The 128,633-nt window shown below is 46.5% G+C and overlaps 2 protein-coding genes across 6 annotated transcripts; one reads left to right on the top strand and one right to left on the bottom strand.

Moving 5' to 3' along the window:
* Positions 1 to 23,092: 23,092 nt before the first annotated feature.
* Positions 23,093 to 83,379, bottom strand: NKAIN4 (sodium/potassium transporting ATPase interacting 4). 5 transcript variants are annotated; one of them, XM_054391931.1, is made up of 7 exons: positions 83,314 to 83,379; positions 51,156 to 51,293; positions 50,427 to 50,507; positions 41,349 to 41,546; positions 33,035 to 33,095; positions 29,242 to 29,326; positions 23,093 to 24,784 (listed from the first exon to the last, which is right to left on the bottom strand). In XM_054391931.1, exons 1-7 carry the CDS (start codon positions 83,365 to 83,367, stop codon positions 24,781 to 24,783), a joined length of 621 nt encoding a protein of 206 aa, XP_054247906.1. In that variant the 5' UTR covers positions 83,368 to 83,379; the 3' UTR covers positions 23,093 to 24,780. The 5 variants fall into 5 exon arrangements, with proteins under 5 accessions (XP_054247906.1, XP_054247905.1, XP_054247904.1 ...); XM_054391930.1 differs by having other exon boundaries at positions 23,093 to 24,224; XM_054391929.1 differs by lacking the exon at positions 83,314 to 83,379 and adding an exon at positions 53,472 to 53,552 and having other exon boundaries at positions 23,093 to 29,149.
* A 13,605-nt stretch (positions 83,380 to 96,984) lies between these two features.
* Positions 96,985 to 123,239, top strand: ARFGAP1 (ADP ribosylation factor GTPase activating protein 1). Its single transcript, XM_054391846.1, has 14 exons — positions 96,985 to 97,021; positions 97,270 to 97,398; positions 105,015 to 105,078; positions 105,982 to 106,091; positions 108,976 to 109,147; positions 110,273 to 110,373; positions 111,119 to 111,205; positions 111,874 to 111,970; positions 115,170 to 115,226; positions 115,919 to 115,951; positions 119,268 to 119,324; positions 120,571 to 120,630; positions 121,695 to 121,771; positions 122,326 to 123,239. Exons 3-14 carry the CDS (start codon positions 105,019 to 105,021, stop codon positions 122,570 to 122,572), a joined length of 1,158 nt encoding a protein of 385 aa, XP_054247821.1. The 5' UTR covers positions 96,985 to 97,021; positions 97,270 to 97,398; positions 105,015 to 105,018; the 3' UTR covers positions 122,573 to 123,239.
* Positions 123,240 to 128,633: the final 5,394 nt, after the last annotated feature.

Below are 128,633 nucleotides of genomic sequence, written 5' to 3'. Positions count from 1 at the left end.
ACCTAACCCTAACCCCTAGCCCTAACCCCTAACCCTGACCCTAACCCTAAACCACAACCCTAAACCCTAACCCCTAACCCAAACTCTAAGCCCTAAACCCTAACCCCTAACCCAAACCCTAACCGTAACCCTGAACCTAACCGTAACCCATAACCCTAACCCATAACCCTAACCCTAATCCCTAATCTTAGCCCCTAACCGTAGCTGCTAACCGTAACGGCTCCCTAACCCTAACCCTAAACCTTAACCCTAACCCTTAACCCCTAACCTCAACACAAACCCTAACCTCCTCCTCCTCCAACGGTCCAACAATTCCTTCTCCTCCAACGGTCCAACAACAACTCCTCCTCCTGCCATGGTCCAACAACAACTCCTCCTCCTCCAATGGTCCAACAACAACTCCTCCTCCTGCCACGGTCCAACAACAACTCCTCCTCCTCCAATTGTCCAACAACAACAACTCCTCCTGCTCCAACATCGAACAACAACTCCTCTTCCTTCAACAGTCCAACAACTCCTCCTCCTCCAACATTCCAACAACAACTACACCAACTAACCCTATCCCTAAAAAATCCATCTAAAAATTCCCCAGAATATCCTGCAGAGGCCCCCAGATGCCTCTATAGGCCTCCCAATTCCCCTTGATACCCCCAGACCCACCTTACATGCCAACAGTCCCCTTGAAGAGGGGCAGCAACCCTGAGCAGTTACAGGGCTTCTCCCGCCCCTGTGTGTTGGGAGCGGCTCAGCTGGCCTCTATTCAGAGGGTTTACCGTTCTGAGTATTAAAAAAATTAAAATAGTGGATTTTCCTTTGTGTGTGTTGTGGGCTTTTTTATTTACAGATACACATGTTATATTTCTGTTTCAAAATCCCATGTGGCTCCACTTAGGATTTGCTTTTATATTCTAGAAGCTTTTCTACATAGTAGAGGAAGTACAGTGGGGGTCAACCCAAAGCCTTTTTTCATACAAATTAATACCATCCTGTCATATCCAGATAAACCAGAGAGCTTTGTCTCTGCTGGAACACCTCACGCTCATATTTACAGTTTTCCAGGGGTTTTAATCCCCTCCAAGAACCTTCCAGGCATTTCAAACTTTCAGGGCTGCAAGCAGCCTTTTGGGGAGGCTGCCCCCATCCCTCACTCACCTGCTCCTCTGCTGCATCCTCACCCACCCCCACATGGCATCACAGAATGAAAGACAGAGACAGCTGAGGGGCTGCCCTCCTTTTTTTATTCACCCCAAGCCAGGGACACCCTTTTCAGTGAGATTTGCACCTTCAGCACACAGCTGAGTTTTTGCTGTGCTACTCTGAGGCTGTTGCACAGGCCTGCATCTGCAAGCATATCACATGTTCCCTGGGATTTACTACCCCGAGATCACCTTGCAGTCGGTGCATTTCTCACTGGCAATCACCAATCTCTTCTGCCTGTTGCTCTAATAAATTAAAACTTTTATGGTTTCAGCTTTTGGAACCTGTGTCAGTCCAACTCCTTGCTAGGCCACCAGAAATGAGACAAACCTTAATTCTGTCAAATAGTTCTAGTAAGAGTCCTGGTACGCTTACACGGGCAGCCATCAGGATGGCACCTGTGAGGTGACATCAGCCCAGCTCTGAAGCTGGGCATTCTGAGTAGCTGAGAACTAGGAAACTTGGGAGGGCATTAGGAGCACTAGGAAGGGAATTTGAAATTACTGGGAACACTGGGAGGGACAGGAAGAACACAGGGGCCTTACTAGGAGAGCACTTAAGAGTTACTGGGAGCAAACCCCTCCTGACTCTTCCAGAGCACTACAGACCAATACCCCCCTACCCCCACTGTAACTTGCCTGCAGCCCCCCTCTGCTCTGCTTCTTGCTGCCCCCTGCCACTGCCCCCCCACCAGGTCCAGGAACTCCATCACTAGTAGGGCCACGGCAGAGCCCTGCAGCTGGTACAGAGGAACCCCAGAGAGCAGCAGAGGCTGGCACTAACCTGGTGCAGACGGAGCAAAAGTGCTGGGGGTCCGAAAGGAGCCAAGGAAAGCCCAGTTTGGCAGAGCCACTGTCCTTTCAGGGGGAAGGAAAGAGCTGCAAAAATCCAACAGCAAGAGCTGCAAAAATTCAACTCACCCTAACCCTAAAAATCCAAATAAAAATTCCCCAGGAGACCCTCCAGAGGCCCCCAAGTTCCTCTTTGATACCCCAGACCCACCTAAGTTGCCAACAGACCAAGAAGAGCATTTGGAATACTGGGAGGATACTGGGGCTGCAATAGGAACAATGGGAGCACTGGGAAAGAGATTTGGGGGGCTGCTGGGAGCACTAGGAGACTTGGGAGGGCACTAGGAAAGGGATTTGGACTTACTGGGAGCACTGGGAGGGACAGGAAGAACACAGGGGCCGTACTGGGAACACTGGACACACAGCCTGAGTGTCACTAGGTATTACTGGGAGCACTTGAGTGGGATTTTGCAATTACTGAGATCACTGTGATTCTGGGAGGGCACTGGGAGCACTGGGAGGACACTAGAGCCATACTGGGAGCAGTGGGACAGGGGGTCACTGGGTATTACTGGGAGCACTGGGAGGCACAGGGAGGACACTAGGGTCTTAGTCGGAGCAATATTTGAGATACTAAGAGCACTGGGAGGACACTGGGACCATATTGGGAACACTAGGAGGGACTGTGAGGGCACATAATATTACTAGGAAAGACTGGTGGGCATTAAGGTCACACTGTGAGCACTGGGAGACATTGGATGTTACTTGGAGCACTGATGGGTCTGGGAGGGCACTGGAAAGGGGATTTGGGCTTTAATGGGAGCACCGGGAGGAATTGGGAGGTCAATGGGTGTTACTGGGAGCCCTGGAAAGGGATTTTGGAATTACTTGTAGCGCTGGGAGAGACTGGTAGGCATTGGGGTCACACTGTGAGCACTGGGAGGGATTGGGTGTAACTGGGAGCACTGGAAGAGATTGAGAGGATATTGGGTATTACTGGGAGCACTGGTGGGTCTGGGAGGGCACTGGAAAGGGGGTCTAGGCTTTAATGGGAGCACTAGGACCAACTGGGAGGCCACTGGGTGTTAGTGGGAGCCCTGAAAAAGGATTTTAGAATTACTGGGAGCCCTAGGAGAGACGGGGGGGGGGGGTGGTCAGGGGGGCATTTTCGTCACACTGTGAGCACTAGGAGGACACTGGGTACACACTGGGTATTACTGGGAGCAGGGGGAGACACTGGGCAGCACTTGGTGTTACTGGGAGCACCGGGAAGAGAGTTTGGAATACTGGGACACTGGGGTCGCTACTAGGAGCAATGAGAGCACTGGTGTGCTGGTTTGGGGCCAGACAGATCGTCTCTTGCCCCGAAAGGGACAAAAGAATGAGACTCACACAAACGGATTGGAGAGTGATGGAAAGTTTAAATGGAAAAGCAATTGGTGAAGCTACAGAGAACTACAAGCTACAAAGCATAGTGACAAAGAGTATCCCAAAGCGTACAGAACCCCTCACAGAATTCCCAAAGCTTCCCAATCCTTCCCTTCTTCCCACCTGAGGGTAAACCCAAACCCCCCAGGGCTCTTTCTTCCCCCTCCCACTGCTAGGCAAGTCTCAGGCTGGCCAGGTCTGAGACTGCCCCCCCCTCCATTCTCCTCCTGGCATTAGGCCTAGACAGGCCTAAGAGGCCTTGAGGATACTCCCCCGGCATTACCCGATAAGAGAGGACATCTCCCGTGGGAGCAGAGAGGGAAGAAAGAGGAAGAGAATGACTTTGCAGATGGCCTTATAGGGTGCAGGACTTATGGGTAGAAATACGTCGTTTCCTGTGTCCACCCCTGTGGGTGGGCACCCAGGACACCAGAGGTGTATCTCATGCGGCAGTGGCAGGGGGCACCCAGCCTAAACTGCCACAACTGGGAAGGAGATTAAGGAGTTACTGGAAGCACTAGGAGAACTGTGAGGGCACTGGGAGCACTGCGGAGGGAATTTGGGGTTTCTGGGAGCACTGGAATGGATTGGAAACACTGGACCCATACCGGGAGCTCTGTGAGGAGCTAGTGGGGCCCTGGGAGCACTAGGAATAGAATTTGGAATTACCGGCACAACTGGCAGAACACTGGACCCACACTGAGAGCACCAGGAGAAACCAGGAAAACAGTGTTACTAGGAGCAGACCCCTCTAGACCAACACCCTACCCAGATCCTCCCCGTCACTGCCACTTGCCTGCCGCCGCCACCCCCTGCCACAGTGCTTGCTCGCTGCCGCCCCCCGCCGCTGCCGGCGGCTCCACACGGTCCCGGGACTGGGAGCTGCCACAGAAGAATCCCAGAGAACAGCAGAGGCTGGCACAGACCTGACACAGAGCAGAGAAGCCAGGAAACCTGGTGGCTAGGGTGACGCAACGGGCAACATTTTAAAGCGGCTGGCACCATTTTGGTGAGGGGCGGTGCCGTCCTTGTGCAGCCCACGCCGTCCTTCCGCGGCCGGCGTCGTCCTTCCGTGGCCCATGCCGTCCTTCTGTGGCCCGCGCCATTTTGGTGCGGTCGGCGCCATCCAGGTGAGGTCTGCACCATCCAGGTGAGGTCGGCGCCATCCTGGTGAGGTCTGTGCCATTTTGGTGCAGTCGGTGCCATCCTGGTGAGGTCTGCGCCATCTTGGTGCGGCCAGCGCCATCCTGGTGAGGTCTGCGCCATAGCAACGATCCCGACTCTCGCTCGTGCGTACTGACAAACCCTTGCTAAAACGCATGCGCTGAATCCATAGCAACGATCAAGAAGCTGGCGCACTCGCACTGACAGACCCCGTGCCACGGCGCATGCGCTGAATCCATAGCAACGATCGCATCTTCCTCTGTCTCCCCTAAGAATTTCAAGGGCATTTCAAGCCTTCAGCGCATTGAGAATCGAAGCAACAGCACGGAGGACTGACAGGGCGGCACACACAGCTGCACAGCTGCAGTGCCGACAAGCACACACGCGGGGCAGCACTGAGCACTGACAGAGCATCACACGCCGCTGCACGGCTGCAGTACCGACAATTACACATGCGGAGGCAGCACGGAGGGTGGGGAGCAGCTCCCCTCGTCCTGTTCAGACTTTTTTCATTTCAACTACAAAACACAACACACGCACAAAGGAGAGGTCACGATTTTTAATTTGTGTATACACACGTTCTAGTTATATGTCAAGCCCCTATGTCATTGTCTTTTCTTTAATTCTAAAAGAATAGAGGAGATACAGGGGGGGCATTTCAAAATCTTTTTTACATATAAATCAATACAATTCTTCAGTATCTAGATCAAAACGAGAGGTTTCTCTCGGCGTCACAACACACTCATACTTAACATTTTTAAATAGTTTGTGATCCCCTCCGAGAATCCAGCATTCAGCATTTTGGCAGGGGTGCTCCCATCCCTCACTCACCTGCTCCTCTGCTGCATCATGCCCCTGCACCATCTGACATAAGCACTCCACCCAGCATCCCCCCACTCCTTTGAATTCACCCTCAAAAAAGGCACAAAAGAAAGAAAACTGCCCAGCCAGCAGCTCATTACTGTAGTTCGGAGTTTTGTATTACTTTGGGTTAAATTAACGAGGTGGGAATTATAAAATATAGTTATTTTTATTTTCCCAAAAACCCCATCCCCAATCTATGTACAAATCTGATAGAATTATTTACAGGTTCTATTCAGTCGTGAATTCTTCCTGGATGCTTAATGGCAATTTTGACACAATTTAGAGAGTTCAAAGACTGGAAAAAGCTATGACAAAATAGCTTCACCCACTTATAAACCAAAGGCCAACCAATAACCCTTAGGAAAATATGAGCAGGACAGGTTTACTCACAAGGATTAGAGTAGGAATTTGGAGATGGTCCCTAGCTCGCTCGCTCTGCTGACAGGCTACAGAAACTGTCGGTTTGTATTCCAATTTGAGGCTCAGGCTTTATCCCAGGGCTCTGTACCAGACACTCGAAGCAAGGCAGGACACTCAAGACGACAAGGCTTGAAGTGAGGCGAGGCTTCAGGAGATTTGAGCTAGGCTTGAGCACGGCTTCAGCAAGCAACAGCAAGGCAGATTTGAGCGAGGCGGATCTGAGCAAGGCACCTAGGCTACCTAGACACTTGTATATATACAAAATGCCAGAGGTCACTTGGTCCAATTGGGCATTAAAGATAACATGTAGCCGCCCAATGGAAAGCGTTCTGCCAGGCTCTGACCATAAAAAGGAAGAGGCCAGGACCTTGTATCTGGGGAAGCTTACATGCTCTGACGCCAGTGTGATGGTTTGAAACTTGTCTTTTTAATTTTTCCTTGCAAAGTTCAGAACAGAGAAAGTGAAAGAGTGTAAATAAGTCACTATTGGGTGTAAGAAAGCAAAATACTGATTGTTCTAAACACTTCCATTGGATAGATAGAAATGTTTAAGAACTATTACCCAAAACAAAGTGGGGCACTCTGCACATTCTGCGTTCTGCAGTGGGGGCAGTTGCTGGGCTGTCTGGCTGCTGTTTTCTTCTTCTTCTCTTCTGGCTGAAGATAACACACTGACCTTGGCAGCTAAGTTAACAACTTTCTGCTCTAACTAACTCTGCTTTCTGTCCAAGGAGGGTCTGGGGGGGAGGAAGCTCCTGGGAGAGGGAGGCCCCTTTGGGAGGGTCCCCTTTGGGGGGAAGCAAAGGGAGATTGGTTGTGCTTTTTCTGTTGATTGTATATATTTGTAAATGTTGTGAATTTTTATATGTTTTTACATATTCATTGCATTTCATCATAAATTGTAAATACAGCTTTCACTTACTTCCAGACTGAGCTAGCCTGGTTATTGTCGGTGGGGGGGGGAATTTCAGCTCACACTGACACACCCCAGATAGGCATCTTGTTTACCAGACAGGCAAGGTCCTGTCCCCTTTGTTCCTTTTCCCACGTTGGCCTGTTATTGTGGCAGGAAGAAGGCGAGAGAAAGAACCTGTCTAGACATCTTGAGGCCTGTCTGGATTTGTACTGGGCCATGAGTCATGGCCTTACCACCACACATGTACACATCCCCACTCCCTCAAAAAGGGAGCTCTGCCAGAGAAATAAAGAGGGGGAGGAGGCTGCACCTACACCAGCCTTTGTGCTGCAAGCTGGTGGCTGACCCACGGTTGGAGAACAGGCCAGAGGCCGGCACCACGTCCTTCACACCCCCCAACTCCTTCAGGACACCCCCCCCAGATTCCTATATTCGGATGCCCACAAAACCCCTTTGGATGCACCCAAAACCCATTTGATACATCTAGGTATCCCCACACGCTTTTAATGCCCCCAGACCTACTGTAGATGACCCCAGAACCCCCTAACACTGCCCCAGACCCTTTTAGGGGGCCCCAGACCCCTTCTAGATGCCCACAAAACCCCTTTAGATGCCAAAAAAACCCTTTCCCTGTCTCCAAATGCCCTTCAGAAGCCACTCAGACCCCTTAGCAGCAGCAATCAAGTCTGTTGCTCTGATAAATCAAACCCTTTGGTGGTTTCAGCTTTCTGACCCTGCGTTGGTACAAGTCCTCAGCGGGGCACCGGAAGCAGAGAGAGACAAACATTCATCCTGTCGATAGTTCCAGGAAGAGTCCTGGCACTCCAAGGCAGGCACCAGCAGGGTGGCAGCCATGAGCTGACATCAGCCTGGCACTGGGGCTGGGCATCCTGAGTAGCTGAGGAATCCTGGGTAACACCTGCAGAGAAACGTTGGTTCCTCTGTCGGGTAGCACTGGCCTTAGAGACAAAGCCTTCTTTGATCTTGGCACCAGCTGCAGAGAAAGGGCCTGCACCTTCGTCCCCATCCAGGCGAAACACAACTGCCAGGAGCGCAGCTTCTCTGCTCTGGCTGTGGCATCCCGAGGTGCCGAGCGCAAGCTCGCCAACAGCCTCTGCAAAAGGAACACAGCCCCTGGCAGAATCTCCCAGTGGCAGGGGACAAACAAAAGCATTCCACAAAGGAAACCAGGGGAGTCTCTTTACCACCCCCATGATTTCCATCAGAGGCTATCTGCTTACCCTACTGCTCTGTTAGAGTCTACGTTGACAGAAACTTCAGCTACTAGGGAAAAGCTTTAGCTGAACAATTTCCTTTTCAGCCTTTCCCTTCTGACTGACAGAGGTCAAACCCTACCTGGAGCCCACACAAGCTGAGCCCACACAAGGGAGGCTGCAGGGCGAAGCTGCACCATCAGTGGCATCCACATTGAGGGAGGGCACTGGGAGCACTAGGAAGGGAATTTGTAGTAACTGGGAGCACTGGGAGGGACAGAAAGAACAGAGGGGCCATACTGGGAGCACTAGGAGGGCTTGGAGTGACTGGATATTACTGGGAGCACTTGAATGGGATTTTGCAGGTCCTGGGAGCACTGTGCTTCTAGGAGGGAAGTGGGAGCACTGTGAGGGACTGGGAGGATGCTAGGGCCATACTGGGAGCACTGGGACAGGAGGGCACTGGGTATTACTGTCAGCACTGAAACCTCTTTGGGGGCAGTGAGACTGTGAAGACAGTGGGGCCACACTGGGAGAGGCTAGAATGACACAGGGATCACTGGGAGAACTTGGAAGAGAATCTGGGGGTTCCTTGGAGAACTGGGGGAGATTTTGGAGTTACTGGGAGCGTTGGTGGGTCTGGAAGGGCACCGAGAAAGGGATCTGGGTTTCACTAGGAGCACCAGCTGGATTGGGGAGGTCACTTGGTGCTACTGGGAGCCTTGGAAAGGGATTTTGCTACTACTGGGAACACTGGGAGAGACTGGGGGGCACTGGGGTCACACTATGAGCGCTGGGGAGCTTAGGAGAAAACTCAATGGTACTGTGTCATCACATGCCCAGAATTATGCCCCCTGATACCAGCTAACTTGTCCCAACATGTTCTGGGAAGTCCCCCCTTCCACCCTCCTTTCAGGAGAGGAGGAACAAAAGGTTCAGGCGCCAGCCTGTCTCCTAAGGGAATAAACAACTGCAGGCACCCATCTCAATGGGATGCCTATGCTCTGTCCATCTACGGGCACAACTCTAGCTTCACTTTTCTATAGGTGGAAGCAGGTTGTTGGCAAGTGTGCCCATTAGCTAAGTCCAGCCTCGAGTGTCTATAAGTATTGCCCCATTTTGGTGCCACGTTGCTCTCTCCTTCTGCTTTCATCCATCATGCAACTCACGATTGAGTAAGCTATAAGCCTTCCCATGCAAGCGTACTCGGAAGCCTCTGCGAACATGGAAGCCAGCCCACGGAGTGTGCATCGAGAACCCGCAAAGGATGACCCCATGTCCAGAAGCGACGTAGACCCAGTCGAAAAGGACTGAGGGAAGCCCCCAAAGAGGGTAAGCTGTAACCCAAAGGGGGAAGGACTAGCCCAAGCCTGGCTGTCCAGAAACGTTGCAAGCTAATTAAGCAGCCAAATAAGCAGAAACGCATCTTGCGTGGCCCCCGCAGACCGCAGGAGTGAAAGGAGCCGCCCCCTGTAGCCTCTCCGCAGCCCGTATCAGGGCGAAACACCCGGGATTTTCCCCGAGGGAAAAGAGAGAGCAAAGATTAGCCTCTCCATTGAAGTCAAGGTAATGACTGTACCATTATAATTTAAATGGAAGCAGTCGCCCAGAGAAGCGGCAGTCAGCTCACCTCGAGCCGAGCCAAAGGGGGGAAGCATCGCGTCACCGCACCCCCCACTGGAGACCTGCCTATGGGAAAACCGTCCTCAATCGTAGGGCCGAGCACCAAAAAGACCTGGCCCTCCTGAGCCACCCTCCAGTCAGGGAGCCAGTCCCCGCCCCGCAGACTGCGGGAGAACAAAGAAGCGAACTGCCCTTCCCGCAGACCGCGGGAAAGAGAAAAGCCAACCTTGCCTCCCCCCCCCCCAGAGCCGGGAGGGAGAAAGAAAGTGCCACCCGAACAGGGCCAACCTCGGGCAGAAGCAGATACCCAGAGAGCCCGCGTGATCCGGCAATTTGTCTCGCTGCATGTATCTTTCATGTGTATAACATTTAGTAACGTTCTATTCAAAGTGCCCGCGCATAGCCGTGTGATATTTCCAGCTTAACCTGCCTCGTGATAACATAAATATCTCTTGCATAGCTAGCAGCCGCAAGCGTTTTGTCAAGTCTCCATCTAGTGAACAAGTGGTGGAACTGCACCCTTTCGTTCCCTTAATTAGAAATTGACTGTAAATATTATAATTGGGTATAATTGTAAATACTAAATCAGTTATGGTCTATATTATTGCAACAGTGCATCCAAATCAATATATATAATTTAATTAATTGAATATTAATAACAATAAACAATAATTTCATAACTCATATTTTCATAATTCATAATTAATAATCACCATCCTCCATCCCTATTCACCCTCTCCACGACATACTGGGAGCAGAGCCCTCCAGACCCCTCCAGACCGCTGCTCACCAATACCGAAACCCACCCCACCCCTCGCCGCTGCTGCTTGCCCGCCGGCCACCACCTGCCTCTGCTTGCCCCCACCCGCCGCTACCACTTCTCGCCACCCCAACCTCTGCCCCCCTCCACCCCCCACCATGGATCCAGACGGTCCCGGCTCTGGGAGCCTGCCGACAGCTCCAGGAACCCAGCCAGAAGCAGGGCCAAGGCGCAGTCCTGTAGCTACCACGCAAGAACCCCAGAGAGCAGCAGAGGCTGGCACTGACGTGATGCACAGCAGGGAGGGCAGAGTTCACCGGGATCCTGGTGGTCAGGACAGGCTGGCACGTGCCATGCTGCTGAAGGTAGAGCCATCCGGATGAGGGCAGAGCTGACATGATGGGAGCCCAGCAGACATGGTGAGAGCTGGCGTCATCATGGTGAGGGCCGACGCCATCTTAGAGGCCCCAGACTCGTTTACATGTCTCCTGACCCCCTTTGTAACCCTCTAAACCCCTTTAGATGGCCCCAGCTCGCCTTCAGATGCTGGAGGAGACGTGGCTGGGGGATCCTGAGGCTGCAGGGACACCGAAAACCAGAGTGAGACCTCCCCAAATCCCGGGGCACCCCAAAACCTGGAACCCCACAGAGACCCCTAACCCTGACATCCCACCACCCCATCCTTCGAGACCCTCCAGACACCCTCCCTGCGAGCCCCCCAGGGTTCCTCCAGAGGCTCCCAGACACTTCTAGATATCCCCAAACCCTTCAAATGCCTCCAAATTCCCCTTTGATAGCCTCAGACCCACTTCATATAACAGCAGACCCCCTTAACAGACCCCCAGCACTCAGCAGTTCTGTGGCTTCTGCCCCTGTGCCCGGATAGCAGCTCAGCTGGGCTCCCTTCAGAACTTTTTCCATTCAAATAAAAAAACCCGTACCACAAACACACACACACCGTGCTGGGGAGGGCAGCACCGCGCTTAGGAGGGCAGCGCTGCGCTGGGGAGGGCGGCCACCACAGAAATGCTTCTGAATCTTGATCTTTACTGACTAAAAGGGAGAAGTTCCCAAGCGAACACAGATCTTATTTGCAGAGGGCTCCTCGTAAATGCAGTTCTGCATGTCACCAGCACCATTTGCTCTGCATTACACATGATCTAATGCATTGTCTTTCTTAAAAAGCCAAAGCTGATACAAAGTCTGAGTGGCACAAAGCAGCCCCATTCAGTTCAAGCAGCGCTGCAGTTTCACCTTGGTTAAACAGCTGCCACCTCCATTCGTGGCTTAGCTTGACACGTGGTACCTGTATTCAGTCCTAGAATTTACGATACTGAACACAAGTTTCTCTTCTGGGAAATCATGGGAACTGGAGACAAAACATTCCATGGACAGCATTTCAGTGCAATCCACTGACACAGCACAAAGGACCCCAGAGCTTCAACCCAGTCAGTGACTTTTTATTTTTAAACAAACCCATCACTGCCATCCTGTGTGCACCAAAAGATGTTTTGATCCACAAACCAAAGCCCAGTAAGAATTATTTTTGTTAGTCTTAGTGCTCCTCTGTATTAGTCAAGAGTTCCAGTGGTCCATCTGACCCTCAGGGTCTGGAGAACAGCAGCTGAGGGCCTGGGGTTGTTTTTCTGGAGGAGCCTGAGGGGAGACCTCATTGCTCTCTCCAGCTCCCTGCAAGGAGGCTGGAGCCAGGGGCAGGTTGGTCTCTTCGCCCTCGTAACAAGGGAGAGGAGGAAAGTGCCTCAAGCTGCACGAGGGGAGGCTCAAGTTGAACATCAGAAAAAAATTCTTCCCTGAAAGGGTTCTCAAAGCCTGGCACAGGCTGCCAAGGGAGGTGGTTGAATCCCCATCCCTGGAGGTGGTTCCAAGAGGCAGAGAGGTGGTGCTGAGGGAAACAGGGTGGTCTTACAGATCTTGTCCAACAAAAAGAGTTCAATGAGTGTAGGGCCTGAGAGCTAACTGCCCCTGGCTTAGCATTTACCAGTTTTTCATGGTAAAATGAAGACCTGACAGAGGATTTTAAAATTTCGCTACCCAGCAACATGAATAAAAGCCTCAGAAATTGGCCTGGCTACCTTGAAATATATAAATGAGCTCAGTAAATGGCAAAAGGTTGTTGGCTTTTCCTACTTGCTGCTACCAAGGCTCACCTCAGATTCTGTGCCTTGCTGTTATCACGAGGTCATCCATGTTTTCAGTCAGCTTTACTGATAGAGTAAATTCACTGTACAGTACACAGTTCTAGCCATAAATTCTCCTCCAGCCATTCCCATCACAAAAATAAGAGCTCTGCAGTAAAAGACAGACACTACACACACAGTGAAGCTTCTATAAAACCCTAAAGTAATCAGGTCAGGGGAATGAAGGGGAGACATACCTAATGTGAAGAATAAAAGCAGATAAAGTAAGTCTTTTTTTACAGAAATGAACACTAATCAAGCACTACTTTGTAATAAAGCAACCTTAAACACCTACCACAGACTAACAACCCTTCTCTGCTGTACAGCTTGAGGCTGGATTTGAAAGGCAAAGTCAGCCATGAAACTGCAGTCAGCATTAAATGGCTGTAAATGCCTCTGAGATCAGTCTATGGCTGAACAGACACTTCTGAAGAGAGTAACTTCATCACCTGAACCCCACATTTCTCCTAAGTTTGCAACAACAAAAACACTCCATGAAGAACACAGGGGTGCCCTTGAGGGGTCACCATTTTGCAAGCTCCAGTAGAAATGCGAAACTCAAATTATAGAAGCACTGCCAACGTTTTACAGACAAGTATTGTGTGTGTGATGCGCTGAAATGTTCCCTAAAGAATTCCCCGCCTGTGTGTTTAGGAGGGTTACAAATGGTAAAGAACGTCCTCAAAAGATTCTTAAGCTTAGAAACAAGCCAGGATGCTCTAGCAAGACAAGTAGCTGTTTCTCCATTACCAAAACACGATGTCAAGCTTTGGAGAGTTTGATTTGTTCGAGTCTGTTCTCTCACCTGCGTTGCTTGTCACATGGACTAACTGAAAACTAGTATTTACTGTCTCTGCTAAATGCTCCTTTCCCACCACTTGTACCTTTTTTTCCCCTCTTAGAAGCGTTATGGCATCACCTAGGAGTAGCAGAACAAAAATTCTTCTCTCCCTCAAAAGAGGTTGACAAGGAACACAAATTCACCCTTATACATGTGGTGTGTTCACCCTGACTCCAGGAAAGCTCTGCTGGGTCACAGCAAGTTGTGTTTTAAACTGACACAGTAGGAGCTGAACGGTGATTCTTTATTTTTGCATTAGTGCAAATGACAATCAAATTAGATCAAGTAATGGCTTATTTCAGAATGGGAGTTCAGCTCATTTTGCCTGGCCAGTTAAACAGACAAAACACTCAGCTGTTTGCAGAGTGTTCTACAGTTTCCTCACTCTGGGTGAGCTGTACATGCAAAAAACATGTGAATGAGATGCACAAAAGATTATACACATCAGTTCTAGGCACCTGCTCCCTTGACACAGGGTGCTAAGAGAACAGGCTGCCATGAAGTTAGAGATCCAGACCCTGAACTAAAGGTGGGTCATCTTGCCGCAATGCAACTAAGAGGCTTTGTTGTGTCCTTCGAATAAAAGGAGGGGCAAGCCAAGCTCCCACCCCACTCGAGGAGTCCAAGGAGACTGCTCTGTTACTGCCCAGGAGCCTCCAGAGTCTCTTTGCCCAGGGCACCTTTCCCGTGTCCTGTTCTTCAGCCCAATGCTGCTCCTCTTCCCGCCGTCTCTTGCCTCGAAGTTCCACAGCAGGCCTCCTCTTCCTTCCATGCCAGCTGCTGCCAAGGAAGGTGGACACAGTTAGGCCTCAGTAGCGCCAATTGCTCCCCGCCTGAGGGAAAGAGGGATCCCTACAGCCTCGCAGGGAGCTCCCCAAGGGCATCACCCAGCCAGCTACCTGCCTGCAGACACCCCAGCTCGGCAAAGTCTTCCCACTTCAGCGTGACTCACCCATGCGGCATACAGCAGACTTCCGGTGGGGACTGGAGATGGGCACCGAGGCGGGCAAACTGGAAAAATGGAGCTGGGCATGCAAAGCAGTGGCCAGAGAGGCTGCACGACCCTGCTTACAGGGGGCTGGAGCCCCAGCTGGCATTGCAAAATGCCCGGGATGCCAAGGGCACTGACTGGGCCCTGACTTACAGGGCGGCCCTGGTCCCAAAGGCCCACGGAGGCTCCTTCTCTCTGCTTCAGTGGCATCTTAACCCACACCCTGCTAATGGGGTGGGCACCCCACACAGGCTGCCGGCTAGCACAAAGGCACTCGGACCCCGACCCCGCTTATGGGCGGGTCGACACCCAGGGAGTTGAGAGCTTGTCTCGGCCCTGCAGCTACAGGAAGAAGACTCAGCAGCCAGGCAGTGGAGCTTCACGGCCAAAGGCTGGGGGGGCTGTGTCCCCAGCCCCGAAGATGGGGGGGGGGGGGGTGTAAAAAACACTAAACTAATCCCCACACACTCCCTGGCCCCATGCCTCGGAAAGGTCCCTCCTTGAACCTCCCGCCGAACACTGGCAACACATGGCCCTGCCTACAGGGCGGTGGCACTCAGCCCGGCACTCCCAAAAAGCCCCACGGAGAGCCACAGGCTCTGGCCTGCGCCTGACTTACGGGCCAGCCCTCCTGCCTGCAGCACATCACACCTCTTCAGAAGCCCAGGAACTGACCTCAAGCCTCTAAGGGCCGGGGAAGGTTTGTTCCTGTTAGCTGCCTAAAGCAGTCTCCCCAGCCCTGCTTACAGGGATCTTGGGCTGCTGCTGGGGACAGAGAGAGACAGAAGGGGACAGAGGGCTCCACAACTCTTCACACAGGCCCTGAATACAGGGCTGTTAAACAGACAGGGTGCTAAGAGAACAGGCTGCCATGGAGGCAGAGACCCAGGCCCTGAACTACAGGTGGGTCACCTTGCCACAACACAACTAAGTGGCTTTGCTGTGTCCTTTGAATAAAAGGAGGGGCAAGCCGAGCTCCAACCCCACTCGAGGCCTCCAAGGAGACTGACCTGTTTACTGCCCAGAGCCCCTCTTTCCCTCCTGGGAAGCCTAAGCTAAGCTGCAGCATTTTCAAAGGGACCTAAAGGACAAGCAGACTCAGGCACACAGAGACAAGAGGGGCCACACACACAGCCCTTCCCAGGAGAGGGTTAGCAAGCTCTGTGCAGCCACTGGTGGGGCAGCCATCCTTACCCAAGAGCAGGAGAGCAGAGTGTCAGACTTGGCCCTGCCAGGGATGCATGGAGGCAGAGGGGCCTTCACAGGTGGCCAAGGGGCAAACGTTGTGACACGCCCCGAGTACAGGGGGTCACGCTGGCCAGGCCGCCAGCAGCCAAGAAACTGCTGGGGCTGTTTAAAGGGCCCTCCCCTGCTTACAGGGGGGGGCTGGGGTCCAGGCTGCTCCATTCTCTCGCCACAGGTGTGGAGATGCCATCTGGCACCCTCCTTACAGGGTCAGCAGTCTCCAGGCAGCCACAGGAGCAACGTGGCAAAAGGCCAACAACGCCAAAAGCAAGGACCAAGCCCTGCTTACAGGGAGGTCGCCGAGCACAAAGCCAGCCAGGGCACCCTAACGGTGCTGGCAAACACCTTGTGTTACCACAGCCAAATTGAGAGGGAGGTCTCTTTGCCCAGGGCGCCTTTCCCGTGTCCTGTTCTCCAGCCCAATGCTGCTCCTCTTCTCGCCATCTCTTTCCTCGCAGTTCCACAGCAGGCCTCCTCTTCCTTCTGTGCCAGCTGCTGCCAAAGAAGGAGGACACAGTTAGGCCTCAGTAGCGCCAATTCCTCCCCGCCCTAGGGAAAGACGGAGCATTCCCCCTAAATCATTAATTTATCTTTTCTGTTCAAAATACAATTTCTCTCCTTGTATTATCTCAGCTTTTATTTTCAACATTTTCATCCTGTGCTCTACAGATTTTCTTTGCAATTCCAGGCATAGCGTTCCCTCTGCCAACCCCAAGCCACCGTATTTTTTCCCATCCGAAACGTAACCTTTTTTTTCCCTCCATCTTTCTTGAGCTCTTCCTTTCCATGTCATCGCTCTCCATCCTAAATAAGCTCTGATTTTCTCTCTAAAATCTTTATTTTGGTCCCCTACACATTACCTTTGCCTTTCACTTCAGCATCTTGTCTCATAGGTATTTACCTTAAGTCTTTCCTCCCATATGTCTCTTTTATGTCCTCTTGTTTACCTCAGGTTTTCCAACTGAAATTTTCACCGTCTTCCCTATAGATTACCTCAGTTTTCCCCTCTGTAGCAGCTTTCCCCTGCCTAATTACCTCAGCTTTTTCCTCCAAAATCTTCTGATTTATCCCTTGTAAAAACAAAAAAACTTCCCTCCAAAATATCACCTTTGTGTCCTCTTATTTATGTCAGGTTTTCCTGCAGTTTTGTTTCTTCCCCAGAGATCTGCTCAGCTTTTTCCTCCAAAATGTCACTTCTCTGTTCCTATATCTCTCAGTTTTCCCTCCAAAACATTTGTTCTATATATAAAAAAAAAAAAAAAAACACCCCACAACGAAAAAAAAGTTTTAAGCTATACAGGACAGTACCTCAGATTTTAATAAAACAGAAATTTCCCCCGAGTCGATTCACCTCCCCCCGGATCAAGCTCCCCTTGTACCCTCACAAATCCCGCCAAGGTGTCTGCCCAGTCTTCTTGCAGCCCCAGCTCTGCCCTAGGACAACCCTCCAAGACCACCAAATTCAGCGGGGCTGCAGGCTGCGCTTCAGCCCTCCCCCCCCGGCACAGCCGGGATCTCTGTCCTTTCCCATTCCCGCTCCCACAGCTCTTGAGGAGCGCGGGGCGGAGGCAGCGGCGCGTGCCGCCCCTTCTGGCGGGAAGAGCGGAGCGGCGGCGCCGGGACCCTCAGGGCGCTTACAGCACCCCCCGCACTGTGACGCTCAGATGCCTCCGCCACCCCTGAGATTATTAAAAACAATATAGATGTGCATACGTTCTAAGGTATATGTGAAAGTACCTCAGGTATTTATTTTAAAAACTCCCCTTTAAGCTGCTTCAGCTCTGCCCCCAGCCAAGCTCACTCTGTTCCCCCTCACGCACCTCAGCCGTTTTCCCTCACGAATCCGCCAGAAGCCCCGAGGTGCCTGCCCAGCTCTCTAACAGCCCCAGCTCTGCCCCCGCACGACTTCAAGAGCCACCCTCGCAGCCCACCCCATTCAGTGGGGCTTCAGCCCACCCTCCCTGCCACAGCCATGCATCTCCGGCCGTTCCAATTCCCGCACGGACACCGCCTGAGGAGCCCGCGGCAAGGCAGGGAGCGGCACGCGATGGCCTCCGTGACGCGGCAGGGCGGGAAGGCAGCCGCGCCGGGACCCTCAGGGCACTCACAGCCCCCACCCCCCCCCCGCCACAATGTCTGGTGTGACGCTCAGAGACATCCCCCCACTCCCCGCCACCCTTGATGTTCTTTTATTAAAAAACAACACAAATATGTGCACCTTCAAAGCTATGGATGAGAGCACCTCGAGATATTTACCGAAAAAAATCCCCTTTTCAGTTGCTTCAGCTCTCCCCCGATCAAGGTCCCTCTCACGCACCTCGGCGTTCCCCTTATGAATCCGCCAAAACCCCCGAGGTGCCTGCCCAACTCTCTAGCAGCCCCAGCGCTGCCCCCGCCCGACTTCAAGAGCCACCCTCGCAGCCCACCCAATTTACCGGAGCCTCAGCCTCGGATTCAGCCTTCCCAGCAGAGCCGCCCAGCATCTGTTCCCCTGAATTTCCTCAGGGACGCACTGGGGGTAGCCCAGGGCGGAGAGATAAGCGGCACGTGCCGCCTCTTGAGGGGGAGGTAAGGTGGCTCTGCCCAGCACCTCCGTCCCTCACATACTCCTCCGCCTCCCCAGTGTAACACTCAGACCCTCCAGCCACCCCTAATGTTCATTCTATTGAATACATCTATAGCAATATATGTTTTAAGCTACATAGGAGAGTACCTCAGATTTTCATTTTTAAAAAAGTCCCTCTAAGCTTCTTCAGGTCTCCCCGATCAAGCTCTCCCTGTTCCCTCTCCCGCACCTGGGCTCTTTCCCTTCACAGATCCGTCAAACCCTCTCTGAGGCACCGGCAGATCTCTAAGCGCCAGAGCTCCGCCACAGATGCCCTTCCAGAGCGACTTTCGAAGCCTACCGAGATCAGCGGCGCCTCAGGCTGGGATTAGTCCCTGCCAGAGCCAGGCGCCTCTGGCCGTTCGAATTCCTGTGCCGATGCCCTGTGAGGAGCTCGGGAGGAATGCCTGCCCCTCGGGGAGCAGAGCAGATGAGGCGGACCTGCCCAGAACCTCAGGTACTCACAGACTCCTCCACCGCCCCCTCCACACCCCCCTGAGGTGTGATCCTCACAGACCCTTCATCCACCCCTGCTGCTCTCTCTATTAAACAGATCTACACCTATGCATGTTCTAAGCTACACAGGAGAGTACCTCAGAATTAAAAAAAAAGAAAGAAAAAAGCCTCTATAAGCCGCTTCAGGTCCCCCATGCTCAAGCTCTCCCTGCTCCCTCTCACACCTCTAGCCAGGCTCTTCCCCCACAGCTCCACCAAACCCCTGTGGGGAGGCCACCACACTCTCCGCGGCGCCAGGCTGGGGTTCAGCTATCCCGGCAGCCGAGCGCCCGTTCCGGTTCTCGCACCGACACCTCCCGAGCCCAGGGCAGAGCAGCGGCGCGCGGGGAGCCTCAGGACGCACAGAGTCTGGTGCGGCCCCTGGCCTCTCCGCCGGCCCTGCTGCGGCGCTCACAGCCGTCTCAGCTCCAAGCCGACACCGCCCCTGGCTCTCTTCCATGTCCCTCAGGACTCTCGCAGCCGCTCAGCATACGTGGGGCGCAGATCAGCTGGGCTTTGTTCACTTTTTTCCATTTAAATTTGAAACAAAAACACAACACACCAAAGAAAATCCACTATTTTTTATTTATAGATACATAATCTGTATTTCAAAATCCCATGTGGCTCTACTTAGGTCATATTCTAAAAATACCCCATGTAGCTCTACTTAGGTCGTGTTCTAAAAGACTTTATACATAATAGAGGAGATACAGGAGGGTTCATTTCAAAGCCAGGGAGGCCATGGGTGGGGGTCTCAGGCATGCACCCAAAACCAGAGTGAGACCCCCCCAAATCCTGTGGGACCCCAAAATCTGAGACCCCGCAACTCCATAGAACACCCCAGATACTGGGGGGTGCTTAGTTGCTGGCATCAGGCTGTAGGTCACTTAGGGTTCTGTCTATCAGTACTACATGGGCCTGAGAGAGGGAAGCAACTGTTCTCACCATCCATTAGCTTCCTTTGGAATAGCACAGGGACAGCATGTGGGCCCTGTATACTCGTAACCACTGAAGAGGGGGTAAGGATGCAGGAAGACAAGGGCCAAATACTTGATGCTGTGTCAGTGAGGAATAATTCTGCATCAGAACTCAAGAGTGTTGCTACATAGCTCTTAAACACATCTGGGGAAAACAGAGCAGTAGCTCTGGAGTTGCTTCTGCTTGGTTCCAGCCTTGAGTAACATGTTGGTTATCCCTGGGCCACATGAGAGGGCAGATGTCTTCATCCTTGCCTTCAGCAGAAGATAATATTAATGCAGCTTTTGGCAAAGAGAAGATTAATTAACTAGTTGATCTGTTTAGACTCTCTAGCTCTTGGAGGAATTGGTCTTTGCCAGGCAGCAGCTTCCCTAGGGAACAGAATTGTATCACCATGCCAGATTAGGTATTGAGTCTGGGTTCGAGCCATCATTTGCTTTATTTTGCAGGGCAACGAGGCTGGTGAGAGGCCTTGAGCACAAGCCCTATGAGGAGAAGCTGAGGGAGCTGGGACTGTTTAGCCTGGAGAAGAGGACGCTCAGGGGAGACCTTATTACTGTCTACAGGTACCTGAAGGGAAGTTGTAGCCAGGAGGGGTTTGGTCTCTTCTCCCAGGCAACCAGCACCAGAACAAGAGGAAATAGTCTCAAGCTGCACAGGGGGAGGTTTAGGCTGGAGGTGAGGAGAAAGTTCTTCACAGAGAGAGTGGCTGGCCATTGGAATGGGCTGCCCAGGGAGGTGGTGGAGTCACCATCCCTGCAGGTGTTCAAGGGGGGATTGGACGTGGCACTTGGTGCATGGTTTAGATAGTCATGAGGTGTAGGGTGACAGGTTGGACTCGATGATCTTTGAGGTCAATCATAGAATCATAAAATCAGTCAGGCTTGGAAGGGACCACAAGGATCATCCAGTTCCAACCCCCCTGCCATGGGCAGGGACACCTCACACTACATCAGGCTGGCCAGAGCCTCACCTGGCCTGGCCTTAAACACCTCCAGGGATGGGGCCGCAACCACCTCCTTGGACAACCCATTTCAGGATCTCACCACTCTCATGGTGAAGAACTTCTTCCTCAGGTCCAGCCTGAATCTCCCCACTTCCAGCTTTATTCCATTCCCCCTAGTCCTATCACTACCTGATATCCTAAAAAGTCCCTCCCCAGCTTTCTTGTAGGCCCCCTTCAGATATTGAAAGGCCACAATAAGGTCACCTCGGAGCCTTCTCTTCTCCAGACTGAACAGCCCTAACTCTTTCAGTCTCTCCTCATAGGAGAGGTGCTCCAGCCCTCTGCTCATCCTGGTGGCCCTTCTCTGGACACCTTCCAGCATGTCCATATCCCTCTTGTAATAGGGGCTCCAGAACTGGACGCAGTACTCCAGGTGGGGTCTCACCAGAGCTGAGTAGAGGGGGAGAATCACCTCCCTCGACTTCCTGGCCACACTTCTCTTGATGCAGCCCAGGATCTGGTTGGCTTTCTGGGCTGCAAGTGCACATTGACAGCTCATGTTGAGCTTCTCGTCCACCAGCACCCTGAAGTCCCTCTCCTCAGGGCTGCTTTCCAGCCAGTCACTGCTCAGACTGGATTTGTGCTTGGGATTGCCTCGACCCAGATGAAGGACCTTGCACTGTGTCTTGTTGAACCTCATGAGGTTGGCTTGTGCCCACCTCTCCAGCCTGTCAAGGTCCCTCTGGATGGATCCCTTCCCTCCAGCCTGTCTGCTGCACCACACAGCTTGGTGTCATCAGCAAACTTGCTGAGGGTGCACTCAATGCCTCTGTCCATGTCACCAACAAAGATATTGAACAAGACTGGTCCCAGGACTGATCCCTGAGGGTCTCCGCTTGTCACTGGCCTCCATTGGGACATGGAGCCATTGACAGCCACTCTTTGGGTGCAGCCATCAAGCCAGTTCTTTATCCATCTCGTGGTCCACCCATCAAACCCATGTGTCACCAGTTTGGAGACCAGGAGGTGGTGTGGGACAGTGTGGAAGGCTTTGCTCAGGTCCAGGTAAATGACATCAGTTGCTCTCCCCTCATCTATTAATGTTGTCACCTGTTCATAGAAGGCCACCAGGCTTGTCAGGCAGGATTTGCCCTTGGTAAACCCATGCTGACTGTACCCAATCACCTCTTCACTATTCTTCTGTCTCAGTAGTGCCTCCAGAAGAATGTGCTCCATGATCTTACCTGGCACAGAGGTGAGACTGCCTGGCCTGTAGTTCCCTGGGTTTTCCTTCTTCCCCTTTTTGAAACTGGGAGTAATGTTTCCCCTTTTCCAGTCAGTGGGGACTTCCCCAGACTGCCAAGACTTTTGGAATATAATAGAGAGGGGTTTAGCAACCTCCTCTGCCAGTTCTCTTAGTACCCGTGGGTGTATCCCATCGGGTCCCATGGACTTGAACACTTTCAGGTTCTTCAGGTGATCACGAACCTGATCTTCACTTATGATGGGCATTTCTTCCTTCTGGTTCTTGTCATTAGCTTCCATGACTATTCCAGGAGTGTGGCTGGAGGCCTCTTCCAACCTTCTTGATTCTATGATTAAATAATAGCAAAAGCTTACAGTAAGGTGTACTGGTGTGAGAGGGAAAACCAAAACCAGCTCTGTGTTGGGACAGTTTTATTTCCTCCAAGTTTAGCTCAGGGTGGCTGGAGCCTAGCTCTGAGCATCAACAGGACTACAAGGCTGGAACTCTACCAGCTATTTGTGGGGCTGCTTTTGATTAACGCTTTGCAAACTGGCAGGGTGGAACCGGCTTTCTCCAACAGATGTCCCTTCAGAACCAGGTACACGTTGTTTTCGACTAGCAGAATCTCAAGTGGTGCCTGTCCCCAGCAGAGGGCACTCCGAACCTAGGATATAGGAGACTCACAGGAGCAAATCCATCAGCTGCTCCTTACTCAGAGCACTGTGGGGGTGAAACCGACTGGGAGTCCCCACCCGCACAGAACGGGGTCATTGTATGACCTGGTACTACGCAGGGTAGTTCTGGCACAAGCAGACCAGGAGGAAGGGTTGTCAGCGTGAAGGATGAGTATCTCTGCTAATGAAAACTAGAGGAGGTAATTGAGGAATAAGATCCTTGGCAGCTTGTTGTCTTTTCTTTCTTCTCAGACTGATTTTTTCTTGGATGATTAATGGCAGTCATCGATATTAAATGTTATAAGCTTATCTGAACATTTGTTTTTACTTCTATTAAAACTTATTTACCTAAGTTCATCATAACAGAGTGGTAGTTCTGAAGCTACTTGGCCATCACACTTGTATTTATTTAAATGATCTTTACCAGCCTGTATTAAAATAAGACAATGAAGAATTACAACAGCACTTGGAACGTACCAGCCAGGGATGGCTGACAAGTGCTCTTCTCTGCTTGACACAACATGCTGGGAGACACAGCCAACAAAACTGACATTGGTCTTTGTTTATTTTCTTGTTTAATTAATTGCCGCAGCTCATGTGTACGATTTAATTACACTTTTATTCCCCCTTTCCTTAAGCCCATTCCCTCCCATCAAATTTATCACCACAAAATCCCCTCGCATCAGGATGTTGCCAGGCTCGTGCCTGGAATAACTGCAGCTGCTTGGTGAAGAAGGCAGGTACAAAACCATCTATGATCCATGAAGAACTAGGGTCTTTGCCAGTGTCCTGTAGCAGATTTCAGCTGTGTATATTATGGCTACACCAGTATTAACTTGATATAGATGGGCAAACCCAGAGTAAGCTACAGCTGCTCTGAGAATGGCTTGGCATGTTGAAATGGGGCTACGCTCCATGCTGAGTAAAGATTTGGTGGTTGTGCTACTTTAGCTGTTCAGCATTACAGGAGTTGGATCATGGAATGCTGAAATCCAGAACAAATGCCTACTGTTAAGGACATGTCTAAAGAAGAAGAGGAAGTGATCCATGGTGGGGTGGGAAAGGGAAGTGCTCTCACCTATAACTTAAAAGCAAAACAAGCCTAAATAACTAAAATGTAAATAGCCCCCAACTAGTTCTCACAGGTGGGGAGGAGATGAAGTTGTGTTAGGGGGTTTTAGGCTCTTTTCAGAACAAGGGAAAGAAGGGGAAGAAGCTAACTATAAAGTGTATGAAATGTCCCAGGTTATTATGCAGTGCTTCCTTCTCCATGGATCCATGGCACAAGGAAGCAGCTCCAACTTCAACTGTATCTCTTCAGAGGCTCTTGGTGAACTTGTTCTTCCTGAGGTCTCCAGACCTGTGCCATTTATTGGGCTCTACCACCAGACTATGGTAGGAGGGGTTCATCAGGGCACTTGGAGAATTAAAAACCAAGTGCATGGCCACTCCTCAATGTACATTCAGTACATTTGAAAAGAGGACAAGGAACAAAAAATGGAATGGAATTCACCATCCTGCATTTCCTCTGTCAAAGATCCAGGCCACAGGGGATTGTTTCCTGCAGCATCTCTGATGGTGGAGTGCACGGTTTACCCATCCTCTGGCTCTTCTTCACTTACGCAGACCTGTAAGCAGGGGGGGGTAAGTGAAGGCAGGGCATCAGTGTGGAGCAAGTACCATGCTGAAGGTAACAGAAATAGTATGACAATAATGAGGACAAGATTGTTTTGTGGTGGTTTGTTGGGTGTTTTTCCCTTCTTTTGGGTTTTTGACTGACTACAGATGAGGAACAGGATTGAGAGCTTGAAGGTGACGTGGTTAAGTAGTTTTCAGGTCTATATCAGACCTGAATATGCTGCAGTTAGACTAAGAAATAGATATGAACTAAAGTGTTAGATCTATGTGTCCTCAGCATCTGGAGCTGCATAAAACTTGGATAGGAATTTAAAAAGCCTAGGGGTCATCTCTATTAGAATAAAGCAGCTTCTTGAAACTGCAGTGATGAGCTTTTTTGTGTAGATGCAGCAGTAAAAGCAGATCTACTTCTGTAGCCATCAGGAAAGATGAATGAATGTTTTTCAGCTGAAGCATCACCTCTTAAACATGCAGCTTCTGTTTGATCAAAACACTTTGCAAATTCACGTTGTTGATATTCAGCAAATTGTTTGTTTGGGGAAAAGTCTACCTAGAAAGAAAAGCAGAAGCATTTTGTTCTGTGTTTGCTTTGAGGACATAAAAATAGGATTTCCCCCCCCCCTTTTTTAACTAGAAGTTTCCTTTGAAGTGTCCTGGCCATTAAAATTTGGAGGGGGTAGGGGGAAAAAACAATCCCAAAGCACTCCCTCCTCCAGTGCTTTATTCTGGATTTTGATTTTTTTTTAATTGAAGAATGTTATCTGCGTGCTTGTACCCATCAGTTGATCTACTGAAGAACACCTCTGACTGTTATGGGGTCTAACTCTTTAAGGCTGCATGCTCACAGCTGTCTCATGCCCCTGGCATTACAGAGTGCACCACAAAAGACTCAATTAGGGAGTATTACAGTGAGCAATCACCACTGAAGCTTTGGATTGTTCAATTAACCAATATCTCCTGTTGCTACCCTGTCAATACTGAGGTCTACATCTGATCAAAGTCACACCCAGTGTTACCATTTGGCCCGTGCCACTGGTAGACCTGAGGAAAGAGAGATATGGTTGCACAACTAAAATCAAACTAAAGCTCTTAAACCATTAATGTAGTACTTGGGGAGGGGGGGAGGGAGGGCAGATTGTGATGAGTACAGACTGGAGCTTCACAACTGTGCAATTCACTGCTTGGTGTTACAAATACAGTATTGAAAGGCAGGAAGATCTATTGCTTATCCTTCTACCTCTTAGATAGAGGCTACCTCCTGTCATCCTTCAGGTTCCTCATCTAGCACTAGATCACATACACAGTCATGCTTTGAGACTCTTCTGCTGTGTAATTGAGATTGTACAGTGCTGCTTTCTGAAACAAATACAGACAACGATGGCAAAAGACACCAACAGACAGCAAGCAGGAAGTGCTGACAAATGATGGTGATGAGGTGTGCCTCCTCCTATCTCAGCAGGTATTGCAGGGTACTTGGAAATAACAACTTTAGTCAGACTTCAAATCTGTGTCTGTGTCAACTGTTTCACAGTTACTAAGGCAAGAATGCTTCTTTGCCTCAGATGATGAGGATTCTGTTACTTGAAGAGAATGAGACAAAAAGCAACCCAGAGCTGATGTCCTGACCTGTGCTGCAAGCAGGCAGAGCCTGAATTTGAGCTTAAGATAAGGGAGGGGTAAGAGCTCAGCCCTTCCTTCCTGAAAACTCACTGAAACCTTCTCTTTCGGCCTCAGGAGAACACCTTTGGTTTCAATAAGCGATTTATTATCCTTTGGCTAAGAACTCTGACCCAGAAACTCCTGCACTGAAGATTTTAACACACCTTCTATCAAGCACCTTAATACATTGCCATTAAATAATCAGTGCAGTGTCTTGAGCAGCAGTGAGACTAAAGGTAATTCCAGTGCATAGTACAACTGCTAGAACACTTTTTTTTCCCATGATAATTTGAATCTCTTTTACTTAAGTCTGTGACTTGAAACAGGAACTATCAAAACTAAATCCCCCCTGGAGTCACTGAAATGTAGAACAGAAGCAGCTGTGGAACTGAAATAGAAATAAGTGTATTTATAGAGTATCAGTGCTGCTGTGAGAGTGGTGGAGATGCTAATTAAGATGAAGCACACTTAAATCATGCTTTTATAGGCAACACTACAAAACTGTTGGTTGATTGTGTTATTTATTTATTTATTTTTGCTGCTGTTGGCTTTTTCTTGAAGAAAAATAACATCTGACTGGCTGATCTGTGAGGTTTTCTGTAACTGAAGGCCAGGAGGTCGGTAGATTACCATGACAATGCTGAGAGAGAACTGGATTGTGGTCTGGAAGTAACTATGATCAATCATAGTTTGGCGAAATGCTTTTCTCCTCCCAGTAGAAGGTAAAAGTATTGCAGAATATTTTACAGTGCACTGAAGGCCAGGAATGGGGAGTACAGTTTGAATACTGAATTTAACAGCTGATAGCCATTGAAGGAGGCTGCTGAAAACATAGCATTTCCCTTTAATGTCTTTGAACTGTGACAGCAGGTCTAGAAGTTACTGAACTCATAGGCTGGGTGTTTTGCAGTTGGACTTGGACTTAAGCTATGCTCATCACTCTTTGGCAGTGTCATTATTCCGTGGGGTCTCAGCTCTATGAAAAATCATCAATTTGGAGAGATGAAGAGAGGCTGGGAAAAATGCAAGCCAGGACAATGAAAGGGCACATTGGGAGGAAAGAAAAGAGTGTGATCTCATCAGAAAAGAAAAGATAAAATTGAAGTGAATGGGATAATTCCATTAAGGAATGAAGGAAAGCAATCTTGTTAGAGTTGTGGCAACAGAGCAAGGACATTATCAGGAGAGTAGCTGAGAGTGGAGTTGGAGTTAGCTCGAAATCAGGAGCTGTAGATTAGGTTTGGTTCAGCGTTTCCTTCAACAAGAAGGAGTTAAAACCAGAAAACCCATATTCCTAGCTGTTCCAGAAATGCAAACCTGAAAGGAGTTGAGTGTGTTTCTTGTTTTGTATCTTCTTGAACAAGATACAAAATCAGAAAATACTTTCTCTATTGTCATGAAATTATTTTTCACAGCAAGACAAGGGCATCTGGCACTCAGTGCCCCAGACTGCAAAACTCCCTGGCAGTTAGTTAAGAATCAAATATCTGTTCCTCTTCTCACTCCCATTCATACAAGTGAAAGAAAGGCAGGACCTAGGCTGAAATAAATAAACCAAAATTGCTATTTGGTGGTTGCTGTGAAATCTATCTTATCCACTGCTCAGCAGCTGTTTTTCACCTCCTGTTAGCTATATTGTGCTGGCAGGAGCTATCAATAGTTAAGTGATGGTCTGAAGAATGGGACTGAAGAGCAACAAAATTGTCTGTGTTCTTCCGCAGTACCTTAGCATCTTAAACCCTGGTAAAGGAACTTTACATGGCTGGTTTCTGTTCATATTACAGTATCTTTCTGAAGAGAAAACTTCATGTATAAGTACTAGCTTCTTTCCCAAACAGAATTTGTCATTTCAAGCCCAGTCTGTAGAAGTGTGACATTTCCTCATGCTGCTGCACCAGGCCGGTAAATCAGGGAGCTGCTTAAAACTCCCAACAGCTTCTGTAGACTATGGAAAATTCCATCCCACCATGACAAAATGAGAGGGAAATCAATATTTAATCTCCTGTAGCATCCCTTCTAATAATGCTGTAGAGCCCCCAAAGTTATGGGGAATTTAAGTGCTTTGCAAAAAGTACTCATTCTCCTGAGTTATAGCGATGAAGGCAGTTGTGAGTCCATGCTACACTAGAGGGGCACCTCCAAAAATCAGTTTGGGGAGAGTTTTTCCTCTCTCAGCCCCACTTTTCTTCCAGCATCCTCACATCTTCTTTTTGGCAGGACTCTGCTAACTTCATTCTCCAAACCCAACTTCTCAGCAGCTGCTTAAAAAAAAAAATCTGCATGTTGAATTGTCTTGCAGCTTGATTTAAAGAGTATCCAAAATGCAGGTCTTATTGCTGCTTTAAACAGATAACACTGGCATTTGTGGTTTGAGAATGTCAATAAAAACCAGCTTCTAAGTGGGCAACGTGAAAGTGTGATCTTGTGCCTTCAGCAGTGTGAAAGGATTCAAGCTAGAACTCAACAATGGATCTCAGTGGTCAGAGAGGAGCTGCTTTCTGCTCCCTGCTCTCAGCTGAATTCTTGGGCTGCTCCACACATAGCAGCCCCTGTTCTCGTAGGCAACAGAATGTAAACTTTAAGAACAAACCTGCACCACCCTGTCAACAAACCACCTAATGCTTAGTTTAATTCACTGGTGTGTTAGCTCTATACCTGGCAGCTTCCCTAGATGTACCAACAGCTACAGGAAGACCCTGTACCCAGGATAGTCAAATTTAATGGTACTACCATGAGAAGATTATTGGAGGATGACAAAGGGCCAGTAATCAAAACTGCATGAATTCAGGTCAGAGTTCTGTTAGGACTGTCTGTCCACAGAGCTAAGATACAGCTTAAATAACCAGACAATGCAGAAATTTTACCCTAGCAAAAGATCTTTCATTGAGGCTTTGCCTAACAGGCCACAACTTAACCTTGAGAACAAGAATCATATTCTGCTACTACTGTGGCTTACTCAGCATCTACTGAGGCTGATTCTTCCTTCCTCATGGCTCCTGCCTTTACCTGCTTGAGCACCACTCACTGCTGCAAAGCCTCTCTTTTCTTTCTTCAAGGAAAAGGCATCCAGCAGTATGTTTGCAGTTACATGCTACAGCTGACCCCACTGCTTCCTATCGAGCAGCACAGCCATCAACCAAGTATGGCAACATCAGCTTCACCCTGCAACCTGGGGGTGAGCCGAGGCAGTTTCACCCCTTGTGGTGTCCACTTCTTCATTCCTTTCATACCTGAAAAGCCTGCTGGAGAAATCAACCTGCAAGGAGGGAAAAACTCAAACCTGTGGCACTCTTCAGCCATCAAAGTCTGAGGCACATACAGCCTCTTAGCACAGGAGGTGATACTTACAGGTATGTCTGCTTGAACAAAAGGTTGGTGGGTTTTTCATTGACATGGTAGAGAGGAAATGGATCAAATCCACCAATGAAATCAACTGAAAAAAATCAAAACTCAAATAAACAAATAAACATGGCCAGAAAGTTGAAAGGAATTGAAAGAAAGAGTTGGTGCATGTCATGGCATAACACAAAAATCAGTGAGAGAACAGAAAAATTGTTTTCCAGGTATGGATTGCCTGAGGGAGATCTCTGCCTGTGCAGCCCTCTTTTTCCAAGATCTCCTGGGATGGCCAAGTGTGCCAAAGAGGAGACCCAGTTAACAAAAGACTCCAGAAACAGGAGGAGCCCTCCCTCAGCCTCCTGGGCTGTTGCTGCCATGCTGTGACTTCACATGAGAAGTGAGGTGCCAAAGCCTTGGCTGTTCATCCATGGCTGAAGGAAGGAAGCTGGGGAACAGCTTCTGAGTGAATGCCAGCAGAGGAGTTGGCAGCACAGCAATTCCCATGAAGGTTAGAGAGTGAAGCGAGAATTTTTGTGCCCCACTTGTCTTTCCTGCAAGACAGACAGCAGCAGCTTTGGAAAAGTGCAGATACCTCATTATCTTCAGCTCCGGTATTTTTCACGTCCCCTCTGCTGCCTTGGTTCCTTTTAATTGTATAGGAATTAGAACAACGCTTCCCTTTTCCAATGCTCACAGAAGGGCAGTGGAACTAAACAAGGAAAGTTTTAAGTGACAATTCCCTTAGCAACCAGAGGAGAATTTTCCAAGTCTCTCTTAGTTCCCCTGAAATTAGGCCAAGTCTATATTCTGGAGCTGGTCAAGATAACCAGGTCAGCAGGAGTGTGATGTGGTGTGATTTGGGACTGACCTTGCAAAAACCTTTCAAATAAATCCAGCTTTTAGACCTCTTTTTGGTGCCAAGTGACTGCATTTTGTTTGGAGATATGAAAGGCATCCCATTCAAATGCCATTTAAAAGTAACTGGGGAGTTATTAACTATATAAATGCTGATTAATTTTGCTTTCCTGAAGGTGGCACTATTAATTTAAGCTTTAGTTAAAGGCTTTTGGTGAAAAGGTTTTTAGTGAAAAAACAATAAGGAAAAAAATTACTAATTAGATTAAAAGTGGGTGAAAAAAAAACTCTTAAATTATATTTAGAAACCCATGAACAACATATTCTCACAAAATCCATCTTGATTTATAGCTTCATGCTGATACTGTGATTTTGGAACAACTGTCAATTAATGGGTAAAATCTGTAGAGGTTCTAAGTTAACTGGGGGGATAATTCCCAGCAGTTCTAATGAGACTTGACCTTTTCTCAGTCACTTTTGAAAATGAGTATTTGAAAACCAAGGCAAGCTGCAGTTTTAAAACCAGATACTAACTGTATTATCTCAGTTGTGGAATGTCTAAATTAGGAAACTTTAAAGATTTGCAGTTTTCAGTAACTGTCTCATACTAAACAAAAATCAGAGAATTGTTTAGTCTGGAAAAGACCTTTAAGAGCAAATCCAATCATTAACCCAGCTGCCAAACCATGTCTTTCAGCATCACACCTACACATCTTTTAAATCTCTCCAGGGCAGCCTGTTGCAGGCCTTGCCATCCTTGTCAGTGTAGAAATTGTTCTTCATGTCCAACCTAAGCCTCCCCTGGGTCAACTTGAGGCCATTGCCTCTTGCTCTATTGCTTACTCCTTGGGAAACCAACCCCCACCTGGCTCCAGCCTCTTTTCAGGAAGCTGTAGAGAGCCAGAAGGTCTCCCCTCAGCCTCCTTTGCTCCAGGCTGAACACCCCCAGGTCCTTCACCTGCTCCTCCCCGACCCTGTTCTCTAGGCCCTTCCTCAGCCTCATTGCCCTTCTCTGGACCTGCTCCAGCACCTCAATGTCTTTTTTGTAGTGATGTCTGTCTTTTCTCCAGCCTGAACAACCCCCTCACAAGAAAGTCCTATCACCTGAACATCCAACCATGTTACCACTCAAAATCCACTTCACTTACAAAGAAATAAAAAAAAATCTTAACTCTGATTCATTGTTCTAACATATTAGAGAGCATTAGCACACCTGAAATACTCTTGTCCACAATTCAGCATTAGTAGATTCCTACTGCTGTGTTTTCTCATGAAAATCACGTTAGCATGAGCTTCCTGGTTAATGTGTTTCAGCACTTAATTACTTCATGTTGCATATCAAAGCAACATTTAAAGGAAACCACAAATGGAAGAGAAAATTAAAACGCAGCTCAAATTTGTTCAGGTCATTGGAAGGATCTACCACTGTGAGTGTGAAATATTGATGGTTTGTCAGTGTTAATTATACAAGCTGGCATTTTAACTCGAAGCTGGGAAACTGGAAGGGAAAAGGAATTTGTTAGTGGAAGGGGGGGAAAATAAACCAAAAACCTGCAAACCCAAAAAACAACAATATGAAATGAACAGCTCTGTGTTTCTAGATAACACTGCCTTTGATATGGTTGCCTCTCCTAATGTATCTCTTCTCCAAGCATGAGCTCAAGTTACTGCTTTACAATATTCAAAAGGGGCTCAGAACTCAAGTTGCTTAGTTAATAGCTATTGGGTAATTTAAAAAACCCAACTATTTATAAAGAGACACCTTTGCTAAGTGCACTGCCAAGCTCTAAACACACGATCACGAAAGCCAGCAGAATGAGTTCAGCTGGACAGGAAAGAACAGAACAACAAGAAGACAAGGCAGATAAGCAACTCATCTCCCTCATATGAAATCAACATTCTTCACATACTTCCAACATTCTGATCAAAGCTGTTGTTTTTCAGCTAACATCAGCAGCTCTTTAAAACAACAAAGCTACTTTCACAAACCTAATGAATGTCTTAAAGAAGGGATATTTGGATTTTAAGCCATTGGATGAGATCCTTACTTGGACCCAACGCATTGCCAGAGAAATGAGACTTCACATTTATTTGAACCCATTGTAAAATTATTCCCAAAGTAAGTTTTAGAAGGGCAAAGTACCCCAGGACCAGGTTATGGATATCATCATAGATCCCACAGAGCCAAATAATTCCTCTGAGTCTTTCCTTTTCCCTGACATATCATAGTGCATGCACGACACTTACGGAATTTGTACACCAAACTGGAGGGAACCAACTCTTTCCCCTCCTTGTAATTCAAGTACAGTGCTTCCTCTGCTTGCATGTTAAGTGGCCAGGTTGGTCTTTGGCAAGAAATTTCATGCTCTGCTTCATCCCAGCTTGGGACATATTATGCTCAGCAGGTGGCCTGCTTGAGTACTGGGCTTTATTGTCATGGTAGTATTTTAGTACCATTATTTTTAAGCTATATAAGCTTAAAAACAGAAGATGCTGCCCAGTTTCTCTAAAGCTCAGTCTGAGTGAGAAGCCAAGACCAAGTGTTGAAAGCATAGCAGAATAACAGCATCTAACATAGAATCATAGAATGGCTTGAGTTGGAAGGGACCTTAAAGATCATCTAGTTCCATGGGTAGGGCATGTCCCACTTGACCAGATTGCTCAATGCCTCATCCAGCCTGGTCACTTTCAGGTATGAGGTGTCCACAACTTCTCTAGGCAACCCATGTCTCACCACCCTCATAGTAAAGAACTTCTTCCTAGTGTCCAAACATACAGTGGCATGGGGAAAAAACAGTGAAAATAACTGATCCTTGGAAGCTAGATAGTGCCATAGCACAGGAATGGAAAGAAGTCTGATGGCATCTCAGTCTTGACTGACAAACATCTAAGAGAGAAATCAAGTTTAGTAAACCCTTTACCAAGTGATCTGTTGATAAATACTTACAGCTGTCTTCTTCTTCTGTAAAAACACTGACAACATAACAGGCATAGACGAAGCCCACCAGCTGGAAAACAGAGAGAATAATCATTTTAGCATCACTTTTATGAAGCTGATCAAAACCTACTTAGCACAACTTCAACAACCAGTATTTCCTCCCAGCTTGGCAGCATCACTGTCATGGTGGAGCCAAGTCCTGTTTACTGCAAAGTAGGGAGTGGAAGTGTGGGTTTAAGGGAAGACACTGCCAGGAGCAAACTCAAAGCTCAACCCTAAAAGCTGCCAAAGTAGCAGCTTGGTGTGCTACAGTGATTGGAAAGAACATGAGCTGGCTTTATTGACATTGAAACTACCACGTGAAGTTTACTCTCTGCAAGGAGTTATGAGGATGTAGGAGAGTGCCCCATGTAACACTTTAGACAGACAGCTACATACAGGCGTAGGTTTCAGTCAACGTTCCAGGAACAGGAACTCATCAGCTCTGTATTCCTGTGATAAGGAGTATGCAGAGGAAATGAAGCTGCTCTGGTGCAGGAGCCACACAAGTAGTTTCTATGCAGCTGAAATTTAGTTAACCATAAAAATGATGAAGTACTGACAGCAATGTTCAGTGACACTGAAATCTTTAGTAACTTAGGCTTGGAGATCAAAAAACTCTGAAAAGGAACCTAGTGTGACTTGAGGCCATATCCTCTCATCCTGTCACTTGTTACTAGGGAGAAGACTACCTCACTACAGTTTCTTTTTTCAGGGAGTTGTAGAGAGCAGAAGGTCTCCCTTGAGCCGCCTTTTCTCCAGGCTAAACACCCCTTTTCCCCCAACTGCTTCTCAGAAGACCTGTTATCCCATTACTCAGAGCAGTCTTTAGAGCACAAAATCAGAGCGAGCATTAAAGCAGCAATTTAAATAGCCTAGTGGGTCTGTCCTTAATTGGCAGTTTGTAGAAGCTCTAAAGCATCAGAACTGCCTCCTTCAGCATCAGGAGCAAGTTGTTAACTCAGCCTGAATAGAGAAACTTCTGGTAGTAGGGGAGTGAACCATTCTAGCTCCAGCAGGGTTTTATTTTGCTTTGTTTTCTTCCTGTTAATCAAACATCTTCTCCATCCTTCACTTTAAATCTTTACATAACACCCCACTTAGCGAGATCTTGGGTGATACTAGCTGTGCTAGTAAAGTTATTGTGAGGAGTAATTGTTTCCCTCTGTGAACTCAACTCCTTTGAACAAGAGTTAGAATGTAACACACAGTGGCTCACTGGAAGGGAAGACACAATGATGCATGTCAGGGCTTGAAACAGGAGAGCCCATTTATTTTTAATGTGACAGAAAAATACATCATAGCAGAAAACAAAAGGCAGGATAATGAGATTTCTACTGAGGAGCTCAGGCATTCATGATTCCTCCAGTTCTCCCTGACAAATACAACTTGTTGGAAGGAAGTGGAATGGTTTTGTAGCATCACTAAACCTTCTATTTCCTTTACATTTTTCTCTAATCATCTGAAAGAAGAGTCAGATCTCTCCTTTCCTCCTGAGTGAGCCTGATGGAAGCACATCCCAAGACACCAATGGAAGAGAGGTACCTCTTTCTCCTGCTCTCCATTTTTTTTAAGCCAGGGCTGCTTCATACTCAGTTTCTATGAGCTACAGTAGAGTTCATGCAGGAAAATAAAATAAAACAATCCTTCTGGGTGTGATGCTGACCAAGAGGCCACACACAAGGGCCAGTCTAATTCTACCTATTGACTTTTAGAATTGCTCTGAGTAGAACCAATTCTTAGTAGAGGCAAAAAAAAAAAAAAAACCAAACAAACAACCCCAAAACAAACCAAACAAAAAACCCACACCGAACAACCAAGGCGAAGTAAAAGCAAAAAATAATTAGAGGTTTTTCTTCTTGTCTGTTTCTTGTATTGTGCTAACATAGAACCTGGGAGGTGGGGTTTCCTTTGTGTGGCTTGGGGCAGATTTGGTGGCCAGGAGAGCAAGCCCTGGACCTGAGGCCAGCTTACATTTTGAGTGAGTTATTGGCTTACATCATGAGTAGACTTAGCTGCCAAACTAGCAATTAGTCCTAATCAGCTGGGCTGTGGCAGCTAACCATGGTCAGCACTAAGATACACTCTTGGGAAAACCAGAGTGCTTCAGCCTAAAGTCCCAGCATTCAAGGAGATGCCTAACACCTGCCTGCACACACCAGCCTCCAACATGAGAGCGTTTGTCCTTGTCCTAAGATCAAGTTTGTGTGTGCTCACACACATTCTCTGTACTCGCTCCAGCATTTTCACACTCTGAAGATTCAGCCTTCCTTTTACATTTTACAAGACAAAGTCTAACCATGCAATTTACATACACACAAATATCCAAGCAGGAAAGACGCACCTCGAATCCCTGGTCTGGCTCCAAAGGAAGGTTTTTCTGTTTCCCCAGATTTTCTGTTGCACCTCAGAGGAAGAACTTTGGGTTAACAGCCATGTACAATGGCAATCCTAAATAAATCCATCCACTCTTGTACTCTAGAACATGTACACAAACCTTATGTGGTATCTGCTGGGGGGTTCCTGATAGGATAATCAATGATAATGCCTTACCTGCCCAGTCTGCGGGTGTGTATGAATGCATGAGTGCATGAATGACCATCAGCTATGGTCATAACTACCTCTAAAACCTCTGACAATCATTCATGGTTCAGAAGCACCAAGACTGACTTGGGAAGTTTGGTTTGTCTCAAATTAATGCCTCATAATCCTCAACCACCATTCCTCTCACCTCATATGGTGTTTCCTTGTGGCTAAGGTGAGCTTTTGCATTCAAAAAAGAAACCAACGTCTAGTGAATTAAGTGAACCTCCCTAAACCTCTAATTCCAGCTCCACTGGAGTGAAGAATTTTCTTTCTCCTGGGTTTCTTTCAAAATCACCTGCTTAGTATTCAAAGTTTACTTCTTTTCTTGGCTTTAGAATCCATTCATTCTTTCTGTGAGTTTCACCAATGAAAGAATTATTTCCTGGCATTTTTTTATTCAAAGGCGTTTTTCTCATCTTGTGACCTACCCGGAACAGGAAAGTTGCAGTGGCAAGGAGAGAAAAGACATTCAACATAAACATCAATTCCATGTTTATGCAGGCTGACCTAAACTGTAATTAAACATGTTACCTCAGAATTGAAATTAACTCCTCTGTGACTCACCTTCTGCATGAATTACAAATTAATTACAGATTTAGAGGTGAAATGCTGCTGCTATTCTCCAGTTCTTTTCACTGGAAGAGTCTGCTAGGGTGTGGGATGAGCAGGCTCCAAGAAACACCCTTCTGACTGCATCCTTGATGAAGATGTGTCAGGCCCCCAAACATCACCAAGTTTAGCAGCAGTTAACATACAATGGAAAACTTCAGAGGCCAAGAATCTGGAGGTCATCTCCCCTCTTGCTCAAAGTGCCACTTTGGTTGCTGATTGCAGTAGGAAAGAGGTTTCTCAGCTCTCCTGTCCCAGGGAATTAGAAATAATCATTAGATCTTTGCAAGTTATGTAGGGGATGTAGAAGAGGAGGGGAAACATCAGTGATGTAAAATGACACTAAGCTATTGCTCTAATTCCCTCAAGAATTTTCTTGGGCTTTAGCCTCTGCTGCTGTTTCCCTGCTTGTTCACTACCAGCTTCCTCCAGGCTGCAGACTTATCTGATTAAGGTTTTTATTAGGAACACATGTTGTAGGCAGGTGTGTTCAGTCAGCATGTCAGCCAGCCTGGGAATACACATGCTGCCAAATGAGAGGGTGGAGCTTGGATGTCCCAAACACACTGAAGGCAAATGAACAGAGCAGAAAAGACAGGAAGAGACAAATGTGCCCAGAAGGAAGGAGGAAAACTTAAGTCTGTACATTCCTCTGCCCCTCAGCCATCTGAAGTTAACTTTATAATAGCAAGTTGAAGAGTCTTCATCAACCAGCGACACTGAACTAAAGTGCTGGAGCCAGAAAGGCTGAAATACAGCAAGATCCACAGAAAGGGACCACCTGGTTGTGAGTATGCAAGATCCACAAAGGCACATTTTGGTGTTATTGTGGCTTGCATAAGATCTTAGCTTTAATTTATGTCTCTCCTAGCAAAGATTCTTCTCAACTCTTCTCTCCAAAAAAAACAACAAAAAAAAAAACACAAAACAAAACACAACCAAAAAACACCACCCAAAAAAACAACTTGTTTTTTCACCACAGTATGTGCAGTGTCTCTTCCTTCAGGACGGATCTATGCTAGGTTTCACTTCCAGTCAGAGCTAATGAAGTGTGTATGCTCTCAGCAGTGAGAGAGGGAAAATTAAAGAGATCTCTGTTACAAGCAAGCAAAAAGCAAGCTTGTCAAAAAGCTATTGTGACCAGATAGCCAAAAAGAGACAATCAAAACCCTTTGATTCCTTGTCCTTCCTTGCTCTTTGGATGCAACTACGACCACTGAAAACCTAGCTTCTGCCAACAGCAGAGCATCTTGTGTGCACTGCTTCTCACATCTGCTGTCGAGGCCTGCAGCGCTGCCTTCCTGGGAACCTTCCAACCTGTCAGTCTGAGTGAAAACAGCAGACAGGCAGGCAATGAACTCTTCTCAGCTAGGAAGACATTTCCAATTTCCATCCCATTCAAACAGAGCCTCAGCAAAAGCCTAACCCTCCCCACTCCCAGAACTACACCATATGGACAGCCCAGAGCTTTGCCAGGTATTTCAGAACTGGAAATCGCTCTTCTCCCTGCTGGTTGGCAAGTTGAGGAGATGCAAGATGATTCCTTGCTAAGATGAAAACAGAGTTCTTTTCCTGACTAATTAATTGCTGCTGCATTTCCTGACTGTTTTACAGTGACATTTCCACTCCAGCATAGGCTGCAAGACATTGTTACAGGAAGCTTTTTCCTCCAGTGTGTTCTGTGCTAAAGCTTTGAGGTAGATTTTCATGCTGGGCCCTGCAGCTACTTGTTTCATGCATGGTGACTGATATGCCCAAGTCTGAACACATTCCAGACTAAAGCAGTTGCTTCTGCCTTCAAGGATTACAGACAGGCTCCAAGCAGAAGTACACTGAGACTATGTATCTTTAAATGGATGCCCAGGAGCAGAATAATGCAGTCAGCAGGAATCCAGATGACAGCCAGCACTGTGCTCACCATATGGGTTCAGGTTTGCTTTCCCTCTCCTTTGGCATGCAAGGATGAATTCAGTGAGCCTTACCCTATATGGTCAACACTGTGCACTAACTGGAATTGGTATCGCCGGAAAGCAACCAAAACATCCACAGCTGGGTACTGCAGAATTAAAGAACACGGATTTCACGCTACCATATCTGGAGTAAACAGAAAAACACTCCCACCCCACCCCCCAAAAAAAACCCCAACCAACAAAAACCCCCCTCAAACCAAACACAAAAACAACAAACAAGCAAGCAAACAAAAAACAACCCCCCCAGACCAAAACACACATATTCATCTTCCCTCAAACTTCTAAAAGCCATTAGGCATAGAAAAAGGACCCTACAGAAAACACAATTTTGCTTATCCATTGTCCTTCTTCACAGGGGGGCTGAACTATTCCAGTCTGAAATGTGTGGCAGACAAAGAGGGAACGAGGTCATGTCCCTTGTTGCTTCCCCTGAGCCTTTAAGTTCCTCATCATGTTTTTCTCCTATCGATCTGGTCTCCCTGCCTGTCTGCATCACAGTATCTGCCAGGGCTCTGGGAAGGACAGCAGCGTGTAATAAAATCTGCCTTAAAATGAGATAAAGAGACCAGAAAAAGATGCTGGCAGGGATCAAAGACTTTGACCCTCAGAGACTAGAAAGGAAGAGAGCTGACTCTTTTCAAGCAAGGTCTGAATGAGAAGGTGAAAAAAAAAAAAAAAAGTTGTTTGCTGCCTGGCTTCAGCAAAACAGAGAAGAAAAGCTCTCTTTGTCCCAGAACATGATAAAATTACATGAGCATTTCAGAGCTGGCAGGAGTTACAGGCCTAGGGCTTTAATTATCTACCCTTACTACAAGACAAGTAGAAATTTACTTCACTTTGCATAGCTCAACTTATAGAACTTTCTTACATTCAAGTATTTTAGCCTCATTTCCAGAATTTAGGATTCAAAAATCCACTGCAACTTATTTTATTTCTCCTCCCTGAGATATATTTACCAAAATTCTATCGTATCCTACAGTTCCCTCCTCCATTCCCCCATCTGGCCCTTTTGTGGTGCTTTGCAGATGCACAAAGAATATTCTCATGTGGCTTTGGGAAGAAGCAAAGCACAAAACACTCCCGGAGGCAGACTCCTAATATGTTGGTGTGATGACTTAACTCAGGGCCCTGTGCCTGAGTTAGCAGACTGGCCAAAACCAAAGATCTGTTACAAATAGACTCAGGACCATGTGTTGGCTGAGCCTCTCACCTGGGGCAGAGGGACTTGTGCCAGCGCAGGCACAGAAGAAAGATGCAAACAGTGACACTTCTGCATTTTGAAAGTCTGGGATGTTCTGTCAATTGTTTCATCCAACTCAGGGGCAGCACCAGCTCAGCACCATCAATCCTCTTCCAGCTTTATAGAAGACAACAGGCTCTATTCTGCTGGACACACAGCTTTGTCTTATACAGATGCATCAAAGCAGCTCTCAGTTTGACGCAGATTGTTTTCCCTGAAGGAGAACTAACCAAATATTAGCAGCCAGCACACATGCCAGGGAGTCCATCCAGGTCAGGAAACAAGAGCTTCTCTATCTGCCTCTTCTGTGACACGGCAAGGAAGGGGTTTGAGTCTTCCCTCCCTCCCTGCAGTTCACTGGGTTATACAGATCATCCCAGCTAAGAGGAAATGCAGGATCAAGACAGTGGATAGTTGTACCAAAGACGTGCAGAGAAGTACTTGGCACTCTAGAAGCTTGGAATGTCTCTATTTGTTATCCTTCGACATTTAATCAGGATAAGTTACCCTTCTTTAAGCCAAAACTGAAAGCTGAAGCATAAATATTTCACCAGCCCACATCTATTTACTTAAAAGCATTAACTACAAAAGTAACAAAGCAAGGCAGATTGGAAAGGTGCAGGCTGCCAAGGCAGCTACAAAGTGGAAGAGCACAGATGAAGTAAGGGGATAATAGACATTTTGTTTCAGTTAATTGCAACAGACAAGTGAGAAATAATTAAGTGAACATTTATGCTGGGTTGAAAATTACCCCCCAACATTAATGTCATCAGACTAGCTCAGTTTGGAAGTAAATGGAGCTATATTTACAAGCCAAATTACAATCTACAATGGAATGCAATGGATATGTACACATATACAGTATTTACAATATTTACAATTAATAAAACAGCACAGGGACCCCCTCCCTGGCCAGAAGGCCAGGGAAAGCTGCCTCCCTGCCTCCCCCTGATCCCCCTGTACAAAACGGAAGAGAGAGAGAAGCAGAGATATAGCAGACAACCAAAATAAAGCGATGCAGCCAAGGTCAGCAAAGCCTGTTAGTATATCTCCCCAGCGAAGAAGCGAGAACAGAACTAGAGATTGTTCTGGGAACCAAATCTTAAGGGAGATGTCCCTCCAATGGAATTGTTTAGAATAATCGTTATTTTCCTTTTTACACCCAGTAGTGGTTTGTTTACATTTTTGCTACTATCTGCTCGAAATCTGGGAAAAATTTTAAAGGCATAGCCCTAAACTACCACAATCCACTCCTTCTAAACAATTCCATTGGCTGCTAATACTATCCATCTAATCTAAAACAACTACCACAACATTAAGGACATTGAATTACTGCAGAGTACTTAAACCATGGAAGACTCTGATGAGGGAAGAGTTGATGAAAAAGTTTTGTGCCTGTTATATTGGGTGTTGGCAGAAAGAAAATGTTCTGCTTTCTGCTTCCATAAAGTTTCTTTCATTATCTAGAGATGATAAGGAGCTTCTCTATTTCTTCACAACTGGTTATGAACATGTGCTCTGCCACCCATCACTAAGTCATGTGGAATAAGAGAAATCCTCCTTCAGAAGGGTCTCTGACCTTGTCAAGACACAAAGTTTCCACCCCCCAAGAGTTGTACAGACTGATTTGTCAATGTATGGTTGCGTGTGATGCACTACTCCAGGTGCTGGGTTGCTGGTGTCCATTTCCAACTCTTTCCAGCAATATTGTTCATAAGGAAGAGGAGGGAAAACCCCAAACAAACCCTTTTGCAATCAGATGATACAAAATGGGATGGAAAATATGGGCCAGCCTTTGTGCCTGGGAGACAAAGAAATGAAACCAACCAGCATCTCCTCATCAACTGGCAGCCCTCAGTGTTGTCAGCCATGTACTCACCGCGATCAGGATCTGGAAGGAGCTGTGCACAACCTCGATGTAGCGATACTCCAGGGCACAGCCAACCACAGAGATGTAGGAATGGCTCTTCAGCCCTTTGATACCAGACATTGAAGCCTCCTTCCTTACACAGCCAGGACCATTTTCACTCCACCATGACTGGTGCCGGGAGATGTTGAACGTCAAGAGCTCACTGTCCTGAAAGGGTGCCAAGAGATCTCCATTTACTCTAAGAGTGTTGGACTTCAGTTCAAGGTCTTATTAAAAATGGAAAACCTAAAGATCCCCACCCTCAAGAAATGATCACAGCTCAAAATACATTGGCTTTGTGCTCCTTATAAGTATTTCACAGGCAGGCTTCTGTGCTAGGAACCATTTCTGAGCACTCCAACAAAGCTATTTCACCATTACATAGCGCATTTCAGAAGCAGGACTGAGCAGCTTCTAAATCAGAAAAACAGCTTTTTGGCTGCAGACCCAAGACAGATTTGTTAGTGGCCAGAAAAGAACCCTCAAGTTTTGAGTTTGGGAGATTAACCTTAAAAATTTGGAAGGAAAAGGTAAAGAAAGCAGAACTAAGCATCCTGTCAGACTCATCTGTTGTGGGTTTGCTCTTCCCAGCATGAGAGTCAGCGCAGATAACTGAGAAAGATGAACTCCATAATCCTAAAAGTGTATTTTAAAACCCAACAGGTCTTCCTTTGTTCCTAGCTTTTAACACATCTAACCAGTTCCCTTACCATTTCTGTTTGATTTCCTTCCACACTTTTCACATATGGTGCTTCTCTGTCTTCTGCTGGCCTGACACTGTCAGCCTTAGGTCACATTACCCAGCTGAGCTGACCTCAGGGTGATGATTGCAGCTTCTTGCAAACACTTCCCCAGCAGTTCCTTATCAGTTCTACCCTGAGAGAGGCTTTTTTGGCTTTTGTTTTGTTCTCCTCATCTTTGTTAGTTCAATAATTTAAACCATGCCGTTGTGGGGGTTACACAGTGAAACACCACACAAGCAGTGCAGGAATTTGGTGTGCAACCAAGCACTCATTTTAGAAATGACAACGCTTTCCTCACACTTGAGCACAGTGTGATGCTCACTGGAACACCCAGGAGAGTTTGCAGGACATGGCAAAATCTGTCCCTTCAGATGGTAACAGAGAAGCTCAGAACTGTCTGGATAAATCACCTGTAGCACTTCACAGCTGAGTTTCAAGTGCTGGATGCTCCAGCAGCACTCTTAGGTCGCTTAGTGGCAAGTTTTGACTGCAAAGCAGGACAAGGGGTTGGAAGTTTTACTCTGAAGAACAGGTTTTAAAATGGCTAAAACAGCAAATCTATGTCTACAGGGTACTGGGTATCCATACCCCCCACCAACCCAATACTAAGAGTTCCAGCACATATCTGTGTATTCATAACAGCTCATGACAGTCTTCCACAGTCCCTGTAGGAAAGGGGTGGCTTCCACAACAGCAAGAGACAGAACCTGGGGTATTCACAGTTCATGACGTGGGAAACCTTTTGTGGCAGCTCCTTTTCCCAGTTCCCTGTAAAGTCAAGAGGGAACAACAGCTTTGGAGCAGGTAATCCAGGCTCCTGCTCTGAATTGCCCTCCGGAGAGAGGGCTTGTCTTTGCTGCCAATGTAGGGAGCCTAGCCAGGTAGTCCTGCAGATACGCTTTCCTGTGTCTGTGCTTGTAGCCAGGAGCAAGCTTGAGTTACAAGAGCAAAAAATCTCAATGCCAGCCAAAAAACCCCAAACCAAATCCTGTGAACAGAAACCAGCTGTCCTGCTATGCACATTGTGTAGGTGCCCTCCACCCCACCACAGACACCCAAAAACGGTTTTCAGAGCCATTATTAAAATATGCTGTGGGAAACATGTTAGAAAATGTGGACAATTAAGTTAGCAGACAGCTGCCAAACTCCTGCCATAATCACCACAACAGATGGGATGTGGTTTAGAGTAGATAGAGCAAGGCACTGAGAAGTATGGCACCAGTGCAAAAGCAGCCTGAAGAGCAAAGACAATAGGGACAATTATTAACAGCTGGGAGTTTGAAGGGAGCTGTCTGCCTTTCAAAGGCTATGGGGAATAACTATCCGATTGGCAGCTACAGAATAATGCACCCAGTGCAAGGTGCTGCGCTAGCTACACTCCTACAGACAGCTTTCCTGCTTCTCACGGTTTTGGCAGAGGAGTCTCTGGCTTGCTCTCTCTGCTGGTATTGCTCTTCGGTGGCCCCAGATACCTCAAGCCCACCAAATCGCTCCTTTTCTGCGAAGCTTGTTCTTCCTGTCCCAAATTTGCATGTTCTCAGACACACAGACCTCCCCCAGCAACAGCTTTTTCTCCTGGAGACAAACAGCCCTCAAAGCTGCTGTCCTCTTCTCTGTCTCTGTCTGCCCGGCTCTCTCTCCCAAGCCACTTGCCACTTTGGTTGGGGAAGGAAAGAATCATCTTTCTCAAAATCAAAAAAAAAAAAAAAGGCGGGGGGTGGGGGGAACTCTGTTCCTGTCTCTTTGCCTGCAGCTTCCCCTAGTTAGCAAAGCAACAAAACTGGTCCACAGGGCACCACAGGATCTACTCCCAACCTTGGTTCCCAGGGCTTCCCTCTTCCAGCTCACAGATGTTACCTTCCCAAACCTTCTGCCTCACTGATCCCAAGAGCCTCATCAGTGCCTTCTCTGCTCCTCAGAGGCATCTCTGCACTTGGCAAAGTACAGAAACCTGGTGGTCTCCTTCAACCTCCCTTTTGTCAGTCTTCAGAACTGGCTCTGGCTTAACTTTGCTACAGAAACTGAATTGGCTTGGGAATTTAGCCTGATTAAGCAGGTGCTGGGCAAGTGGAGGAACAGTAGGTCCTAATCAGTACTCGCTGCTTTTTGCCTACAATCACACTCCAGCTTTCTGCTAAGAAAAAAAAATAAAATACATACTTGAGTTAAGAACAGATTGGAAAAGCTGAGCACATTTGGATTCTGAAGGCACCACAATGACTTGCACAAACGAGCCATTCATCTCACTGATGTCAAATGACTACTGATTGCACACCGGGGCTGTGGATGCCCTCACATTCACAGAGGCACCTTTCTGAAGAAGCAGGGGCAGGAGGGCAGCATGAACAAGAGGGTCTCAATGTGCAAAGCAATGCCAGTCCTTTGCTTGTATCCCTGGCTGTATGTCCACAAAGGATACCTGTGCTGATGGGGCACAATAAAAGAGTGCTCAAGAAAATCACTTAATCAACCTCCAGTTGTTCAGTGCTTGCTGGGAGGCTGGGAAAACAACCCCAGAGTGTCTCCTGTGGCTTGACAGCTTCATTTGTGAGGAGATGGTTGAAGAGAATTGAAACAATGGAATAGGAGCAGCACAGTAAAACCAGGAGAAAAAGAACCAGCTGCAGGAAAGTTCAGGGACCAGCTGTTTCCCAAAGCCTTTCTGCAATGTGTCTGAAGCCTGAACACACTCAAAGACTCCCAAAGATGTAGACAGGTTCAACGATTTTAATCAGTCCCAGAACTGAGAGAGCCCTGCTGCAATGAGAGACAAGCTGCTCTTTGAAGGGCTATTGTTTCCTCTTTAACCTTCAGCCTGGAGAGAAATATGAGCAAAGAGTGAGACGAGCTCCTCCCCAGGAGCATGTTGAAAGCCAGCTGAGAAAAATCTCACTCTGAACTGCTGTAGCACCTGGTTGCCATCCATTTGCCATCAGCATGAGGAGGACAACAGCACTAAAAGAGGACTACCTACATTTTGCAGAGTGTTTTCCACCCCACTGTATCCCATGGGGAAACTCACACCTACCTCTGACACCCATAGCACCAGTTGTACTCCTTTTCTAAAATAAGTTTCTGAAAGCTGTTCTGCAATTATTTTCCAAGGGACACTATCAGGGATGTTTTATGTCTTGCTGTTAACAGCCTTCTCAACTACTTCCCCCAAGTTTTCCTTAATTACCAAGCAAACCAGCACTATAATGGCTCTGGAAACAAACTGAAGACTGTGTGGGAACCCCGAGAGCTCCACAGCAGAATCATTTTAAATTTTTCCAGTTGGAAACATTCCTTATCAAAATAAGAAATCTCATCTTTGTCTTTTAGTCATGCATGCTGAATAGCTTCATCACCCTGCACAACAAAGAAGCGCTTTCAGGGTCTCTCAGCAGGTTCTTGACAATGCTACCTCATTTAAAGGCCAGATCCCAAGCTTCCAAGTTCTATATTTAGATGGAGCTGAGGGACACTTGGAATTACATGTGCATTTATCCATCTTCCTTACATTTCTCCCAGAATGCCATCCAGATTCTCTGGAATACAAATAACACCCCCATACACCCCCAGTTGACTAATCAGGGCTGCTTTCATTTCAAGATGAGATTAAGACCACCACAGCAGCTCTGGATCCAGATCAAAGCACTCACTAGACCAGAAAGAATATAAACGAAGAGTGAAAAATAAAAATCACCATTCCAAAATGAACAATTCCAGAGGAAAAAGACACATTGAAATGAACACCAGTTCCTCAAATCTCTCTGAATGTTCCTGAAGTATATGATGAGCAGTCAGTCAGCATAGCAGCTGGACAGACAGATGCTCGTATATCTTACGAGCAGAATTTTTATAATTAACTCAGGCTGGGGGGTTGCAGGAGGGACTGTGTCTCACACTTGAGTAGACAGAGAGAAGCCTAACCTGTTGTTTCCATCACAGCCTAGAAACTTCAGGGGCAGCCCCAACAAGTCACCTAACCAAACGGTTGGACAAAGAGAGAAGAGGGATATGGGACAGGAATAGACTAGAGAGGGAACACCAGACTGGGACTGGACTGTGAGCCTCACCACAGAGGAGTGGAACAGCACTGTTGGAGAGGCTGCATTTCCCCCAGATGCTGCAAGTGTGCTCAGAAGCACGAGCAGAGCAAGCCAGCAAGGCAAAGCTGCCAAAAGCTGCTTAGAGGTACATCTCACTGCCAGAGCTGAGAAGCAACCCTTAAAACCCAGACTGTTCTATTTCTTACCCGCTCATTGGCAAAGCACTTAGAGGAAAGCTCCGTGTAGGCTACACGCTTAGGGAAGCCCCTGCAGCAACAAGGGAAGTGCTTTCTTAGACACTTACACTGTGATCTGTTTGTGTCCGGACATCTAATGAAGCTCTCTGCCATATTTCACACTCTGATTCCTACTAAGATTGCAAGATAAAAAGTGACAGGATAAAAAGATAGAAATGAGGCCAGCTTAGCTCTTCCAAGAAGCAGAGAACAGATTCACAGAGCAGAAAAGAGCATCTTCCCTTTTGATAGCTCAGGGTAGTTAGGTTACTAGTGGTTAGGAGGCAGACAGCAAATATTTATAACTGCCCTTAGCAGGGCTGACCAGAACAGCTACTCACAGGGTTTCCATGACCAGGAGAGAGCAAGCACTGCTAGAGGGACCTGGAGGAAAAAGGAGCACTTCAGGAAATGTTAAAGACAGGAGAAAAGGGAGAGTGATAAGTGGTTGGCAGACAACACAACAGAGGAAAGAGACAACAGTGAAGCAACTTCTTGGTAAAGTGAACAGCCAGCCCCCAAAACGCAGTTCAACAACCATGCACATGCTGGAACGTGTCCAGAGAAGGGCCACCAGGATGAGCAGAGGGCTGGAGCACCTCTCCTATGAGGCCAGACTGAAAGAGTTGGGGCTGTTCAGTCTGGAGAAGAGAAGGCTCCGAGGTGACCTTATTGTGGCCTTTCAATATCTGAAGGGGGCTACAAGAAAGCTGGGGAGGGACTTTTTAGGACATCCGGTAGTGATAGGACTAGGGGGAATGGAATAAAGCTGGAAGTGGGGAGATTCAGGCTGGACGTGAGGAAGAAGTTCTTCCCCATGAGAGTGGTGAGAGCCTTGAATGGGCTGTCCAGGGAGGTGGTTGGGGTCCCATCCCTGGAGGTGTTTAAGGCCAGGCTGGATGAGGCTCTGGCCAGCCTGATGTAGTGTGAGGTGTCCCTGCCCATGGCAGGGGGGTTGGAACTGGATGATCCTTGTGGTCCCTTCCAACCCTGACTGATTCTATGACTCTATGATTCTACCAGCCCACGTTCTATTCATGTCCCAAAATTTATAACTAAGATAATCTCTTAACCCTTTTGCCAAATCGCTTATGGATTCACAGGGGACCTTACCTCGCATGGTGATGGTGCCCCTGGTTCTTTAGATCAGCTGGGCACCCAAAACAAGTCGGGGAAGAAGGACAAGTGTCCCTGCTCCCCTCAGCCCTGTACTGCACAGCACTGCCCTGCTCATATCCTGTACTCCCTCACCACTGTGAAATCAGCTCTAGGCACCAGGGCACAAAGAGCTGTTCGCAGTAACTGCACAAGAACCATTTCCTCTGCCTCATTTTTTCAACTCCGGGCTTTTCCTAAACTAGTTACAACAGAAACACTTGGATTCTTTCACCCTCTTCTCACTCCACCTGAGTTATCACCTGTCTCAGTTGCACTGGGCTGTCATTACCAGCCAACAAGTTAACAAACACCATTCTTTCTAGCTCGGTGCCCTTTCCGGATTTTATCATCATTCATTAGCTAGCTATTGACAGAGATCTCCCTGGCAGGCTGCCCTTGTCAGGAATACAGTGAGCACAGCCCTGGTAGGAACACTCCTCTCTTACTTCCTCAGTTCTCTCCCCCAGCCTCACCAGGAATCAGACAAATAGCACCTGAAGACCTTCCTCAGACCTATCAGCCCCTTGAGGGACTCACAGGAGCACAGCCCTGTCAGAAACACTCCCCAGCATATTCATGCTTAGTCTAGCAGTTAATGAGTTGGCTTTTACCTGGCCAGCTCCATCATCCATACTCCACCAAAGCTGCTCTTCTAATATTTGTGATCTACCTGCTTACTGCCAGGCTAATCACAAGCTTTGACTTACTAGGCAATAAAGTACAGATTCACCTAGACTTCAGGGAGGGCACACAGGTAACCCGCTCCTCTACAGCACTGCTGCCATAAACCCCTGGCTGATACTGCTCTGTCCTTGCCCCCTCCAAGAGCCTGTCTAACACTCACTCATCCAAGCCCAGGTGTCCTTCTAGAGTTTGAACTCAAGATCAAGATCAGTAAGTCTCAGCTGGCTTTGGATTAGGTTTCAGAGATGCACCAGGAGAGCAACACTGTTTGACTCCAGGCCGCACATCGCTGCACTGTCCTACAGAAGCCTTCATTTCAGCTTCAAGCATATCTTTTGCTGTCAAGTGGAAGTGAGGTTTTGTCATTACAAAGACCCAGATAACGTCAGTTTAAGGGGACAAGGAGGAAAGAAAGCAGCAACAGGAGGTTTTCTTACAAGACAGCCTTTTTAAATTGCAGCAACTCATTAAGAACAGAGGGAAGACTCTAAACTATTTTACCACCAAACTACCAGCATGAATTTCTCATTGCTGCTCTAGCGGGGAGTCCACTGAGTCGATAACACTGCAGCTCAGTTCTATAAGAAGAAAGTCTCCAATTCCAAGTGTCATCCTGGAGGCTAAATAAAGGTTCTGTCTGCTGGCTTTGCTAAAATGAACCACAGCACAGAGCAAGGTTAGAAGACAAAGCTCCTAAAGTGGAGTTTGCTGTGCTGTTTGAATTGCAGAACAGCAACCCAGTGTGTTGCAGGGCAAGTTTGGATTAGTAAACACAAATAATCAGCTGGCTGGGCACAAACACTGGCTATCAGAGATGCTCCCAGAGCACTTTATCAAGGCAACATACCCTCTGAAGAACATTTAAATAGTTACATAAAACTCTTTTTTTTTTTTTTTAAAGTTGCTCACAACCAACATTAAGATCATCTCAGGCTAAGCTTTCAGACCATGAGTAATCACTGTTTTAGGCAAGAACTCTCTCAAAGTTTCTGTGGCTAATTGAGAGGGGAAATGGAGATGAACTGAAGAATTAGGAAGTTACATTTTCTTCTGTAAAGGATTTCTGTAAAGGATTTATGCTGTCACTTGTGGCTTGCTATAGGTCTGATAAAAAACACTGTAGTGCAGTTCCAATTACGGCTGCATCTCAGATGTATGACCTGGAAATTTAGGCCAGATATAGAGTGCTCTGAAATGAACCTGTATCCCATCATCACTCTGAGCCTGATAAACTACAGCAACACTTAGCAATTCATTGCTTACAGCCTGGGCTTAATTTAGGACCTACCTCTCATTTTTATTATTTCTGACTCACCTATCATTAAGCAGAGAGCAGCTCCCAGCTCATCTAGTCTTCAAAGGGCTTCACACAGTAATTCACAACACCTCTGGCCAATAGCCATGAATAACTACCACTGTATTTAAGAAGGAAGGATTAAAACAGGGAAACCACACTACCTCTCTTGCTACATCCAGAGGACATGCACCAGCCTTCCCAGAGCAGGGAGAAGAGCCTCCCCCAAAAGATGCAAAGGGAAATGTTTTGTCTGGTGTGGCAGTGACCAGGTACCTATCCCTGCCGCTGAAGGGCACTAGGTCTTCAGCAGAACTGGGAGACAAAGAAATACCAAGATCTGGTCAGCTGTAGAGTTAGAGCAAAGTCCCTGGTTCAAGTCAGCCTAGCCAGACCAGTCCCTGTTGCAGCTCTTCCCTGAGCCAAGCTGGCCAGGAGATCACACTAGGTGCTACAGGAGAACCTTCTCCTGACTCACACACCTCCTTCCCAAGGTGTTAGCAGACCACAAGAGGATCTGCTGTAATCTATTTAGCTCACAGCCTTCCTCAGCCACCTCTGCAGCATGGCTGGGGATTAACCCTCAGACCTCACCTGCCCTCAGCATGGCTCTGCTGCCAGGCTAGCTCTCACCTGTAAAAAGCAAACACACTCTGCCCACTGTGAGGGCAGGGTTTATTCCAGCCAGAACCTACACTGATCAGCAAAAGGCCCCAAAAATCAGCATTACCTCCACCAACCTCTAGTAAGACATCCCCCTCCATAGGCAAGAGAGCAGAATCTGCTCCCCAGCAGCCCACTACCACTCATCTGGATCCCCTCCACCCTTATCCACCAACTAAGCTCCATCCCCTTTGATGCAAAGGCTGGTGGGCACTCACCTATAAAGCTCTACTCACCTTTGAGAGCCCTCCTACTTCTAAGTAAAAGCAAATGATGAAGATGTTCCAGGTGACCCAAACTGCAGTCCAGATGGTATACTAGAAGGGAAAGGGGAGGAGAGAGACAAGCAATAACCATTAGGGAGTCACTGGAATTAGTTTATATACATGTGATGTAGCTGGGGGCAGTTAAATGTCCTGAGTCAGCACTGCAGTTGCCTTCCCTTCCTCTCTTTATCACATGCCCATGTCCTTTGCCTGATTAGAGATGCAGGGGCAGAAGTTTGGAAGCAGTGGAAGCGTTTCTGCTCTGCCTTTGTTCAGCATCTCTCTCTCTCCCTCTCTGCTGTGCAGTGTCTCGGTATCACTTTGGTACCCGTAATAATCACAGAACCCTAGAATGCATTGGGTTGGAAGGGATCCTTGCCCAAGGTCATCTTGTCCAACCCTCCTGCAGTGAGCCCCAGGGACATCTTTAACTAGATCAGGTTGCTCAGAGTCCCATCAAGTTTGAGCTGGAATATCCAACTTGATTATTTGAAATCTTTCAAGTTTGGTGTAAGCCCAGGAAAGGTGCAGCCCCCTGAACAATGTGTTCTGAGTACAGCACCTCCTGGAAAACCCTTTACAAGGCTCCTGCCCAGTTTCCCAAGAGCTTTTCTCAACTCCTCATCACTGGCTACCTCCCAGCAGAGCAAAGGCTGGGAGAGGCTTGGGATGGCTCTGAAGAAAGCAGATGTTACTTACCACCACTATGTAGCGAGGTCGGTACTGGATAGTGCCAAACAGGCCGAGGATGACGATGATAATGTGGAGGAAGTTTGCTAGGATAGGGGCCCACTGGTATCCCAGGAAATCGAACACTTGCCTCTCTAATGCAGTCAGCTGGAAGGGAGAAGGAAAAGGAGAGTTACAGCTTCTAGGCTCATGATGTTCACTGTCAAGGTTGTGATGCCCTTCCCGAGCAAATATCTACAGCAGCTGAAAATGTTGCTTCATTCCCAAAGCAATTCACTGCCTATGAACTAGGACAGTAGGACAGAATGTGCCTATAACCCTTCACCTTCCACTTTGTGCTCCTCTGATGGCTAAGCTAACATAGACCAGTGAGCTCCAGAATCTATGTGGGAGTAGGTCTTCTGCTCCGTGCACTTTGTGATAGGGAGGTGTCCCTGGCAGAGGCGAGCAGTGGGATGGTAACATCTTAAATAGCTGCAGCAGGACTTTCAGGAGCTCATTTATCAGAGCCTTCAGCTTCACTCCATCATTCCTGACACCTCTCATGTTTCTGCTCTCCAGCACACATTCATCAAAGTGAGAGAGACAAGGAAACTCTCTCTTCCACCTTGACCCCACCACAAACACTGCCACCCAGCAAAGAAATTCTGCAAAGACATCAGTTTTCTAGACAGGCTGTGTTCCTCCCCAGCACTAGTAAGATGATTCAAGGCTAGTACTATCTTCTAGAGCATCAGCTCTCACCTGGATCAGAATGGCTGAATTACACATGCAGGTGAAAGAGCACAGTAAACATAGAATCATGGAATCCTTTTGATTGGAAAAGACCTTTAAGATCATCAAGTCCAACCATTAACTCCAGTAAGTCCAATGCTTAACCTCAGCACCACATCACCTCGGCTTTGAAATCCTTCCAGGAATGGGGACTCGACCACTTCCAGTCTGTTCCAGGCCTTGACAACCCTTTGGGGGAAGAATTTTTCCCTCATGTCCTATCTAAATGTGCAGCTGTATGCTAGACTTTACATCCTCACTGCCTACAAATATTACATCTATAGGAGAAAGAGGGAGTGGAGGGGACAGAATGTTTTTTCCCCAGTGCCCAGCCTTACACAGAGAGGTCTTCTCATTGCTTGTCTTCATTAATGCATTGCAGCCAACCTCCCCACATCAACCAGTGGCTTTGTTGGTGCTAAGGCTCAGCAGATTTCTCTCTCTGGGTGAGGTTTCAAGGTGTGTTTGGGATTGCATTCTGACATTCTGTATTTATTTTCATCTGAGGAGAGACCTTCTCACTCTTTACAACTCCCTGAAAGGAGGTTGTAGTGAGGTGGGTGTTGGTCTCTTCTATCAAGTAGCTAGTGACAGGACAAGAGGAAATGGCCTGAAATTGTGCCAGAGGAGGTTTAGGTTGGAGATTAGGAAAAATACCTTTGCTGCAAAAGTGGTCAGGCACTGGAATGGGCTGCCCAGGGAGGTGGTGGAGACACTGTGCCTCGAGGGGTTCAAGAAACCTGTGTCCATGGCACTCTGGGACATGGTTTAATGGCCATGGTGGTGTTAGGTTAAAGGTTGGACTTAACGATCTTAGGGGTCTTTTCCAACCTTAATCATTCTATAAATAAACCATCACAATTTACCATTGATAATTCAGCTACTAATGAGACACTAACCATGGGTGAGCCTAGTCCACTGTGCATAATCAGCTACATGACATCTTTTCCTGGCTCGAAAATGGCATATGGGGACCAAGCACTGGAGCTTCTGTATTGGCTTTAAGCATTTAAGGATGTAAATGGCTGCAAGTCTCAGTCCAGTCACCCAATGAAGGAAGCCACATCTATTAAATGACCTTTATTCCTCCTTCTTCCTGCATCAGTGGGGAAATCACCTTCCCACCTCTCTTGGAGCTGGGAAGGTATTGCAACTCTCAGTGCTGCTTTGGAAGTTCAACAAAAATCTGTACTTCAAAGAAATCTTCAGCAGTCCTGGAAAAGGGAGATCAGTTAAGGAGGTGTTGATCAGCTTTCCCTGTCTGACATCACTCTTCACTGGCAAAGGGGGCAGAAAGCGTAGGGAATCATCCTCTAAAGCTGTCTCTTCTGCAATATCTTTCGTCTTCTCTTTGAAGCAGCACACACTGCCCTGTTCTGGTCCATCTGAACCACCTGGAAGATGCTGTGAGATGTGCTGGGGCTGGAGCAGGGCAAGCACTGCTCATTTCAGTGCTGTTTTTGCTCTCTCTATATGCACAGAGATTTCTGTATCTCATCAGAAATAGCAGGAATAGGTTGAAGGCTTAATCTCTGAGGAGGGGATTAACACCTTAACGATATTTGGAAATCTGGAGCCCTGACTGGCTGGCAAATGGTCACTTGACTGTGACCACTTCATCCAATCAAGCATTTAACTGGCTTTGTGTGTTCTGTTAACAGGGAAGGATGTGCCACAAAACCATCAATTAGCTGAGGTGACACAATGAGGGGGTGTTTTCTGGAGATAACACACTGCTCAGCTTTGCCTCTTGCCTTCAGGCCTTGAAAATAGGGATAAAGACAGATCCTTCCCACGCATGCTCCTTGCCATAAATCTTCCTACTCCAGGATCAGGGAATCCACTCCTGGAAAAGTGTTTTCTTGTCGCAAATAAGCATTTCCTATTAGAGCTGTATAAGAAAGGGAAAACTTCCACAGTGTTGCGATGTTTCCTGGCTTGTTTGAACCAGGGAAGACAAGTCTGTGAAGTAAGAAGTACCCAGCCATCCTGGAGATGGACCTGCCAGTCTACATTGATTTCATTCTAGGGCACATCTCCTAGAGGGGTCTCCAATACCTGTCCACACTGGATTTTTCCTCATGATCCCACAAGTTAGTTTCATGAGGGTTAATTAAGGGGAAACCTTCTGGATATGTATAACTGCCTGAAATGAGGTCGTGGCTCAGTGGGTGTTAGTCTCTTCTCCCTAGTAAAAAGTGATAGGAACAAGAAGAGATAGATTCAAGTTGCACCAGGGAAGGTTTAGGTCCGCTATTAGGTCCTCACGGGTGATTTCAACCACCCTGACATCTGCTGGAAGGACAACACAGCAAGGCACCAGAAATCCAGGATATTCCTGGATTGCATAGATGACAACTTTCTCCTCCAAATGGTAGAGGAACCCACAAGAAAAGGTGCTATGCTGGACCCTGTTCTCACCAACAGGGAAGAGCTGGTAACCAATGTGAGGCTCAGAGACAGCCTGGGCTGCAGTTACCATGAAGCAGTTGAATTTAAGATCCTCAGGGCAGCCAGGAGGACGTATTCTAAGCTTACGACCCTAGACTTTAGGCGTGCAGATTTTGATCCCTTCAGGGATCTGCTGGCCAAAGTGTCTTGGGACAAAGCCCTGGAGGGAAGAGGGGCCCAGGACAGCTGGTCAGTATTCAAGGACCACCTCCTCTGTGTCCAGGAGCAATGTATACCAACAAAGAGAAAAGCAGGGAAGAATGCTAGGAGGCCTGCCTGGATGAGCAAGGAGCTGCTGGACACACTATCACTTAAAAGGAAGCTCTACAAGGAGTGGAGGAAAGGACAGCTGGAATGGGAGGTATATAAGGAAGCTGCCTGAGCAGCAAGAGACCTGCTTAGGAAAGCCAAAGCACAGTTTGAATTGAATCTAGCCAGGGAGCTTAAAGGGAACACTAAGAATTTCTATAGGTATATTAATGGTAAAAAGAAGTCTAGGGAAGGTGTGGGCCCCCTCAGAAAGGAAACAGGTGAAATGGTCACAAGTGACCTGGAAAAGGGGAGGTTCTCAATGACTTCTTCACCTCAGTCTTCACTGCAAGGGCCTCCAGCCACACTCCTGGAATAGTCATGGAAGCTAATGGCAAGAACCAGAAGGAAGAAATGCCCATCATAAGTGAGGATCAGGTTGGTGATCACCTGAAGGACCTGAAAGTGTTCAAGTCCATGGGACCCGACGGGATACACCCACAGGTACTGAGAGAACTGGCAGAGAAGGTTGCTAAACCCCTCTCTATTATATTCCAAAAGTCCTGGCAGTCTGGGGAAGTCCTCACTGACTGGAAAAGGGGAAACATTACTCCCAGTTTCAAAAAGGGGAAGAAGGAAAACCCAGGGAACTACAGGCCAGGCAGTCTCACCTCTGTGCCAGGTAAGATCATGGAGCACATTCTCCTGGAGGCACTACTGAGACAGAAGAATAGTGAAGAGGTGATTGGGTACAGTCAGCATGGGTTTACCAAGGGCAAATCCTGCCTGACAAACCTGGTGGCCTTCTATGAACAGGTGACAACATTAATAGATGAGGGGAGAGCAACTGATGTCATTTACCTGGACCTGAGCAAAGCCTTCCACACTGTCCCACACCACCTCCTGGGCTCCAAACTGGTGACACATGGGTTTGATGGGTGGACCACGAGATGGATAAAGAACTGGCTTGATGGCTGCACCCAAAGAGTGGCTGTCAATGGCTCCATGTCCCAATGGAGGCCAGTGACAAGCGGAGACGCTCAGGGATCAGTCCTGGGACCAGTCTTGTTCAATATCTTTGTTGGTGACATGGACAGAGGCATTGAGTGCACCCTCAGCAAGTTTGCTGATGACACCAAGCTGTGTGGTGCAGCAGACAGGCTGGAGGGAAGGGATCCATCCAGAGGGACCTTGACAGGCTGGAGAGGTGGGCACAAGCCAACCTCATGAGGTTCAACAAGACAAAGTGCAAGGTCCGGCATCTGGGTCGAGGCAATCCCAAGCACAAATCCAGTCTGGGCAGTGACTGGCTGGAAAGCAGCCCTGAGGAGAGGAACTTGGGGGTGCTGGTGGATGAGAAGCTCAACATGAGCTGTCAATGTGCACTTGCAGCCCAGAAAGCCAACCAGATCCTGGGCTGCATCAAGAGAAGTGTGGCCAGCAGTTCAAGGGAGGTGATTCTCCCCCTCTACTCAGCTCTGGTGAGACCCCACCTGGAGTACTGCGTCCAGTTCTGGAGCCCCTATTACAAGAGGGATATGGACATGCTGGAAGGTGTCCAGAGAAGGGCCACCAGGATGAGCAGAGGGCTGGAGCACCTCTCCTATGAGGAGAGACTGAAAGAGTTAGGGCTGTTCAGTCTGGAGAAGAGAAGGCTCCGAGGTGACCTTATTGTGGCCTTTCAATATCTGAAGGGGGCTACAAGAAAGCTGGGGAGGGACTTTTTAGGACATCAGGTAGTGATAGGACTAGGGGGAATGGAATAAAGCTGGAAGTGGGGAGATTCAGGCTGGACGTGAGGAAGAAGTTCTTCCCCATGAGAGTGGTGAGAGCCTTGAATGGGCTGTCCAGGGAGGTGGTTGGGGTCCCATCCCTGGAGGTGTTTAAGGCCAGGCTGGATGAGGCTCTGGCCAGCCTGATGTAGTGTGAGGTGTCCCTGCCCATGGCAGGGGGGTTGGAACTAGATGATCCTTGTGGTCCCTTCCAACCCTGACTGATTTTATGATTCTATGATTCTATGATTCTATGATTCTATGATTCTATGATTCTAAATTGCTTCACTGAAAGGGTTCTCAAAGACTGGAACAGGCTCCCCAGGGAGGTGGTTGAATGCCCATCCATGGAAGTGTTGAAAAGACTCAGATGTGGTGCTGAGGGACATGGTTTAGCACCAGCCTGGATAGAGTTAGAGAACGGTTGGACTCAATTATCTTAAATGTCTTTTCCAATCAAAACAATTCCATGATTCTGTGATGCTGTGTCATACTTGCCTCTTCCATATTGCGACTGTCCTTGTTTTCAGGTTGTTTCTGTCCTGACTTACGTCCCTTTGCCACATTCTCTGCATTTGTTGTGTCCCTGGGAGCTAAAGGCATGACTCAGCTGGAGTGGCAATGGGCTTTGCCTGTCGGCTGATTCAGCTGCGGGGAACAGGAGCTGGCTGGCTTTGCTTTCTGTGATGTGTGAGCTCAGGCAAGCTGCTTCCTCATGTATAAAAGCAAAACCAATTCTCTGCATGCTGATGACATGCTCAGACGCTGCTGCTGCAACTCTACCACTGTGTTACTGACATGCAGGTAGTGAGTCTTTGGTACCATAAAGCCATCAGAAATGCAGCCTGAAGTTACCCTGGACTTGTCCATGATCCCTCAGGAACCCAGCATAATTAAGGAAATAATTTCTAAAAGCAAACAGATAAACACTGTTTTCACTCATTAAGCTGCAGATCTACGTGCAAAGGTCACCCATTAAATGCTGCTGAGACTTGCAGATGAACAGGCTGACATTTGTGCTAAGCTGGCCTGGATTTGGAGTTGGGATGTGAAGAAGGTGCTGGAACCCTTCAGTCCTGGTTCCTCCAGTCTGGCAGGGTCAGGGTTTGCCCCTGGGTACTGAGAAACCTCATTGCTCTCTACAACTCCCTGAAAGGAGGTTGCAGTGAGGTGAGGGTTGGTCTCCTCTCCCTAGTATCAGGAGACAGAGTGAGAAGAAATAGCCTGAAATTGTGCTGGGGAGGTTTAGGTTGGAGATGAGGAAAAAAAAATTGTGTACTGCAAGAGTGGACAGGCATGGGAACAGGATGCCCAGGTGTAATAAAAGGGACACCAGGAGATGGTGGTGTCACTGTCCCTGAAGGTGTTCAAGAATGATGTGGTCATGGCACTTTGGGACATGGTTTAATGGCCACGGTGGTGTTGTTGGGTTGATGGTTGGTCCCAATGATCTTTTCCAACCAAAACAATTCTATGATTATCTATCTGAACACTCATACTGAACCTCCCTTGGATCCCTCTCACTGAACAGGGGAGATGCCATCTTTCTCTGCTGTTGCCAAGTTTCTGCAGAGTAAATCCTTGCTGCAGTGTCCTTTATGATGATTCTCACCATCCCATTGAGAGAGCCCATTATATTCTACAGACACTGGTTGTAAAGAGAAATTTCACAGATTGTGACTCAGGTTTCAACCTTTCCATCAGGAAGAACAAATTCTCCTGCTTTATGACTGTTCTTATTAAAACCAGGGTTCCTTCTGCTCCTTTTGCTTCTCTAGCCCATAGAACATTTTTGCCTTTCATTCTTTAAATTAAATGATTTATTGCAGTACTAAAACCAGGATAGTTGGGGCAGACTTTTCTCTGCTGAAGTATACCACATTTCTGCTGATGTGAGTGAAACTGGAAGAGCAAATAACCATGTGGAGCAATAGCTAGCCAGGCAAACAGACCAAACCAAAGCTCCCTGTTGGGCCATCGTTCATTTGTATGGCCAGGAAAGATAAGAAAGGCAGAGGAGATGTTCTGCAGTTCACACAGACCCATCACACAGCTCACCATGAGCAAAGAAGGACTTTGTAAGCCTGCTCAAAGTCTTTACACCACCAAAACTTCACCAGAGAGAGAAGCTGTACCTGATCTGGAGGGTAGTGCTGCCTGACGGAGCCCACTACAGAGTACACAAAGAGTCTTAGAAACATCTCAAAATGTGGAACATTTTCTTGCTGAGAGGTTCAAACCATTCCAGTTGTGTTTCTCATGTCTCTGGCAGTGTCACTGGCAGCTAGTGATGCCAGCAGGACACCTTGAGCTGATTCAACATGTACTGGGGGGTGCTTGCTTAAATTCTGGTCCCTCACATCTTGTCGAAACCTCATCTTTGACTTCTGTTGTTCCTGTCACACTGGAGAGCATAACCTGCTTCCATGGTGTCTCCATACTGCTAAGAAAAAAGGGATGCTGATGGACAAGCCAGCTGCCTGTAATTCCTTAATGCCCTGTCCTTTATAGCCATGTTAGGAGATAACAAGGCCACCTTATCAGCTAGATTTGCTTTTAGTTTATTAATCTTTTAAAGCCTTTAATCCTGTTTGGCCTCTATCTGTGTCTTTCACTGCATTTCTGAAATCAGCTGGGACTCAGAATAACAAATATCACTTTTGAGATATTGGCACAACTTGTACAGATGCAGAGAGATGCTCAGAAAGCCCAGATCAGGTATGGATACACAAAGAGGATGTCCTGCCTGCACACACACGTCCACATCTTTCTGTCCCTACAGGATAATCTGCTCTGACACTTTCCAAGCTCAGCTTTAGTAAGAGATTTCTTTTTGAAATTAAATATTAGAAAGAGTGGGGAGGCATTGGCACAAGCTGCCCAGGGAGGTGGTGGAGTCACCGTCCCTGGAGGTGTTTAAGAAATGCACAAACATGGCACTTTAGACATGGTTTAGTGGGCATGGTGGTGTGGGGTTGATGCCTGGACTGGATGATCTTGGAGGTCTTTTCCAACCAAAATGATTCTATGAAATACATTTCCAAGCATGCAACAAATGAAGCAAATATGAAATGCTGATCCTACTGCTGTGGACCAGACAAGATATGAAAGATAATCCTGCAAAAAAAAGACAACTTTTTTCTACTTGGCCTATAAAAAAGCAACTGAAAAACTCTTTGTTCCTCCTTGTCTTTCATCACTGTTAAGGACATAGCCTCACAGACTGCTCCCGCACTGCCCTTATTCAGCAAAGCCTACAGCCACTTAGGACCCCTGTGGGCATATCTACAGCTTGGGCCCAGACCACATTTGCTACTTCAATCCCTATATTTACTTCTGTCCAGCCTGTGCTGGGAAAGAGCCTCATCTGCAGCCTTTGGTTGCCACCAGATTCCTGTGATGCTCAGGGCTGCTGGGCCGATTCCCAACACGTTGATTCAACATTTGATTTCCTGCCAACTGGCCTTGATTTGCAAGATGCTTTTTGCTTATCTGATGCGCAAATACCATCAGAGCAGCCAAGACTTTCAGGTCATGGGTCTTTTCTTGGGGAAAAAAAATGCATTGCTTTCCTAAGGTATTTTGGTCATGAGGGGGTTGATGGCTTGAGTTCGGGACAAAGTCACAGTGCTGCTACCCCCATGAGACATCACAGAAGGGTGAAAATTTAAGTGCAGCCTGCTGAAACAGCAGCAAGAAATTTAAAAGTCTCAAATGTGTCATCTGAAAATATATCTGTTTGGGTTTTGAACAGAAGTATCTTCATTTTTAGTTCTTCCATACAAATAGGGCAATATTAAACACTTCTCTGCTATGTTTTTAAATATATCTTTGTTATTATTATTATTGTTGTTATTATGCTATTGTCATTATTATGCTATGTTATATTTTTATAGATAGTTTTCCTCCACAGTTGCTTTGCATTTGTAAATGCTGAATCAATGCTAGATCTAAAGAATCCAACCCCCAAGTTGCACTGTGGTGAGACTATCAGCAGTCAGTAGAACATTCCTTCCTGTGCCAGTGCTCATTCAAGGTGGAGAAGATTTTGTGGGTAATTATCAAACACTGAAGCTGCTTCTCCCACAGTGGCTGTACTTCTAAATAAATATTAATGGCTGTAATAGCTGTTTAATAAAGTTTATCTGAAAAAGCAGTTCACTGAGCCACTACTTCACACAACTGAGAGCTCCTTCTGCTAGGTGCCACGTCCCTGTCTCACCTACAGTCAGCATCTCGTGTGCTAATACCCCCCTGCATTCACCAAACCTCATTTTTCTTTAGTAAGTGTTGTCAAGGAAAGCTTCCTTGGGGCCTTGTGATCCACAGCTCCTTTCCCACCATCCTTCCCTGAACCTCAGAGGTCAAGAGACTAATTGTCTAGGAGGTCTGTTTGTCACTCTCTCAGGCATCTTTGATCTCACTGGCCACTGAATGCAACAAGCCCCTTTTTCTGCTTCTTTTGCTGTTTTTTTCCCCGGGAGCTGCTGAAACCCTTTCTAGTCACACAGACACTGGTGAGGCCTCCAACAGCAGATGCTAAATCTTCAAATCAAGTATATTTCAGAAGCAAACTCTGGTCACTTCACTGGCCTGGCAGTGACCTGCCAGACTCTTCTAGAGCAGCTGGAGAAGTCTCCATCACACCAAGTCACTGGTCAGCAGCAGGTACTGGCTGCTCCTGAGGTGTTACACTGCAGCAAACAGCTTTCACACCACCATGCCACAGCTGAGGATCAGGACTTCTCCCACCCCAGTACCATCCTCTGCAGAGCCTGGGAAGACTTAACCTCTTGATGTGGTTCAGCACAACTTCCCTGATGAAGCCCAGAGCATTCTGCTGTTAAACAGCCCAGCACTGAGTCCTTTCCTCTCCATTTTTGCTCTTCAGAAACTGTGTGGCCATGGCACTTTGGGACATGATTTAATGGCTATGGTGGTGTTAGGTCGATGGTTGGACTCAATAATCTTACAGGTCTTTTCCAATCAAAACAATTCAATGATTCTGTGACTCCTCTGTTCTGGACCACCTGGGCTCTGGATTCTCCCCTCCCAGTTTCATTTTGTGTGTTGGCAACAATGCTCCTGGAACTGCTGCTGCTTTGACCTTGATCCCTGTGCTCTCTGCTGCTGCTGCTTTTCAGAAACATCCCAGCTGCAGAGATAAGTCATTATTGAGTCCCACACACCCAAATGCTGCTTAGCATTCCAGGAAAGGCACAACCCTTGCTAAACAGAAGGGATGAAACTGGCACTGACATGGTGCAGAAGCCTCTGTGTGTATGCTCCAGCTTCAGAAGGTCTGAGGTTTCCTAGCACATCGCATATAGCCACCATCCTTGCTCAGACAAATTTCATGTTCACAAGCCTCTTAAACCACTTCACTCAAGTGTTGGGCTGAGTCAAGTAGTGGGCAAAACAGCCACGGGATGTGAAAGGAGAGAGATGCTGGGGGGTAAGGCAGTAACTAGCAGTACTTTTACCAGCAAGACTTCCCTAGTCCATGGTTCCTACCAAATGACTCACCCCAAGGTGCTGTTCAAGCATGGCAGCCCCTCTTCTGCTCCACAACCCTCTAAGCAGGGTGCTCAGCAGTACAGCTCTTTAGTTGGTTCTTTCACATAATGCTGCAGAGGAAAGAGGTTGCCCTAAACTGACCCTCTGAAGAATTCTGAGAATACAGCTCCCAGGGAAAACCCTGCTTCCTAGGAGGAATATTTCAGCAAAAATATTGCCCTGTATTGCCTAAACTTCTCCTAGATCAGGGTCAGTAACATGCCCGGTGAGGCTTCTGCTCTGCAGACCCCACATGGGTTTGCCTGGATCACATCTCACCTCAGCTCAGACCTCAGGGATGCAGAGAGGTGTCTGCAGCAGCATCAGACACCCAACACGAGCTGCTGTTCCCTTCCCTCCTGCTTGTCTCTCCTGATAGCATCTAAGTCCCACATGCTGTTGTGATTGCTGATTGCCCAGATTAGCAATCAGGCAAAACTAATAAGCAGGTGCCTTTGTGATGCAGGCAAAAAAAGCACTCTGAGAAGAATGACAAACTTGTCATCTGGAACCTAAATCTACACTCAAACCAAAGTTTCCCAAACAGAATTAAATTATTCTGTTGTGCCCACAATGTTCTGCCCCTCTCTGCACACCTCTCCCTCCCCCCCCCACCCCCCGCCCTGTTTTTTTCTCCTCCCTCAGTTTCACAGCTCAGCTTTGGCTCTCCAGCTTGGTCACAGAGATGGGGGGGAGGCATTGGAATGACAAGGATGTGATTGCATTTGCAACAGACATTAAAAATAATGAGCTTCTTCAATAAGTGCCTGACTCAGTCAGATGCTGTGTAAGACACAGCCTTATCTTAGGCTCAGGCTCCACACTTGTGGCAGTCCTGGCTTTCTCTCACCTCCTGGCTCTAGAAGATGATCAGAGGGTTGGAGCACGTCTCCTATGGGGATAGACTGACAGAGTTTGGACTGTTCAGCCTGGAGAAGGCTCCAGGGAGATCTTAGAGCAGCCTTCCAGTAAGTGGAGGGGCTTAGAGAGCTGAAGAAGGACTTTGTACCAAGGCATGGAATGGCTGTACGAGGGATAGTGGTTTCAAACTGGAAGAAGTTTGGACATGAGGAAGCAATTCTTCCCCATGAGGGTGGTGAGGCACTGGAACAAGGTTGCCCAGAGTTGTGGAGGCTCCAAGTGTTCAAAGCCAGGTTGGATGGAGCTTTGAGCAACCTGGTCTAGTAGAAGGTGTCCCTGCCCATGAGAAGGAGAGGAGGTAGAACTAGATGATCTTTAAGGTCCTTGATGCTGGAGGGAGAGAGCAAACACATTGACAGGACTTGCACAGAAGGCCCAAGGTTGTACTGAAGGACTCTTTAGGCCAGGACTGCCCAGACTGTCTTCCAGTGATGCAGCTCTCTGGAGTCTACTGGATGTGAGAGCAGCAGTTTGAAAACAGCTCAGAGATCCTCTTCAGCTCTCAAGTGAACTAGAAATACTTAAAATCATTGAGAGGTTGGACCAAAACTCACAGGATATATAAAGCCCACAAAATACCAGCTGGACTCACCCAGTTTAGAAAAAATTGCAGCTATCTGCTATTTTCTAGGCATTTAGTGCAAACTGCAGTTTTATTTTGCCCCTGGTTACCTCAAAATTGAGTTATGACCTTAAATGTACTATGGACAGTTTCCCAAAGGAGGAAAGAGGCTCAAAAAACAAAGCTCAGATTTTCTTCTCTCTTGTCCAGACACAGACTGAGAAAGACTTGCTGTGTCTGAAGGACACCAAGAACGTGCTCTGCCTTTAGCTTTATGAACAAACGTCCCCTGAAAGTCTAATTCACAGCTGGTACCTGTAAGGACTTTCTCCTCAGGAAGGGTCACTTGGGTTACAAAAATGCCTCTCTGCAGACAAAACTACAGAAAACCATCTGAAGCTGTTTTGCTCATACACGGGAAGAGGATCATACGAATTTCTTGGAGTCCGTGTAGAATGGCCAGCAAGGACTCACTCTTTCCATAGGTCTTGTGTCGGTGTGAGCTGAAATTCCGCCCCCACCAACAATAATCAGGCTAGCCCAGTCTGGAAGCAAATGAAGGCTGTATTTACAAGCAGAGAAATGCAATGAATATGTACAAATATACAAAATTCACAACATTTACAAATATATACAATCAACAGAAAAGCACAACCGATCTCCCTTTGCTTCCCCCCAAGGGGACCCTCCCAAAGGGACCTCTCTCTCTCCCAGGAGCTTCCCCCCAGACGCCCCTGGACAGAGAAGCACAGTTAGTTAAGCAGAAAGTTGTTAACTTAGCTGCCAAGGTCAGTATGTGTTATCTTCAGCCAGAAGAGAAGAAGAAACAGCAGCCAGACAGCCCAGCAACTGCCCCCACTGCAGAACACACAATGTGCAGAGTGCCCCACCTTGTTTTGGGTAATAATTATTAAACATTTCTATCTATCCAATGGAAGTGTTTAGAACAATCATTATTTTGCTTTCTTACACCCAATAGTGATTTATTTACACTCTTTCACTTTCTCTGTTCTGAACTTTGCAAGGAAAATTAAAAAGACAGTTTCAAACCATCACAGGTCTGTGTGTCAGAGCACTCCAGAACGCAGCAGGATGCTCTCCAGTAAGTGTGGAATCACAGAATTACTAAGGCTGGAAATGACCTTTAAGATCATCGAGTCCAACCACAACCTGACTACCATGACCACTAAACTACATCCTGAAGCACCACACCTACACACTTGAGCATCTCCAGGGATGGTGTCTCCAACACCTCCCTGGGCAGCCTGTTCCAATGCCTCACCACTCTCTCTCAGTAAAGAAATTTTCCTAATGTCCAATCTAAACCTCCCCTAGCCCAACTTAAACCCATTTCCTCTCATGGACAAATGGTCTCTGTGTTGTTGGTCTTTTGTTGAACCCCTCCAGCTAGATAAAGCTCCCTGCTCTCTCCTTTGCTTGCCAGTCCATCTCCCTCTGCTCCACACCTTCCATCCAGCCTGTCCTGCTCCAGCCAGCTCAGCAGCCACTCTCCTCCAGTCTGCACTGGGAGCTCTAGCAGCTGATCCCCTTAATTAGGTCATGGACATACCACACGCAAAACACTTGCACCAGCCAAATCCTATGAAGTAAAAACTCAGCATGAAAGCTCCAGAGGGGGAGGATGCCAGAGCTGAAATAACTCTTCCAAACTTTGTCTGCAGGAACCTTGCTTCAGTTTCTGCTCAACAGCTGGGTCCCTGCTCCTTGACACGGTAGCTAAGTGGTAGTGTTGCTTTAATTTCCTCTTGCTGCTGCTGCAAGGCCAGATTGCTTGGATATTCGTAAACAGAAGGAGTTTAATGAAAATTATAATGAGAGCCCTGTGGTGGTCTTGCAGGTCAGCTTTCCACTGGGCTGCCTCTTTCCATTACAAATCAGGCTGGTGTCACTGGAGTGAGGGGAGAGAATTCATTAAAAAGGGAAGCGCAGGGTGGGTGAGAAACAGGGGAGAAAGAAAATGATATTATTCTTATTAATAATCTAGGAAATTGGGATCTGCCAAGGTCTTGCTGCAGCTTTGCTCCTAGAAGAAAAGCCCATTTGTAATCACCCTGCAGCAGGAAGAGGCCATAGCCACCCCAAAATTCCCATTAGGAATTGCTGTACAAAGGGACCCTTTCTGATTGAAAAGTCTTTCAAAGTGGTGACGAAGACTTTATCTCCCCCACTGGGACACAGAGAACTGCTCTTAGCACTTCTGTTTCCTAATAACTAGCTGTGAAGTTAGGGGGGGTCAGGGAGAGACAATGTGTGAAGCCAATGGGATGCACTTCCCATCATTTTACAGCTTTCCCTTCCCAGCTGCCAGCAGCTACACAGGGTGCTTTTGGCCCCACTGTAATGCCATGAGCAGCAGCTCCTTCAGAAGACAGAAGCCCTCATTCAGTGAAGAACTGGAGCACCTGCTGATTTGAAGCACAGCCTATGTCCAGCTGGAGGGCTCTGTAATATCTGGGCCTGATGGAGCAGGGGAGGAGGTCCTATGGGAACGTGCATCTGGGCATCGATTCACTGACACTCAGGCTGGTTCCTGCATATGGTAGCACAAACTGGTGTTATCCCAAACATACCCTTCTGGGTTTGGTTCTGCTCCTGTTCCTTCCACCAAAGCCCTCCAGCACAGCTGTTAACTGTCTCTCTTCCCATCTAGTGGAACTAGAAATAACACCCCTAGTTTCTACAGAGGATAGCTGGAGATTTGGGGTCTTTTGGTAAAAACTTTTAATTCTTCATAGTAAGCATCCTGCATCAGCAGAAACCACATCATCACTGTAACAGTGGTTCTACTGGATGTCCACTAACCCAGAGAGGTAAAAAGAGGTGGCATCTTAGGTTGGGAACCTTCCCATGATGATCACAGCACCAGCCCAAACCCCTCACCTTTCCATCACTGTCACATTCTCAGAGAGGTAAACACAGCCTGCTCCCATGCCTCCCTCCCCCTAAATTCAGCCCTACTGATGCTCCATCAAATCCCAGCAAGGAATTCCCAATCAGTCCATCTGCCAGATCCCCCAGTGCTGCCCGTCCCAACTCTTAATCCCACCTTACCCTCTGTGACCAGAGGTCATAACATCAGGCTGACAAAGAGCTGGGAAGTCAGGACCAAGCAGATGAGATGAAGCCAAGCGCAGAAGCGATTTGGTTTAGGTATCAAAAGCCAGCCAGGAGACTTTACCCTCTGCACATCATAGCAATGAGCAGGAAGTTTTCAGGCAAATTAGAAGTTGGAGATATTTTAGGAGTTGGGCTGCAAACGGACCAAGTGATTTGCTTGCATTTCATGCATGATACAGTAAATATAGAATCATAGAATGCATTGGGTTGGAAGGGACCCTCAAAGGTCATCTTGTCCACTCCCCTTGCAGTGAGCAGGGACATCCCCAACTAGAGCAGGCTGCTCAGGGCTCCATCAAGTTTAACCTTGAATGCCTCCAGGGACATGGTCTGTAGCACCTCTCTGGGCAACCTTTTCCAGTATTTCAACCCCCTCACTGTGCAGAACTTCCTCCTAATGTCCAGCCTAAATGTCCCCTACTCTAGCTTAAAACCTTTGCCCCTCATCCTATCACCACAGGCCCTTCTAAACACTGCCTCCTCAGCTTTCTTGTAGCCCCACTTCAGATGTTGAAATGCTGCAATTAGGTCTCCCTGAAGCCTTCTCTTTTCCAGGCTGAACAACTCCCTCAGCCTGTCTTTGTAGTAGAGGTGCTCCAGCCCTCTGATCATCTTTGTGGCCCTTCTCTGGGCCCACTCCATCAGGTCCATGTCCTTCCTGTGCTGTGGACTCAAGAGCTGGACACAGCACTGCAGGTGAGGTCTCCTCAGAGCAGAGGGGCAGGGTTAGGGGACAGGATCCCCTCTCTCCATCTTTGGCCACACACCACTTTGGATGCAGCCCAGGCTGCCATTGGCCTTCTGGCCTGCAAGTGCCCATTGCTGGCTCCTGTCCAGCTTCTCAGCCACCAGGACCCCCAAGTCCTTTCCTGAAAGCTGCTCTCAATTTCATCATTCTCCAGCCTGTGCTGGTACCAACGATTGTCCCAACACAGGTGTAGGACCTTGCATGGTCCATACTGAGTTTGATTTGTCACTAGAAACACTTCGTTGTTTGTTCTTTGTCAGAAAACCAACCTAACATAAAAAAAATGCTTATTTCACTTAGAAAAAGAAGAAAGAAGAAAATTTTGTCTTGAAAAAAAACAGGGAGTTGGGGTTTTTTTCAGCTGAAAAATAAATACCAGTGAAGAAAGACTGACCAACTAATGACTGCGCCAGCAAACTTCCAGGCCTGTCATCAAAGCACGAAATGAAAAAGAACTGGGAGGAAAAGAGTATTTTGGCCATGAAATAGTGGTCCAGCTTCTGGTTCCAGTAAAATGCTTTTGACAGGAAGGGTATTAAATTGGAGCAAATGACTTTTTTTTTTTACAAACAGGGGCTGTCAGAGGCTTTTTGGGGTATTGCAGGCATTTTTCCAATAACCACAAGCCCCACAAACAACTTCCCTTCTGCAAAGTGGCTACAAACAAATCAATTACTATTGACTTCCCATCTTCTGATTGCTTCACTGGAAGAAAATCAGTGGTACTTAAATAATTGACTAATTATCTTAGTAATTACAGGTAACAAACCTAGATCCCCTTGCCTCCCTCCAGCCCTGTAAACAAGTGATATTTCAGTTTTACAGCCATTTTATGAGGACAAGCCAATTTTGTGCAGTCCAAGATGACTTCTGAGCTGTCACCCACATCTCAGGAGTCACCAACACTTTTGGCATTGCCCCAGTAGCGTGGTCCTCGCCACTCTCAGAGACAAAGGCGTCTGAGCACCTCTTGGGTACCTTCCTTGGCTGTAACCTCCCCACAAGAATTACAGGCTGGGAAACAGAGATCCAGCTCTATTTTTCTTAAGTCAGTAAAGGCAAGGAAACAGAGACACAAGGTGCTTAAAATCTGTGTAGATGTGGTGCTGAGGGACATGGTTTAGTGGTGGACTTGCTTGTGCTAAGTTAACAGTTGGACCTAGTGATCTTCAAGGACTTTTCCTACCAAAACTATTCAATGAGCCTATGAAGTGCTCACCCAGATTTATCAATACCTAAGGATGAAGATGGCAAAAAGTTGAGATGCAGATTTGAGGCCGAAGATCAGCCTCTCTTTTTGCTGGGTTGATGACACAGCTTGAAAAGTGCAAACTGCTCTGGACAGTCATTAAAGGGTAGAAGCATATCTCTGCTACAAAATAGGTGACATGCTGGAAGCAAGTGCTTTGGGGTGGAGAGTCTTGGGCTCAAAGCATGAGATGAGCCATGGTGGGTGTCACTAAGCCCAGGTTCTTCTCAGGCTCAATATCCCCTGCACTCTTGTGTTTTCCTGCTGTACTGAAAGGAATCTAACAAAAGATTCTCATCAGGGATTTATTACCAATGCAGTATCATGCTAAAAAAAAAAAAAAAAAAAAAAAGCCAAGCTAAGGTTGAACGTGTCCTCGCACTGTATTAGTGGCATTGACCACAGTACTTTTTCCGTGGCACCCTCTCTGTTTTCTCTCTTTGCTCCAAGCAAATGATGAAATGAGACCCATGATGTTCACTTTGGTGAAGGAGAGCTGCTGGCCTTCCAACAATGTAAATAAGAATTCAGTGCCTTTTAAAAAGCATTATTTTTGAAGGAAGTCCTTTTGAGTGAGGGCTAGAATGGAGTTACTTTCCACATGACCAAGCATCAAAAGGAAAGCAGCAGCCCAGTCCACGCTCTTATCATCCTCCCCAAGTCACCCACTGGATAGTTTTGTCACAAGGTGAAATAAGAGCAAGTCCTCTATTTATTATCATTTTCTACTTGTCCTGCTTAATGCAGTCCCTGCCAGGATGAGTTTGCTGTGGGAAAGTGGAATGAAACCAGGTCTTTTAGTTTGCTGTTAAATGGGATTTGAGGGGGAGGCTTTGAGGGAGGGGAAGGGAAAATCTTCCTCATGAAAGGAAAATGTGCAAGGCAGAGTTTTCATGGGATGCTGCCCAGCCTCCCAATTAGGGTGTCTGAACCAAACAGTGGCGTTATTCTGTGCCACTGTTTATCCAGTGTCCCTCAGCCATTGTTTATTTTATGAACAGAATTTATCTCCTCTCTTGTGCCACCCAATTTGTTTGCGTTTTTGGTCCAATCGAGTGTCTCTGGTTTATTGTATGCATCTTCTGGCCTCCCACCAGCCACCTCTCCAATTAAGGCTTCTCCTGTGCTGAGCATCACACAATGGCCAGGCTCCTCCTGTGCTTCATTTCTCGCACGATGTTTGCGTCACCTTTTGCTTCTGCGCTGCCCCTGACTTGCAAGCTCAATGGCTCATTCAGCAGCAAAGCTGAATTTCTCTTTTCCCTCTCTTTTTCCCTTGCTTCCTTGTCCTTTAAAATACAGTTGGTCAATAGAGGCCACTTTGGCAGCTCTGGAGAACAAAGTTCATTTCCAGCAACTCTTCAGAATCCTTGAATCACAGAATGCCAAGTTGGAAGGGATCTCAAGGTTCATCTGGTCCAACCTTTCTAGGTGACAGTGGAGTTGAAATGAGCTGGCCCAGCACCCGGTAAAGCTGAATCTTAAAAACTGTCCAAGGCAGGGGAATCCATTGCTTCCCTAGGGACATGATTCCAAAGTCTGACTGTTCCCATGGAGAAAGATTTTCTTCTGGATTCTAGTCAGAATCTCCCCAGCAGTAACTTCTGGGTGTCTGTTCTGTCTGACTCCTTGTAAAAAGGGAGTCTCAATCATCCTGGTAGCCTTAAGAGTTTGGTGACCTTACAGAGTTTGAACACTGAGCTGTGGGGCATCAGCCCAGATATAGGGCAATCACAAACTCTTGTGTCTTCATCATAGAATCACAGAATCATTGTGGCTGGAAAAAGCCTTTAAAATCATTGAGTCCAACTGTAATCTAACTACCATGACCAAAAACCATATCCTGGAGCACCACATCTACACAATTCTTGAACACCTCCAGGGATGGTGACTCCACCACCTCCCTGGGCAGCCTGTTCCAATGCCTCACTACTCTTTCAGGAGAGAAATTTTTCCTCATATCCAATTTAAAACACTCCTGGCACAACTTAAACCTATTTCCCCTCCAATGGCATCTTTGGCTTGTCCCTACTCCAAAGTTTCTGCTTAGTTTTCTCTCAGGTTCTTTTGATCTTCTTTCTTGCAGGTCTGTCTGCAAGGATTAGCTAAAATAGAAAAGTGCTGATCAACATTATGGAAATGCAAATCCTTGCTGCTACATAAAGTAATTTCAAGGAAGTTTAATCTGGCAAGACTGGGAGGTGAATTCCAGAACAGTGATAACAGTATCTGTGCATCATCTGTTCCACCAGCGTGGCAATGCTGCAGCTGTAGGAAGCATCATTTGCCTCCTTTATCATAGCAGGCTCCAGACTTAATCACTGTGTCTGATGGGGACCAGCAAAATCCCATTGAGCACTCAGCCCTGGGTCACCGCTGAATATGGGTTTTACTGCTGCATTTGAATCTGCTAGGACTGGGAGTTTCCAGGATTTCTGCTAAAAGATCATAAAACATAGAATCTTTTTGTTTGGAAAAGACTTTTAAGATCATTGAGTCCAACCCTTCTCTAACTCTACCAAGGCTAGTACTGAACCATGTCCCTCAGCACCATACCTCTGCATCTTTTAAACATCTCCAGGAATGGGGATTTGACCACATCCCTAGGGAGCCTGTCCCAGTAGCTGAGAGCCCTTTCAGTGATGAAGTGAAGGGTCTATACAGTGCCTCACCACTGACCACTGAAGCACCCTTTATTTGCACATTCATGTCCACAACTGAGACTGAGGAACTTTACACAGCCATGGGAGCTACCAAGAGGGAAAAACTTGGCAGCCATGAAACCTGGGATACATCTCATGCACCAAAAGCATCCTCTGGCTAAGTGATGTCAAAGGAGTTTACTGCTCCTCCACCTCCTGTCACTCTGAGCTGCTTCAGAAATTCATCTCACTTTAAATGATTGACTCCAGTATCCATTCAGTCCCAGTTCATAGACTGCAGAACCTTTATTACACAGACATATATTTAGCACTGAAATAGTTCTCAGCAGTGTAACAACCCTGTCATCTGAGGGATAAAACAAAGAGCCGTTATTCATCAGAAGGGAGACACAGTCTTTATTGTCTGAAGCTATGGCAGAGTTCTGCTAGCACCCTATCTGTTCTTTCAGGCTGTCACACAACTCACTTTTAAGCTGTTTCAGTGGCAGCCCTGGAAGACCAAATGTTTCTGTAGCTTCTCATCACTAACTTCCCAGCTAATATTGGTTTCAATTGACAACAGCATGGATCCTGAGCACACAGAATATGGGCAGTGACTTAGGAGCAGAAAAGGCAAGCTTTCCAGAAGAGCTTCAGCAGACCTTTGTCTGTGGCTAGGTCAGGAACAAAACCCCTGCAGGGTTACTTAAAGCATGGCTACAAGAAGGAAAGAATGAACGTGCATTTTGGGCACTGGTCATATCCAGACCAGTTTGGGCTGTGGTCTGATGGCAGAGCACTGTATAGACTGTAGGACCCAAGAACACAGAGTTGAGCATGCCAGCTCTCCTGATCTCATATTGCTACGGCTCCTGCAGCCCTCCTGGACAATGTCATGGTTTGCTTGATGGGTGTAAGTCCAGCATGGAGCTGGAAGAACAAGCCTTGTACTTAATGATCTCAAAGGCCCCTTCCAAACTCAACAGTTCTATGATTCTAACCTGGTTGTCTGGATCTAGACACGTTGAGATATACTCAGCATGAACTGCTCTCCATCCTGCCTAGCATCAGCCTGATATGCTCTGCATCTCTGGGAAAAGCAAGTCAGGTTTGGAGCCAGAAGACCTCTGCTAACATGCACTTCTGTGGTGCAAATGAGGCCATTAACTGAGAAGGTTACTACCTTCTCCATCCCACTATCTACACCATTCCCAAAACCAACCACCACCATGGTCTCGTCAGGCTTCTGAAAGCATTTGAACACCTGCCTGTGTCCACATGAAGACAGGAAAGAGCCCAAGTAGAACAGGTGCCTCTGAGAAGGTGCCATGCAAGGGCTCACGCTGCTTGTGCAGGGAGGAAGACCCATCCTTCCTTACAACAACTCCTCTCAGAATCATGAGAGGGGAAATATGAAGGCCCAGAATCCTAAAATGTAGCAGACATTGGAAAGGAATTGCCTTTCCCTAGCTTTCTATTCATTTTGAGGCTGGCAACCTCATCTCCAAGCCCTCAAGCTCACTTTTCTCCACATGCTGGGAAAACAAAGGGCACCCAAGGGACTGTGAACTCCCACCACACTCCTCCCAACACCCTCTCTCCTGCCTGCCCAGCAGCCAGCAAACCCCCAGGCTAATTAGCCAACTGTATTCTGCACATAGTTAGCATTTCTGAGTAATGAGGATAATCAGATTTTTCCCCTAATTCTGTCCATACACAACATAAGCAGGTGTGTTGCCTTTCCCACAACGGGATCACAAAAAGCACGTTGTCTGCCTGAGCTAGGGAAGCCAGCCGCCTGTCAGAGCCCATTCCCATCTCCACATGGAAACATGCTGCTAGCCATGGGAAATTAGGAACTGGGTTGGATTTGGCTAAGGAGACAGCAGTTCAGATATCCAAGCAAGATATCAAAATGCTCAGGCTTCAAATCTGGCCAGAGATCTGGATGTTCTGTTCATCATCCTTCAGGAAGGAACTGCAGGAGAAACTCTTCTGTGCTGTGGTTGAACAGGAGCTGTTTGGCCCAGAACCTCATAGATGTTTTGGGTTCTGGAGAATCTCTTGGTCATTCTCCACAAGGTTAATCCGCCTATGGACCTAGACCTTACCTCTGTGAATCTGTTGGCTGGTAAATGCATAGAGTCATAGAATTGTTTTGGTTGGAAGAGAGACTTTGTGGATCAAGCCCAACTGTTGACCCAGCACTGCCAGGTTACTGGGCCAGGGTCCCTCAGAACCATATCTCCATGGCTTTGAAACCTCTCCAGTGACGGGGCTCCACTGCTTCCTGGGCAGCCTGTTCCAGGCCTTTACAGCCCTTTTGGAGAAGAAATTGTTCCTCATGTCCATCTTAAACTTTTCCTGGGACAACTTGAGGCCATTTCCTCTTGCCCTATCACTAAGTATGCTATACTTGCGGTCTCTGCTCCTTTCAAGGTCTCTGAATGTGGGTCAAAGCCAGTCAGGCCAATTCTTTCTGGTCCTGCTGAGTTTTTGAGGAGGGATTTTCACTCCAGTCAACTTCACAGACAACTTCTCAGAAAACAGGAAAAGATTTTTAAGTGCCCATGACTACATCCTGGCCCTTGGAGCATTTTGATATGTTGCTTCCACCAAAGTAGGACCATTTCCCTCTTAATGGAGTATCCAGGGCCCATCATCTCTGAAAGAAGGCAAGAGTGGTCCCAAGCCCCACAGCACGGAGTTGGGCACTCCTGAACATTTGGTGCCCAGCAGTAGTATTAATCAGACCCTACCACATACCCTCCACGAAAAGACCATCTGCTGAACTTCATCTAGGAAAGAACCCCAACATACTCCCAACATGAAGAAGCCATTTCTAAGGGCAATGATCTTATTTAGGGCTGCAGAATGATGTCCAAAACTCCTAAATATGAACAGTCTGAGTAAAGGCAGGATTTAGATTCCTCCTGATCTCCAGGTGGGTTAATGTCCTGGTACTGCGACCAAGCTCTGGTTACCACTGAGGTAATTTTCAGGTGGAGCTGGAGATAGACAGTGACTGTTAATTGTGGTGAGGCCATTTGTCCATGATGGGTGAACACACCAGGCAGAGCACTCCATGCAAGGTTACAATCAATATTTTACAAGTTCTATGTGGGTAATAAAATGCTGCTCCACCTCTTTCTTTAGTGGCCTACGTCTCACCTTCCCCGTTCAGTGGAAACGCTGCTTTCAGATGAACTAGCTCCAGTGAACAGTGCTTGGAAAATGCAATTCACCAGCAGACGTTTTAATCATACAATCATTTTGGTAGGAAAAGACCTTTAAGGTCATCAAATCCAACCACTAGAAGGGTTGAAGGCTGTTGTTAGGGTCACCATACACAGGACAGGTCCCTGTTCCCCAGAGCAGGGTCACAGGATGCATCTTCCCAGGCTTTGTATGTTTGCTCTGACTGTGTATTCATCTGAGCACCAGCATCCATTTTTGATTAGGTGTACTTAGCTCCTCAGTAACAGTCAGTCCTTGTTCAGTCACTTCTTTGACCAGGTACCTGGCTGCCCAGGTGCTCACTAATGACGGACAGAGTGTCATATATCACTCTAACCTATTCTCCTTAAGTCAGCAATGCCCCAAGTCACTTGGGGGTGGCACAGTGACAGGGAAAGACACTTGGAGAACTCCGCAGAGAAAATGTTGTGGCAGGGAAAGGTCCTCCTAGACCTGGAGGACCAAGCTCATGGGCAGCTCTGCAGGGTGTGGGATGGAGCAAGCCAGAACAGAGAGCCCTGTCTCACACTGCTCCAGACATCCCATCTCCAGGGACCTCATCAGTCAGATCCTCAGGTCTATTCTTGTCTTGTCTGAGGGCAGTGCAATGAGGAGCAAGTCTGTGTGGTGAGGGGCTGCCCCAAAGAGCAGAAGAGACATGAAGCACCGTGCAGCAAGATCACGTCTGTTGCTGTAACAGGCTGGCAACTTGTGCTCCTACACTTCTGAAAAGCAGGGGCCTAGGTGGACACCTGTGTGCTTGCTCCATTGGTGCAGAAAAAAATATGACGATGGTTGTGGTTTCCTAGAGCTTTCAGCATTTGATGGAAAAAAATGGATAGGAAAGAAAGATATTTTGCTGGCCTGGGAGAGCCTGGAGAGCAGGTGGGAAGCTGCCTGCAGGGCTGTCTGGTGGCTGAAAGGTGGCAAAGGAAGCTGGCACAGCAACTCCTGACGTCTGCCTTCTCCAAGCAGGTGATGAAGACAAGCTGTTGCCTTGATTCCCACAGCATATTTTCATTAAGCCGTGGCAGATAGCAGTGGAGGTCACTGCTTCCACACCATCATCCTTTCAGGTCGGGGATTCTGAGATCTCAGTCACCACACCTAGGCTCACCCAAACACATCCAGGATGAAAGGGGATCAGAAAAGCTGCTCTCCTTGTTTCCATGATTCCTCACCTTGGAAAGAGAATCCGGCATGTAAGCTTCCCTGATAAATAACATATTTGTATCTAACGTCCTGACAGAGAAGCAGCTGTGCTGAGAACAAGCCACAGACACCAGGTAAGTGGCAATTAAGTCCTTGTGGAAATCAGACCAAAAAAGCATCCCTTGGAAAAGACAGTTGATGAGCTGCACTGAAGTCAGGGAAGGATCTACTGATCATGCCCCAGCAGAGCTGCTGCTTGCTCCTCTTTACTCTGTGAAACCTCAGAACACAAAGCAATAGAACTTCTGTTCTTCATTTCACAAGGCCTTTCAGAGGTGGGTCCAGGGCTCAGCTAACCCAGGGAGATGCTGGAGCAACATCACCCTTGACTGTGTTGCATTAAGAAGAGTGTGGCCAGTAGGCAAAGGAAGGTTCTCCTTCCCTCTCTACTCTACCCTAGTGAGGCCACATCTGGAGTAGTGGTCCAGATCTGGGCTCCCCAGTTCAAGAGAGACAGGAAACTACTGGACAGAGTCCAGCAGAGGCTGGGGAAATGCTGAGAGGACTGGAGCATTGCAGAAGGACTGGAGTGTCTTGGTGAGGAGCAAAGGCTGAGAGCCCTGGGGCTGTTGAGTCTGGAGAAGAGCAACCCGAGAGGGGATCTGAGCAATGCTCAGCAAGAGCTAAAGGGTGGGCAGCAAGAGGCTGGGGCGAGGCTTTTGTCAGTGGTTACCAGTGCCAGCACAAGGGGCAGTGGGCAAAAACTGGAATCCAGGAGGTTCCCCCTGAACAGGAGGAGAAAATTCTTTGGTGAGGGTGCTGAAGCCCTGAAGCAGGCTGCCCAGAGAGGTTGTGGAATCTCCTCCTCTGGAGAGCTTCCAACCCTGCAGTGGCCACTGTGATCCTGGGCAAGCTGCTGTGGGTGTCCTGCTTTAGCAAGGGGGTTGGACTGAGTGATTTCCAGAGGTTCCTTCCATCCCCACCATGCTGGGATTGCGGGATTCTCTGGCAAGAAGAAAATGAAACAAGATTCTGGCTCTTATCAAAGCTCAGACAAGTGAAGCAGAAGTAATTTATTCTTATACTGAAAATCTCATGGACTTTAAGTTAATTCTGTGACTGTGGAATGGGTACAGAATATCTGATTGGCAATTCTGCAGGGTGTTTATTCACTGAGTTTCCTTCTACCCAAGCCCACTGGCCCATGAGCAGATGAGTCAGCTCCGCAAAGCACCACCCTGCAGCAACACCCAAGCCTGTACCTTCTCTTTGAGGACTTCTCCCCTTAAACCCCAACACACACTGAGTTTGGGGGAGACACAATGACATCAGAAACAAAAGGAAAAAAAAGGCAACACCAAACCAACTTCTTTTTAGTGAGGCATTTCAACTTTTCTACAGGAACTTAAAGACACTTCTGAAAAGTTCAAAGTATTTGGGGTTTGGCACAATAACTCCTCCATCATTTTCAGCACCATTTCTAAGTGCCAGAGTATTTTCTTTTTTTCTTATGACCAGAAATGTCCTTTCCCTCCCCTCCTTGTGTTCTGGAGACAGGGAATGGGACTTTTAAGACAAAAGTTTCCACTTAGTTGAAAACTCTTTCTACCAAACTTAATCCCAGAGACACAACCTACTGCAGCATGCACGTCACACCTATGGCAACCCGGGAGGAGTGGGGACAAAGGAAATCTCACAAGCATGAGGACACTCAATCACAAATTATCTCCGAAAAGAATAAAAGGCTCAGTTCTACCGACCTCAAAGCCAATGTTTTGTTAATGGAAAAGGGAACACTACAGCTGGGGCACTCACAGCTCCCTAGGTCATTCGTATTTTCTTAAGTGCTTGAGGGGCTATTCCAGGGTTTTCCTGGAGGAAAAGAGCTCACAATCTGGCTTTTGTTATCCAGTCTGTTCTCCAAGAGTTCCTACTTGAGGGCCCCTGGAACAGATTCTTGGAAGAGCTCCATTTTGCACCCCAGCCAGAATGATCCCAGTTTCCGTATATTATTAGCACACAATGGAGCAACGTCAGCTCCCTTAACCCCACACCAGCCAGGGACAAAGGTTCTCCATCAAGGGAGAAAAGGCTTCTTTTCTTCTTGCATGGGCCTAGTGCTTGGAAAGCAGAAAAAAAATGGAAGGTGAAGGAGCAGAGAGTGGCCAGGATAAATCAGAGTGGTCAGACAAACACACTGTTCAGCTGAAATAAAGCCCTGGTTCTCCAGGAAGAGTTGGCTTGCCCTCAGCTTGGCTATTTGGCTTAGCTTTTGCCAAAATTCATTCCTGGTCTGACTGGATTTGGTCAGAGGACACAAAGACAAGGGTCCTGTGAATCATTTGCAAACTCAGCCACCAGGATGGGAAACACAGATGTGGGCTGCTGGGCAAGGCACAATGTGCAACGGGGCACGTCTGAAACATGTACCCCGAGGTCCTCTTCCCTTGTGCTGCTCTTGGGCTTAGCCCCCTCTGCTACAGCAGTACTGACTCTAGCTGCTCAGGAAAAAGAAGTATCTCATATAAAATTGCAACTTTTTATAAGAAAAGCTCCACAACTCCATATTCATAGATATTGGCCAGCACAGCAAACATTTGCCAGCACATTTTTGTTTTTTCACCAAAAGATTCTGACCAAAGCTTGGGAGAAAAACAAACAAACAAATAAAAAACACACACACACAAAACAAACAAACAAACAACCCACCCACCCACCCACCCCCCCCCCCTAAAACAAACAAACAAACCACCAACCCCCAACTCAGAACTGTCTCTGGAAGCAGATACTTCTCATGAAAATATTAATTTACTCAAATCCCCAGATTCCTACTGCAAGTCAGCTCCAATGGAAAATGTTGATGAGCACTGTTATTGGCACAGCTTTAATTTTCCTTTGTCTGGAAGAGATACAGAGAAGACAGCATCTGTCAAACATAGCCTTTAGACTTATTATTTAGCCTAGAGTATTGTTCAAGCACTTCAAGAAAGGTTCAAGCCAGCATGATGCTAGGTGCTGTGTATATACACAAGACAGTTCCTTCCCCAGAGGGATTATATTTGAAGCATAAACGATGAAGATAAACAGCTGGGGAGAGCACAAGGTGATTCTGGGGTGGCATGGGAGGGTCCTGAGCAGTGCGATGAGCAGAGGGACACTGCGCTTCCCTTCACACCTGCTCTTGCCTCTGATGCTTTGTGCTCAGCCATACCGCAGCTGCCTGAGCTCAAAGCTCTCTCAGGAGACGCAGCAAATTGCCCCAGCTCCAGAGGCAGCCACAGAGGAGGGCAGAGATGGGTCTTGTTCTCCCCCACCCTATTTCCAGTTCAAAATGTCCCTGGGATGGAGAGGAAAAAAACAAGACAGGCATCTCCATAACCCCTAAACTGCAGATGCTGCAGTCCTGCTTGCTCCTTAACTTGGCAGGACGATGCCCTACCACCTTCCCTCTTGCAGCCCACATGTGCTGATCCAATCTAGTTCACCTTTTAAAATCATGCCCTAGATCCTCTCTTGCTGTCCAATCCCACCTGCCTGTCTGCCACCCTCCTCTCACTCTCTGCATGCTCTCCACTGCTTTGCCCCTCCATCAACTCACACAACCATTTTAGTTACAAGAGAGTAGTTAGAGAATGATCTGTGCTGGTTTCAAATAGTTTCCAGAACTGGTCACCCCCCTTCTGCAAAGACATTATAAAGGCATCACTGAGAAGGGAGGGAGAGAGAGGGAGAGCAGGAAAAAATAAGTAAATAAAGGTATATAGTTACTCTTGTTTAGTCTTGAGATATGGTCCCATCCCAGGGCACTGTGTTCTGCACTCATCTGAGGTATTAGTCACTTTTTCCATTAGAAGCTCTTACTCTAGGGGGATTTATAATGTATCTGTGAAATTGTCTCCAGGCTTTGCTTGGCATCTGAGCTCTCAATCCACAGACAGAATGTAAAGAAACTACAATTGTTTGATTTATGGGGACAGGGCATGGGGAGGGAGGGAATTTTTCCATGCTTGGTGGAAATAAATTCACGTAGTGCCTTCGGTGCATGATCAGGGCTCCAGCACACACACGGTTTGGGTGCAATCTCATGCTAGCAGAGAGGCAAGGAGCAAATGAATGGGTTTTTAATATCTCCCTGTCTGAGACCCAGCTCTTGTTTGTGGTTTCTCACCGTGACCCACCCAGACCATAGTCCTGCTGGGTGTGACAATCTGTCATACCACACAGGCTCAGAAATTCTACTCTTGACAAGCCTTTTTCAACTCTAATTTCTACAAGGGATGTTTTCTTCACCCTCTGCAGAGGCTCCCTCACAGAGTCCTGGCTTTTTCCTGAGGAGGCCTCTGCCTCATTTCACAGAATCATAGAATTGTCTGGTTAGAAGAGACCTTAAGATCAAGTCTAACTGTAACCTAACATCTGTCTAACCTTTGCACAACTCTTAGACCACGTCCCTAAGCTCCTCATCTGAACATCTTTTACACACTGTATGTTTCAATTGCCCAAAGGCTGAAAGGGACAAGCAAGGGCTGCCAACATGCTGTTGGTAACATCAGCACCTCAATAAGTGACTGTGCAAAGCGAGAGCTGGAAGGTGACGATACCCTTGGGATGCACAAACACTGAGTACAACTATCCCACCAGCTTGCTCATGGTCCTCCTCTGTGCCAGGGGTGAGGACAAGCTCATTTGCAACATGGCTCTGACCTGGGCCAACAGTCACCCAAACTTCTGGTGAAAGCAGAGGTGGATCAGGAAGAATGGAAGGACTAGCGACAGTAACACACCAGGATCAGGGGGAGGGAGAGGCAGAACCTTCATGCAGCCTCCCTGCAGCACTGATTGGCAAAGCAAGAGCCTAATGCGGAGGTTTCAAGGAAACAATTACCCAAAATTGGAACATATCAAATTATTTATTCAAACTACAGCCTTTCCTCCCCCCTTGATTAGCAAACCACTGGGGACTCAGCCCTGATTTCCTTCAGACAAACACACACAGCTCCACTGTATCTGCGCCAGGAGCTCGGCACATGGGGGGCTGAGGACCTCGTTGGTATTCACATTGTGTAGCAGCTCCCTGTATTCTCAGATTGGTCTGCAATCCACAAACTTTTTCTTTGGGATCACACACTGCAATGATGGATATGTTTGTTTTCTGCCTTGTTTTTCCAGGGAAACATTTAGGCTGTGGCAGGCAAACACTTTCCCACACACTCACACAACTACTTGCACCTAATAAAACAATTTCTATGAACCCACTGCAAGTGGAATTTCTAATTTAATTGTTTTTGGGAGCTTCCACTTGGGCTCAGAAATCCTAACCTTGACAAGCCTTTTTCAGCCCTAATTACCACAAGGGATGTTTCTTCAGCCTCTGCAGAGGCTCCCTCACAGAATCCTGGCTTTTTTTTGGGAGGCCCTCTGCCTCATTTCACAGAATCACATGATTGGAAGAGACCTTAAGATCATCGAGTCCAACCATAACCTAACATCTCCCTAACACAACTCTTAGACCATGTCCCTAGGCTTTTTCTAAAGCTTCCCTTTTATAAAGAGCCCCAGCAAAGCCTTGAGGAACAGACATGAAAACACCTAAAGAAACATAGTGCTGTATAAATGAAGTGGGAAATCCCAGTGCTGAAATCCTTTCCCCAGCCAAGTCAGAAGCAAAGCATCTCCTGACTAGAGAGGAACCAGAATTTCACCCCTGGGACTTTGGGAATGGGAGACATGGAGCTTGGCAACACTGAGGGAAGACTTTGAAGGGTTCAAAGTACCACATGAAGCAGCACAGAGACGTGAGAATAACAAACGAACTTCGCATCATTATAATTTATTGATGATCTTGGCCTGATGGCTTGTTTTGTCTTAGCAGAACCCACCCTGAGCAGCAGTGAGTCCTGCCTGTCACTAGACCCTACCCATGTGGAAGTGATGTAAAAAAGTTTGCTTGAAAACAGAACAAATCAAATTAAAACAAACAAACAAAAAACCCACCAGGCTGGATCTCCCTCTCACCTGAGCCCTTGCCAGGAACCAGCCAGGATCTCCTGACCTCACCCCCATCAGAGCACAGCTCCAGGAATTCCCTCACCGTAGCTCACTCTTTTCCAGCTCTACCAATTCGCCGTGGGAATCTAAACTTGCCTAAGAATGAGCCAAACTGATTCTTTTCTTCAAGGGGGAGGGTCTTAAAGAAAATAAAATGCTGGGGGTTCTTTGTCCCTGTCTCTTGGATACAAGAAAACTCCCATGCTTATCAGAAATCAGAACAACACGGGCAGCTCAGGGCTCTTTCTCTTTCCTATTCTTTCTTTTCCTTTCTCCAGTGTGTGCTTTAAAGCAGGATGACATAGCGACAGCTTTAGGAGACAGTGCCAGTTTCTAACGCAACACAGGGTACAGTTTCTCTCTTCTGTGATCACAGGTGAAAAATCAAAAGAAATAATCCAAGAGACTAAATGCAGTTCCCATCCATTCAGCTCGCTCATAAATATGCCCAGCAAGAGGCTTTGTGCCAGAAACCCCCCCCACTTCCACATGGATTTTGGTGAGCTACGAATCAAATCTTCAACCTGCATGGTGCCAGAGTTACTGGGTGGTGTCCCCACTTTCTTTCGCTCCAGTTTTATGCTGATGGTTTACATCTAATAAAAACTAGCAGGTTCCTTCTGAAGAGAGGTTCCTTCTAAAGAGAGGTTCTCTCGCACCTTCAATGAGGTCTCCCACTCACCGTCCCTCTGCAGAAACCTCACTGCTGGCACAGTGAGTAACTTGAACACAGAGAGTTTTCACCAGACTCACCCCTTGGCACTAGCTTCCTACTGAGCAGAAGTTAGCAGGAAACCTGCCTTTTTCTGCACTCTGCCAGAACTCCAAAATAAAGAAAATTTGGGAAAAGTAAATGAAATTAAACCAGATAGATGCTGTCATTTCAAGGCCTGAGGAGCCCTGCAGTCCATTAGCTATGGACAAGAAGGGGACCCTCCAGATCCAGGCTCGATGAACAGACACTCGGGGAACAACCAGACCTTTGTTTATCGTGTTCTCATGGACGCAGATGTCATGAGCATGAGGGACCCGTCCCCAGCAGGAACCCCGCTTCCTGCACACCAGGAAGTTTATCCCTCAGAAAATATGTTTCTCAGCGCATTCTATCCAAACACTTCATTCCTAGGAGGTCTGATACAAATTTCTGTCAAAGCATAATGGAACATGGGCGAGCAGAGTGGAGACAAGGGCGAAGGGAAGGGGGAATAAGGGTGAGCAGAGGAAGGGATACGGGCGAGCAGCGGGGGGATATGGGCGAGCCTTTTCTTGCAGCTGGACATGAAGGAGGCTGAAGGTACCGGTGGTTTTCGGCACGAATGAAGTTTGGTTTGGTTTGGTTTGGTTTGTGGCATCGCCACCGAGCCCTTAGGGAGTCCTTTCACCGAGTGATTTCTACGTTTTTTTTCAGTCGTATTTTGAAAATACGAATGTAGGAATCGAGAACTAATCCCCCCACCTCCCCGCCCCGAAGCGTTTCTCCGAGTTTTAGTTTTAGCTAAATCCTCCCGCATAGCAAAGTGCAGCCTGACATCTCTCTACCTTCCTCCTCCTCAACTTCATCTCGGAGCCACCACCAGCACCGAGGCTCTGGAGGGGAGGGCTGATCCGAACCCCTTAATTCTTCACCATCCTGTTCCCCCTCCTAAACCCCGAGGCGGCTTCACTTACCAACTGCAAAGTGCAAAGGAAGATCAGGGTGCAGCGCCCGGTGCAGCATCCCATGGTCCCCGGGCAGCGGGGGCAGGGCAGCCCGGCCCACAGCTTCCGCCACCGGGATCGGGCAGGGACGAAGAGAAGGAGGAACGGAGGGAAGGTCGGTCGCGGCGGTTGCCGGAGCCTCTCCAGGAGCCGAAGAGGTGGCAAGCGGGGTCACAACTTAAAAGGGCAACGCTCTGGTGCCAGCTGCTGTCCCGAATGCGGGGCGGGCGCTTAGTTGTCGCTGGGATTCACACCCCACCTCCAAGAGCAGGAGGGGTGGGATGTTGTGCGTCGCCGGGCGGAACCCTCCCCCGATGGGGCTGAGCCAGGCAGCGCAGCTGCTTTTCCCCTGGGGAGGGCTGGTGGGGCAGCCCCGAATGTTTTGTTTTGTTTTGTTTCGTTTCTTTTCCCTTGATGGGACGTTTTGTCCTCAGGAGGTGTTGGCTCTTCCGCTGGCTGGGGCGGTCCGGGGGTGTGCTGGACAGGGGAGCTGTACATATAGGGCATGGAGCCTAGAAGGCATCTAGGAGAGCGGAATCCTCTCCCCTTTCCTCCCCGTGGTCACCTTAAAAGTCATGAAGTTTAGGATTAACCTGAAATACAATGGGTTTTCCCCTTGGGAGTTGGACTAGATGACTTTTGGAGGTCCCTTCCAACCCAGACCATTCTATGATTCTATGGAATTTGTCAACCAGAGTGCATGTGGAAGACAAACTCCAAAAGGGGAATAAGACAAGGAATTGTTTTAAATGCACATTTGTGGGTATTTGAAAATATACAGCCAGTCTTGTGCATGAATCACTGCTGAGTAACAGCAGAGGGATACAGGGGAGCACCTCTGCTCTTCCAAGAAGAACTTCTGCCCAAGAGCTCTCTACAAACCACACACCACACCCTGCATCTGTAGAGCGGCAACTCAATCTGCTTCAGCTGAGAACAGCACAATTCTACCAGCACACAACCAGCACCCTCACACCCCCACAGTCCTTCATATTGCCTCTTCTCCACAAGCAGCAGCAGGGTCCAGAGGCTGTGGCATCACGTCAGCCCTCCCTGTACTACACGTTTCTGATGGGGCTGAGGAGCTAGTCAGACACCACACACGGTGAGTGGGACAGACTGGTTGCTAAGCTCAACATAACAAGATAAGAAGCTTTGGGAGAGACTCATCTGATGATGATGTCTCTGCAATCTCCAGTGACTCCACGTGATGCACCACAATTTGCCCCATTACTCTTAGGTTCCTCTGAAGTCAGGGCTTGACTCCTGCCCCCAAAGCAGGCTGTGACGGCACCATGAGTGACCAGTTCCACTTTCCTTTCAAATAAACATGCCACACGGCTTATTGCAGAGGTGTGAGGAGGTGGCAGCTGAAATGGTAGGAGCTCTACCATTTTAGTCCAGGAGGCCACTGACTATGCCCCAAGAAAACTGCAGTACTATGAATTTTAGTTAAACCCTTTGCATTAGGAACGGTATTGTGATTCAAATCAGCCACAGGGTGAAACAGAACAAACAAAAAAGCCAACTCTGAATACCTGAGATAAGGATTCAGATTCTGAACTGATCACAAATTCTACTAGTTTTAAATGGTAAAGGATATTGATTACCTGACCTGTGCACTGTGCTTAACCAGGGCATCAATGAATCCAGTCAGATCCAATAAACCATGTTACTACAGGTGAAAGAAATACAAAGCAGAAAACAATTTACTTCATCCAAGAAACTGGGTTCCAGCATTTGTGTTCCCAGGAAGATGGGGTTTGGATGGTGGAGGCAATAGGAGCAAAGATCAATTTATTTTTGATGAAAGGAGGTGAAACACTCTTTACAAACTGCATAGGGAGGTCTCACTCTGGACTGATGCAGGCAATCTGACATCAGAATTAAAGCAGGAGAACAGGCTGGGTTTAGGCTAGTTTGTGTGACATGCTCTGGCGACTGCTGGGAACAGCGTGGGAAAGGCTGGGTTGAAGGCTGGGCTGCAGCCCTGCAGACTAGAACCTGGCCTTTGTGCCATTTCTTAAGGTTTCTTGCCTCTCATGGACTGCCTCCTGCTTTTAAAAGCCTCCTGTAAGCAAAGTGATTTTCCAGCTTGGTTCTACTACAAAGGAGACATCATGTGAGACAGCAAAAGGTACTGCTGTTAAAAGCTGAGTTTGACATAAACAGGCGTTTCTCCACCTGCACTTTTATCTTGATAAGCTAAATAAAAAGCAATCATGTGTTGGCTGGGACCCCACAAACGTCTCCAAGAAAACACACTGACTCCCCTTAGCTAGTTAAGAAGGATGGAACCACAGGGATAATGTGACCTGGATTTCAAAGAGAAAAACATACAACTCCCAGAGCCTGATCTTATCATCTTCATTCATATGATTTTTTACCTACACTGGTACAGCAGGAGGCCTGGACACAGTGTGGATCTGCTTTTAAGCAATCCACTGGTTTTAGTGGGGCTACTCACATGTTGACAGTTGGACATGTGGACCACATTATGGTCTTCATCCTCTTCTGATTATCGATACCAGTGGACGGGCACTGAGTTTGAGTCTCCTGACAACACCTGCAGACCTCTAGAAAATGCTTTAGTTCCATGACATGAAATTGGATCCAAACAAATAAACACACAGGACTTAGATCCTAATTGGGTTTATTTAATTAGCAGGTAGATTAACAAGGCACCATTGGATGAGGCAGCACAGAGGCTGCCAAAACACAGTACACTCATGTGTCCTACATCACCAGTGATCCTCACTACCACTAAACAGTAGTACTTTGGCTTGGCATGGCCACGGCAGCCATCAGCATCTCCTAAAAACTGCTCCAAATCCTGCCTCACCTGAATTCCTGCACAAGTGCTACAGGGCCACACATCTACCCTGACAGTTTAGCTCATAAATCCAATGACAACTTTAAATTAGCAAAACCAGAAAGCAAACAAAAATTGTTCAGTGCCCTGAGGTTTTTACTTCCTGGAGTATAACCTTGTCCCCAGCTTCTGCTGGGCAAAATCTTGCTTTGAGACTCCAGTCCGGATGTGAAAAAGGATTTCTCCTGATTAAGGGGCTTTGGATTGGGGTCTGAGGACTTCTCATCAGCGATATTGGTCCCTGATGTGTATACACAGAGCAAGGCAATCACAGGTAGCTCTCCATGGGACAACCATCAGAAGACCAAGGAAAAGGGATTCAGTCAAGCAGCCATTACCACGGTTCTCTCCAAGTGCTGTTCCACAGGTGTGTTTATGAGATCTCAGTTGTTTCCTTTGTCCTCCTTTAATTCCTGAGGATGACCTCACACTTTAAGATCCTGATGCACAAACTGGTCACATCTTGACTTTCATGGAGAGAATGAAACCCAATTGGGAATTATCCTCAGGTTCAAATGATGCTCCAGAGAGCAAATATTCCTGTCCTCAGCTTGTGTTTGAATCAGGAACCTGTTCCCATCCAAACTTGTTGTGCTGATGAGGTTGCACGGATCCAGCTGCACTGCTAGGGGAGATTAATCTATGGCAATTGTTATCACTTGTTCCTGGCTGACTACATCCACATCAAGAAGCCACAGGTTTGCTTCAAAAGAACTCAAGAAGCAAAGTTTGCAAGCTTGAAACAAAGCAGCAATGTCTTCCCACAGTTTGTTTGCTCTCTCTATTCATAGCTTCTTCCCTCTGACAGATCAAGATGAGCAACAGAGGCTAAAAGTATGAGCTGGGGACACCTTTCTTCACAGCCCAAACCCTGTAACTGCCACAGCTGCTGAAAGCTGTGGATGGTCTCACACACCACGATTAACACAGGGTGCATTATTATGCTCAGTTCACTTTCATCCACCTCCTCTCCACTTTAACAGCCACATCTGGGCCACGCTGCCTTTACAGATGTCTGATCAGATGCAGCGGGGTCAGAGTACTCCAACCTTATCAGTGCCACATCCAAAAGGCAAAGCCTGCCTGACCCAGCGCTTTATGGCCTTAGGAGCTAATCTGCCACCCTGCTCCCCTCCTTCAGGGCAGACAGCGGCCTTCCCAAAATGATATATCACATCATATTTCTGTCACAAGTTAGAGGTAAACCCTGCTGCCAGCCTCCTTGCTGAGGGCAGCTTTCCACTCTGCACAGCAGTATTTGGCAGGGGACACAGTCAAAATGATCACCTAAGAGCTGGGTGAGCTGTGAAGCTTCCTGCCACAGGATGCTGTGGATGCTGAAAACATGTGTGGGTACAAATGGCTTGTGATAAATCATCTTCCTGGGTGGGAAGAGCTCTGCTCTGTCTCCTTAAAAGAATAATCATAGAATCATAGAATCATAGAATCAACCAGGTTGGAAGAGACCTCCAAGATCATCCAGTCCAATCTATCACCCAGCCCTAACCAATCAACTAGACCATGGCACTAAGTGCCTCATCCAGGCTCCTCTTGAACGTCTCCAGTGATGGTGACTCCACCACCTCCCTGGGCAGCCCATTCCAATGGGCAATCACCCTCTCTGTGAAGAACTTCCTCCTAACATCCAGCCTATACCTCCCCTGGCACAGCTTGAGACTGTGTCCTCTTGTTCTGCTGCTGGTTGCCTGGGAGAAAAGACCAACCTGCCACTGGCTACAACCTCCCCTCAGGTAGTTGTAGACAGCAATGAGGTCATCCCTGAGCCTCCTCTTCACCAGGCTAAACATCCCCAGCTCCCTCAGCCTCTCCTCATAGGGTTTGTGTTCCAGACCCCTCCCCAGCTTTGTTGCCCTTCTCCGGACACGTTCCAGTACCTCAACGTCTCTCTTGAATTGAGGAGCCCAGAACTGGACACAGAACTCAAGGTGTGGCCTGACCAGGGCTGAGTACAGGGGAAGAATAACCTCCCTTGTCCTGCTGGCCACACTATTCCTGATACAGGCCAGGATGCCATTGGCTTTCCTGGCCACCTGGGCACACTGCTGGCTCATGTTCAGCCTACTATTGACCAGCACTCCCAGGTCCCTCTCTGCCTGGCTGCTCTCCAGCCACTCTGTCCCCAGCCTGTAGCACTGCTTGGGATTGTTGTGGCCAAAGTGTAGAACCCTGCACTCAGCCTTGTTAAATCTTATCCCATTGGCCTCTGCCCACCCATTGAGCCTGTCCAAGTCCCTCTGCAGAGCCCTCCTTCCCTCCAAAAGATCAACACCTGCTCCTAACTTGGTGTCATCTGCAAATTTACTGATGATGGACTCAATTCCTTCATCCATATCATCAATAAAGATATTGAACAGGACGGGGCCCAGCACTGATCCCTGGGGGACACCACTAGTGCCTGACCGCCAACTGGATGGATCACAGAATGATAGAACTCTTTTGGTTGTGCAGACCTTTAAGATCTTTGAGTCCAACCATTATCTAACTCTATACACTGGATACAGTGACAGGACCTAGCTGCTGGTGGCCAGAGGTTGTCACTGCTCACCTTGGCTGTAAGAACTGGATTCAGTGATGTTCCCGTGTGTCTGACTGAAGACCTTTTACACAGAAAAGAATTACTGAAATAGAGCATGAGAAAAGGGCAAGGACTTCTGACCTTCTCATTTCAAACCTGTAGCTTTTGAAACCTCCCACTACCTTGGAGTAATACCTAGACAGTTGTTACAGAGCTCAGCTGCTCTGGGACTGAAGCCAAGACTATCAAAGCAAGAAACCTAAAGAAAGGCAGCAATACCACAAACACGTCCTTCTCTCCAGAGGGACCAGAGAGGCTAAGAAGACCAAGCTGAGCAGCACTGTAGTAGCACACCCTCAGCAAGTGATGTCCAAAGGAACTATTCTCTGCTCTTACCCATCTTGTGCAGCCAGTTGAATACATCCTGGAGAAAAACAGCTCTGTGAGAGCAGGGCATAGTGCTCTAAAAATTATTCTCATCACCACAGAAGAAAGGAAACAATGTCAATGGCTTTTGTGCTTTGAAATGGCTCCCCAGCAGCCCAGGGCAGTCTGTAGAATTTATCAGAATGGATGTGTGAAATCTGTCATTTTCTCTCTGATCTCTGGGAAGTCTTAGATGTTGAAAGGGGAGGTGGCTCCTGCTCTGGCTTTTTGGCATTTCTGCACCAGTGTCATCTACATTCTGCACTGGTAATTTTCTAATATTAACCTGCTGAGCTGCACAAGGAACGTGCAAGTGGAGGACGGCAGAGGTAGAAGTCAGACGTGCAAAGCTCTCCAGAATGTCAGAATACTAGCAAGGTGAACAATGTGTCCACACTGCACTGACAGAGCTACTTTGTTTATATGATCAAGGGCTTATAGGATGGAAACACAACTGGCACTGTTCCTCCCTTTAATCAAACACAAAAACACCCACTTACTGCTACAGCAGAGCCAAAGTGCAAATTCACACTTTTACAACTTTAATAAGATGCTGTGACAATTCTGCCATGACATCCGCAAGCAGCCTTTCAAATAACTCTTTTTTTCTGCTTCTTCATGACTATAAAGGAAAAAATATAGAGACAGAAACACTTTGAAACCTGCCAGCAGTTTTGTTAGTCTGAGAGGGTAATTTGTGCCATTACCTCACCTGGGTAGTAGCAGCAGTGAGGAGCCTCTCACCTCCACTGAAATTCCCAGTCTGCCTTATTTACAACCTGGAGGCTGAGAACATGAAACAACTACTGAGCTCTTTGGGAAGAGCTGATCAAATTAGGGTCATAGCAGCTCGGGGAATTGCATGCCAGCATTTTCAGGGTAAAAGGCACAAGTGCTTGCTAAGGGACAGCCTGGGGTGGAGAGGATGGAGCACCTGAAGGGTTAATTCACAAAGGAAAAGCAAGCTGTCACAGCGGACACCCCAGCATCTTGGCTCATGCAATCTGAGTCCCTGGCATGATTGCAGCCACACTTCCAGCTGCAATTTCACTCTCAGTGTGACTGCAAGGTCCCTCGGTATTGATACCAAGTGATTAATTAAGGTATCCATGAAACAGTTGCATTTCTTAACTGATATGACACAAAAAGAGCCCTGAAGGGTGAGAGCAGTCTTCAATTTTGGGCAGTGGCTCAGGGTACTCTCCTTTAGACAATGTTCTTCCTCATTTGCTTAGGAATCATTCTTTTAAGAAATTCCCCAAGCTAAATTAACAAGACTCATGTGATGGGGAAAAAATAAATAACAATTTTTTTTGGTGTCTTTTGAAGCTCATCTACAGCAGTGTGTGTATTAAGTGTAGGGTGTCAGGAGCTGGTGCATACAAGCATTGCCCCAAGGCAGATGGTATGAAACGTGCAGTCAGAAGCTGTTTGAACACGTGCACACACAAAACAGAGTTCCTTTTTGGCCATGTTTTCACTGATACTCTTTTCAATCCCAGTCAGTGAGAGCTAATGTGTATTAAGAAGTCAGCAGTGTCAGGTGCCACCAGGTGGAAAGAGCATTTGTGACACTCATTTGCTTTAGGAAGAATTTATTGTCTTGGAAATAAGGCACTTGAACCAGACTCCCAAAGTTCATTCTCAATATTCAGAGTAGACACAGCCAGCCAGCAGCACTTCCAGCCTTTTTCATCCTGCACACACTGTGAGATTCAACAAGGCCAAGTGCAAGGTCCTATACCTGGGTCAGGGCAGTCCTCAGTATCAACACAGACTGTGGGATGAAGAGATCACAGGATCACAAGATGTTAGGGGTTGGAAGGGACCTCTGGAGATCTTCAGAGACACAAGTCTCTGGAGATGGAGAGACAAGTCCTGCAGAGGAGGACTTGGGGATGCTGGGGGGTGAAAAGCTGGACATGAGCCGACGACATGCCTCCCAGACCAGACAACCATATCCTGTGCTGATCCCTAGCAGTGTGGGCAGCGGGGGCAGGGAGAGAATTCTGCCCCTCTGCTCTGCTGAGACTGCCCCTGCAGTGCTGGGGCAGCTCTGGAGTCCTCAGCACAGACAGGAACCTGTTGGAACAGGGCCAGAAGAGGCCACAGCAATGCTAGGCAGGCTGTGAGGCCAGGCTGAGAGAGTTGGGCTTGTTCAGCCTGGAGAGGAGAAGGCTCTGGGGAAAACTTCTGGTGGCCTTTCAGTGCTTAAAGAGGCCAAGCAAAAACCTGGGGACAGACTTCTGAGCCAGGCCTGTTGTGACAGGACCAGGGGTGATTATTTGAACTGCAAGAGGGAGATTTATACTAAATAGGAAGAAATGTTTGACCCTGAAGGTGGTGAGACCCTGGCCCAGTTTGTCCATAGAGATGGTAGATTCCTCACCCCTGGAACCATTCCAGGTCAGGTTGTTCAGGGCTCTGAGCAACCTGCTGTAGTTGCAGATGTTGCTGCTCACTGCAGGGGTGTTGGACTAGATGACCTTTAAAGGTCTCTTCCAGCCTAATCCAATCCGTGATTCTCTGCTAGATGGCCACTCTGAATGACAATGATAAAACCTGTGACCTGACACACACATAGCTGACACTGACCACAAAACTAAAGCTGTTTATAGTAATAGCTGCTTGTTAAATAAAAGCTTTTCCTTTCCTGTTTGCTGTTTTAATATCAATATTTAACATGCTGCCTCGTATGGAGACTTTCCAAATGGTGTCTCATCCCCAAAATGACAGAACTGTGCAGCTCTGATGGGGGTCTCTAAATACAATACTGCTAATGCTAATACTGCTTAAGCTTTTCTTCAGCTGTAGCTTGGAAGGCTGTTGTAGTAACCTCATGGACAGTAAAAAAGCAGGCATTAAACTGGACTCCCAGCTGCACAGAGGAGTGGAGTAAGCTCAAATCAGAAGTGAATTTCCTATAAATACACAGTGGAAGGCTGGGTCCTGAGTAATCAGGCTGTGGTGTGAGAGGCAGGACTCCTTGGTTTAGCTGCTGGACTAAACTCCTGCCTAAGCTCTAGCTTCTCCTGTCTGACCACCAGTAGGGCTGGACTGGTAAGGAGATGTAGTTACAGGTTTTGCCAGTGTCAAGTTAACCAAAGAAATGCCTCAGAAAAGCCCTTAGAGATGGGTTTCTCAGCTGAAAAGGAAGGACAAAGGAATGTTCCCTCGGACACTGAGAGGGCAGCAATTATTTTCTCGAGTGCATGTGGCATTCCAGAACCTAATGGCAGCATTCATGGTAGCTGGGTGAGGTTGCTATGCTGTGGCTGCCTAATGCAGTCAATATCAACACTCCTGAATGTTATAGTTAAAATGAAATGGATCTTATTTGTTCATCATGATAAATAAGAATAAAACAATGAACATTTACTAACTACTGGGCTGATGTTTCACCCCATGGCAGAAATATTTCACACATTACTTTCCTAATATTTTTTCGTAGGTGACATCATGTCACCTAGGAATGAGATTCTATCAAGATTTACAAAACCAAGACTCCCCCTGAAATCACTCTTGAGGTCTCAAGCCTATTAAGTTAAAAATGAGATGGAGTCTTTGGTGGATCAGGTGACGACTTGCTTACAGGTCACGAAGTGTTGCTATTCAGAGCAAAACAACACACAGAAGCACAAAAAAATAAACCCTCCAAGGGAAAGGTGTTATCACATTCCCGTCGATTAACCAGACTTACTCAGGGAGCTGAAAGGGCTGAGTTTGGGGTTTTATTATTATTCACACAGTTATAGTTACATAAGTCGTAAGTAACGACAGAGCAGAACTGGAGTAGTGACTTTTATCAACCAAACAGAACTGTTCCTTGCTTCTCACTCTTCAGATTTATCCCACATTTATCTAACAAGGATGTCTATGCTTCTTTTTTGTTCCCCCCTCAATTTAAGCACTGTGACACCCTGCATGTTACTTTCATATAGTGGCTCATCTCAGGTTTGTTGGTAAGAAAAAGGTAGTAAAAATCCACAGCTTCTTCTCCTTTTCCTCTCCTCTGCCCTAGTGAGGTCACACCTGGAATCCTGTGTCCAATTTGTGACTCCCCAGTTCAAGAGAGACAGGGATCTGCTGGAGAGAGTCCAACAAAGAGCTATGAGGATGACTGCAGGACTTGAACATCTCTCCTATGAAGAAAGATTGAGAGACCTGGGGCTGTTTATTCTTGAGAAGGCTGAGAGAGAAGGCTTTCTATAAATATCTGAGGGGTGGGTGTCAAGATGAAAATGCCAGGCTCTTCTCGGTGATGCCCAGTGATAGGACAAGGGACAATGAGTATAAGCCAGAACACAGGAGGTTCCACCTCAGCATGAGAAACCTCTTTGGTGTGTGGGTGATGGAACAGTAGAGCAGGCTGCCCAGAGAGGTTGTGGAGTCTCCTTCTCTGGAGACACTCAAACCTGCCTGGAAGTATTCCGGTGTGACTTGCTCTAGGTGACCCTGCTTTGGCAGGGGGGTTGGACTTAATGGTCTCTAGAGGCCCTTCCCAACCCCTAACATTCTGTGGTTACGTGATTCTTAGTCCATAAGAATGCTGCTACTACTGAGGATTGTATTCAGCCCCCTTGTTAATAAGAAAAGTTTAAATAAGGGTTTATTGTTTCTTCTTTTTCCTTTAGTGTTTAAAGAGTCACCAGGAACTCCTCCAAGCCGCATGCTCACGCTGTCACTTGTTCTAGAAGAGCATTTTTCAGGTATTTATGGGCAATTTAAAGTGAGTTGTAGTGCCACTTCATTTCTGTCAGGGGCTGCAATATTTACTAGCCAAAATCAAGCATTATTACTAGATTAGAAAGGGTTTGGGAAATCTGTAAAAGAGGAATAAGGGAAAATGAATGCTCTTTGATTTAAATCCACTTCCAGAGACCTTTTTTTCACCTAATAAATTTCAAAGCCATCATTCAAAACCATTAATTTACAGGCAAAACTGCACAGTAGGTAGGTTATCTTAATAAGCTTTCACTTGCTATTACCTCACTGCAATTACAATGACACAGAATTAATGAAATCTTTGCAGAACTGGGTTCTAGTTGTTTTCTGTGCTCTCAAATCAACAATCCTTCACATGTTTGAGTATTAGCCTTTGTACAATTACTTCTATCTGAAAAATCTCAACCTGGAAAACAGCTCCAAAAGGCTGTGCCTGCCTCAGATTTGATTATTTTAATCCTGTGATTTGTTCCTTATCATCACATTTCATATGTGCTTGGCAGTGGGCATAACAATTATAACAATGGCAATTGTGCTAAAAATATTTGTAATTTAATTCCAAGCACAAATCAGTTCATAACTAGAAAAAAGGAAAAAGTAGGGAATACAATGCAGGATGCCTTTGTAAATGTTTCTCATTGGCATCATCTATTATCTTGACGCTTGTCCCACATTGCAGAGTTGGGAAGACAGCTATGCACGCATCCCAGATTCCAGGAAGGGAGCAAACTGGACTTGCCAGGGAATGGCATGTATTTATTTCCTTACTAAGAAAGGCAAATGTTGGTGGCTTCTCTTCATTCCTACTGAAAACCAGATAGTCTCACCCTGAAGCCTTTGCTCATGCAGGTAAGTCTTTGCTGTTCACTGTACACCAGGGGTTAAAGATGATTCCTGGCTCAGGGCAAATTATCACAGAACCATAGAATGCCAGGTTGGAAGGGAGCCCAAGAATCATCTGGCCCAGCCTTTCTAGGTAATAGCCTATCCAAACTGAACTGGCCCAGCACCCTGTCAAGCTGAGTCTTAAAACTGTCTATTGTAGGGGAATCCACTGCTTCTCTTGGGAGATGATTCTAATGTCTGACTGTTCTAATGGTGAAACATTTTATTCTGGAGTCCAGTTGGAATCAGCTCAGGGTAACTTGTACCCATTACCCCTTGTCTGTTCCATGGGACTCTTTATAAAAACAGAGTCTCCATTCTCCTGGGAGCCACCTTTTATTATACTACGAGTATAGTGAAAACAGAAGCTCTATCTTCTGCTTATTTGGTCACAGCAGTTCTGATCCCAGAAACACAAAGCTGTCACTGCAAGAGTTTCCTGCTCAGACACAGTGTGAACATGCGGGTTTGGTAAATGAACAGCATTCATGGAAGGCATCCATCTCCTGGCCCTGCATCACAAGGGATGGAAAATGTTGCCTAACACTGCTCACCTGAGGCTGCGAGCACACGGGCTGAATGTGCAACATGTGCCCCTGCAGACCTCCTGCAGAGCCATGACCCACACCGAGTTACATGGAAAAACTCAGATTAATAAAACTCATTAGCCCCCGTAATACAGCACCTGCATAATGGGAACCTCATTGTCCATTATTTCACGTTTACCAGAAAATAACGGTGCTGATCAGAAGAGGATTGCTTTCTCCTTAACTGGAAGAGCAAATTATTTAAGCCGAGTTTGCTTCATATTTCATACCCCTCCCTCCATCCTCCAGCACACATGTTTAAGGGCCCATTATCTTCTCCTTGATGCAAGGAGGTTATATATGTAGCTACCATTAATGGTCATGAAAATGGCTCCGGTAAAGCTTCAGTGCATTGATAGTAAGATAATAGCCTACTTATTAAGTAAGAAGGCCAGACTAGGAGTTGCACTGAAATAAGCAGCACATTGTCCCTGTAGGGCTCATATGTGAATGCTAAAGCATTGCTCTGTGTCTACAGTTGATTAAAACAAAAATTAGTGATAACATGAATGCAGTCTCCTGGCACATGCCTTCTAAGCACCGCAAAGCAGCCCTGGGTCCTCTTTCCATCCCATACACCCTCACCCTTGGGTTGTGTCTCTGGAGAGCAATGGATGGAAATAGTCTTCTGATAGCAGGAGTGGAGTTGGTGGTTTCATGCTATCCTCAACCTGCTCTCCTGGTATAGGAGGAGTGCAGCCTCATCGGCAAAACCCTTGTCAGCTCACAGAAATAACTGACTGGAAAAACTCTCCATAATGTGATATAATTAATTTTTATGGACAATCTCCCCTCAGAACTAAAGGACCGATTATTGTTCTTTTTCAGTCTGGATGTGTAAGGAGTGGAGTGCACACAGAATTGTAACTAGTGATAAAACAAGAGAGAATGGCCTCAATCTGTACCAGGGTTGGTTGAAGCTGACATTGAAAAGGTTGTCAAGTCCTGGAACAGACTGCCCACGGAGGTGGTGGGGTCATTATCCCTACACATGCAGTGTTTGGGGACACAGATTAGTGGTGGACTTGCTAAAGTAGGGTTAACGTCTGGACGTGATCTTGAATCGATTCTATCATTCTGTGAATTATAGAATTGTGTTTTTTTGGAAAAGCCCTTTAATAAGATCATCAAATCTGACACTGCCAGGTCACCCCTGACAACCCTTTGGGGGAAGAAATTGTTCCTCATATCCAACCTAAACTTCCCTTGGAGGAACTTGTTTCCTTTCAGCTTGTCACTTGTTCCTTGGGAGACCGACTCCCACCCGGCTCCAGTCTCCTTTCAGGGAGCTGCAGACAGACAGAAGGTCTCCCCTCAGCCTCCTTCTCTCCAGGCTGAACAACCTCATCTCCCTCAGCTGCTCCTCACAAGACACTTCACCAGCAGTTCGCTGTAAACTTTATTTTGGTTTTGTCTGTTTGAAACACAGGATTACTGGGGACAGGGAGTGCACCCAGACCCAGACCCAGACCCAGACCCTGACCCTGACCCTGTCCCCCTCCCTAGTCCCGCCCGGGCCGCCGCGGGTTAATGCGGTACCCACAATGCTTTGCGGCCCTGCAACGTCGCCAGTCGCAGCGGAGGTAGCGGCTGCGCCGTGAGGCATTGGGCGGGACTGCGACTGGAAGTGCCGCGTCAAGATCTCCGGTGTGTTACCCCGCTCCCTTTATTTTACTCCACTCCCTTCCCCTGGGTTCTTTCCGGGGGGCTTTTGGGTAGTTTGACCCCTTTTTTGGGTTCAGATTCCGCACCCCCATGGTTGTCAGAATGGTCCCCGGGGAACGCGGTAGGTGCTTGGCTGGCGTGACAAAGGGGAGGCCTGAACGTTTCTTTACGACAGCTTTTCCCTTCTTCTCCTCCCCCTATTTTATGCCTTTCTTATTTTTGTTTCTTAGAAAGGGGCCGGTGCACTTGCTGGGAATCCGGCCATGTTCTGAGGGAGGCCTCCAGGACTCAGCTTGGATTCGGGTATCACAGGTGTGCCTGAAGAACTTGCTCGCCTCACAGCCCCTGTGAAGCTCTTGGTAAGGTGGATGCACTTCTGGGCATGTAAATCTGCATGACTTCGAAAATTTTTGACATATATTTGGAAGCAAACATTGCCTGCCCCATGGATGCGTATGGCAGTGTTTGGTTCAAAGGTGTTCATCAGCTGACGTGGCCTCGGTGTCCGCCTTTGCCCTGGTAAGACCCACAGGGAGCTTTCAAGACCATGAGGTCATATAGATCACGTCACTTGCGCTTTACAGGCTGCGTGAATTTGTGGCTACATCAGGGGAACAGTGTCCTGTTTTGGCTCATTCTCTCTTGAAAGTGTCTAGTGCTGCTTCTGCTTTGTCCTTTCCTTTTAGCAAGCTAAAGATTCTCTACACAGAAATTGACATGGTGAGTTTTTGCTGGTTTTTTGATTTGGAAACAGATTGTTTGGGAAATACGAATGTGGGCTTGGGCTGTGTGAAGCAGTCGATTTCCACCCTGGAACCCTTAATCCAAAGTATTTATGTTTTTCAATGAAAACTTATTTCAAAGTAACAATTTTCTTTATCGCTATTCTCCATTTGCATCAAATCTAAGCAATGTGTATTTATTTAAGGTGTCTGCAGAGTTGTTACTTCAGTATTTACTGCTGAAGCTGAAACAGCACAGTGGCTGTATACTCAGTCAGCTACTAGGGCTCAGCTTTTGCATAGTAAACTGATAGTTTGATCACTTGAAGTTTTATGGGCAAATATAGTTGAAAACAGACACCATTAAAGACTTCATCTGTTATAAAGTTTGAAGTGTGACTCTTTTTTCCTTGTCCCCTGATCTGGGGAAGAGAGAAAGATGAGAAGCTGGTGGCTTTGGTTATGTCCTCCATTTCTTGGATGATATGGTGTGGCATAAGTTCTGCCTTCCCACCAAGCAGGTATGGTGGTCAGGTCAGGGAAGCAGGTGCTTCTGGAATGGATGTGTATAGATTGCTGTTAGCCAAAGGTTTTTTTTGCTTTTTTTTTTTTTAAAGTTTTTATCAAAAAATCCCACTGTGTCCAGTTTTGGGCTCCCCAGTTCAAGAGAGACAGAGACCTGCTGGAGAGAATCCAACAGAGAGCCACGAGGATGATTAGGGGACTTGAGCATCTCCCCTATGAAGAGAGACTGAGAGCCCTGGGGCTGTTTAGTCTTGAGAAGACTCAGAGGGGATCTGATCAATGTCTGTAAATATCTGTGAGGGGTGGGTATCAAGTGGAGGAGGCCAGGCTCTTTTCAGTGGTTCACAGTGATAAGACAAGGAACAATGGGTTCAAACTTAACACAGAGGGGCAGATCACCAGAGGCAGAGGGATGGAGAGCTAGTGAGGGCTCTCAACTTGCTGCCCTGAGGCAAGCCCTGAATGATACACCAGGACACTCTGTGGAAATCAAGGGGAGTTGGCACAAGAGGAGGACAGGGCCAGCCCAGCTGAAGTGCCTCTACGCAAATGCACGCAGCTTGGGCAACAAACAGGATGAATTAAGGGCCACTGTGCTGCTGGGATGTCATGACATAGTGGCTATTACTGAAACTTGGTGGGATGATTCCCATGACTGGAATGTAGGGATAGATGGGTACAAGCTCTTTAGGAAGGATAGGCAGGGAAGGAGACGAGGAGGTGTTGCCCTCTATATCAGTGACCAGCTGGAATCAGTGGAGCTCCACCTGGGGAAGGCTGATGAGCTGGTTGAGAGTGTATGGGTTAAAATTAAAGGCAAGACAGGGGAAGGAGATGTAACTGTAGGGGTCTGCTACAGGCCGCCTGACCAGCAGAACCAAGCGGATGAGGCCCTCCACAGGCAAATAGAAGCAGCTTCCAGGTCACAAGCCCTGGCCTCATGGGTGATTTCAACCGCTCTGACATCTGCTGGAGGGACAACACAGCAAGGCACTAGCAATCCAGGATGTTCCTGGATTGCATAGATGACAACTTTCTCCTCCAAATGGTAGAGGAACCCACAAGAAAAGGTGCTATGCTGGACCTTGTTCTCACCAACAGGGAAGAGCTGGTAACCAATGTGAGGCTCAGAGACAGCCTTGGCTGCAGTGACCATGAAGCAGTTGAATTTAAGATCCTCAGGGCAGCCAGGAGGACGTATTCTAAGCTTACGACCCTAAACTTTAGGTGTGCAGATTTTGATCCCTTCAGGGATCTGCTGGCCAAAGTGTCTTGGGACAAAGCCCTGGAGGGAAGAGGGGCCCAGGACAGCTGGTCAGTATTCAAGGACCACCTCCTCTGTGTCCAGGAGCAATGTATACCAACAAAGAGAAAAGCAGGGAAGAATGCTAGGAGGCCTGCCTGGATGAGCAAGGAGCTGCTGGACACACTATCACTTAAAAGGAAGCTCTACAAGGAGTGGAGGAAAGGACAGCTGGAATGGGAGGTATATAAGGAAGCTGCCTGAGCAGCAAGAGACCTGCTTAGGAAAGCCAAAGCACAGTTTGAATTGAATCTAGCCAGGGAGCTTAAAGGGAACACTAAGAATTTCTACAGGTATATTAATGGTAAAAAGAAGTCTAGGGAAGGTGTGGGCCCCCTCAGAAAGGAAACAGGTGAAATGGTCACAAGTGATCTGGAAAAGGCTGAGGTTCTCAATGACTTCTTTACCTCAGTCTTCACTGCAAGGGCCTCCAGCCACACTCCTGGATTAGTCATGGAAGCTAATGGCAAGAACCAGAAGGCAGAAATGCCCATCATAAGTGAGGATCAGGTTGGTGATCACCTGAAGGACCTGAAAGTGTTCAAGTCCATGGGACCCGACGGGATACACCCAAGGGTACTGAGAGAACTGGCAGAGAAGGTTGCTAAACCCCTCTCTATTATATTCCAAAAGTCCTGGCAGTCTGGGGAAGTCCTCACTGACTGGAAAAGGGGAAACATTACTCCCATTTTCAAAAAGGGGAAGAAGGAAGAACCAGGGAACTACAGGCCAGGCAGTCTCACCTCTGTGCCTGGTAAGATCATGGAGCACATTCTTCTGGAGGCACTACTGAGACAGAAGAATAGTGAAGAGGTGATTGGGTACAGTCAGCATGGGTTTACCAAGGGCAAATCCTGCCTGACAAACCTGGTGTCCTTCTATGAACAGGTGACAACATTAATAGATGAGGGGAGAGCAACTGATGTCATTTACCTGGACCTGAGCAAAGCCTTCCACACTGTCCCACACCACCTCCTGGGCTCCAAACTGGTGACACATGGGTTTGATGGGTGGACCACGAAATGGATAAAGAACTGGCTTGATGGCTGCACCCAAAGAGTGGCTGTCAATGGCTCCATGTCCCAATGGAGGCCAGTTACAAGCAGAGACTACTCTCAGGGATCAGTCCTGGGACCAGTCTTGTTCAATATCTTTGTTGGTGACATGGACAGAGGCATTGAGTGCACCCTCAGCAAGTTTGCTGATGACACCAAGCTGTGTGGTGCAGCAGACAGGCTGGAGGGAAGGGATCCATCCAGAGGGACCTTGACAGGCTGGAGAGGTGGGCACAAGAGGTTCAACAAGACACAGTGCAAGGTCCTGCATCTGGGTCAAGGCAATCCCAAGCACAAATCCAGTCTGGGCAGTGACTGGCTCAAGAGCAGCCCTGAGGAGAGGGACTTGGGGGTGCTGGTGGATGAGAAGCTCAACATGAGCTGTCAATGTGCACTTGCAGCCCAGAAAGCCAACCAGATCCTGGGCTGCATCAAGAGAAGTGTGGCCAGCAGTTCAAGGGAGGTGATTCTCCCCTTCTACTCAGCTCTGGTGAGACCCCACCTGGAGTACTGCATCCAGTTCTGGAGCCCCTATTACAAGAGGGATATGGACATGCTGGAAGGTGTCCAGAGAAGGGCCACCAGGATGAGCAGAGGGCTGGAGCACCTCTCCTATGAGGAGAGACTGAAAGAGTTAGGGCTGTTCAGTCTGGAGAAGAGAAGGCTCCGAGGTGACCTTATTGTGTCCTTTCAATATCTGAAGGGGGCTACAAGAAAGCTGGGGAGGGACTTTTTAGGATATCAGGTAGTGATAGGACTAGGGGGAATGGAATAAAGCTGGAAGTGGGGAGATTCAGGCTGGACGTGAGGAAGAAGTTCTTCCCCATGAGAGTGGTGAGAGCCTGGAATGGATTGTGCAGGGGAGGTGGTTGCGGCCCCATCCCTGGAGGTGTTTAAGGCCAGGCTGGATGAGGCTATGGCCAGCCTGATGTAGTGTGAGGTGTCCTTGCCCATGGCAGGGGGGTTGGAACTGGATGATCCTTGTGGTCCCTTCCAACCCTGACTGATTCTATGATTTCACCTGAACATGAGGAGAAACTTCTTTACAGTGAGGGTGACCGAGCACTGGAACAGGCTGCCCAGGGGGGTTGTGAAGTCTTCTCTGGAGACTTTCAAAACCCATCTGGATGTGTTCCTGTGTGGACTACCCTAAGTGATCCTGCTCTGGCAGGGGGGGGTTTGACCTGATGATCTCTTGAGATCCCTTCCAACCTTTGATATACTGTGATTCTTACAGCAGATCCAAAAGCAATTGTTTCCTCTGGCAGCTTGTAGTCAGAGATCTGAAACTTGCACTATATGTAAGCACTGAAATGGTGGATCTTGGCTTTTGTAGGATGGATTTCTCAGCTCTGCAGAAAATATCCTGGCTCACGCAGATTTGAAGTGGGGAAAAAGCTCTTCTGTTTCGCTTCAGCAGTAAGAGTTTGCCATTGCAACTGGAACGCCTTTGCGTGTAATCTGCCTCTGTTTGTTACTCTGAATGAAACCCTGCATGAAAGCCTGGTAAAAAGGAGGGGAAAACGGTACAGGAAGTAGAGTGGTAAAGGGAAAGAGTGGCCAGCTAATCCAGGGACTTTGTAACCTGCCATTAATGTACAAGAAGTCATTGGGGAAATACAGCCTTGGGGAAAAGGAATTAGTGTGCACATAGAAATGGCAGAGAATAGGGCCCAAAGTATGCACAGTTGTCCTGTCTGGCTGTTACTGTCAAGTTAGTTACTTCATTTTTGTGCTGCAGAGGAAGAATTTTCCCTTTTCTTGCCAAACAGTGGAATTGAAGATGTGAACTTTGCTTCGTGTCAAATGTGTTCAGGATATGAGCAGACACAGTTTATGTGTAGTGCTGTTTCCCTCCTCACATGCACATGAGCAAGTTCTGTAAAATTAAACGGTGCTACTGGAATGCTGTTGGAGAAAGTGTGCTTCATTGTACAAAGCGTCACTTGCCCCAGTTTTCTTTCCTTTTTCTGAAAAATACACCATTTCTACCTGATTATTGATAGTAAGAATTCTGTTCAGATTTAATTTGATGCAGGATGGCTAGAAGATTTTACTCACCTTTCATTACATTAACCTTTTGAGTGTAAACCACTTTTTTTTCCCCTTTTCCTACAACTTGACTGGTTTTGTTTAACACAAATCAATTCAGAATGAAAAGTTGCACATTCTGAACATCAGTGAAAACACTAGCCCTAAATTACACAGAATAAATGATTGTCATCAAGATGTTTATGAAGGAGTAAGTGCTTCAGATAAAAAGCAGTGAGTTCTGCCACAAATCACAGGCTCACAGAACTGTCAGGGTTGGAAAGGACCTCAAAGATCGTCCAGTTCCAACCTCATTGCCATGGGCAGGGACACTTCATGCTAGATCAGGTTGCTCAGGGCCCCATCCAGTCTGACCTTAAAAATTTCCAAGGATGGGGCTTCTACCACCTCCCTGGGCAACCTGCTCCAGTGTCCACCTCATGGTGAAGAACTTCCTAATATCCAATCTGAGTCTACCCACTTCCAGTTTTGTTCCGTTGCCCCTGGCCCTATCACTACCTGACATCCTAAAAAGTCCCTCCCCAGCTTTCTTGTAGCCCCCTTAAGATACTGGAACTTCTGCTTTCCACTGGGATAATACATGGATTCAGTGTTGAGCTTCTTCCTTTTGGAATCATGTTGTCTTAGCCGGTGGTGCCTGTAATTGTATTTACTGTAGCATGGTGGCTGCAGCTCACAGGAAGTTGTTCTGCTTTAGAGGTTTCTAAGAAATCAATGTTGTCGCACTCAAATAAATTCAGTGTTTTCTTACCTGTAGTACTTTTTCTTTTTAAAATAGCTTTCCTTTTCTATTTAAAGATCTCTTCTCCCTCCACCCCTACTGGGTTGTGACAGTTGTGTGTAACACTATCATTTGCCTTCTAAAATTACTAGAAGATTGTTAATCCTACTGATAATGTAAGGATTTATGACTGTTTAGTCAAATAGCACAGTGAACAAACATCAAATGCTTGCGTTTGTGAGGCCACATCTGGAGTACTGGGTCCAGTTTTGGGGTCACTAGTTCAAGTGACTCAGGGAACTACTGGACAGAATCCAGCAGAGGCTAGAAAGATGTTGAGGGGCATGGAGCATATCTGTGAGGCACAAAGGCTGAGAACCCTGGGGCTGTTGAGCCTGGAGAAGAGCAGCCCTGGAGTGGATCTGAGTGATACTCAACAAGAGCTAAAGGGTGGGGGGGCAAGAAGATGGGTCGAGACTCTTTTCAGTACTGCCCAGTGATAGCAGAAGGGGCAATGGGCATAAATTGGAACCCAGGAGGTTCCACCTGAATAGGAGGAGAAAATTCTTTAGTATGAGGGTGCTGGAGCCCTGGAGCAGGCTGCCCAGAGAGGTTGTGGAGTCTCCTTTTCTGGAGAGATTCGAAACCCACCTGGACATTGTGATTCTGGGGAACCTGCTGGTGACCCTGCTTTAGCAGGGGACTTGGACTTGATCTCCAGAGGTCCCTTCCAACCCCCACTATGCTGGGATTGTGTGCTGAAGGCCTAGAAACCTCTCACACCAGTATCTGATGAAAGCATTGGCTTGCTATTTTTTGCTTGGTGTTTTGACTGACCAATAAGCTTGACATTTACTAGTTGCTGCGGTTTCTAGTCAGCCTGGTAACTGCTCTGCCTTTTATTACATCTTAACAGTTGATTTTCGGGAGAAGAAATGAAAAGGTGAACTGTAAGGAAAAAGGAAGAAGAGATGTTATTTTATTAAGGTCAATTTAAATATTGTTCTGCCAAATTAGTTGCAAATGTGAATTCATTTTTACCTCAATCAGTCTTACGCTGCATACTATGCTGAATTTCTTTCAGTTGTGAGTGGTTTGTATGGTTTTCAAGGTTGTTTTATGTCTGAGTCACATTTTTTTTTCTTAATGTGAATTTTATCTGTAGCTTGTCTCTGCTGCCTGCTGCTGTGTTTCATGCTTCCTAAGGCATAGAGCAAGATGATGTGGTCTGCCAGAGATGTGACTGCTGGAATTAGATTTCTATTTTGTGTAAAAGGTTCAGATAATTGCCCTATTTTCTTAGAATTCAGTTGGCAAGCAAACTCAGTATTACCTTCTCAGCTATGGCTGAGTTACACCTTTTCTAATGAGTAAATTAGGGTTGCTAAATCCCCCCAAACATACAAAGAAAGTGGAAAAGGTTGTGGGGTTTATGGTGTTTTGTTGGTTGGTTGGGTTTTCTGAAGCAATGGGTTGTATTCAGTGGTTTAGACTGTAAGCTCTGCTTCATAGATCTGTGTAAGGTGCTGAAAATCTTAGTAATGTCAAGTCCTTGAGCGCAGCTTAGTTTCTTGTTTTTCTTTCTCTCCCTTTGTAGAATCATGGCAAGTCCAAGAACAAGGAAAGTTCTCAAGGAGGTCAGAGCACAAGATGAGAACAATGTGAGCAACCTCTAATTTTCTTTAGATTAGTTTTGTAGGATTGTGTTTCCTTTTTCTTTACCTGCATGTATGTTGTGCTCTGCTACAGTATTGTCTTTATAACACTAGTGTGGCCAACTAGTGGTACCATAGACATTTACATAGCTCATATTTGTGTTGTTTTCAGTAAGTGTTATTCATATATGCATTTTACACGTTACTGCATGCTTGGCATGAGTCTGTCACAAGTCTAGTCATGCTGGAACCTCTGGAGTGTGCTGAACAAGTTATGTCTAGGGCACAGCTTAATTAAAATGATCTATTTCAATTAGCTTCATTATATACTACCTTAAGTATAGTCCATGGACAACCTCAGTTTAATTTATATTGCTGCATTAAACTGTGACTGGTAATTTCCAACCATAAGAACTAATGTTGCATCGTATCAACAATGAAACTATTTTAAAGAAAACTCTCTGTTTACATCTGCCAGTCTGTGGTGTAACTGAATAAACATTACCGGCTTCAAATGTTGCATTTTAAATTTTGCCAAGGAAACCTCAAGAATTCAATTTGGTTCCTTTCTCTTCCTTCAAGACAACATGGAAATGAAATCAAGTTGAATTCTTTGCTGATTAATTTCAACTTGCTCATTTGTGTTTCCTCACTGGGCCTGGGGAGTCAGTGCAGTAATGTTTTATAATCCAAGTCAGGCAAGTTAATAAATATTTCTTCCTAGGCAGCATAAATAAATATTTGAAGGATGCTTCTGCTGTCAGGGAGGTGTTTCCAGACACTGAGAACTTTCCCTTCAGGAGTAATTTTCTGCTTGTAATGTTTTAAAGATTTGACTTTTTGAGCTGTGAAAACTTCCCAGGGCCAAGTGATGTCTGAGTGTCAGATTTAATTGTTTTTCTTCTGCAGGTCTGTTTTGAATGTGGTGCATTTAATCCCCAGTGGGTGAGTGTGACCTATGGAATTTGGATATGTCTTGAGTGCTCAGGAAAACACCGAGGCTTGGGAGTTCATCTCAGGTCAGCCTTTCACACTGGTGGACTGAGTTGGGTTACCTCAGGGTGCATTATGGCTGTGGACAGAATGTATTATTCTGGGAGGGAATATAATATCCCAATTCCCACATTTCACTAGCAGTTTTGCTTCATGCTCCTCTCCAAAGTGACCTTTACACTCTCTGCCTTTTCTGCAAGTAGTTGAGGTGTGTGCTGTACCAGCGCAGCACACCCCCCCGCCTCAGAAAGGAAACAGGTGAAATGGTCAAGAGTGACCTGGAAAAGGCTGAGGTTCTCAATGACTTCTTTACCTCAGTCTTCACTGCAAGGGCCTCCAGCCACACTCCTGGAATAGTCATGGAAGCTAATGGCAAGAACCAGAAGGAAGAACTGCCCATCATAAGTGAGGATCAGGTTCGTGATCACCTGAAGAACCTGAAAGTGTTCAAGTCCATGGGACCCGACGGGATACACCCACGGGTACTAAGAGAACTGGCAGAGGAGGTTGCTAAACCCCTCTCTATTATATTCCAAAAGTCCTGGCAGTCTGGGGAAGTCCTCACTGACTGGAAAAGGGGAAACATTACTCCCATTTTCAAAAAGGGGAAGAAGGAAAACCCAGGGAACTACAGGCCAGGCAGTCTCACCTCTGTGCCTGGTAAGATCATGGAGCACATTCTTCTGGAGGCACTACTGAGACAGAAGAATAGTGAAGAGGTGATTGGGTACAGTCAGCATGGGTTTACCAAGGGCAAATCCTGCCTGACAAACCTGGTGTCCTTCTATGAACAGGTGACAACATTAATAGATGAGGGGAGAGCAACTGATGTCATTTACCTGGACCTGAGCAAAGCCTTCCACACTGTCCCACACCACCTCCTGGGCTCCAAACTGGTGACACATGGGTTTGATGGGTGGACCACGAGATGGATAAAGAACTGGCTTGATGGCTGCACCCAAAGAGTGGCTGTCAATGGCTCCATGTCCCAATGGAGGCCAGTGACAAGCGGAGACCCTCAGGGATCAGTCCTGGGACCAGTCTTGTTCAATATCTTTGTTGGTGACATGGACAGAGGCATTGAGTGCACCCTCAGCAAGTTTGCTGATGACACCAAGCTGTGTGGTGCAGCAGACAGGCTGGAGGGAAGGGATCCATCCAGAGGGACCTTGACAGGCTGGAGAGGTGGGCACAAGCCAACCTCATGAGGTTCAACAAGACACAGTGCAAGGTCCTGCATCTGGGTCAAGGCAATCCCAAGCACAAATCCAGTCTGGGCAGTGACTGGCTCAAGAGCAGCCCTGAGGAGAGGGACTTGGGGGTGCTGGTGGATGAGAAGCTCAACATGAGCTGTCAATGTGCACTTGCAGCCCAGAAAGCCAACCAGATCCTGGGCTGCATCAAGAGAAGTGTGGCCAGCAGTTCAAGGGAGGTGATTCTCCCCCTCTACTCAGCTCTGGTGAGACCCCACCTGGAGTACTGCGTCCAGTTCTGGAGCCCCTATTACAAGAGGGATATGGACATGCTGGAAGGTGTCCAGAGAAGGGCCACCAGGATGAGCAGAGGGCTGGAGCACCTCTCCTATGAGGAGAGACTGAAAGAGTTAGGGCTGTTCAGTCTGGAGAAGAGAAGGCTCCGAGGTGACCTTATTGTGGCCTTTCAATATCTGAAGGGGGCTACAAGAAAGCTGGGGAGGGACTTTTTAGGATATCAGGTAGTGATAGGACTAGGGGGAATGGAATAAAGCTGGAAGTGGGGAGATTCAGGCTGGACGTGAGGAAGAAGTTCTTCCCCATGAGAGTGGTGAGAGCCTGGAATAGGTTGTCCAGGGAGGTGGTTGAGGCCCCATCCCTGGAGGTGTTTAAGGCCAGGCTGGATGAGTCTCTGGCCAGCCTGATGCAGTGTGAGGTGTCCCTGCCCATGGCAGGGGGGTTGGAACTGGATGATCCTTGTGGTCCCTTCCAACCCTGACTGATTCTATGATTCTATGATTCTGTGTTCATGCTCTCCAGGGTTCACTGCTGGGGCCAGCTCTGATTAATATCTTAATCAGCGATTAAGGGCATCCTCTGCAAGTACTAGGTGACACTAAGCTGGGAGGGAGCGTTGAACTCCTTGAGGATGGGAACCTTGGAGTGATGGGTGGAGGCCAGTAGAATGAGGTTCAAGAAAGCCAAGTGCCAGGTCATGCACTCAGGTCACAAGAACTCCATGAAGGCTTCAGGCCTGGGGCAAAGTATCTGGAAACTATCTAATGGAAAAGTGCCTGGAGGTACTGGTTGACAGCTGGCTGAATATAATCCGGTGCACATCTAGATGGCCCAGAAGGTGACCAGCATCCTGAACTGTACCAGCAGCAAGTGTGGCCAGCAGGAGTAGGGAGGTGATCGTCCCCCTGTATGCAGCACTGGTGAGATCAAACCTTGAGTACTGTGTTCAGTTTAGGGGTCCTCACTACAGGAAAGATGGTGTGTGTCCAGAGAAGGACAACGAAGCTGACAAAGGGTCTAGAGCCACAGGTCTTGTGGGGAACAGCTGAGGGAGTTGGGGTTGTTCAACCTGGTGAGAAGGAGGCTCAGGGGAGACCTTCTGGGTCTCTACAACCTCCTAAAAGGAGGTTTGAGCCAGGTGGGGGTTAGTCTCTTCTCACAAGGAATGAATTGGTTGGATGGGGCCTTCAGCAGCCTGGTCTGTTAAGAGGTGGTCTGCCCATGGTGGAAGGGTTGGAAGTAGATGATCTTTAAGGTTTCTTCCAATCCAAACCATCCTGTGATTCTCTGGTTCTATGCTCACCACCTCTGATCTAGGCTGCAGTAAGGTCTGGTTTGGTGAGGTTTTCTTTGTCCCTGCTGATGTAGCAGAGGTTGTAAAAACCTGGGATTTTAATTGCGTTTTAAAACTGCTCTTCAGTTTTGTACGTTCTGTAACCATGGACAAATGGAAGGATCTTGAGCTGGAGAAAATGAAGGCTGGAGGTAATAGCAAATTTAGAGAGTTCTTGGAGTCTCAAGATGACTATGATCCCTGCTGGTCAATGCAAGAGAAGTACAACAGCAAAGCTGCAGCTCTTTTTAGAGATCAGGTAAGATCAATTGTGTGTGTCCTCATCCTTTACAATCTGAAAATACCAAAGCATTTTGTAAGCACTTGTTTTTTAAAGTTGAGGGGAGGAAAAGTAGCAACCTCTGCAGTGGTTCTTGAAAGAGGTAAGTCTTAGAGTGCTTCTTCTAAAGAGAGAATTGTCTTGAGAAACTTTGTTTTCTGCATTTAGCTGAGGTGGTTCAGAATTTCACTGTTGCAATTTGTTGCAGCTACTTAGTGGAGATATCCCAGTCCACAGTAGACAGTTCACTACTTCAGTAGCACAGTCTTATCCCAAGGGAATGCTGATAAATCTTTTGCCTGTTGTAACAAAATGTGAAATTGATTTGCCAAACACTTGCAGGCCTATAAACAAGTCGGTAGCTGTCATGGTGAAGGTTTGGAATTTCTGGAAACGAAGTGATAAACAAGTCAAGGCTTAGAAGATTTGCAAGGATACTGTTGTTTTTATGTTGACCTTGCCATGGAAGTGCTAAGAAAGTGTTCATTGGGATATCCAGGCAGCTTTAGAGTGTGGAGCGTGTTTTGTCTATTTGCATGGGAGACGGTTGGTTTAAGTGGAGTACCTTGCTGAAGGCAAAGAATTCCTAAGTTCTGTGCTGTAGGCCTTTTAGTGTGCCAGAAGAGGAGCTTCTGTGGCAAGGCCTTTGGAATTCTGTATTGAGGTGCTGAATTTAAGACATAGGTTGGAGGAGCAGTGTGGGGTGAAGAGATGAAGTTCAGGTCCTTTGTTAGAAGAAGACAGAGAGAGCATTTCAAATTCTGTGTATGTGTTTTAGCCACTCTATGTGAGAGTATAAATCCACCTCTTTCTGTTCTTCATTATTCTGTGATTAGTGCTTACATCTCTTCTAGTAGTCTAGTTTTTCCTCTGCAAATTTGCCTGTTTGAAGAAGTTGCCTAAAATGAGTTGCTGAAATAAAATCAGTTCAGTTCAACATTGCTACCCTGAGATTCAGAAAAAAATACTCATGTGATAACAAATTAATCTTGCTGCAGCTGGCAGCAAACTGGGAATATGACTTGTCTTTGCTTTCCAGGACCCGTGTTTAACTTGGATGAAAACTCTGATGTCACATTCTGATCATTTTCCTACCCCTTCTAGGTAGCTACAGTAGCTGAAGGAAAGGAGTGGTCCATTGAAACGTCTCCTGCCAGGAACTGGACTCCACCTCAGCCCAAAACATCTTTCTCCTCAGCTCATCGGTATGGGTTCTTGTTGTCTAACATTGATAAAGCTATAGCAGGATCAAAACCTGGTGTGTGAATGTCTGCTGGTATTACTCTGTTGGTGGTGTCTGAACAAGCATTTCTTTTGCTGAAGTTAAGGAGCATGAGGCATCAGGGCTTAAATCTCTGCAGTTCCCACCTCCTGCAGCTGAACTTTCAAACCATGGCAGAGATAAGTAAGCAAGAGCAGAGAACAAGCCATGCTGGTTTTATCTTGACCTGTCATGCACCTGAGATTGCTCATAGTGTCAGTCACACACAGCGTGTCCCAGCCTTGCTCTGACTGCAGTGCTGGCCCAGGTCATGATTCAGTGCCAAAGAAGAAGGAGCAGACTTTCCTTATGGTGCCAGTGGCCTGTGGAAGCCTCAGAGCTGAAGCACAGCAGTTCTGTTTTCTGCTCTTGTGTGTAGTGTTTGTTACTCTTTGCAGTAAAGACTCAAGTTGAATCAAAAAGCAATTGTAAATCAAGCAAACACTTCATGCCTGGCCACCATCTAACAAATTCAGGTTCTGAGCACCATTGTCTGTTTCTGGGCCTACTTTCGCTTTATTGACACAATACTCCAGGGGCTTTTGGAGGTTGCATTAGAGTTCCCTATTTGGTAGGTGAAATAAATAATCAGTTTTCCCCTGTATCATGGTGATGTATGTCAGGCTGCCCAGCTGAGCTGGTGGGTTTTACTTGATGTGGTTTGATTTCTGAATCTTTCATTTCAGTAGTTCTACTGGAAAATCTCAGACTGCAACTGCCTCTTCTGACAAGGCTTTTGAAGACTGGTTAAATGATGATGTCAGCTCCTACCAAGGGTAAGGCAATATTGATTACCTTTGCAAGGAGTGCCTGACCCTCCAGCACAACAAAGACTGAGGTGTTTATGCTACAGCTGGACTGTGATCCTGAGGCACCGCTTAACGGTCACATCCTGTTGACTATTAAAATCTGTTGATAATATTGATAAAGAATAAAATGAAGGAAAGTGCCTCAATGCATTTGTATAATGAAAATGTTTGAATAGCATTGAAGAAAGAACTTGTAACTCAAAATGTTACTGTGGTGGGCTTCAAAGTAGGGCATTTTTAGTGTATTTAGTATCTTGCAGTGATTTGATTTAAGCAGGGATGTTTATAAAGTTGACTCTCCTCTTTCTTTTCCCACTTTCACCTAGCAATTTATTAGGACTTACTCAGACTTCTGCTATCAGTGACCTGTTAAACGTGGAGAATCATTAACAGACCCCATTACCTTGCAGAGGGGACACTAGTTTGCAGGGATTCCCCAGTAGATCCTTGTGGGTGTTGTGTCTTTATGAAGTGAGCACTTTTATGGTTTAGGTGCTTTAGGACATTGCTTTTTCCTAGGTGTATTTCAGTCTGTTACACAAGTGTCATTCTTTCATGCTTTTATGAGTCGTTAGTTAATGGGTTTAATGAATGCATCTTAATACAGATACTGTCTATACATTTTCTTATGGTAGTGGCCAAGAGAATCGCTATGTGGGATTTGGAAACACAGTAAACCCTCCAAAAAAAGAGGATGACTTCCTGAATAATGCCATGTCTTCATTGTACTCGGTAAGGAAACGCTTGAAGCTTTCTCTGAATGACTGTTTTCTTTTATCCTCTGTTATAGTCAGAGAGAAACTGAAGACTGCAGAGATACAAAGAGATGTGGAGTGTTGGTTGCCTTTTCAAAGGGTGAAGAGGAGGAGGTTGAGGGGAGACCGCCCCTGAAAGGAGGTTGGAGTGAGGTGGGGCCTGATATCTTCTCTGTACTATCAAGTGATAGAATGAGGGGAAATGGCCTGAAATTGTGCCACAGGACATTTAGGTTGAATATTAGGAAAAATTTCTTTCTTGTAAGAGTGGCCAGGCACTGGAACAGGCTGCCCATGGAGGTGGTGGTGTTCAAGAAACCTGTGGTACATGGCACTTGTGGACATGGTTTAATGGCCATGGTGGTCTTGGGTTGATGATTGGACTTGATCATCTTGGAGGTCTTTAAGATCTGATGGATTTTAAAAGGCAAAACCAAGGGAGAAACTTGAGCAAGCCTTAGGAATTATGTCTGGTATTGGTTCACAGAAATAAGGAAAAAGAAGATACAGCACTGGATTAAGAACCTAATGCTCAACAGATCTTGGAATAAAATGACATTCCTGATGGGAATGGCACCTAGGCTGGTTTTGCTTGAAGTAGATGAACCATGTTAGGTTCTTCAGTGGAAGACAAACATGTGCATGCTTGGGTGCCAGGAGCCCTGAGCAGTGGTGAAAGCATTTGGACTTCTTGTGATAGGGTGTTGTGTCGGTGTGAGCTGAAATTCCCCCCCCCACCGACAATAACCAGGCTAGCCCAGTCTGGAAGCAAATGAAGGCTGTATTTACAAGCAGAGTCTAAAATCTACGATGAAATGCAATGAATATGTACAAATATACAAAATTCACAACATTTGCAAATATATACAATCAACAGAAAAGCACAACCGATCTCCCTTTGCTTCCCCACAAGGGGACCCTCCCAAAGGGGCCTCTCTCTCTCCCAGGAGCTTCCCCCCAGACCCCCCTGGACAGAGAAGCAGAGTTAGTTAAGCAGAAAGTTGTTAACTTAACTGCCAAGGTCAGTACGTGTTATCTTCAGCCAGAAGAGAAGAAGAAACAGCAGCCAGACAGCCCAGCAACTGCCCCCACTGCCGAACGCAGAATGTGCAGAGTGCCTACTTTGTTTTGGGTAATAGTTCTTAAACACTTCTATCTATCCAATGGAAGTGTTTAGAACAATCGTTATTTTGCTTTCTTACACCCAATAGTGACTTATTTACAATCTTTCACTTTTCTGTTTTGAACTTTGCAAGGAAAAAATTAAAAAGACAGTTTCAAACCATCACAGGTGTGAAGAGATATGGTTGAAGAATTGTCAGGATCGGAGCAGAGGTAGTGGAAGATGCATTGTTGAAGGAAAAGGGGGTTGAAGTCAGAGGCAGTCAGGGAGATAATTGGTGCTTTGACAGGCTACAGGGTAACAGCGCTGAACAAGATTTAGGTTTTGGAGGCACTTAGAAATACAGCAATGTCTTCTACCACGGCTAGTGGCCAGTGGTCTTCTGTAGAGCCTAATCAGTCTAAATAATCCACTCCAGGTTCCATCGTCATTTATTTTTTCCACCAAAAAACCCCCAGACCCAGTAATTTCATTAAAACATAGTAGAAAAGGTGATGCCTCAGCCTTTGGAGAGGCCTCCAGATGATCCCACAGGGCGCTTAGTATTGGTCTGCTATTTTCTAGGTATGTTGTAAATTGTTGGCCAGATGAGGAACCGCATCTAGAATGTATTGCAAATGAGAGGTGACCCTGTGTTTGCCAAGTTGATATCGACCATTATTTGAATACATGATCTTGTTTGAAGTTAAGAATGCTGGGTTCAGTTTAGGGACCCTCAGCACACCGAGGTGCTGGAGTAGGTCCAGAGAAGGGCAACAAAGCTCATGAAGGGTCTGAAGCACAAGTTTTGTGAGGAGCAGCTGAGGGAACTGGAGTTGTTCAGCCTGGAGAAAAAGAAGCAAAGGGGAGACCTTCTGGCTCTCTACAACTCCCTGAAAGGAGGATGGAGTCAGGTGGGAGGAAAAGAAACAGCCTCAGGTTGTACCACGGGAGGTTTAGGTTGGACATTAGGGAAAATTTCTTCCACCAAAGGGTTGTCAAGGCCTGCACCAGGCTGCCCAGAGCAGTAGTGGAGTCCCCATGCGTTTGGGGGTTTCAAAGCCATGGAGATGTGACGCTGAGGGACGTGGTTTGTCAGCAGACTTGGTAGTGTTGGGTTAGTGGTTGGACTTGCTCTTTAAGGTATCTTCTGACCTCGCTTCTATGATTAAAACGCCCTCTTGTGGCCGCACATGCAAACTACAGCTGGATTTGAAGTTATTACAGTGAGACGGAATGTTTGCCTGTTATGTTCATCCTGGTCCGGAAACCCACTTCCCTTCCATTGCCTATTATTATTTTTCTCTACGTTTCTGTATATACAACATTAATTTCTGCAGTTAGATACCACAAGGAGCATTTTCTGTTGAAGTCAAACCAACTACACTATCCAAATTATCCCTGAAAAAGTGGATGTAATTGCAGTTCACTGTCTTGAGTGCGTTGAGGCTCTGCTTAACATAAAAACCTTAAGACATCACTTTGCCTTTTTTTGCAGTTGGTGACAAAATTATGTTTCAATGTTTCAGCACAGGTGAGAAGGGCAGTTAATGAAGAGTAAAAATTATTTTTTCTCCTTTTTTGCTCCTTCCCCTCAACCTCAGTATGTGGTATAGTCACATTAAGTAGAAAGGGCAATGAGGAAAAGATTCTAGTATTTACAAGAGGAAATGGCCTCAAATTGTGCCAGGAGAGATTTAGGTTGGACATGAGGAACAATTTCTTCCCTAAAAGGGTTGTCAAGGCCTGGAACAGGCTGCCCGGGATGGGCATCCCCAGAGGGATTTTAAAGCTTTGGAGATGTGGTGCTGAGGGATATGGTTTAGCAGTGGAATTGGTAGTGCTGGATTAACAGTTGGACTCTATGATTTTAAAGATCTTTTCCAGCCTAAACAGTTCTATGAGTCTATATTACAATTGAGAGACTAATTTTTTCTCTTAGTAGCACCTTGTTCTTAGGACTGCAAGAGAAGCTGTGTTGGAGGACATTCTGATTTAACACCTATGACTGAGTACTTGGTTATTCACTATTGTTACTCACACGTGGCTTACAACGTTCTCACTTTCTTTAAAGGGATGGAGCAGTTTTACAACTGGAGCAAGTAAAATTGCCTCAGCTGCAAAAGAGGGTGTAAGTAGACAATGTGTATTTCAATGTAATTCTTGCCAAGGCAGGGATTCTCTTTGTGTTCTAACAGTGAGGTATCTTTGAAAGTATTACTAAGATCAACCAAATTCTGCTCCTCGTGTGTCTTTGTGTATAGCATATAACATAGATGCATATTGAGTACCTTAGAAATTTCCATGTATGCCAAGCAAGGCCAAACTGCATTCTTCAGCGTGAATTTAATGCCGTTGCAAACTGCTGATGGTTTTATATTTGGTCCTTCTTTTGCCTGCTAATTACAGCATCTTTGTCAGTTTAAATAGAAAGCTTGTTGGGCAGAGGGTGTGCCTAGAAGAATGCTTTGGAAGAAACTGAAGCATAGTCTTCCTGCTTTCTGTGTTCACTGAGGTGATAGTCCTTCAAGTCACTGTAGACTAAAACCAGAGGAAATAAAAATTCACCTCCTTCTATGTAAAATGGGATAAAAAGAGATTAATATTTTTGTGAGAATAATGTATTACAACATTGTTCAGTTCTGCTTTAGTGTCCTTGCAATCTTTTATGAGGTGGTGATGTGGATGTTCTCTGTTCACTGTGGGCTTCTGGCAAAGGTCCTTTCATCTTGGAGAGCATCCTGCAACATTTCTAGATGTCTGTATTTAAACATCAAAGCTTTTATTCCAAGTAAACTTGAATGTATTTGCTTCTTTTCACAGGCTAGCAGATTTGGATCTCAAGCAAGTCAAAAGGTGATTATAGATTTATCTCTGTCTTATTGACTGTGACTGGCTTTATATGTCATGTATTTGTCTGCACCAACTGATTTAAGCTTGATCCTCAACAGACCTCTATTTCTCCTTTGTAGTGCACAGTCATTTTTATTGTCTAGCTTTTATTTCCACAGGAATTGCAGTCAACTGCAGTGATCAAATGGAGCAAGAAATAAACAGTGATGCTCTACTGTGTCAGCTGTATTGGAGAGGCAGTAGAGTGAAATGCTTTCATTCATGCTTGCAACTTCAAATACCTTTATTTTATTTTTATGGACCTTAAACACGGTTTGTCTTGAAGTAGATTTCTTGGAGATACAATGCAAGCCACCTGCATTGCTAAAGTCTAATATGAGATTACAAATGCTAATTGCTCAGTATTGTTCTTAAATTAATTTTCTTGTGTGTATTTAACAAAGGAGCAATTACAAAAGCATTTCCTCTTTCAGAGACACATCTGAATGACCCAGGCCTTTGACACAGCAAGATCTGTTTGCATGGAAAAGTTTTATATTCAAATAAAAAGTGTTGAGGAATATGATTCTTAATATGCCAAAGTTCTGAGTGACCAAGGGCTTACCTAGAGGACTACAAGTGTAGGGAGTTTTACTTGAAGCTGTAACTTCTCTTGTCTGTACAGCAGTACCCTGAGATGCTTTCTAATGCACGTGGGATGCTGTTGCTCCAAAGAAATGTGTAACTGCAAGTACTGGTGTTCAGACAGATGTATGCAGCAGGATGTATTCACACTCCAGATACTAAGGCAAACTTGTGCATGTTTTGCCACAAAAATATCTTGTTAAAGCACACAGACATGATACGTAGAAGCTTTGAAGTATTTGTTGCTTGGCTTATGTAAGAAAAAACGAAGTGTTCTACAAATCTCCCTTTTTCGCTCCTTCTGGCAGTTTCCCTTTTAGAAAACTGTTCTTTCTTTACTGTTACCAGGAAGAGTAAATATAATATGAAGTGTAAAAGCTCATCACATCTACTGACAAGGACCATAGCAGCTCAGTGCTCTGAAATCTAAGATGTTACCAAAGCTTAAATTTCATTCCTGTAACACCTGCTCTTTTGCTCTGTAGAACAGATTTAACATCTTTTTGATGTAATAGATTGTTTAAAAGTATGTTTGGTGTCCAGTGACCAAACATATTCACTACTTGTTCTTGTCAGTGGATGTTATAGTTGGAAGAGATTTGTGCTACCTAACTTGCCTGAAAAATTGCTGCCATTTTTTTTTTTTTTTTTTTGTTAAAAGCTGCTTCTACCTTCCTTGCTCTTTCTCTTTTGCTATCTGGGTAAAGTTTTGGGGCTACAAGCAGCAGCCAGAGCCGGTAACACCCTCAGATACGTTCTTGTGCATGGACTCCTTGTCACTGTTTGTGCTGAATTATGTGCATTTGCTCCTGAGATGTCTTTTTGTTTTGCCTTAAGTGAAATCTGTTTGGAATAACATTGTGTGTTTCACATGGAAATGTTCCTTCAAACCTATTTAAAATAGTTTCCGTTGGATAGAGAGCCAAGCTCTGAGCTCTCAGAAAACATGCTGCAACTTTGTCCATGCTCTTCGTAAACAGATGGCTTCAGGATTTCAGTTTGCATGTCTGATCCAGGAATGCAGCCTACCAAGTACTACCCTGGGGTAGACTCTTTAATAAATGCCCCAGTAGGAAGTGTTTGTAGTGGAAGTTAGGATGTTATCCAAAATTCAGTGACAGGAAAGATGAAGAACTGATCCATGTGGAAGCACAGTTGGACCTAAAACTTTCTGTTCATATTTACAAAATGACATGGATAAAACATGAATTATTCTGTTTCAGACAGAATCACACAGAAAGCATCAAGTTGGAAGAGAGCCTCAAAGGTTGTCTTGTCCAACCTCCCCCACAGTAAGCTGGGATATCTCCAACTAGATCAGATTGTTCAGGGCCCCATCAAGTTTGACCTTACTCTTCCTAGCAAGTCTGACTTGTTAGTGTACTACACTCCTCATTATATAACATAAACAGTTTGCCAGGTTTAAAATCTGAGGGATTAATTCTGAAGGAGTTTTTAAACATAAAAGAAACCTTTCTTGTTGTTGTTCTTAAACCCTTTCTAGCCTCAAATTCAATGGAAACAAGCCTTGCATGGTTTGCATTCCTGTTTTTTACTACGTGGAAATGGGATTACCTTTTGCCTCTGTGTTCTTAAATAGATTTAGACCTAGTAAGGAGGAGGAATTTGGAAATAATGGTGGTTAGGTAGAGGGGAGAACTTAGCAGTGCTGTGGCAAAGGGAAAGATCCTTCAGACACCTGGGAATCTGTGGAGGAAAGATGCTGAAGGTGCTTCATCCTCAGGAGGAACATGAACTGGTTAGGCTTATGCCCTAGCCAGTGTTAGCAGTGATATAAAGCCTTAGGAAATAAAACTTCATTAAGCAGCTAATGTTTAGGAATAATGTTTGTTTTACAAGCAAATTGGCCCTTTTGGAGTAATTGGACTGATTCAGGAGTTAATCAGTACAACACAGCAATTCTGCAGAAGAGTTTAAAGCAAACAAAGGCTATTAGGTTAGCAGGGGAAGGGCTGATTTCAAAGGAAACATTTCCAGTTGCTGCTGTCCATGTCAGTATCAGTTTATGAAAGTAATTCTGTGACTTAAACTATGGACTTCCAATTTTGTAAGAGGTCTCTGAAGCACAACATCTTTATGCATCTTGTTCTGGTTTGCAGTAAATTTCTGAAGGTTGTTGTTTCATGTCCTTGCAAGCTTGGAGCTTTAGGAAAGAAGACAAAAATCTTCTCTGTCACTTCTCTTTCTACATTGCCTAGAAACAATTAGGCTGCTTAGTAGATGATAATTACAGCCCTACAGGACAGAAAAAATGGTGAAAAATTGGCTAATTCTGCAAATAATTCCATTAGGAAGGAAAAACAAGTATGGATGAGGTCAGGCGTTCCAAATATTCAGCTGCAGGTACTAGCAAGGAGCCCATCTTCTAGGCTGTTGCTGGTTGAACCATTGCTTCTGCTTCCAGTGCAAGGTCAGACTTTGCTTGGATTCTGGGCATCTACAGTAGCCTACTGCCATGTGCATCTGGTTTGATTTTCTTGTAATGTTCTCTGCAGCACTGTGCTGTGTGTGCTTTTGAATTCATTCTGCTTGTACCAATCATAGCTTAAGGCTTCATGTGGTTTTGGAGACACTGTTGAGAAATTTACCTGCAGAAGATGTTGGCTGTGCTTTTTGTTTTCAAAAGAAAAAACCAAAACAATCTGACTTTGTTCTTTGTTTTGCTTTTAAATAGGCATCAGAGTTAGGTCAGACATTAAATGAAAATGTTCTCAAACCTGCACAGGAAAAGGTAACTTTGGAACTAGTGAACCACTTGCAGAATATGGGTATGCTGATTTAGGGAGTGATTGTTTCTTTCCGCCACAACTGTGCAGTTTGTCAGCGTGTGCTTCTGGTTTTTCATGTGCTAGCCCAGTAGCAAAGGGGAAATATTAAATAATCCAGTCTGTTATCCAAGAAAGGTTAATGAAGGTAATTCCCTCCACCAGTCTTTCCCATGTCCACAAGAGTCTGTTATGTTCTTTCCTGTAAGGTGCTGTTTTATAGGGCTCATGCTTTCAATAATGGAAGATGGGACAAGGTGAAAATGCACCCTAAATGGATACAAAAATCAATTACTAAACAAGACAACCATTAGTAGTATATCGAGTGTTAAGTTGGTGGTGGTTCATTCATCTGCCTTCCCAGCATTGTTTTAATTGAGCTAACATCTTGCAGCCACTTTTATCTTTCCCACAAAGGGTTCCCAGGGAGGTTGGAGTCAGGTAGGGGTTGGTCTCTCCTCCCAAGGAACAAGCAATAGTACAAGAAGAAATGGCCCAAGTTGTACCAGGAGAGGTTTAGGTTGGACATGAGCAATGATTTCTTCCCCAAAAGGATTGTCAAGCCCTGGAATAGGTTGCTCAGGGCAGTGATGGAGTCCTCATCCCTGAAGGGGGTTTCAAAGTCATGCAGATGTGGTGCTGAGTGACATGGTTTAGTGGTGACCTGGCAGTGGTGGGTTAAAGGTTGGACTCAATGATTTTAAAAGTCTTATCCAACCTAAATGGTTCTATGATCTACTGCCTAATTAAGGACAGTAGAATCTGGGGCAAAGTGTGTCTAAGATGAATGGGTTCTATTTACCAATAGAAATCTTGAGACCTCCATTTGATATTTGTGCAGAATATTCTGGCAGTCAGTGAAAAACATGTTTTATGCATGTGCGGCATGGTTTAATTACTTCACAAAATAATTGCATTACCTTTATTAATTCAACATTCTTCACGTAGTATGGCAGATCACGAGAGAAGACTCTAATTGGTTTCCTAGTCCCTAGAATCATAGAATGGCTTATGTTGGAAGGGACCTTGGAGATCATCTACTCCAACCTCCCCACCATGCACAGGGACACCTCTCAGCTAGACTCAGCTTCAGTTGGGCTTTCTTGGTATTTTTAGTTTTTTGTTTCTAGCTGTTAAGCACAAGTCAGCTTGTCATAAGTTTTCAGTAGTCCTGTATTTTATGACTAATTACCAATACTTTGATCCATGTAGGTGAAAGAGGGGAAAATATTTGAGGAGGTCACTGTGGGGGTATCCCAGCTGGCCAGCAAGGTATGATGTGGCCTGCCTTAAGGAGGCCAAACAGTAAGCCAGTCTCCATATTCTTGGAAGGGTTTTATAGTGAAACAGAACCACAACACAGCTTCAGTCTGTGCTTGAGCTGAAGAGAGAAACTTTGAAAGCCTAACTTTCAGTATGGATTAAGCAATCCATGCTTTTGGGTTGTTAAAAACTATACAGGTATGATGTCGTCCTTGTGATGGCATGATGTAGGGTTATGAGGCCGCCAGTGTCCCAAAGGCAAAAGAATATGGAGACAGCTTGCATTGCATTTGAGCACCTAAACTTATTAATAATACTCTGTACCTTTTTGTCTTCTTGTGCTGTCATTGCTTGACAATGTGGTAAGTGCTGCCTACACCTGATAAGTACAGAAATCCTGCATGATCTAATGCTGATTTTGGAGGGTCTGTCTTTCTAACACTGTGAAAGTCAGCACTGGAGAATTGGTCATGTACTAGCTTAATGCCTTAAAAGCTGAAAGTATTTGAATAAAATTTTCTGTTCAGAGCCTGGCAACTTAAAGTCTGAATTCTGGGATTCATCCTCCTTATCTACCACTTAGAATAGTAACTTCCATGGGTATCACTTGAGAATTAACCACCCCAAAAAGATTCTTTTGGCAGTCATGTTTATTCTAGAACTTGACTGTCGGCCTGTTTTACACAGGCAGTGAAATAATGCTACTGAAATGGGGTCAAACTGATTCTGTAGGAATATTAGTCTCATGAATTGTGACATCAAATCAGCAGTGCTGGTGTATGCAAGGAGCAATTCCAGCATTTTTGTCAAGGAAATGTAGGAGAGAATTCAAAAGCTGTTAGTGATGGGTGAAAAAGCTCTCACCTGACTTCTCCCATCTTCCAGTAGCAGCATACTGCCACACCTGTGTTCCTGACATCAACCATGTCACTGCCCATCACAAAGAGGAGTTTTCTGGTGAAATGTCTTCTCTTTATCAGAGCAAGTGGAGTGATGTCTTGTGGCTTTAGCTATTGGACTGAGAGGAGTTGTTGGTTCAGTGTGTAAATGAAAGATCTTTTTTTCTTCTTTAGGTTCAGGGAGTTGGAAGTAAGGGATGGCGAGATGTCACCACTTTTTTTTCTTGCAAACCAGATGATAATTCTGAAAGGTATTTTTTAACTTGAATCTTCTCTTCTGTGTCGTTTTCAACATAATTTTAACTCCTGTGTTTTCTGTGGTATACCAGTAGGAGGTAAATTTTAAATATGAAGAAATTATTGTGTCTTTGCTAGTAGTACTCCGGTATGTAAAATGGGAAGAGTTCAATCTATTTATTTGTGACAATTTTTAACTGAGCACAAAAGAGTGTACCTTGGGTTTAAAATGATTTCAAATGCAAAAAGGGAGCAGTTCAATTTATTTATTTATGACAGTTGTTAAACTGAGCACAAAGCAGTGCACAGCACCTTGGGCTTAAAATTATTCCAAAAGTATTTTCCCTCACCCTGAGAAACTTCCCCTCAAATTTTCTTAACTTGAGGCTATTAATAAAAAACATTGAATCAGAATATTATCTTGTGCCACTCAGAGCAATGTATTCATCTTTTCTGCATTCATCCTTAGATTTGTTTAAGCAAAGGGCAGTAGTGTAACAGTTTTCTTTTTATTTGTGTTCATTTATTATGTTTGCCATAACTAATTTCTACCTTCCTATCCCAGAAGATCAGCTGAGGGAGACAGCTACCAGAACAGTGGAGGGGAGGGCTACCAGAACAATACTGTAGATCAAAGCTTCTGGGAGACCTTTGGCAACTCTGATGCACCAAAAGCTCATAAATCTCCAAGCAGTGAGAGCTGGACCTATGTGGACAATTCCACAGAGAAGAAGAACTCCGATAGCTGGGACGTGTGGGGCTCAGGAACAGTCTCCAACAAGAACAGTAACAGTGACCGCTGGGAGGATTGGTAGACCAACTGGGAGAACACAGGAGGGGAGAGCAAGACCAAAAAACCTCCTAAGGCAACAAAAAAGGCGTTTTCAGCTGATACTGGGTGGGATAGCCAGAACTGGTAGAACTCTGCTAAACCTGTTTTGCACAGCTAGCAAAGGGAGGCTACGCTGGATGATGGAAGAAAGTTTTACATACAACTGGAGTATTGTGGTTGACCTTATTGATCTGTTGCTTTTGTGCTTCCCATTCATTCTCCTTTCTTCTGTCCTGGTTTAGGAAAAAGAAAAATGTAGCATCTGAATTTTTCCTTACATAAAGGTGGCTCTCCCTTTTTTAAAAGCTAGAGATAAGTATGTTCTCCTTGCACTATTGAAGCTGGGTTCAGTGACTTTTCTTAACACAGATGTTCAAAGGAAAAATACCAGTGCAAACACATTTGGATGGCACAACCTTGCATGTGTAGGCTCCTAAATATTCATGCAGAATACCCTTGTAGAATTTCAGGTGACCTGAGGTGTTTAATGCAAACAAAGGACAGGGGTGTCCTTTATGCAGCCATTCAATAAGCAGACTGCAGCTGAATAGATGTAGTTCCAATGTCTTATGGATTGCTCTGGCCATATTAAGTCTGGCAGTTCAAGATGGACTTTAAGATACTTTTTTATTTGAGCTTTGGTTTTAAACTTTGACATCTTGTTTTTAATATTTTTTAATATTTTAATATTTTAAGAGTTATTTTCTCTCATTAGAATTAACAGTCATCTAGATCTAGGTTCCTTGTTTGTGTAGACTCTTAGTTTGGACCCAAGAGATCCAGTGTGGCTCTACCTTGCCCCTCTTGCCCACTGGGTTAAGTTTAGAGTGCAGTTCAACACAGAGCTGTAGTGTCTTCCCTTCCCTTCCCTTCCCTTCCCTTCCCTTCCCTTCCCTTCCCTTCCCTTCCCTTCCCTTCCCTTCCCTTCCCTTCCCTTCCCTTCCCTTCCCTTCCCTTCCCTTCCCTTCCCTTCCCTTCCCTTCCCTTCCCTTCCCTTCCCTTCCCTTCCCTTCCCTTCCCTTCCCCTTCCCTTCCCTTCCCTTCCCTTCCCTTCCCTTCCCTTCCCTTCCCTTCCCTTCCCTTCCCTTCCCTTCCCTTCCCTTCCCTTCCCTTCCCTTCCCTTCCCTTCCCTTCCCTCAGTTGTTGAGTGTTTGATACAGTCTGGTTTTAATCTGCTCTTTTTTTTTTCTGCCCATCTATTTTATCTATTCTGATTAAAATTAAATCTTTCTGCCACTTCTGGCTTTTTGGACATTTCTTTGGCATCTTGGCAGTGAAACAAATTTATAGAAGCGATTCCAGTAAGAAAACCTGGCTGGAAAACATGAAAACACTGAGGAGAGAGGCTGGCAGCAAGCTCCTTTCAAGATGAGTAGATGTCTGGGTTTAATAGTCATGTTTAAATTAAGCAAATGTTTTCCAAATTAATCTTTAATTATGTCAAACTGTATCTGTTTCTGTCATGTTTTTCTCCATTTTCTTTCTGGATCTTGCTGGAGAAACGCTATTGTGAAAGCTTTGGATTGTCAGCGTTGAGGAATGGAATGGAATAGAAGATTAACTTCCATCTCCATGTTGATGCAACAAATTGCTTTACATAGCACAAACCATATGTTCTGCAGAAGAACTGTGACTTCAGCCACGAAGGTGTCCTTTGGATCCTGTTTTATTTTAGGGGGTGGGTTGTAAATGTACAATCAGCTCAGCTGCAAACTTCAAGATGTTGTTACATAGTCTGCTTTACTACCAGCATGGAATTCTGTACTGTGGACTCTGTAAATCTTAATACATACCTAAAAGGCCTTTTCTAATTTGTTCAAGCAATCAACCTAAGTTGTCAAACGTACCTTAAATAATGCTTCATTTTGTCTTCATAGAGTTAAGCGTAGTATCAGGAGGTTAAAAAGGAAGGAAAATCATGAATCCCTTCAAAAGTAGCAGATTTTAAAGGCTTAAGTCTAAGTAGAAGCAGCTCTTCATAGCCTGACTGCATTTCTATCAAGAGGATCGTTATGATGGTGAACAAAATGCTTTTTTCTAGTGTTCTCTAGCCATGTCCTGCAAGAGTTGAGATTTCTTTTATCCCCTTGCTTCTCCTGGCAGTATGGACCTGGTGCTGTCAGGACCCAAGCACTACTCCAGGCTGAGCCATACCAAGGCTTTCCTCCTTGCACACTGCCCCTTGGCACCAGAGATTTCATTTTACAGTGCTGCTTGTGGTACCACTGGTAGATGTTTACAGCCTGGCTGTGAAAGAAGGGGGTTCTGCTTTTTCTCCAGTTGCAGACAGACCTTGGTCATAGCTGAACTGCATGTCAAAGCTAACTTTGAATTCTTCTGCCTACATCTCTTTTGCCTACATGTCATTTGTCTGCTGCCTGGTAGGAAGCTGTAGTGCATGTACAGTGCTGTGCCATGTGTGAGTGGCACTGCCCAGCCCTTGACTGACAGTCCTTGTATCACTGTGGTGACAGCAAAATGCATCTGACGGGTTGCACTGTTTTACTGATGGTGTCTGTCTGGAACAATGTGAAGCTGATTCAGCTTCCTCTGTACAAATTTTTTGGTCTTTCACAAACTTCCTGAAGTAGCTGGCAGCAGGATAACCTTCATTTCAATCCATTCAATCAACACTAGTGTGGTGTGTACCTGAATATTATCCTCAGCTCTGTGATTTGCCTAGGAGAAAACTGATTTGATTGTGTATCTCTTGCAGCTACAATTGGCATGAGCCATTTGTTTGTTCTTCTGGTTTTATTTTTGTATCTTTGGAAACTTTAATGTTTTAAAGAGACAGAGCCCTACTAAGGCAGAAGCTTTGGCTAATGATTTTTTTCTTTCAGTTGAGGTGGAACAGTTTCTAGGAAGATACTAAACCCCAGCAGAATGGCAGAAAGGTAACTGCAGCTCCCAAACCACTGCCAACCAGTCTGTTTGCCAGGCAAATTGGTATTTTTATCAGTTGTCTGAATCTGAATTTTTTTACTATCTCTTCCGAAGGGGAGCATGAAATGAGAGCATTTTCTTTTACTAAGCCTCTGTTAGACTAGAGTTTGCTTTTTGTATTTTTTTTAAGTGTACCTGACTGGAAAGCATCTGCAGTTTTGGTGGAATGCTTGCAGTCAAGGTGCATGTGTGGAGTGAGGGTTTATGGATTAGACTTTTTATCCCCCCTGCTCTCTCCAAATCCTCTAATTTTTGGGCCTGATTATGAGCACTGTAGACAGATGTGGAGTGCTACCTGCTGGAATTGAGGCCCCTTGTCTAAATGACTATAACCATGAATTTGAGCCAGTATGTGGACTGAGAAGGCTTTAGTGTCCCTGTGTGCTTCCCCTGTTTGGTAGGTGAGGAAGTGGCGCAGTCCCACTCCCTGCATTACCAATTTTAACTCTCACAAGCATGTTGCCAAGGAGAGAGTGCAGAAGGTGAATGGATCACTGCAACCACTGGACACTGCAGTGTCTGTTTTACATTTCCCAGGGTTTCAAACTGGTTTCTTCCTTTGTATGGCTTCAACATTGGAAAATACAGAGCAGCTGGACGTGTGCAGCTAGTCTGAGAGAAGAAAAACCGCAAGAAAGTGCCTCATGGAAAAGAGTGAAAGTCTGAGAGAATCTTCTTGACCCAGGAACCTAATCCTAGGAGTTAGGGATTGCTTTAAAATATTTTGTTTGTGTCTTGAAACCTGTTAATAAATCAATTTCAAGAAGTGCATGGCCAGCTCTCCCTCATGGCTGAAGCCTCAAGGATAATGCTGCTGGTTTTCTTTTCCAAGCCAGCCTGTGTAACATTCCATGGGTTCATGATGTATTTATCAGTGTAATGATCTGTGCAATAATTGGATGAGTGTAGGTAAAAACCTTTGTTGTTTAATCCAGGATACGTTTAAAGATACAGTGGTCCTCATGGAGAACAGCAGCCTACCAGGGAATTTTAGTTGCACTTTCCTTTGGCAGTATTAAATTTCAGGAACCCTCTTCAGAAAGGTTTGAGCAATTGGTGATTAAAGAAGAGATGGAGAAATATTCTGATGTCCATCATTAGAGTTTGATTGGAATGGCTTCATGGCCTGGAGCTGTAGAGCCCTCCTCCATTGTCCTGCCAGCAGAGGCTTGATCTGCATGGAGGACTGTATCTTTTCATTTTCCTGATGTGTTGTCTTGTGATGTTCACAGGAATGAGCATTTGAGTGGACACTATTCATTGTTCTGTAGAGTGGTACCAGACTCAAACTGCAGTGTCATCTTCTAAAGAGCATTACAATAAAGCAAAGAGATACAGAGCAGAGTGGAGTTTAGCCCTTCTTCAGGAGACTTTGTTAGCTTTAAAGACATGTTGCATCAGTGTAGCTTCTGGAGCCTGTTCTTAGTATGGTTAATATCATGGAGTAAACTCGGATGCTTCACCATGGAATGTGAAGGGTTGGAAGGCAACTTTGAAAGATCATCCAGTCCAATTACCTTGCCAGAGCAGGATTACCCTGGGCAGGTTCTACAGAAACACATCCAGGAAGGTTTTGAATGTCTCCAGTCTCTCTGGGCAGCCTGCTCCAGGGATTGTCACCCTTACAGTGAAAAAGTTTTTCCTTATGTTTCTGTGGAACTGCCCCTTGTCCTATCGTGGAACATCCCTGAGTGGAGCCTGGCTCCATCCTCCTGACACTGCCCTTCATAGCTTTATACATATGAAGGAGTATGTGATGCCCATCCACAAGAAGGGCCTGAAGGAGGAACTGGGAAATTACAGACGTGCCAGGCAAGGTTATGGAACAGGTCATCTTGAGTGCAATGGCACAGAACCTACAGGATGGTCAAGGGATCAGGCCCAGCCAGCATGGATTCAGGAGGGGCAGGTCCTGCCTGACCAACCTGATCTGCTTTTATGCCCTGGTGGTTGCAGGGAAGGCTGTGGATGTAGTCTCCCTGGACTTCAGCAAAGCTTTTGACACCGTCTGCCACAAGAAGCTCCTGGCAAAGCTGGGAGCTTGTGGTTTGGGCAGATTCACTCTGAAATGGGTCAAAAACTAGCTGGAGGGCCGGGCCCAGAGAGTGGTGGTGAATGGTGCCACTTCCAGCTGGCAGCCAGTCATTAGTGTTGTCCCCCAGGGATCAGTGCTGGGCCCCATCCTATTCAATGTCTTTATTGATGATCTGGATGAAGGAATTGAGTCCATCATCAGTAAGTTTGCAGATGACACCAAGTTAGGAGCAGGTGTTGATCTTTTGGAGGGTAGGGGGGCTCTGCAGAGGGACTTGGACAGGCTCAATGGGTGGGCAGAGGCCCATGGGATAAGATTTAACAAGGCTGAGTGCAGGGTTCTACACTTTGGCCACAACAACCCCAAGCAGTGCTACAGGCTGGGGACAGAGTGGCTGGAGAGCAGCCAGGCAGAGAGGGACCTGAGGGTGCTGGTCAATAGTAGGCTGAACATGAGCCAGCAGTGTGCCCAGGTGGCCAGGAGAGCCAATGGCATCCTGGCCTGTATCAGGAATAGTGTGGCCAGCAGGACAAGGGAGGTTATTCTTCCCCTGTACTCAGCCCTGGTCAGGCCACACCTTGAGTTCTGTGTCCAGTTCTGGGCTCCTCAATTTAAGAGAGACGTTGAGATACTGGAACGTGTCTGGAGAAGGGCAACAAAGCTGGGGAGGGGTCTGGAACACAAACCCTATGAGGAGAGGCTGAGGGAGCTGGGGATGTTCAGCCTGGAGAAGAGGAGGCTCAGGGGTGACCTCATTGCTGTCTACAACTACCTGAGGGGAGGTTGTAGCCAGGTGGGGGTTGGTCTCTTCTCCCAGGCAACCAGCAGCAGAACAAGAGGACACAGTCTCAAGCTGTGCCAGGGGAGGTATAGGCTGGATGTTGGGAGGAAGTTCTTCACAGAGAGGGTGATTGCCCATTGGAATGGGCTGCCCAGGGAGGTGGTGGAGTCACCATCACTGGAGACGTTCAAGAGGAGCCTGGATGAGGCACTTAGTGCCGTGGTCTAGTGGGTGATAGATTGGACTGGATGATCTTGGAGGTCTCTTCCAACCTGGTTGATT

The sequence above is a fragment of the Indicator indicator genome, chromosome 24 (genome assembly GCF_027791375.1).
Source record: "Indicator indicator isolate 239-I01 chromosome 24, UM_Iind_1.1, whole genome shotgun sequence".
Taxonomy (NCBI): Eukaryota; Metazoa; Chordata; class Aves; order Piciformes; family Indicatoridae; genus Indicator; species Indicator indicator.
The sequence above is the reverse complement of the archived record's forward strand: the minus strand, read 5'-3'. Positions and strand labels throughout refer to the sequence as shown.

What these genes read in the sequence shown, in the direction of transcription:
- NKAIN4 (XM_054391929.1), bottom strand. Translation starts at nt 53,552, where the DNA reads ATGCTTGATTGGATGAAGTGGTCACAGTCAAGTGACCATTTGCCAGCC. An exon ending in GACCTCGCTACATAGTGGTG is followed by an intron (nt 50,508 to 51,155) that starts GTAAGTAACATC and finishes TTTCCCTTCTAG; the next exon opens with TATACCATCTGGACTGCAGT. An exon ending in TTGTTCAAGCAGACATACCT is followed by an intron (nt 29,150 to 29,241) that starts GTAAGTATCACC and finishes CCCTCCTTGCAG; the next exon opens with GTTGATTTCTCCAGCAGGCT.
- ARFGAP1 (XM_054391846.1), top strand. Translation starts at nt 105,019, where the DNA reads ATGGCAAGTCCAAGAACAAGGAAAGTTCTCAAGGAGGTCAGAGCACAA. An exon ending in TCTTTCTCCTCAGCTCATCG is followed by an intron (nt 110,374 to 111,118) that starts GTATGGGTTCTT and finishes TCATTTCAGTAG; the next exon opens with TTCTACTGGAAAATCTCAGA. An exon ending in CCATGTCTTCATTGTACTCG is followed by an intron (nt 111,971 to 115,169) that starts GTAAGGAAACGC and finishes CTTTCTTTAAAG; the next exon opens with GGATGGAGCAGTTTTACAAC.